Source organism: Leucopleurus acutus (assembly GCF_964270905.1).
Source record: "Leucopleurus acutus genome assembly, chromosome: 9".
In the NCBI taxonomy this organism is placed as follows: domain Eukaryota; kingdom Metazoa; phylum Chordata; class Mammalia; order Artiodactyla; family Delphinidae; genus Leucopleurus; species Leucopleurus acutus.
The window spans coordinates 18,485,551-18,629,729 of NC_139144.1; the positions used below are offsets into that span (position 1 = coordinate 18,485,551).

At 41.7% G+C, this 144,179-nt stretch overlaps 1 protein-coding gene across 20 annotated transcripts; it reads left to right on the plus strand.

Annotated features, from left to right (window-relative positions):
• Window positions 1-14,035: 14,035 nt before the first annotated feature.
• NRCAM (neuronal cell adhesion molecule) lies at window positions 14,036-104,366 on the plus strand (the record flags this gene model as incomplete). 20 transcript variants are annotated; one of them, XM_082846878.1, is made up of 28 exons in its annotated part: window positions 14,036-14,144; window positions 16,535-16,552; window positions 19,419-19,524; window positions 21,424-21,620; window positions 29,190-29,312; window positions 34,000-34,170; window positions 34,690-34,746; window positions 36,569-36,680; window positions 38,757-38,941; window positions 41,071-41,202; window positions 51,617-51,760; window positions 52,937-53,048; window positions 54,373-54,539; window positions 54,947-55,094; window positions 56,505-56,629; window positions 57,074-57,103; window positions 58,865-58,966; window positions 65,344-65,541; window positions 65,639-65,709; window positions 66,713-66,938; window positions 67,335-67,450; window positions 68,789-68,993; window positions 78,866-78,988; window positions 80,231-80,416; window positions 81,409-81,444; window positions 92,426-92,557; window positions 93,728-93,806; window positions 104,129-104,366. In XM_082846878.1, 28 exons carry the CDS (start codon window positions 14,036-14,038, stop codon window positions 104,364-104,366), a joined length of 3,648 nt encoding a protein of 1,215 aa, XP_082703004.1. The 20 variants fall into 20 exon arrangements, with proteins under 20 accessions (XP_082703004.1, XP_082703015.1, XP_082703017.1 ...); XM_082846889.1 differs by having other exon boundaries at window positions 80,231-80,407; XM_082846891.1 differs by having other exon boundaries at window positions 34,690-34,743; window positions 80,231-80,407.
• Between the last annotated feature and the right edge of the window lie 39,813 nt (window positions 104,367-144,179).

Sequence of the window (144,179 nt, forward strand, 5' to 3'; positions counted from 1 at the left end):
CCCGTTTGCCATCCATCTCCTCTGACCACCCCAGCGTCAGGCAGCCATTGAGCTGGACATAACTGGTTCTCAGATTATTGAGTTAAACTTAATTGAATCCTCTAAAATTTCCTGCACATTTTATTCTTTGCATGAGAAGATGGCACTCTTTTTTTAAACATTTATTTTATTGATTTTATTTTATTTACAATGTTGTGTTCATTTCTGGTGTACAGCAGAGTGATTCAGTTATACATATATATATATTTCATATTCTTTACTGTTATGGTTCATTACAGGACCCTGAACATAGTCCCCTGTGATGTACGGTAGGACCTTGTTTATCCATTCTGTATATAATAGTTTGCATCTACTAATCCCAAACTTGCAATCCATCCCTACCCCATCCACCTCCTCCTTGGCAACCACAAGTCTGTTCTCCATGTCTCTGGGTCTGTTTCTGTTTCATGAATAAGTTCATTTGTGTCACGTTTTACATTCCGCATGTAAGTGATATCATATGATATTTGTCTTTCTCTTTCTGACTTACTTCACTTAGTATGATCATTTCTGGGTCCATCCATGTTGCTGCAAGTGGCATTATTTCATTCTTTTTTTATGGCCGAGTAGTATTCCATTGTGTGTGTGTGTGTGTATATATATATATATATATATATACCACATCTTCTTTATCCATTCACCTGTCAGTGGACATTTAGGTTGTTTCCGTGTCTTTGCTATTGTGAATAGTGCTGCTATGAATATAGAGGTGCATGTATTTTTTCTGAATTAGAGTTTCTGTCTTTTCCAGATGTATGCCCAGGAGTGGGATTGCAGGATCATATGCAAGCTCTATTTTTAGTTTTTTGAGGAAGCTCCATACTGTTTTCCATAGTGGCTATACCAGCTTACATTCCCACCAACAGTGTAGAGGGTTCCCTTCTCTGCCTGGAGCAATCTTGTTACTCTTCCAAGGCAGAGTCCAGCTCTTCATACTGAAGTCTTTCTTCTTCCCCCTTGAGCAGAATTGGTTGCATCCTGCGTCCTGATGCTAGTGAAGAACATACCACGTTGTTTTACATTTGCTTACGTTCTCCTAAAGCACACTTCCCTCTCCCAAGCCCAGATCTGAGCACATCAGCGACATGAATTATGTCAAATTTGCTTTTGAATTGTCCCCCGCCCAGAGTATCTGAAACTTAATAGGTATGCAATGAATTTTTTTTCTTTTTTCTTAAATTGTATTAAAACAGACATAAGATAGAAGGTACCATCTTAACCATTTGTAAATGTACAGTTCAGTGGAATTAAGTGCATTCACATTGTTATGCAACCATTATCACCATCCATCTCCAGAACTTTTTTCATCTTGCACAACTGAACCTCTGTGCCCATTAGACAATCACTCCCCGTTCCCCTCTTCCCCCACCCTTTAGCATACTCAGCAATGCATACAGGATCACTTGTCTCCATTCAAACCCTCCCTCTCAATGGAAACCAAAAATACACCTTTCAAACATGGCTATTGTTTTCTGGTTCTTATTTGTCTGTCTGACAGCTTAATCCAGTTTGCCAAGTCTGTACATAAGAACTAGGTCTCTTGAACTAGTTAAATGTAGGGACAGAGAAAAAAATGGGAATATATATATCCTGCGCTTATAACCAACTTGGATAAAACTCAGAAGTTACCCCGGAGCTGCTATTGAGTACTGACAGATCTGCTGGAGCAATTTCTAGAAGGGTAGTTAGGCCTTCTGAAAACAAAAACAAAATCTTTTTTTTCTCTGCAAAACTTAGCAGAGACGTTGGAGGCCAACAATTAAAGTTTTATACTCCAGCAAAGGCCTAGAACACCCTTTTCAGAAATTCTTGAAGTAGACGAAAACCTAAACTTTGAAAGCGTTCCTCAGACAGGCTAATTGGACATATTTAAGGTGCTGCCCTTGGCCTAGTGAGGTTGGGCAAGGTGGGGCGCCGATGTTTACCAACTTAATACTGAGCCCGCTGAGCCGGCAGGGAGAGAAAGGACTTTTAAGTTTCTTCTGCCCATGACTGGGTAACCCCTACACTCACACCCAATACCCAGTGAAAGCCATATCCAGCTATTCTCTTCTGCTCTGGGAATGTCTCTGGGGTCCCTTGGTCTCCAGCCTTATTCTTGGTGGTCTCCCTTGGTATCCTGTCTGTTAACCTCTTTCCTGATTGCTTCCTTTACCCAGCCCTTTCACTCCTACAGTCTGTCGGCCGCTCTGCCAGCCTTTTGAATTCCCTTCTCCAAAAGATGTTCAGCTTGGCTCCCCTGGACACAGGGATACAGCCAGTGACACCCAGACCCAGAAGCCACTGCCCAGCGTCAGCCGAGGGCCCCCAAGCCCACTCCTCTCTGAGAAAGCATGGGGCACAGACGTACCTTACCTGCATCCGTCCTACTGCCCTTTGTTTGAGAGATTACTCATTTCTGCCTTCCTGCCTTGCCTACCTTTATCAGATCCAATAACCAGCAGCCTTGTGGAATCTGAAGCTTAGCTCTCTTTTTTTCCCTGTTTTTTTTTTTTTTTTTTTCCTTCTGCTGTGGTATCCCAATGGCTGTACTGCTGGTGGCTACTTTATTAGATTCCACTTACATTATAGCAGGTGCAGCTCTCGTAATTCCGAGTAGGGCTGAAAGAGACCTTAGAGGTAGTCAAAGCATGAGCCCTTGAAGAGGGGCTTCTGTGTAAGTGTTTTCCTTAAAATAGTTATGATTCCTTACATGTGCTTAAAACTTTTATTTTTCATAGGTATTTTTCTGACCACCTTCTTTATGAATTACCACAATTTCCAAGCAAAAAAGTGATGATAATAATAATGTAACTTGGAAATTTCTCACAGCTGCAGCATTTCTTCTTTCATTGCTGTGTCTTCGTCCTCCTGTCTCACTTTTTCTTCTTACTTCCCAACTCTCTTTTTGGAAAGCCACAAATATTTGTCTTTAGGAACTCAGTTGACCCACAAAAATTTTGTTCATGAATTACTCAACTGAAGAGCTGCAAAGAGGCTGTAATTCTAGGTTTAATGTTCCTATTAACCAACTTTGATGAAAACCAGAGGCTCTTCTCTTCTGATTCTTCCAGGGAGCTGGAAACTTGGACCAAGAATGCTTTCCTCTGGTTGATGCTTCTAACCTGCTCTTTGAGTTGTTATTTCTTCCACACCATAGCGATGAAATTCCATATTTCTTCTATGAAGTCCCTTTGGGTAGTGATAGAAATAGAATATGACCTTTTTATAGAAAAGGTGGTTCCTGAGAAGGCACACAAACAGAATATTCTAGAGCTTTGACTGTTGGCTTGATTGAATCTCACATTGCAGAGAACAGTGTTTCTAACATTCACGCTTTTGTGTGCTTTGCTTCTATGGAGAACATGGACTCCTGAGGACTTCTGAGGAGCTAATATTTAACTTCCTGGAGACTGAATTCTATTCTAAATGCCAGGAGGAGGATATGCTCTTTGAAGTAAATCTGACAAATTCTCTTCGAAGCAAAGGATCACTTCCTGATTTTTTTTATAAATGCAGATTTTCACGTAGCCTGTTTAAAGAAAATTAAATGTTCCAGGAATTAAATATGAATTACTCCCCTGTTTGGCTGGTAAATCCTTTGTAGTAGAAAATGCGTATCAGCAAGGGACTGGGATTTGTTCTTTATATAAAATAGCCTCTATCTGGAATGAAGGATTTCCAGCTATTTAGTTTATGATAATACACCTTCCCCAGCACTGATAAGAAGTGGAAAACACAATTCTTCATGTCATGTCAGACTCCATTTCTCATTTTCACAGTCCCGTTGTGATTATACAGAGCCTGGATACCTTAGCAAAATGCATCTTGAAATGTTACTGTGAAGATTATAGTCATTTGTGACATGGCAGGAGGGACAGCCTTTGGATTTGATCAATCTGGGCATTCTGCCTGCTCGCCCCCATGCCCAGGCCCATGTCTGGGGGAAACCCAAGTTACAGGAAAGAGTGGTTCAGACATGCAGCTGAACGGAAGGCAGAGGAGATGGTTGCAGCCAGCCAGCACCCACACAGCCCTTGCGCACCACCATCATCCCGCCCCCTGGCTGATCACTGAGAGGAAACAGTGCAATGGCCCTCCTGTAGCATGTGACTTCTGAAACTCTTTCCAGAAAGGCACCTTCGGATTTACTGTGAACCAAGCATGCCCTCTGTGGCAGAGATAGTGGTGCCCCAGAGATATTCACAGGCACTGGATATTTCCCAGAATCCCTTGTGGTTGGAGTCATTGACTCCCTCTGGTCCATGGGTGGTGAGCAAAAGATGTGACGTCACCTCTGGGTGGCGGCAGTTAAGAGCAGGAGAACGCGGGGACTCTGGAAGCCACGTATTGAGATGGCTGCCTCACAAAATGGTGGAGCCTCTGTCAGCCTAGAGCAGAGCCTCTTGCCCACCCACACTGGACATTTGCAAGAGCGAGGTATATAAACTGTACTGTGCTGAGACCTCGGGGTTAATTTCTGCCAGCGGTTTAGGATAATTCTCTCTCCAGCTCGCTCTTCTCCCCATCCCCCCAACTCAGGCCATTGAGATCTTGACCCCTGCCATGCGTCTCCACCCTGAATGGCTCATACCATTTCACAAGAATAACAGTTTGTACATGCCGGCTTCTTATCTTTGACATATGACATAATGTTTTTAGAGTGGCTAGCCTGCCAAGGCATTCCAGAATGCTGTTATCTACTGTTAAGTGGCTGCCATGTTGCCATGTGTTGTTTACTTGACAAGTAGGTAAGGTAGCGCCCATGGAGAATATTAATATCCTGCGTGGCCTTTTCTGCTGGAGGTTTTAATAAAGTGTTTCTGATCCTTACATCTTTTCGGTGATATTTATAGAAATCTCCATTTACAAGAAGATAAGTCGAGCCAGAGCTTGTTTCGGTGACTTGACAAATGTTTCTGAATATATAACGATTGAGGCTCATATTCAGAATTAAATTTCCATTTCTCAGACTTCACCTTTAGAGCAGTTCCCTACTTTCCATTTTTAAAAATTGGAACTTTGTTTCTGTTTCGTAATCTGAAGGAAATCACCTAGGAAGCGGACCTTGTGATAAAGTAAGAGACCTGTCTCTAAGGCCTGCCCTTCCCCTTCTCCTTCCCTTTTTCTTCAACTCCCTGTTTAGTAGGTGAGTGCGTAGGTGCAGGTAGAAGCCGAGATTGAGCAGCGGCAAATTCTGGTCTGATTCATGAAGATGGGAAGGTAGAGCTACACAGGGCTCCCTCTCACCCTGTCCTCTAGCTTAATTTTTGCTTTTCTGCATTAGAAATAGATTGATATAATCCCTAAGACTCTAAATTAGACATGACCCACAATTATTTTAGTGTAAAAAGTTTTCTTGGATGTCAGTAGTAACTGTTTTCTGTTTATTGAGTACAAGTTTTGTATGAGAAATATAACTTAAGTCTGTCCTTTGGCTGGACCAACATATATACAAGGAAGTATATCTAGGAAAAAACAAAATGACATCATTTTAGAGGGAAAACCGACATCACCAGACTATTCATTTAGGATTGCTGTGGTCCCAGCCATGATCTTGTAAGAAGATCTGTGCATCTAAATCATCAGAACTCTTTTTTGTTGTTGGGGGTAGGAATTTATTAATTTATTTAGAGGGCTTTCTCTAGTTGCGGCAAGCGGGGGCCACTCTTCATCGTGGTGCGCGGGCCTCTCAGTATCGCGGCCTCTCTTGTTGCGGGGCACAGGCTCCAGACGCGCAGGCTCAGTAGTTGTGGCTCACGGGCCTAGTTGCTCCGCGGCATGTGGGATCCTCCCAGACCAGGGCTCGAACCCCGTGTCCCCTGCATTAGCAGGCAGATTCTCAACCACTGCGCCACCAGGGAAGCCCCATCAGAACTCTTAAATGGGCAAATTAGCATCTTTCTGGTTGCAAGAAATAGCCAATCTGAGTTTATCTTAATTAATTGTTTCAGGTATCCGTGGCTACATAACAAATCACCTCCAAATTTTGTGGCTTGAAATGATTATTTTTTGTAATTCTAAGCGTTTGTTAACCCTCAGATGACTGGCATCTGGTTGTTCTGTTCTCAGATGGTTCTTCTGTTGCATATAGTTCAGCAGGTCACTTGCTCAGCTGATTTTAGCTGGGAGCTCAGTAGGGCCCAAAAAGTCCAAGATGATCTTTCGTCTCCCCAAGGTCTCTTTCTACTCTTTCCTCTCACCATACATAGTCTAGCTAAGCTTCCTAGAGGGAACATTACAAGAGGAAAGCCCAGTGTGCAAATGCTCATCTTACCTCTGCTCGCATAATCCTTGCTAAAATCCCATTGGCCAAAGCATGTCCCATGGCCAAGCCCGGAGTCATAGTGAGAAGGGACTACACGAAGGGACACATGCTGGAGGAGCGCTTCCTGTGGACCACTGATGTAACAGTCTACCTACCACGTTAGTGAAGGCTCGTTTTAGAGTTCACACGCTGGAAGAAAGACAAGAAGACCTTTCAACCGCAAGCACTATTCTGGCGAACCTCATAGAGATTTGGAACGTTGTTTGGGATGCCAAGAGTTTGAGAGACCCGGTGATCACAGTGCAAATGGAACAAGTCCTTGTCATCACCTGCCAGGCATTCCACCAATGCCGTGGGCACTCAGTGACTGTCTGCTTCTACTGACCCTGTTGCTGCCCACGGCCGCATTCTGCTCGGGACACCTCCCATGCCCTGCTTACTCATGGTTTCTCATGCTGCCTTGCCTCTGTGTCATCTTTGGCCTTTGTTCCTGCTCCAAACTGTTGACTCATTCTCTCTTTCCGCCTCCTATTCATGCTCCCCATGAGAAAGGAATTTACTACCACTTCGTTGGTCACTCTCCAGCCCTCTAAAATAGCCAAGTCATCTCACAGGCTCTACATGGCCTTTGGTCAGACACCCACGCCTGATTCTTCTAGCCCCGGTCAGGATGATGGCGTCAGTGCAGAAAGACAGACTGTGAACATGGCAAGCATTGAGGGAATAGTCTCCTCTCTGATCTGTTTAGCTAATTGTGATTGGATTCAGAAGTGGGGGTGAGGAAGGCTTCCTTTGAGAGGCCCTAGTCCCTTTCTCTCTTACTCCGCCCAGCCTTCCTTTTCTCGTCAGCTCTCTCACCCCTGAAGCCGATCCTGACAGCTGTCATCAGATAATTGGCTGGACAAGTGTGGGACAGGTGCCACCCTTGGTCATGGTCGCCATTAGCCTCACCCATATGCACTTTTCATTAAGCATGCTTTATCCTTTGTTTTAGATCTCTCAGTTAATCATCCTTTACTGTTTCCTTTCTTGTAATTGCTGTGTTAAATTAAGGAGGTGTGAAAAAGCCCGTATCCAGATAATTTCGTGTGTTGCAAATAACTAGATTTTATTGAAAGACTTGGCTGTTTTTGATGATCTAACTTCAATGGCAAAAGGGCTTTAAAATTGTTTTCTATATCCAAGCGGTCCTTAAAATATTGTGTGATGTGTGTTTTTAGACCTCTTCATGCATGAAATATCCCTAGAATAATTCACAAAACTTGGCGTTAGTAACCCTTCCAAGGGAGAAACTGGGTTGTTGTGCTGCTTACTTTGAATTATGTGGCCTTTTGTACCTTATGAATGTTGTACCATGTGCATGTATATTGCCTACTTTCTTTGAGGCATTTTAAATATTTTTATTCTTAGTTTTTAGTTTTTAAATTTTTTGTGGTTCCCTTTTTGTTTTAAATTGATGAATAGTTGATTTACAATGTTTCAGGTATACAGCAAAGTGATTCACATAAATATAGATATATATTTTTTCAGATTCTTTTCCATTATACGTTATTATAAGATATTGAATATAGTTCCCTATGCTATACAGTAGGTCCTTATTAGTTATCTATTTTATATATAGTCGTGTTTACCTGTCAATCACAAATTCCCAATTTATCCCTCCTCCCCTTTCCCCTTTGGTAGCCGTAAGTTTGTTTTCTATGTCTGTGAATCAATTTCTGTTTTGTAAATAAGTCCATTTGTACCATTTTTTTAGATTCCACATAGAAGTGATATCATACGATATTTGTCTGTTTCTATCTGACTTACTTCACTTAGTATGATAATCTCTAGTCCATCCATGTTGCTGCAAATGGCATAATTTCATTCTTTTTTATGGCTGAGTAATATTCCCTTGTATATATGTACCACATTTTCTTTATCCATTAGTCTTTCAGTGGACATTTAGGTTGCTTCCATGTCTTGGCTACTGTGAATAGTTCTGCTGTGAACATTGGGGTACATGTATCTTTTCGAATTACAGTTTTTGTCTTTTCCAAATATATGCCCAGGAGTAGGATTACTGGATCATATGATGACTCTATTTTTATTGTTTTAAGAAACCTCCATATTGTTCTCCGTAACTACATTGCCTGCTTTTAAAATTAACTTTCTGAAAGTGTGTCTTGCCTACAGTGTCCTAGCTTGTGGTTCCTTTCAAAGGCCAGGGTCAACATGTGGTACAGTTCCAGCAGGCCCTGTTCACATGCCATCCAGGGTGAAGGGGCCCCGAAGTTGTGTTCTGGGCCACACGGGGAAGATCTTCTGTAGATATTCACAAACCATTAGCACTTTGTTTTTTAACATCAGTGACTAAACTTGGTAATTCTGTTTGCTTATTGGCTAAATGCAAAATAAGAGGATATGAGAAGAAGGGCAATGTGACAGGCTGAAAGCTCTAGAACTTTTCGGAAGAACTGGAGCTCTGGGTCTGTCACTTCACATACCTTGTGTGTGTCCTTAAGCAAATGACTTTACCATCCTGCGTCTCAGGTTCCTTACCAGTAAACTGGGAAATGAAATAGAGTTTCCCTTTGGGGGTTATTGGCAAGATGAGATAAATTAATACATGGAACAAACTCAGAGTGATTCCTGGCACATAGAAGGTCTCAGTGAATAATGGCCACCATGATTGGCTTTTTCCTCATCTGTTTAATGGGTATAATACCTGCTTTCCTATTTTCTGTGATTTTTATGAATACCAAGTAACATAATCAGTTAGAGTGCTCTGAGTATTGGAGATTTGAGCTATTATCAAGATGTATTCTGTCATCTATTACTTGGTTAAAAACATCTATTAATTATTCACCTTTCCTTCAGTACTATTCCAGGTTCTAGCTACCAGATTCCTTGCAGAATCTCTATTATGGGACATCCCTTTGGTCTAGGAGGGAATTAGAAACATGTTCCTCTGCTTCACAAAGTTTGCCTTGTTATTTGAAGAGATCGTTACAATCTCTAGAGTCACATAATCCCAAACTCCTTTTTTCTAAGGTGCATTCCTGGTAGTGGAGTTGTGTAGATTTGTGTGACTTTGTTCCTGTGTTAATTATACAAAGTGTTTGTCCATTTCTCTCTAATCTTCCTTCCGTAGTCTTAGACTCAAAACCAGTGATTGACCAGCACAAGCACGGGCTAGGAATGGGCATTAGTGTGCTTATTCCTTTTGGTAAATGTTTAACAAAATATAAAAAAGTAACCCTCCCAATACTACTCAGCCATAAAAAAGAGTGAAATAATGCCATTTGCAGCCACATGGATGGACCCAGAGACTGTCATACTGAGAGAAGTAAGTCAGACAGAGAAAGACACATATATAATATCACTTATATGTGGAATCTAAAATATGACACAAATGAACTTATTTACAAAACAGAAACAGATTCATAGACATAGAGAACAGACTTGCGGTTACCAAAGGGGAAAGGGGTTGGGGGAGGGATAAATTAGGAGTTTGGGATTAGCAGATACAAACTACTATGTATAAAATAGATAAATAACAGGGTCCTACTGTATAGCACAGGGAACTATATTTAACGTCCTGTAATAAACCATAATGGAAAAGAATATATATATACACACATACATGTATATTGATATATAACAATCAGTTTGCTGTACGTCAGAAACTAACACAACATTGTAAATCAACTATACCTCAATTAAACAAACAAGTAACCATCCGAGTTGATTGCTGAAAAACGCCTTTCACAGTCAAGATGATGCCACTTCCAGTTAGCTATCCACTCAGTGAGGCCAGCCGCTGAGGGCTCACCAGAGCGATAATTTGTGTGCCAAAGGGCATCCAGTCACATAAGCATCTTTGTTTACTGGCTTAGAGAGTAGATTGTGTTACACTGTGCAATCAACATTGAACCACCCATGTTGGGAAGCTGAAAAGTACAGACAGGCTAGAATGAAGTGGTAAGTAGTGCATGGCCTTCTGGTTCTAGTGGAGAGCTGCTATATTTTTTTTATTCAAATAATTTCAGTTTTCACTTGAGAAAAACAAAGATTTTCTTTTCTTTCTTAATGACAGGACTTCTTAAGCAACAAGAGAGCTGTTTCTTGGGCTTAATATGAATCCTTTGCCAAAACCGTAGGTTTTTCTTTTAAAATATATGGTAAAAATGTGAGGCAACATGTGCTGTATGGTTTCTTATGAATTTTAGGCAAAAGAAGTAAGGAAATCTTGAATTGCGTTTCTTTCCTAATGATAAAAAGTTTACTGAAAGAGGGAGATTTTTTTTTCCTTCTGTTAAGAGATTCTGTAGGTAATACATGAAAAGTTGCTTTGAATGGAGTGAAATGAAGTGAAATAGTAAAAGGCTTTCCTGTTTATCATTACTCTGGGTTGTTTTAACAATATATGTGGTTTTCAGTATCAGGATGATTTATATTCTGAAGATGAACCTATCATTTGCCTCATTCAAGCATGCTTTAAAATGTCTGTGGCAAATATTTTTTGAAAATTATAAGCTATATTGTGCTAACATGCCCTCTAGCCTTGACTATACAAGGTGCTGCTATTTCAAATGGGGGTTTCATTCATGCTAATGTAATTGCATTAACCATTTAGTTTTAGTTCACGCTTCTCATGTAAGAGAGAATGACCATCCTTTTTCCAAGGTAAAGTAAAAGACAGGTGGGCTCCTGGCAGGGCAGGGTGCTGACATCGGTACTCCGAGGGCAGAAGCAGTGGTTTTTCTTTGTGACACTTGCAAAGCCCATCGCTCTTCAAGAGACAAAGCTCAGTTTTCTGTAGCTGTATTTGATTTTCACTGTGTCTGAGTGCCGGGGACCTAATGCTGTCCTTGGGTGTTGGGTTATTCACCTGTGATGGCATTCATAGGAGAAGTCGGTGATTTTCCATGGGCAGGATTTGGAGGGTGGGCTGGGCCATTGCTTTGTCCTCCCCAAACAGAATCTACACTGGAGATGATTTTGTGGCTATTGGTTTAAATGAACTTACAGCTTCTGAAGAGAGACCACATCTTCATTCCCTGTAGTTCATGAGCTCCTCTCACTGTGAAGATTGACTCATGTCTCTTTAAGTAAGTGTTGTTTCAGTTTTTCTTAAGATTTTAATTTTTTTCTTTATATAACACTGTGATTTAATGTGGAATGTTTTATTCCATCTATATTCTGAAAAGGCAAAGCAGTTGAATGATACTTTCTTTTACACGACGTTGTGTCATTGTTTTCTCTGTTCTGAAGGATGAGTCGTTAAGGCATCCAAGCAAAATAAATAATGAATGAAGAACTTGGAAATTGTATGTAGTTGCTTACGATCTTACGGGCATTACAATTTCTTAGTACATCTTTTAGAAAGTGTTTTAGTTCTCTGGCGTCTCTTCAGAAAGCTAGGCACTTCAATTGAATAAACTCAGTTAGCTTGACACACAAATCAAGCGGGAATGCCTTTTGTTTTCTTGGTGCTTGGTTCTGTCGTTTTCTCTCAGTACGTGTAGTATGTACCATGGACTTGTTTTAGTGCCATTTATGTTAATTTTCCTTGAAGCTTATGTGTAAATTCACAATTAGCGTTTCAACCAAAAAAAAAAAATCATGAGAGACCTAAGTAAATTCGATTAAATGGTATAGATCTGCTTTGCGTGCACAGAAAGACAGTCTGGTTTATATTTTGGTTAGAAATGGTTGGGCGAGCTTTTCTACCGGCCTCTCGATGTTTAATGGTCATGACTGTTTATATATTATAATATGGGAAGACAAATTTCCTGGATCTTAAATGAAACCACGATGTTTCATTCACAAAATAATATTTATATATGTATCATGTCTATGTTTAGCATATTTTTTTGTATTTGTTTAGCAAGAAATGTCCAACTATAATTATAATCCGGTTCGAATCAGAACTCAGCTGCTAGCAAAACACATGTTGTCAGCATTGTTTCATTTTTCTTTTATACATTTAAGCTCTCTTCCATACACAGACATGATATGCCAACTACTTTGACCATATTGACAAGAGTTTGGTTTTTAAACCAAGTAGTGTAAATATAAATATAGCCACAGGCAGACTGTGGTCAGAGTGCCTATCTGACTACAACCTCACCTTTCCCCTTTCCCTCCTTCCCTTTTTTCCTACCAATATTTATTTACTCCCTACCAGGCACTGTGCCAGGCACTGTGATGAGCTCTGAGGACACAGTGGGGAACAGGAAAGATGTTGTCCCTACCCTTCGAGGCTTTCAGTTCAGTGGGAAAGATGGACATTTTAAAAATACACGATTACACCAGTAATTAAGCTGTAAGAACAATCTTAGTTTATAATAATGACACCCCTACCTTCGCAAGAGAGCCATTGGTCACTCACACTTCTCTTTATTGATGAGAAGCTGTGATTAAACCTGTCATTCCAGGTAGAGGTCTGTTGTAGGACAGAGGTCTGTATTCTGTGTGCTCGTGTTCTCTTGGTACTTTCATGTGCAGGGCATACTACCTTAGGTGATAGGAGAGGAATACAAAGATGGGAGAGGCTCAACCTTTGCCTGAAGGAGTAGGGGAGAGAGTATGCATACCCCAAAAAAAGTCTATCACTGTATCTACCTGTACACTATATGTGATGAATAAAACGTAATTTCAGAGATTCTCAGAGAGAGAGAAATGCCTTCTAGTTTGAGTGATCAGCTCATGTTGGGTTGGCCAAAAAGTTCGTTCAGGTTTTGTCATAAGATGTTACAGAAAACCCAAACGAACTTTTTGGCCAACCCAGTAAACGCTCTATAAAGAAACCCATTGGACATTGTTGAGGAAATAGGGTGGAGAGGGCATTCCAGGTAAAAGGAATAGAATAAACCAAGGCAAGAAGTTAGGAAAATTCGAAGCGTACTGAAGGATTGACCCAAGAAAGCAAAGCAGAATCAGACAATTAGGCAAAATACTTACATGACAATAGAGGGAAATGAGGTTGGTGGGATAAATTGAGACCAGGTCATTCAAGTTTTTGTATTACTTATTTAAGGATATATTGAACTTTAATCGGGTAGGTCCCATGGGGCTACTCCCAGTATTTAACCAAGACCCTTAGGAAAACTAATCAGCACTGTTTAGGAGGGTGACTGCAGTGAGGAAGACCTGGAACTCAGAGCCCAGGCATAGCTGTTGCCACCGTCTAGGTAGGAGATGGAGAAGGCCAGAATTCTTGGTGGTTGAACCGGTAAATCAGTGTTTGGGGGTTGAAGCAAATTGGCAACCATGCCCTGAACTTTCCCAGTGGTAATCTCTAGAAAGGAGAAGCCATTAGGCCTCCCCTTCAAAGGCACACCTTCTAACCGATTTATAAGCCAAGTTTTCCTGATCTATTAGGAACATGGTAGCCTCTAATATAAAGCAGATATTTAAAACGGGAAAACCAGAAGGGTGGCAAAGGTGACAGATTTTGCTTGACATCCCTACAAATATTTCTGACCTAATTTTAGCTGATTTATGAATAAATGAGTCTCTCAGTCTTCAGAGTGAAATATTTAAAAGTTAGAGTTCCATTTAGAGTTCATGTATAATACAGAACTGATTTTCTGTGCTGCCGACTTCCTCTCTTCATTTCCTCCTTTTTTCAAAAGTGCACTATAATTCTTCTCCTATCCTTTTTCAGTTTCCTGCATGAGACTTATTTAAACGTTGCACACACATCTTTTGTGAAAGAAGAAAAGGAAATTCAGCTTGTGGGGCTCAGCGGGAGTTCAGCTAATGCAGCTTAAAATAATGATGCCGAAAAAGAAGCACTTATCTGCAAGCAGAGCACCCCTGATACTCTTCCTGTGCCAGATGATTAGTGCACTGGAAGTCCCTCTTGATCGTAAGTATTAACGTTGGAAAGCTCTTAGGCCCGGGAGTCAGACCCTCCCCGGCATTTACCATCACTCTGAACCGTGGGGATGGAGGAGATGTCCGTGTGATCCTGAAAAGTGAATCAAAACTAATCTGGCTTTTACCTTCAGCACCCTGTGTTTATAAAGAATCAGACCCTAGAAATGGCCATTGAATCGCAGACACATTGTCCCTTCCCTGTCATTATCTTTCCCTCCCCTCAGGTGCTTTTGGTGTACCATGGGGGGGCTGACCAGAGAAGGAGTGAATCGTGAGCTACCCTGATCCTCCCAGCAGGCAACTCTTTATAGAAGCAGTCCCGCAAGAAAACTATAGAAATCGCTTTAAAATGATCACAGAGACCCCCCACACACCCCGTTTATCCTGTCCTCGCATCTCCACCTTCTTTCTTCATATGCTAAGAGTGAAAAGATCATCTCTCAGCCAACCCCACGCCCCTCTGTATCCCCAAACTACCCACAGCTCGTTTCTCTGGATTCAAACAAGGCACAATTCACTTTTGAGTTTTGGATCTTAAATATGAGTTTAGAGCTAGGAACTATATCTTATCTAAAGCCTAGTGAGAGGTCTTTGTTTTTAAAACGGTGATGAAAAACCAAGATGTCAATGTTGAGAATGAAACAAGTCTTCGGCAAAATTACTATTTAAAATGGAACAAGTGGGCTTCCCTGGTGGCACAATGGTTGTGAGTCCGCCTGCCGATGCAGGGGACACGGGTTCGTGCCCCGGTCCGGGAAGATCCCACATGCTGCAGAGCGGCTGGGCCCGTGAGCCATGGCCGCTGAGCCTGCGCGTCCGGAGCCTGTGCTCCGCAACGGGAGAGGCCACAGCAGTGAGAGGCTCACATACCACAAAAAAAAAAAAAAAAAAGTGGAGCAAGTAACAGCTACTATAGGAGCCCACCCTTTCCTGAATAAAGTACTGTATATACTGCACTCTCCCTGGGCTGGGTGGCCTGTTTGTAAGAAATAAAGATAATGCTAGGAGCCAACGGGTCATTTTTCCCGCAACGGAAAGCAGAATTTGAAATCTGGACTATTACTGTACTTCAGAATTGGTTTATTCTTCATCCCTAATCAGCATGACCTCTTTAAATCCATTAGCTTCTTGAATAGAACATCTGTTTGGCGAGCTTTCCAAGGTACAAGGAAGGTACACTTTCCCGGGGCGATTCTATTGTTGGGATGTCAGGTTTTTTTTTTGCCAATGAGGTTGCAACTGCCAGTGGGGAGACAATTAAGAAGAGATGTGATTGGCCCCATACTTTGTTGACTCCCTTTTCTGTGCATCTTTAGTCTAAAGTGTAAGAAAATGCAACGTTCTCCTTCTTTTCAAAAGATATTCATTCAGTGACCTTAATTTCAGTTAAAAAAAAGAGAGAGATATGATTGGTTAAGCCCATTGGAGTTGGAATGCCTAAGTAAGCATTTGCCCTAATGGATGTGTAGAAGAAAGAGCATTTGAGAGAAACGCTTTTGTTCTCTCTTCTGTTAAATATGTTCCCCTTTAATCTGACTGCTCAGTCTTACAATCAGAGGGAAACAGTCACCTACGGCTAACTCAATTATCGCTGCTAATGGAGAACAGCAGAACCATGATGAAAAGAAAGTCACAGGCAACCCAGGTGCTCCTGCATTAACCTTTGCAAGTAGTAATGACAGGCAGCACAGCAGAATCATGTGAACTGCATGCTAATGTCATTTCTTCCCTGCCCCTCTTCCTTATCCCCCCTTTCCATGAGCCGCTCCTTGGGGTGGGTACTAGCAAAGCCTGGGTGACTGAGGAATTCTGAAGCAGAAACATGCTAGCAGTCTGAAAAGTGCAATTACCTACTTGGCGATTAACCGTAGAAATCTAAAAACCTCAGATCAGTGTTGGATTTAGCTTGGATGGAGCGCTGTCATTGTAGCAATGTCCCATTGTTAGGTATTGTCACCATGTGCGTAGTGATGTCTCGGGTAATAGGATCAGACACAACACAGTATGTGACAACTCAGATTAATTGTAGATTTCAGCTGTTTTTCAAATTGAATGTAATTACTTGTCCAGCACAACACGTATGGAATGGAATTAGCCATTCCTATTCCTGGCAGAATCATTTTTTGGCCTACAGCATCCCTTTTGTTCTTCCATATGTGGATGTAGAAAGGTCTGCTTCAGGAATAAACAAAACCTTTAATGGGAGTTTCTTTCTCTTGCTACTTCACAACCTCCGTCTTTGCTCTACTGGTTTTTCAGGTCAAATAAAATAGGCAAGATGCCCCTTTTATCTTCAGGGTGCTAACGTTCTTATTACTAACACCTGGTTTTCTTTAATCCTGTTTGCCCACTCACCTGCTGATATTGCTGGGGAAAAAGCAAAACTTCTTGAAGACTGTAAGTGTCTTTCCGTCATTACCAGGCAGTGTGAAAATTTGACTGTGTCTTTGTTTTTGAATGAATGCTGTGAATTAAAATGCACGATTTTGTTTTCGTGACTAATGTCTTTTCAAGCGTGTGTGTTTACTGTGGCTAATCATTGCATTTAAATTCCAAGAAGCAGGTTTAATCTATTCCTTGCATGAATTCTGAAGACTCAGGTATTACTGTCTTTCTTTTACCAGTATTCTGGGCTACTAACTTCTGAGCTTTGTTCACATCTGATGTAACTCAGTGAGAAAATTCACAAAATTTGAAGAGAATGTCTGGTTCTAAATGCTGTTAAAGGCTTGCTGGAATAAAAACATGTCTTTGGGTATATATAGGAGGTGGGTGCATGAAAATGCTTCACCCGAGTTCGCTGTCAAACTTCTTCAACCTGTAGGACTGGGTAGACTAGTGTTTCTAAGTGTCATCAGTATAATGGCCCAGAGAGTTGGAGAATTGTTTTGATGTGTGCAAAAGACAGGCACCCCCATTCACATCATCTCTGAGTGGCGTGCTCTAATCTATAACTGCTGCCCCTGACAGTAGGGCAACATCTGTCATCTACCTAAAAAAGTAGTTTTCAGGCATTTGAAAGATTCTTTGATATTAGATTAGCCAGGAAAATTATATAAAACCACCTTTTCCCCTTATTACTTCAAAGCCCTTGTTAGTTGCCAGTTGACCTAAGCACGCTTCAAAGAGGTACATGTAGGTGCTAAACTCTTAGCAGTTATGCGTGGCAGCTAACCCAGCTCTGTTACAGACACATGAATAGAAGTTCTGGGTCTGCAACCATTACCCTTGCACCTCTGTCACTTACAGAAAAGCACAAAGAATTGGACTGAGTCACTCCTAAAAATCCCCCTACCCACCACCTATGCCCACCAGTCCCTGAGTGGGAAATTCTAGGCTTCTTTCCATCATCCCAAACTCTCTACTCCCAAAGCCTGAAGGATCACTCCAAAGTGAAGCTGGTCTAATTAAAAATGTTTATAGCTAACATCACTGAACCATTATAGGACTGGAATGTACTAAGAATTTTACACAAATTATTTTATTTAATTTTCCCAGCAACTCTAGGAGGTAGATACTACTTTTAAACCCTGTTTTTCCTCTGTGGAAACGAGGGCTTACAGAAGTTAAGAAACTTGCTTGAAGTCTCACAGCTGGTAAGAAATAGACTACTAGTTCTTAACCACTAGCCCAAACTGTTAACCAGCTTTGGTAACTGCCGGCTAGAAGCATGAGTGTCCTGTGAACAGTGCTAGAGGCTGGGAAGAGCAGCTGGCTAAGGAGGACGAGGAAGGGATGGATCTTGCTAAAGGAGTTGAAATTGACGCTGTGCAGTAGTATCCCGCAGTTAATAGGTGCACAATAAATGATGGCAATTATGAGTTTCATTTTTTATCTATATTTTAGGTGTTATTTGGATGTTTAGTAAGAGACGTCTGGTGAACAGCCCCGAGACTGCAGACAAAGCAAGAGAAGAGATCCATGTTTACAGATTTATAAGGCATTGAACATGGAAATGATCAATTTAGCCCTGGCAACAATTCACCACAGGAAAGAAAGACAAAAGCTGAGGACGATTATTAAGCTTTGGGAAATACTTGATTGACAGGTGGAAGAAGTTTCACAGAGGAAGCACAGAGCATAGGTGGAGAGGAAAGGGACGATCCAGAATATGAAAAATGATCCAGATAAGTCTTTACATGGTAAAGATGTCCTGTACATTGTAAGATGTTTAGCAGCATCCCTGGCCTCTACCCACCAGATGCCAGGACCACCCCCATCCCAGTGGTGACAACCAAAATGGACTCTGGATGTGGCCAGATGTCCCCCAAGGACTGGGGGCAAATGGCCCCTGGTTGAGAACCACCGGTCTGTGTAAACAGCTCTCCTTCGAGTTGTGCAAGGCAGTGGCTTCCACCAGGAGAGTTTGCTTCTCTTCTCTGCTTTGTGCCTTCCTAGTCAAGCTATTTTGCTGCTCTGAGCAACAAAAGAAGTTGAAATGGATTATTTCCCCAGTCCCTTCCTGTTCTACACTCTGTGGTTCTGATTTCACAAGAAGGAAGACGTGGTAATCTTAGAGTGACCTGAACATCAAATGTCCACGTACCAGCTTTTTTCAGGTTCAGTTGCTCCAGATCAGAACAGCTTCTTCCTACAATTTGATAATAAATGATCAGATAACACTTTGAAGAGTGAAATGAGAATATTGTTTCCTAAAACAGAGAGCTTCCCAATTCAATTTCTCTTCTAAAGAAGTTTGTTTTATCTTTGCTTCTAGTAGCCACCTACCTCCTGGCTCTAATAAGACATGTCAAGTCTCTGATTTTAACCATCTTTTTCACGTTAGCTTCTCAAATATATTTGTTACCAATGTATTAATTTACATGAGCCCAGTCATGAACTACAAGTCCGTAACTCTTTCCCAAGAAAGATGCAAATTTACCTCATAACTTAAATTTCATTGAAAGGCATCATTTGAATCAAAGCTATCAGAGAAATTTCTCATTGTTACATCAGAAATGAAACTATCTTAATATTAAGCTTATGTTGGTAATTATTTTCCCATACTTTCAGAGTGGGGAAATGGGCTTTATGAGCACATGTAAAGTTACCAAAAGGGAGTTATGCCTTGACTCCAAAATTTTAGGAGTCTTTTAGCTAGCTAAAAAATCTGCTGAGGGAGTGTGTTACCACGGTGGAAATTACTAGAAACATTTGGAGAATATTTAGTCTAGGGTAAGTGATTTTGATATAGAAAAAAGTGATTGCTATTATGATATTAAATGATTTATTTCTTTACATTGTTCTTCTTTCTACCATTAAGTGGTACAACCTCCAACCATTACTCAACAGTCTCCAAAAGATTACATTATTGACCCACGGGAGAATATTGTAATCCAGTGTGAGGCCAAAGGGAAACCTCCTCCAAGGTGGGTGTGCTTTGTGCTGTTATAATACTGATAATAAGCATTGATATTCATGTTGAAGTTAATTTCAGGTCCTGCATATTATTAAAGTATCATTTGTAGGTTCATTGTTTTGTCTCTCTGCTTAATTAAATTCTGTTGGTCCTTCTTAAAAACCCAGATGGTTGCATTTCCATACTGATACCTTTCTGTGATATGCTAAAAAATTGTGGGAAGGTGTGGAAAGAGCCTTCTGATGGCTTTATGACATGGGCAAATTCCTTCTCTGTGGGCCTCAGTTTACAGATAAATGTAAAATAAAGAAGTTGAACTTGACAACTTCGAAGATCTCTCCAAGTTCTCTACAAGTCTATAAAGTAGCCCCAAGTGGTTTTCCAAACATGGCAGTGTTCAGCACTCAGGATTCTCCATATGCACCTTGGCATGCGCACTGTACAGCCTTTTAGAGTTGGGAGAGACATTAGACATTATCTGGTCCAACCAGTATATCTTATAGATGGGAACTGATGCCCAGTAATGCCAGGTTAACCTATCCAAGGTCCCACAGCTCCTTAGTGGATGATCTGTAACTTGTCCAGTAGTATATGGAAATTCTGGAGAGTTAGATCATTATTTTTGAGAGATCATGTGTATTTTTTTAAGTTATAAAGAAGGGAAATTTTCTCACTATTTTATTTCCAAGTTTGTCTATGACGAGCCTTATTAATCTATCACAGACTAGCACCGGAGGAAAAAATTACCAAAGTATACCAAAAACTTCCATCAAAGGATGGCTTCAAAACAAACTCTTCTGTCATATTATTAGAAACCCTTGAGCACTCAGGCCCTAATGTGATGTCCTTTGATGACACCCCTTTTAGTTTAACATTTAATTACTACCTCCTGTAGCTGTTAGGCAGGATTTCTCCATCTCAGCTCTATTGATATTTTGGGCTGGGCAATTTTTTTGCTGTGGAGACAAGAGCTTTTCTGTGCATTGTGGGATACTTTGCAGCATCCCTGGCCTCTACCTACAATAAGCCAGCAGCAGCCAACACCCCTGTCCCCTACCCTAGGAGTTGTGACAACTCCTGCTATAAGGATAAGCAGCGGGAGGGGAAATCCAGGAGGGCTTGGAAATCATGGGAAAGTTCAGAGATTCATGCTTTTGTTAAGAGCATGGCCATTGTTAATTTGTGACCAGTTATCAAGTATTTGATGACTTGGGCACTGAGACTTTTATATAAGGCAGTCTTTTACATAAATAAAACTGAAAAAGAAGACTTTCAGTTGACAATTTGAAATACTTCCTAAGAAATTTACAAAAATCATCTCTAGAATTAAAAATTCTCAAAATATATTTGATATACAGTGATCACTTTTAATAACCGACACTTAAAACACCAATGAGCTCATGTTTCCTCTCCTCCCAACTCATACTTTGCATTTTGGTAACTTGACACTGGTCTGATCACTTTTAAACACACACATATATTAGTACTTGTGAAGGCCTTTCTTCTTACACTTCAGCCCAGAGCAAATCTTTATAGGCAGGTTATCAATTCTATGAACAATGGAGTTTACAATTAAAATGCTAATAAAGCTCTAAGAGAGTGTGCCTCGGAGACCTACTTCCTATGTTTTCTTTGAAAGATGACAGGCAATCTGTATGCATGATTTCTTTATTGAGTCAGATTTTGGTTAGTTCTAATGAAGACATGTACCTTAGTATGTATGGCCGGCACCTTTTTCTAAGTCATAATTCAATGAAACATTTTAGGTGTGGAGCCTATTGTTCTTTTGCTGAATACTAAAATCTAATCGTTATTTAGAAATCCATAAAATTGCTAGGAATTTGTTAGAGAGGAAATAATCCTGTTTTTCTGGGCTGTAAACAAGCTTAATCCTTTATGCGTTGGGCAGTTTCTCCTGGACCCGAAATGGGACTCATTTCGACATAGATAAAGACCCTCTTGTCACCATGAAGTCTGGCTCGGGAACCCTCACAGTCAACATCATGAGCGAGGGGAAAGCAGAGACCTATGAAGGAGTTTATCAGTGTACAGCCAGGAACGAACGCGGGGCTGCAATTTCTAATAACATTGTCATCCGTCCATCCAGTAAGTCGGACCTGTTCACCAAACAGGACCCTTTTTAAAGTATAGCTCCAACCCCAGCATCTGTTACACCATCTAAATACCATTACAAGAAAGTAATGGAATTGATTCCAATACTCTGAAAATCATCACCCCTTTCCACTTGACCTCAATTCCTCAGCCTAATGCTTTGTCAATCCAACGTGTCTTTTGTACAAGTCCAGAATAAAACACCAGGGGTAAGGAAAGTGTATTTTTCCTCAAATTGATCTAATCATTAATTTCTCATGAATCTTATATTTAAGCATACTCCAAACAGCCAGATGGAAATAAATTAAGTATGAAATGGGTAATTGAGGTCTAAGTGTTATTTCTTTAAATGTTTTTTTAATTGAAGTACGGTTGATGTACAATATTATAAAAGTTACAGGTGTACAATTTTTAAATGTTATACTCCATTCATAGATATTGTAAAATATTGGCTGTATCCCCCATGTTGTACAATATATCCCTGTAGCTTATTATTTTTTAACATCTTTATTGGAGTATAATTGCTTTACAATGGTGTGTTTCTACTTTATAACAAACTGAATCAGCTATACATATACATATATCCTCATATCTCCTCCCTGTTGCGTGTCCGTCCCACCCTCCTTATCCCACCCATCTAGGTGGTCACAAAGCACCGGGCTGATCTCCCTGTGCTATGCGACTGCTTCCCGCTAGCTATCTATTTTACATTTGGTAGTGTATATATGTCCATATGTACACTACCACTCTCTCACTTCGTCCCAGCTTACCCTTCCCCCTCCCTGTGTCCTCAAGTCCATTCTCTAGTAGGTCTGCATCTTTATTCCCATCTTGCCCCAGGTTCTTCATGACCTTTTTTTTTTTTTTTTAGATTCCATATATATGTGTCAGTATACGGTATTTGTTTTTCTCTTTCTGACTTACTTCACTCTGTAGGACAGACTCTAGGTCCATTCACCTCACTACAAATAGCTCAATTTCATTTCCATTTATGACTGAGTAATATTGCATTGTATATATGTGCCACATCTTCTTTACCCATTCATCTGTCGATGGACACTTAGGTTGCTTCCGTGTCCTGGCTATTGTAAATAGTGCTTCACTGAACATTATGGTACACGACTCTTTTTGAATTATGGTTTTCTCACGGTATATACCCCGTAGTGGGATTGCTGGGTCATATGGTAGTTCTATTTTTAGTTTTTTAAGGAACCTCAATACCGTTCTCCATAGTGGCTGTATCAATTTACATTCCCACCAAAAGTGCAAGAGGGTTCCCTTTTCTCCACACCCTTTCCAGCATTTATTGTTTGTAGATATTTTGATGATACCCATTCTGACTGGTGTAAGGTGATACCTCATTATAGTTTTGATTTACATATCTCTAATGATTAGTGATGTTGAGCATCCTTTCATGTGTTTGTTGGCAATCTGTTTATCTTCTTTGGAGAAATGTCTACTTAGGTCTTCTGGCCATTTTTGGATTGGGTTGTTTGTTTTTTTAATATGGAGCTGCATAAATTTTGGAGATTAATCCTTTGTCAGTTGCTTCATTTGCAAATATTTTCTCCCATTCTGAGGGTTGTCTTTTCATCTTGTTTATGGTTTCCTTTGCTGTGCAAAAGCTTTTAAGTTTCATTAGGTCCCATTTGTTTCTTTTTGGTTTTATTTCCATTTCTCTAGGAGGTGGGTCAAAAAGGATCTTGCTGTGATTTATGTCATGGAGTGTTCTGCCTATGTTTTCCTCTAAGAGTTTTATAGTATCTGGCCTTACATTTAGGTCTGTAATCCATTTTGATTTTATTTTTATTTATGGTGTTAGGGAGTGTTCTAATTTCATTCTTTTACATGTAGCTATACAGTTTTCCAGGACCATTTATTGAAGAGGCTGTCTTTTCTCCATTGTATATTCTTGCCTCCTTTATCAAAGATAAGGTGGCCATATGTGCATGGGTTTATCTCTGGGCTTTGTATCCTGTTCCATTGATCTATATTTCTATTTTTGTGCCAGTACCATACTGTTTGGATTACTGTAGCTTTGTAGTATAGTCTGAAGTCAGGTAGCCTGATTCCACCAGCTCCATTTTTCTTTCTCAAATTGCTTTGGCTCTTCGGGGTCTTCCCATACAAATTGTGAGATTTTTTTGTTCTAGTTCTGTGGAAAATGCCATTGGTAGTTTGATAGGGATTGCATTGAATCTGTAGATTGCTTTGGGTAGTGGAGTCATTTTCACAATACTGATTCTTCCAATCCAAGAACATGGTATATCTCTCCATCTGTTTGTGTCATCTTTAATTTCTTTCATCAGTGTCTGAGTATAGGTCTTTTACCTCCTTAGGTAGGTTTATTCCTAGGCATTTTATTCTTTCTGTTGCAGTGGTAAATGGGAGTGTTTCCTTAATTTCTCTTTCGGATTTTTCATCATTAGTGTATAGGAATGCAAGAGATTTCTGTATGTTAACTTTGTATCCTGCTACTTTACCAAATTCATTGATTAGCTCTAGTAGTTTTCTGGTAGCCTCTTTAGGATTCTCTGTGTATAGAATCATGTCATCTACAAACAGTGACAGCTTTACTTCTTCTTTTCTGATTTGGATTCCTTTTATTTCTTTTTCTTCTCTGATTGTTGTGGCTAAAAGTTCCAAAACGTTGAATAATAGTGGTGAGAGCAGACAAAATTGTCTTGTTCCTGATCTTAGAGGAAGTGGTTTCAGTTTTTCATCATTGAGAATGATGCTGGCTGTGGGTTTGTCATATATGGCCTTTATTATGTTGAGGTAAGTTCCCTCTATGCCTACTTACTGGAGGGTTTTTATCATACACGGGTGATGAAATTTGTCAAAAGCTTTTTCTGCATCTATTGAGATGATCATATGAGTTTTCTCCTTCAATTTGTTAATATGGTTTATTACATTGATTGATTTGCATATATTGAAGAATCCTTGCATTCCTGGGATAAACTCCACTTGATCATGGTGTATGATCCTTTTAATGTGCTGTTGGATTCTGTTTGCTAGTATTTTGTTGAGGATCTTTGCATCTATGTTCATTAGTGATATTGGCCTTTAGTTTTCTTTTTTTGTAGTTTCTTTTCTGGTTTTGGTGTCAGGGTGATGGTGGCCTCGTAGAATGAGTTTGGGAGTGTTCCTCCCTCTGCTATATTTTGGTGGAGTTTGAGAAGGATAGGTGTTAGTTCTTCTCTAAATGTTTGATAGTATTCGCCTGTGAAGCCATCTGGTCCTGGGCTTTTGTTTGTTAGAAGATTTTAAATCACAGTGTCAGTTTCAGTGCATGTGATTCATCTGTTTATATTTTCTATTTCTTCCTGGTTCAGTCCTGGAAGGTTGTGCTTTTCTAAGAATTTGTCCATTTCTTCCGGGTTGTCCATTTTATTGGCATAGAGTTGTTTATAGTAATCTCTCATGATTCTTTGTATTTCTACAGTGTCAGTTGTTACTTCTCCTTTTTCATTTATAATTATATTGATTTGAGTCTTCTCCCTTTTTTTCTTGATGAGTCTGGCTAATGGTTTATCAATTTTGTTTATCTTCTCAAACACCCAGCTTTTAGTTTTATTGATCTTTGCTATCATTTCCTTCATTTCTTTTTCATTTATTTCTGATCTGATTTTTATGATTTCTTTCCTTCTGCTAACTTTGGGGTATTTTTGTTCTTATTTCTCTAATTGCTTTAGGTGTAAGGTTAGGTTGTTTATTTGAGATGCTTCTTGTTTCTTGAGGTAGGATTGTATTGCTATAAACTTCCCTCTTAGAATTGCTTTTGCTGCATCCCATAGATTTTGGGTCGTCATGTTTTCATTGTCATTTGTTTCTAGGTATTTTTTGATTTCCTCTTTGATTTCTTCAGTGATCTCTTGGTTATTAAGTAGTGTATTGTTTAGCCTCCATGTGTTTGTATTTTTTACAGATTTTTTTCCTGTAGTTGATATCTAGTCTCATAGCATTGTGGTCGGAAAGGATAGTTGGTACGATTTCAATTTTCTTAAATTTGCCAAGACTTGATTTGTGACTTAAGATATGATCTATCCTGGAGAATGTTCCATGACCACTTGAGAAGAAAGTGCATTCTGTTGTTTTTGGGTGGAATGTCCTATAAATATCAATTAAGTCCATCTTATTTAATGTATCGTTTAAAGCTTGTGTTTCCTTATTTATTTTCATTTTGGATGATCTGTCCAAGGTGAAAGTGGGTTGTTAAAGTCCCCTACTATGATTGTATTACTGTCCATTGCCCCTTTTATGGCTGTTAGCATTTCCCTTATGTATTGAGGTGCTCCTATGTTGGGTACATAAATATTTACAATTGTTACATCTTCTTGGATTGATCCCATGATCATTAGGTAGTGTCATTCTTTGTCTCTTGTAATAGTCTTTATTTTTAAGTCTAGTTTGTCTGATACGAGAATTGCTGCTCCAGCTTCCTTTTGATTTCCATTTGCATGGAATATCTTTTTCCATCCCCTCACTTTCAGTCTGTATGTGTCCCTAGGTCTGAAGTGGGTCTCTTGTAGACAGCATATATATGGGTCTTGTTTTTGTATCCATTCAGCTAGTCTATGTCTTTTGGTTGGAGCATTTAATCCATTTACATTTAAGGTAATTATCGATATGTATGTTCCTAATACCATTTTGTTAATTGTTTGGCGTTTGTTATTGTAGGTCTCTTCCTTCTCTTGTGTTTCCTGCCTAGAGAAGTTCCTTTAGCATTTGTTGTAAAGCTGGTTTGGCGGTGCTGAATTCTCTTAGCTTTTGCTTGTCTGTAAAGGTTTTAATTTCTCCATCGAATCTGAATGAGATCCTTGCTGGGTAGAGTAATCTTGGTTGTAGTTTTTTCCCTTCCATCACTTTAAATATGTCTTGCCACTTCCTTCTGGCTTAAAGAGTTTCTGCTGAAAGATCAGCTGTTAACCTTATCGGGCTTCCCTTGTATGTTATTTGTTGTTTTTCCTTTGCTGCTTTTAATATTTTTTCTTTGTATTTAATTTTTGAGAGTTTGATTAATATGTGCCTTGGCGTGTTTCTTCTTGGATTTATCCTGTATGGGCCTCTGCACTTCCTAGACTTGAATGACTATTTCCTTTCCCATATTAGGGAAGTTTTCAACTTTAATCTCTTCAAATATTTTCTCAGTCCCTTTCTTTTTCTCTTCCTCTTCTTGGACCCCTATAATTCAAATGTTGGTGGGTTTAATGTTGTCCCAGAGGTCTCTAAGACTGTCCTCAATTCTTTTCATTCTTTTCTCTTTATTCTGCTCTGCAGTGGTTATTTCCACTATTTTTTCTTCCAGGTCACTTATCCGTTCTTCTGCCTCAGTTATTCTGCTATTGAACCCATCTAGAGAATTTTTAATTTCATTTATTGTGTTGTTCATCATTGTTTGTTTGCTCTTTAGTTCTTCTAGGTCCTTGTTAAACATTTCTTGTATTTTCTCTATTCTATTTCCAAGATTTTGGATCATCTTTACTGTCATTACTCTGAATTCTTTTTCAGGTCGACTGCCTATTTCCTCTTCCTTTGTTTGGTCTGGTGGGTTTCTACCTTGCTTCTTCATCTGCTGTGTGTTTTTCTGTCTTTTCATTTTGCTTAACTTACTGTATTTGGGGTGTCCTTTTCGCTGGCTGCAGGTTCGTAGTTCCTGTTGGTTTTGGTATCTGCCCCCAGTGGCTAAGGTTGGTTCAGTGGGTTGTGTGGGCTTCCTGGTGGAGGGGACTAGTGCCGGTGTTCTGTTGGATGAGGCTGGATCTTGTCTTTCTGTCAGGCACGACTGCATCCAGTGGTGTGTTTTAGGGTGTCTTTGACCTTATTATGATTTTAGACAGCCTCTCTCCTAATGGGTGGGGTTGTATTCCTGTCTTGCTAGTTGTTTGGCATGGGGTGTCCAGCACTGTAGCTTGCTCTTTGTTGAATGGAGCTGGGTCTTAGCGTTGAGATGGAGATCTCCGGGAGAGCTTTCGCCATTTGATATTACATGGAGCCGGGAAGTCTCTGGTGGACTAATGTCCTGAACTCGGCTCTCCCACCTCAGAGGCACAGGCCTGACACCCTGCTGGAGCACCAAGATCCTGTCAGCCACACAGCTTCTCCGGAGAGTCTCTGAAGACCCGGTGGGCTCAGGAGGCAGCTAGCAGACCCTGCGAGGTCCTCCACAAGGTCTCCCTGGTCTCTGGCATCTGCTGGACCCTGAAGTAAGCGGTGACTAGAGAACGGGCAGATGAGAGCCCCGGCAGCTGGCTGGGCCTGGGTGACTGCACGGAGGCTGCCACAGGAGACAAGTGGGGGCCTGCGGGCATGTGTGGCCTGGGCCACCGCCAAGGTCTCCTACGGCAGCAACCGCGAGATGGATGGCACGGAAGCCACACTGGGGCCTATCCTTGTAGCTTATTTTATACATAAGAGTTTGTAGTTCTTGACTCCCTACCCCTATACTGCCCCTCCCCCTATCCCTCTCCCCACTGCTAACTACTAGTATCTGTGAGTCTGCTGCTTTTTTGTTATATTCACTAGTTTGTTGTATTTTTAGATTCCACATATAAGTGATATCATACAGTATTTGTCTTTCTCTGTACAGAGACTTATTTCACTTATCATATGCCGTCCAAGTCCATCCATGTTGCTGCAAATGGCAAAATTTCATTCTTTTTTACGGCTGCGTAATATTTTCCATTGTATATATGTACCACATCTTCTTTATCCATGCATCTGCCCGATGGACACTTAGGTTGTTGCTTCTATGTCTTGGCTATTGTAAATAATGCTGCTGTGAACATTGGGATGCATGTATTTCTTTAAACATTTTTATTTCAAAATTTCACTGGAAATAGGGTGACCTCACTATCTTGATATTTTGTAGCTCTTTTTGCAATAGTCAGTACCCACATGCTCTCAACAACCCAAGAGCATGTATTTAAAGGACAGCAACCATTTGAAGTTCTTGTCATTTTTTAAAATGTTTATTATGTATATAATGTGTGTGCATTATAGAATAAACCAATTACAAATGAACAAAAAAGAAAGTTCAAAATTACTCGCAAATCCTTTCATTCAAGGAAATTACTATTCTTTCTATTTTTACCCAGGCAGATATGTATGTACATGTCGAAAACAAGCTCATTCTGAAGTACTATTTTATAACCGTTTCTGCCTTATCTAGATATCATGTATATTTTATATTAATCTTATAAATAAGCATACAATGTCTAACACTGTATGATATTCAAAGGTGTACATGTACAGTTATTTGTTTAACAAATCTTTTGACATAGAAATGTTTTTCATTCTTTCATGAAGGGCACGCTTGTAGAAAAATTAGTTTGTATCTTCTTAAGGATTTATTTAATATAAATTCTTAGACATGGAATTGCTGACTCAGAATTTATACTACTAATGTCATTTTTTAACACCGTATTTAAAATTTTTTTTGTCGTTAATGTATATGAATTTCGAGTTACTATTTCTCCAAAAGTTTGGTTTATATTTCTTTCTAGTGCTCTTTTTATTTTCCAATGCAGAAATAACTTAGAAGTTATTGTTTTATTTCATTAGGGTCACCGTTGTGGACCAAAGAAAAACTTGAACGAATAACACTTAGAAATGGCCAGTCTTTGGTACTGCCCTGCAGACCCCCAGTTGGGTTACCACCGCCTATAATATTCTGGATGGATAATTGTAAGTTTTAAAAATAAGAACTTTCTTTCTTCAAGAGTCTTATGATTATTGGCTGTCCCAATCAATTATTACCTCTTGTGATTCATAAGATGTTTATAAAATGTCTTAGAGATTCTCAGGAAAATAAATCACATATCCTTTCATTCAGTCACTTTTTATTTTATTGAGCACCTACTATGTACCAGGCACCTCTCTGAATAAACCAAACAAAGATCCTGCTCTCACTGAATTTATATTCTATGCAATGAGAATAAAAGCGGGGAGAGAAGGAAGCGGAGAATAAATGCATTTAGAAAATATGTGTCATTTGGCAGTAAGTGCTGTGAAGAAAAATAAGCAGAGTTTTGAGCAGAAACTTACAAGAGTGAAAGAGCAAGCAGGCCCTTAAATATCTGGGTGGAAAGAGAAAAACCAGTTTAAGCCCCAAGGGCAGGAGCACCCCTGGTGTGTGTAAAATCAGCAGGGAGGCCAGTGTGCCCGGGCTGACTGACCCAAGGGCGACAGTGAGAGAAAAGGTCAAGAAAGTCCAGGGGCTCCGGTGCGAAGGGCTTTGGCTTTTGCTTTCAGTGAAGTAGGGAGACATTGAAGGAGTGGCTTCACCTGAATCAAAACAAATAGTAAGAGCCTCACTTTGGTTCATGTGTGGAGAACAGAGAGGACGAAAGGGAGAGAAGGGCGTTCTGTTAGGAGGCCAGTGCTGTGATCTGGGCAAGAGTTGACGGGGACTCGGACTTGGGTAGTGGCAGTCGAGTAAGTAAGAAATGGTCAGATTCCCGGGACTTCCCTGGTGGTCCAGTGGTTAAGATTGCACGCTTCCAATGCAGGGGGCGTGGCTTTGACCTCTGGTCAGGGAACTAAGATCCCACGTGCCACGAGGCCATTAAAAAAAAAAAAAGAAAGAAAGGAAGGGAGGCAGGGAGGGAGGAAGGAAGAAATGGTCAGATTCCAGATATAATTTGAAGGTAGATCCTCCAGGATTTATCGGGGTCAGGGTGGAGGCATGAGAGAGAGGAATCAAAGGTAACCCCAAAGTCTAATCAAAGGTAACCCCAAAGTCTAAGACTGAACAACTAGTAAAATGGAATTGCCATTTCCTGAAACACCAGAAGCCCATCAAGGGAAGGAAATCAAGCTGTTCAGGATGTGTTATGTCTCTTCTTTCAGTTTCGTTCTTTTATGCCCAACAACAGCTAATTTTCTTTTAATTTAATTTTTTACTTTACATTGGAGTACAGTTGATTCACAATGCTGTGTTAGTTTCAGGTGTACAGCAAAAGTGATTCAGTTATACATATACATATATCCATTCTTTTTCAGATTCTTTTCCCATATAGGTTATTACAGAATATTGAGCACAGTTCCCTGCACCATACAGTAGATGCTTATTGCTTATCTATTTTATATATAGTAGTAACAACAGCTACTATCGATTGGACATTTACTAAGTGCCTGTCCCTTTGCTAAAGACTTTACATAAGTTATCTCATCCATTTTCTACAGCAGTCCCAGGAAGCATCTCGGATGACTCTTACCACTTTTTTTTTTTTTTTTTTTTTGCGGTACGTGGGCCTCTCACTGTTGTGGCCTCTCCCGTTGCGGAGCACAGGCTCCGGACGCGCAGGCTCAGCGGCCATGGCTCACGGGCCCAGCCGCTCCGTGGCATGTGGGATCTTCCCGGACCGGGGCACGAACTCGTGTCCCCTGCATCGGCAGGCGGACTCTCAACCACTGCGCCACCAGAGAAGCCTAGACTCTTACCACTTTTTAGATGAGGTAACTGAGGCACAGAGAATTGAAGTCATTCATTAGGCAGTTTAACATCTGTTCACCCCATCCCTATCCTTAGGGAATTGTTTGTTGCTCTGCTCTCCCATCCTTCCACACCTCCCCTTAGCATGTTACGTTGGAGACTAGGAACCAGGGTTTGGGATGTGAGAGGCTTGTGACGCATCCTTGTGGAGGTTCTGCCGGGAGACTAGCAACCAGGGTTTGGGATGACAGGCTTGTGACGCATCCTTGTGGAGGTTCTGCCGGGAGACTAGGATCCAGGGTTTGGGATGTGAGAGGCTTGTGACGCATCCTTGTGGAGGTCTCCAGCAGGAATCAGAGCTACAGCTACATGAATCCAAGGAAGACTCAGGGCTCTTGCCGACAATGTGTGAATGTTAGTGCTGCAGAGATGCTCTGTAGAGCCGGGGACTGGAGGGGAGGACGAAGGGAGGGAGTGCAGGTGGTGAAGAGCAAAGCCTGGGGACTGAGACCAGGAGCCTCCAGGGGCCAAGAACTTAGGGAGCAAAGGAAAGTAGATGAGAAGAAGCAGTCACTTAGGTAAGAAGAAAACAAAAAGAGAGGGTGTCCCCGGGACGAGGGGAAGAAAAAGTGTCAGGAAGACAGAATATCAGCCGGTTCAAATACTGCTGAGAGATCAATTTCCAATCTGACTAGAAATGAGTATTACATTTGGCAACACGGTGGTCGCTGTTGACCTTGACAAGAGTCTTTTGGGTAGAATAGTGGGAATGGTTGCAAAATATGTGTAGGGAATACATTCTGTTCTCAGTGACATGATTTCCTTTGAAATCACCAGCTATGCACATTACTGAAGATAAAGTTCAGCTCTCACATTTCATTTCCAGTTTTGACTGTTCTGTATCAAAGCACTCAGAAAGTATCACAAAGAAATGGAAAATCAATATCTAAATGAATAAATGGGCGAAGATATTTTTCCTATGATCACGTAACAGCTTTTACAGATTTTGAAAGAATAAGTATCAAATCAAATGGAAATGAGTGGGTTACGTGGTCGAGGATAACAGTATCCAAATGTACTGCCAAAATGAGACCCAGTATTTGGTTATTGGTTCTTACTCAGAATTGATGACTTTTCCACTTAATAAAGAGGTGTATACATGTAGAGTCTCAGAATCATCTGAATATGTAACTTATTTTTTTCACATTGCACTGCTGGCCATGTCATTTACATACATTTTAGGCTGTAGGCAAAGCATCTGGACCTTTCAAGTGAATTTCATCTGGATATGAGAAAAAATTCAGATCTGTGTAGCATTCTTCTGGGAAGATGACCTTATCATGGTATTCCTATCTGCATACATTTTTGTCCCCAATGTAATGCCAAGGAACTCCTTGGGCAAAGTGCTACCATCCTCATAAAATGGCATTCCCTTTCATTTGATCTCCCAACACTGGTCCATAATAAAATACAGCAGGAGAAATGGAAGAGAAGAAATGTGTCCCTATCTTTAGCTCTTTGTATTCATGAAATAAATGTACATTATTTTTCTGAGTTATTTTTTAAAACAACCCTTTCCCTGGTTAATGGCTTCAAACCATGAATTTACAACCACCATCCAAACCCCCATCTTGACCTAGAACTTGACTAACATGGCTAACCAACATCCTTTCAAGGTCTGGCTCCACATTTCCCTACCTTTTCCTGCCCAAGGGAGCTGCAGGCTTTTCCCCATAATTTTGCATTTCTTGACATTTTAGATAGGGCACCTGCTGCTGTAGGAGCATATCTGCTTGACTCAGTCTCGAGAAATCCTCCAGGAGACATGACACCTGGCCCCAGGCAACTAGGAGGTACAATTTTTCCTGGTTCTCTCACTTCAGAGCTGAATAACTCTCCCAGTGAACTGAGTCAGATGCTTCCTGAGTCATGCTAGCCAGCCAAGTGTCAGTTCACACATAGATCATTGGTCCCATCTCCCTGAGTTCCTCATCGCCTTAGAAAATCCCCCCTCCACGCCTGAGGCTAAACTGTTCCTTGGGCCTGAGGAGAAGTCGGTTGTTAAATGTGAAACTGGAAAGTCAGAAAGCTGATGGTTATTCATTTCATTTTGGAGCTTCTGTATGGAGCCAGGTGCATTTTTAGGGCTACAACAGTAGACAAAGCAGATGACGGTCTCCGTCCTTCTGGAACTTAAATTCTAGTGCGGGGAGACGGGCTATAAGCCATACGCATGACAGGTAAAGTACATTGTCTGTTAGAAGGTGATAGGTAACACTAAAAAGAAAAAGTAGAGGAGATGAGGGAGGCTGGGTGTGGGGGGCCTCTGAGTGGCACGTCTGCAGCATTACACCCTGTTGTTAATTGCCTGTTTGCTGCCTGATTCTCCAGTTAGATCCCAAGCTCAGGGCAGGGAACCGGGTCCACCTGACACCTTGCCCAGGACCTAGTTCATCACAGTTAGGTGCTGTCACAGTATAAGGTGTCTGACTGTGTATGTACTGCAATAGATGCAACCCGTGTTAACATCCTTACAAGCTTCCATAATGCACTTTCTGAGATACGTGTGTATCTATGATTAACAATTAGGGATTAACTTAAATGTTAGGAAAAGTCATGCAAACTCTCTGTAAAACATTTTTTGGTTTATGCTTGCTTCATGAAACCCTTCACTGGACAACTCTAATCTCACCTCTACACCTACTCCAGAGAAATGAGGGTCTGGCAGGTACAATTGGAGTTTTAATACATGTGTCTTTTTTTTTTTTTTTTTTTTTTTTACAGTTATTTGCTTTTACTCAAAGATCTTTATAGAGAAAAAAAAAAATTCAAGTGAAGTTCACAGAACTAGTTATTAGTAGATACATTTATCTCACTAATTTGGAAAGTGGCTACTTTGTGATGGAATGATCTAGATGTCTCTCTGCCTTTCTCCAGCCTTTCAAAGACTTCCACAGAGTGAGAGAGTTTCCCAGGGTCTGAATGGAGACCTTTATTTTTCCAATGTGCTCCCAGAGGATACCCGGGAAGACTACATCTGTTACGCACGATTTAATCACACTCAAACCATACAGCAGAAGCAACCTATTTCTGTGAAGGTGATTTCAGGTAAGAGTTCAGTTTCCAGAAACTCTCTTGCCATGATGTTTACAAATGTGTGCAAATGTATGAATTATTAAATCCTACTAGCTTTGAAGTAAACAGGTTCACTGATCAGGAAAGTACCTGTGAATAGTCGCTAAAGTGTTGGCATATGTATCAATATTATAAGGAGCTTGCCTACCTTAAATACTGTATTTTACAGTTTTTGCTGTCATACCATTACTGTTGCCATGGTAACTTCCTGAATCTGCTTAGTGTTCTGAGCATTTGTGAGTGCTTTATGCTCCACGATGCCTTTAATTGGGAGTCCTGCTGCTTCAGTTATATATTCACATATTACTGGTTGGGGGGTGGCTGAGTGAATTAATGAAATAGTTCTATACAATGTAAAGCACTGTTTTTACTTGGTAGGGATGGTACTCGGTCAGCATAGGTATATATGTTTGCTTTTGTTGCCCAGTACTTTTTTTTACAATCCCCTGCCCCCTACTTTTTGCATTCTTCATAATATTCTGTTTATTTCAGTGGATGAATTGAATGACACTATAGCTGCTAATTTGAGTGACACTGAGTTTTATGGTGGTGAGTTATGGTGATTGTAACTGATATGTCTCCTTCATTGTAGAATTTAGTTCACTAACTTCACCTCCATGGCTGTTTAATCTTATTTCTTTATGAAATTCCTAGTTCCATGTTTAATACCACTAAAATCAATGTATGTTTCATATGAAGTTTAGCTCTGAGCTTTCAAACATGTCACTAAAACGTGTTCCATGTTGTATGTATAATAATGAAAGTTACTATAACTGTTTTCATGTAAAGAACCATTCCACGAGATTTGGAAAAAAATCTTTCGTGTATGTTCAGAATTACATTTTTCGTTTTTTGTCTGGCTTATAAGCTTTTCTCATGAATTAAATAAGAGTTGGCAAGGTGCGTTAACCTGCTAAAATACTAACGTCAAAGTCTTAGTAAACTTTTTGCAATTAATATTAAGTGGATTTTGATAGTAAATCATCGTATTTCCATCTGTTTTCACATGACCTTATCAACGTCATATAATTAGCAACAGTATTTCTCTTAGTTTTGTTTAAAATCGAGTGACTGTCTTCAGTGGAAGTAATCTTTTTAAAAATAGAGGATTTAACTTCATTCTTTTAAAAAGAAAAGAATTTGATTTCCTTAATGGAAATATGGCTCTCAGGTATAGAGTCTATACCTGAAAATTATGGATTCTGGATATGGGGTCCTCTTAATTATCTATAAGGCAGAATTTCTGCTGTATTAATTTTTTACCTTTGAGATACGAAGTAAAAAACATTAAGGTACTATCAATGACCAGAGTAAACAGATCACAACTCCTGCCTTATTTTATTTTTTTATTTTATTTTATCTTACCTTATTTCATTTTATCTTATTTTATTTTATGTTAAAATCCTCCTGAAAAATATGGGTCTCAAAATCATTCCCAAAGTGATTTCAGAGCGGTAGAATCTAAGGAAAACTCTATTATCTCCAGTAATACCTTCTCTGGTGTTCAGTCTTTTCTTCTGAGAAATGAGAAGAATTCATATGTTACCTTTTCAGCTTTTATGAGCATCAAGTAGATAATACATTAAAGTGCTGAACACTGTAAAGGGCTCTTAGAACCTCAAGACGGTATGATTTCGACTTTAAGTTTTTCTGAGAGGCCAGCAGGAGATAAGGCCACATTTAGGTAAGAACTACATAAAACATGAAGGTAGTCTGTAGGTATCTTCCTGAGATTTCTGACTTGAGCCCTTTTTTTTACGTTTTTGTCGAGGAAACCCATTTCAATTGCTTTAAGTCCACCCTTAATTTATGACACACAATTTGCCATACCTCTGCAGTCACTTTCTAGTTGTGTTTTGTTTTGTTTTCCATAAACTTTGCAGTTTTGATATGTTAGATGTCCAGCACGATTTATCTTCACGATTGGTCAATGGAATTGACTATAATGTTGTCCCTAGGGTAAAGCAAAATACCCCTTCCATCACCTTACCTTCCAGACGGCTCATTTTCCATTTGACGTGCGCACTCATCTTAAGAGATGGACAGTTTGATAACATGATTTTCCTCTCTATGTCTACATTTTGAAAATTTGCCAACTCACCAGAAATTCATAGGACCCTAACCCAAATTAGGGAAATGTACAAGAGGAAAAAAGTTGTTATTATTAGTGCTCGTGGTGCAACCAGAATACTTTCTGCTTCCAGCTGAGTGAGTGATGGCTATTTGCAAGGCAAAGAGTGTGTCTGTTTACCAAATTTCCCAATCAAATGCTAAATGGATTTGCAAAGGGATTAGATTCTTAGACAGTGAACGGGGCTTCTAGAAATCCGTGTTCATAACTCTGAATGCATGTTGATTTTCTTGTTTGCAGCTAAATCACATAGAGAGAGGCCACCAACATTTTTAACTCCGGAAGGCAATGCAAGCCGCAAAGAGGAATTACGCGGAAATGTCCTTTCACTTGAGTGCATTGCAGAAGGGCTGTGAGTTAACTCTGTCTGTCTTGATGTCCACTTCTTATGTAAACATAGTAGATTGGTAGAGAGGCGTTAATATCATAACAAGAGTCATTGTCTTATGTTGATTCCATTAAGCATCAAGAAAAATGTGATAATTCCTTCCAAAACAGGCCATATAAATTTCATGTTATTAAAATATTTTGTTAATAGTGTTCCTTTTGAGATAAGTGTCAGTAATCACCTTCTGACTGCTCTGATTATGTAATTCAGGTTATTATTTTGCTACTGTTGTCTAACAAAGCATCTCAAAAATTAGTGGCTTAAAACCATAGCTGTTTATCACTGATCGTTTGTCTGCAGGTCTGCAGGGCAGCTGTGCTGTAACAGGCTAGATCTGACTGATTTCAGTTGACCCTGTTTGTGCATCTGCTGGGCGGCTCGGCTCTAGGTTCGCAGCTCTGGGTCTGCTGGCTATGAGCAGGGCAACGGAGCTCTTGACCATGAGTTTCTCACATCCCTCTAGCAATCTCGCCCTGGCTTGTTCTCCTAACAGCAGAGGCAAACATGGCCTCACAGGACCTAACCTCCTACCTGGCACACTGTCCCAACCCCTGCTTCCTAGTGACCAGTCACCAGCCCAGCTTCTTTGCAGATGTCTCATCTGTGCAGACCTCAAAACTGACGCCACCCCCAGAACGCATGTGCCCTTGACAGGAGTCCCATATTAGGAAAACGTTTAAGGCAAGCTTCTCTATGTAGTTCCCTCTTATGCCGGACACAGAGCAAGTACTACTGATCAGGCACATTTGCTGAAAACATTGATTGGAATCTCGGAAACATGTTGTGATCACGTGTTATGATCTGTGCTGTCTTTGGCCTGGTGACTCAAAGTCCACATTCCTTCCTAGAATCCCAGAATTGGCCTCCAGGAATAATCTTACCTCCGGAGGCACATAGAGGCCTCTGCTGGCCGTGTCAGGAAATCACACTACTCACAATTCAGTTCCTCAAATATATCTGTTCAATTATGTTTATTCGACAAAACAAATGAAAAAAATCCTACAATCCATTAATTCCACTTGCATTTCTAATGATAAATACATTGTGATCTTCCTGAGGGCGTGGACCATTCTGTTTTTTATCTTTATCTTCCCAACACACAACTCGGTGCTTGGTCTGTAATTTAGTCTCAGTAAATGTATTGAACGGATTTTTATTTTACCCTCATGAAAACCTTCTCAAGTCACCAGATCAAAACAAGCATCATTATGGGCATTAAGGCAACAGAGAAACCTGAGGCCCAAAAGGGTCAGGGATCCAAGGTCAGAGAGCAATTTAGGGATAAGGCTGGGACTTTGAAGCAGACCTTTTAACTCTAAGCCTATGTCTGGCTTTTCATCTGCCTCTATAGTTCATGATTTAATAAGAAACATAGGTGAGAAATGGTATGAGTAACACATGAGTTGGGCCTGCTTCTGTCAATTGGTATTTTAAAATATCACTAATAATGAAACTAAAGTAAGAGCACGATTCCTCTAATCACTTCATCAGATAGCCTGTTATAAGATAGGGAGGTGCTTCCATTTGAAATGGAAATGTGTGAAAAGTTCATGGGCACAAATATGTATATCAGCTCTTTCTCTGGCATTTTTAGCTCTAGCCGATAAAAAAATGATAACTCAGTGTCATTAATTTCATGGTCATTCTTTTGATTGACATAGTCCCTTCATGCAGAATTTTCCAAGAGTGCCTCTAGTCTCTACATGCAGAATTTTCCAAGAGTGCCTCGCTGATCAGAACTTTGAAGAAAATAATTAGGTCCCTTCAGTCAAGTAAGTCTTGCTGCCATTCTCACCAGATCCCTGAAGTCCAAGTTCACAGTGTGCCGTAAATTAGGACAGTTCTGCTTGTGTGAAAATGGTAACTTACAGACTGAAATGTAAGGTTTTGAGCGTGACTCAGAAAAGTGTGGTGCTAGGTAAAATCTCTATATGTTCCTCATGATCTTTATGTTTGTGACAAGCTCGCATGAAAATCACCCTCAAAAGCAGCTAGGTGAACTTCTTTTCTTGTAATGTTATTGTTTATTCATCTTATCAGGCCTACCCCAATTATTTACTGGATAAAAGAAGATGGAACACTCCCCATCAACCGGACATTTTATAGGAACTTTAAGAAAACTCTGCAGATTGTTCAGGTTACAGAAGCAGACTCTGGGAATTACCAGTGTATAGCCAAAAATGCACTAGGAGCCATCCATCATATCATTTCTGTCACAGTTAAAGGTATATCATTGTCTAAAATACATGGCTCTTGCCTCCATTGAGAATCCATTGAGAATCAAATGCCTTTGATTATATTCAATAATAATGTAATTTATATCAACATACATGGCACCTTGAATCTCTTCTCATTGCTATTTATAGTGCATCTAAATCAGGTTAAAAATTCACTCCCTCGGATCTTCCTTGTAGAGGATTCCAATTAATAAGGGTAGAAAGAATGAAGGAAATAGGAAATCACAGTTAGAATCCCACAGTTATAACTGCTGTAGGCAAGAGCTAGTGATGAATGCTAAAATTACGGGACGGAACTTTAAGGAGAGACAGGATATTTGCATAGCCTCAAAGTGTTTCTTCTCCCCTCACCCCCCAAAAATTAATTACTGAGGCAGGTTTAATATATGTCCACAAATTCTTTGCTCCTCGTGCCTTAAGGAGATGGAGCTTAACTGTCCTCCCCTTGAGTGAGGGCTGGACTTGCTTGCTTCTAACGAATAGAACATGAAAAGCAGGAAAATCATAACTTTACAGTGGAGAAACCTGGCAGACATCACTCTAACCAAGTGATCAAGGTTAATATAACCACTAATAAGCCATGTCAGTATCATGTACTCCCAGATATGATGGACGTCTACAACAGCGGTTACCAGTGGGGAGAGGCAGTAAAGGGGTAGAGGGTTAAGAGGTACAAACTATGATGTTTAAAATAAGCTACAAGGATCTATTGTACAACACGGGAGATATAGCCAATATTTGATAATAACTGTAAATGGAGTATAACCTTTTTTTATAAAAAGAAGTCATTATGATGATACTGATGGCGGTGGTTGGATGGTGATAATAATCTAAAAATTCAGGAGTTCTTCACTCAGAAATCACTAAATTTGACCTTAGATGGAAGAGCTTTTGTTCACTTAAAACCTTCCCATTGATCTGTAGGAGAATTCAGTAGTCACTGGTAGAAACATTCTCTAGGAATGAGTGCATGTTGAAAATGTTTCACAAAATATTTTAGTTACAGATAAGAAGTAGAGAATATACCTTAGGAGAAATACGAAGATTAATCAGTTTAGTAAGCTTGATTTATCCCTGAAAGAATTCAGTTGACTAGTTCTCCTTTGTAAGTCTGGAAGGATGTTCAAGGAAGAAACTCTTCATGAGAAAAAAAGAGATGATGGAGAACTTACAGTGTTGGGCTAGTAATTAACATTGATATGTAACACTTATGACTAACACTGACATATATTCACTTTTCTCCATTTCTGTCCTGATAATGATGAAAAGAGGATGTTCCTTATTACAAAAAATAACCAAAAAGCTCTTGATTATTTAGAGAAAAAAAAAAGAAATGTTCTACAAAATAACTGACTAGTTGTCTTTAAAAGTCTCAGGTTCATGAAAAACAAGGAAAGAGCAAGAAACTTCCAGATCGGAGGAAACTAAGTAAGAAGATGTGACAATTAAACGCAGTGTGGTGTCCAGGACAGGGTCCTGAGACAGAAATAAGCCATTAGGGGAAAAATTGGGGAAATCCTCATACAGTGTGTAGCTGAGCTGATGGTATCCAATGTTAATTTCTTGCTTTGGTATCTGTTCCATGGTTTTGTAAGAGAAAGCTGATGAAGGGCTTCTAAGAACACGCTATACTAACTTGGCAGCTCTCCAAAACTGCAAAGCTTTAAAAACTGCTTCCCAATTTTATAATTGTATGTATTCTACAGGGCTCAGATTTATAATTGTATGTATTCTACAGGGCTCAGATTTATAATTGTATGTATTCTACAGGGCTCAGATTTTAAATTCACGCTTCTTAGCCCTATCTGTACCTGTAAATTCCTCTACAACGTTAGAGAAATCTGTTACCTCTTCGATGTCTGATTAACGTAATGTAAAACAAGATGACGATATTTGAATCAAAAGGCTCTAGAAATAATACATAGATGTCACTGAGTCTTCTTAAACATTCTTCTGAAAATCTGAAGTGTTCTTTGAAGCATAAATCTCTTCACTCTAAAAAAAATGAAACTAACAAATGTTTTGCAAAATACTTATTTTTATTAAGATAGTTCAGTTTGGTAGAATAACTTATTTGATTCAATTTTTTGTGGGTTTTTTTTCCTTTCCTCACAAAGCGGCTCCGTACTGGATCATAGCGCCTCAAAATCTTGTGCTGTCCCCAGGAGAGGATGGAACCCTGATCTGCAGAGCTAATGGCAACCCCAAACCCAGAATTAGCTGGTTATTGAATGGAGTCCCCATAGAAAGTAAGTTTCCTTGAGTGGCTTCAATTGCAGTATATTTTCGGAGCATAGTGACATCTCCACAGGGTACAAATGGTGATAAAATAACTTGGCTTAAGGGAGGAAGCCATATATAAGTTAAACAGAGGCACGAAATTACCTTTAGATTTTAATTTTACTACCTTTAGATATAACTTATTATGACGAACCGTTTAAGCTATTTTTTTTTCTTTTTTGGCTGCGTTGGGTCTTCGTTGCTGCGCGCAGCCTTTCTCTAGTTGTGGCGAGTGGCGGCTTCTCTTTGTTACGAGGCACGGGCTCTAGGCATTGTGGGCTTCAGTAGTTGTGGCACGTGGGCTAAGTAGTTGTGGCACACAGGCTTAGTTGCTCTGTGGCATGTGGGATCTTCCCGGACCAGGGCTCAAACCCGTGTCCCCTGCATTGGCAGGCGGATTCTTAACTACTGCGCCACCAGGGAAGTCCCATTTATGCTATTAACATAACGGTATGTGCTGGTTGGAACTTGGCAATATTTCCTCTGTTTTTTACATGGATCATAGGAAGAATGACAGGGTGAGAAATAAACATCACTGAAAAGTTCAGATTATCTTCTTTGTTCAAAATGTCAAGTGATTTGTGGAAACATCGCAGGAGTCGGAGGGGATGGGTGGGGAGGCTAGGAATAGAGACAGTGGATATGACAAGAATAAGAAATACAACTGTCTTAATGTAAAGAGGTTTTCATTCCTAAGTAGAGCCCAGATGTTCCCACGTTCTCCAGTCTTGAAAGGTCACCATCCCATTTAATACCCAAAGAAGAACACATCCTCTGACCCCAGTCCTCTGCTGGGTGCTCCATCTTTGACCAGTTTTCCCTCCCTCCATATTGCTGAGATCATCCTTGAGCGATACCTATATGGTCCTAGCTGCCAAGTGTCACCTCTTCTGCCACCTTCCCTGGACCACTCCAGCTGTCTCTCAGCCAGCTTGTCCAGGCTGCCCCCCTGCTGCCAGGAACAGTTCCCCAAAGTGTGACCACAGGCTTTCCATCAATCTTCTAAATCACAACAAAGACCAGTTTTACAAAACTTGGTTAAAGGCTTGAGCATAATATAAGGGAATTATAGCAAAGAAAACTTAAAATGGATAATGCGTCTTCCTGCTCCCGGATTCCTAGGCCCATGGCCGTTCACAGGGAACCTACTGCCTTTCCTTTTTCTTGACCCCGCTTACCACCAGCTGCTACTAAGAGGTGAATTTTTGGACATTTTCCCCTTCTTGAAGTTCAGACCTTCTCTTAGACCCAGAGAGAGAGAGAGAGAGAGAGAGAGAGAGAGAGAGAGAGAAACGGTTTCTGTTTCAAACCCAGCCTCAGGTTCACTCTCCCAGTCAGTAGCATAATAATCTGCAAAGATATGCTTTACCCCCAATAAAGAGAACCTTTAGGGTTATGATGCAGAGCAGCTTAGCTCCACATTTTGCCTCCAAGCCAGAATCAAAAATTGGTTCCACTCTTACATACCCACAAGGTCCATTAAACTGGCTTTCCTGCAAGTCTTCACCCTGAGATGGACCTGAAAGCTGCTGGCAGATTTTAAATGAGACACGTCCCTTCTTCTCACCATCAAGGTCTTACCACTGCAGGTCTAGAGGGGGTGAGAGACCCGGTTCCATGAGTGTTTATTAGGAGTTTGTTCACACAACACAGTCCTTATCGGATCCTCAGAAACAGACAGCCTGTGTTTACCGTAAAAGGAAATGTGTTCCTGGGAGAACACCGACACTAAGGAGGCCAGCAAATCGGGTTTGGATATTTCCATTCCCAATTTTAACTAGGATGAGGATCACGAAAAACTGCAGAGAGTATTTTGGGACTGTGCATTGGGAAGCTGTTGCCACTCTCAGAGACAAACAGGTGAAAACTGAGAAAAAGTGGAAGAAAGCCCAGAACTGAAAAATAAGTTTTTTGGTAGAGTATCTGATTTTCTTAGGAATGTGTTCAGAATGGCAATAAAGGCTGGAGCGTGCTCAGCACGTTGGCGCTGTGTTTTGCATCTCAGAGGCTCTGTGCCAATTTATGGAAGGGTAAATGCGCCCCTGAGGTCAGGGAAACTGACAGGTGGGAGGGGACATCCATCATTTCTGAACAGGAAAGCCAGGGAGCCAGGGAACGTTGGAAAGATAAATCCTCAAGCTCCGTAGCCAGCATGCAATCGTAAGCAGGGGAAAATGGAGATGTAGGTGGGTCAGTGACACAAGGACGAGGGGAGATAAAATAAGGAAGCTGATCTTTCCTCCTGATTGGCTCAGCTTGTGAGCCTTCCAAACCGGGCACAGGTGGTGCCTCTCAGGGAACCCTGTAACTGCAATGAGTTTTGAACTTCTAGGTGTAAAATAAGATTCAAGGGTGTAATGTTCAGCACAGGTACTATAGCCAGTATTTTATAACTTTATATGGAATATCAAATCACGATGTTCTACACCTGAAACTAATATCATATTGTAAGTCAACTAGACTTTAAAAAGTGAGCTTTGAAATTATACTCATAGACACTCCCCTTTAAATGAAATAGCGGGGGGGAGGATCAAAAGTGAAAAGCCTACATTTTGGGGACGGGGGGGGTGCAGGACAGCGGTCCCTGGAGACAAGTGGAAGCTGTCTGCTGTAACCCCGAATCATCTGATTGGGTCCAGAACAAAATCTTTCAAATCAGGTTCCAAATCAGTTCGTTTCTTCCATCCCCAAAGTATGTGTTAAGTCCACGCTGGAAGGAAAACAGGAGGCTCAGCAGAGTAGGATCAGAGTTCCACGGTGCCTACAGATCCAGGGCCCCTTGGCCTCTGGCGTGCCTCACAGCAGTCATTCTGGTGGACGAGCAACAAGAGAAACACCGTGCAGCCTGGCAGCAAAGCCAGGGGCCCTGGCCGCCAGGCTGCCCCACAGTGCTGGGAGCAGGTGCTGTGTATTTATACCGAGGTGATGAGAAGTGTCCCTGGAAGGTGTCTTTCTCCACATCTGGTAGCCAAGCTAAAAGTGCATGGATTACTGTTCGGAATCTCAGAACTGAAAGGTGACATTGGGCTTGAGGCGCCTGGGGGGGACCCTCACAGCTGTCTGCACGATGGTACTGCAGGGCCACCGCTGTTACCCATCCCCACCCTCAGCCACTATAGTCCACCTACAGCTTCTGCTGAATGACTTCTTGGCTAGACACTGTCTTTTTTTTTTTAATTTTTAATGAAAAATTTTTGTAATGTTTAATATAAAAAAGTTTTAAATTGTATTCAAGTATAGTTGATTTACCATGTTGTGGTAATTTCTTTTTTTTTTTTATATATTTTTTACTTTTGGGTGCGCTGGGTCTTCGTTGCTGCGCGCGGGCTTTCTCTAGTTGCGGTGAGCGGGGGCTACTCTCCGTTGCGGTGCACAGGCTTCTCATTGCGGCGGCTTCTCTTGTTGTGGAGCATTGGCTCTAGGCACGTGGGCTTCAGTAGCTGTGGTGCGTGGGCTCAGTAGTTGTGGCTCGTGGGCTCTAGAGTGCAGGCTCAATAGTTGTGGTGCATGGGCTTAGTTGCTCCACGGCATGTGGGATCTTCTTGGACCAGGGCTCGAACCCATGTCCCCTGCATTGGCAGGCGGATTCTTAACCACTGCGCCACCAGGGAAGTCTCTTTGTCGTGTTAATTTCTGTTGTACAGCAAAGTGATTCAGTTGTACATACACATTCTTTTTCATATTCTTTTCCATTATGGTTTATCATAGGATGTTGAATATAGTTCCCTTTGTTATACAGCAGGACCTTGTTGTCTATCCATTCACTATATAATAGTTTGCATCTGCTAATCACAAACTCCCAATCCCTCCCTCCCCCACACCTCCGTCTCCCTTGGCAACCACAAGTCTGTTTTCTATGTCTGTGAGTCTGTTTCATAGATAAGTTCATTTGTAGATACTAAGTCTTAAACAGCTACGTTCCAAGCGAACGCTACCTGTCCCACCCTGTGTGTACCTCTCCTGATCCAGGAAAAGGAGTAAATGAAGAAGAAAACTGTCCCCAAGTAGGTAGAATTCGAAGAGCCTCGTGCTTCTCCCCTGTCCACCCTGCCCGTGAATTCGGATGCCTCTGAACAGAACTGCCTTTGAGGTTTGGGTACCATTCTGGAAACAAGAGACTGGGGCTTGTTTTTCATCTGCAGTTTGCTGAGTTTGCAGCCCACAGATGCATTCAGCAATGACAGGGCAAGGAGGAAGGGTGGCAGAGAGGCAGGAGTAGCAGGAAAGAGCAAAATTTACCATAGTATATAGTGGCACAGAATTGGCATGGTGAGGATTCAAGGGGAGACTAGAGTAGACCCCAGAAGTTAGCCGGGAGCACAGGCTGGCTTGCTGACACCCTCTACTTAAGCGGCTGCAGAAACCTTGGGTGGACCAGTTGCCAAGGGGCAGGAACAGGGAATAGCTGTGCTTCTGCAGTATCATCGTGCAGCATCCCCACCAGGTGCCTGACATCGCCGCCAGCTTCAACACAACAGAGACATTATCAGGGCACCACAGTACCAGATACACAGCCTCCCCGCTCCTGACTTGTGGGCAATCACCTAAGGACATTGCCACTCTCTCCTCCCACCTCTGCGGGCTCTGGCTGCCAAGAGCGCATGAGGACTGTAAAAGGAGAAGCTAGATCAGGAGGGGGAGGGGTCAGACTTGGGTTCTGTTAGCAAAATACAGTGGTTTTTTTCAATATGTATTTTATTTATTTATTTTGGCTGTGCTGGGTCTTAGTTGCAGCATGCGGGATCTTTTTTTTTTTTTTTAATCTTCATTAATTATAGTCACACCAAACCTCCAAATTCCTTGCATGTGGTAGCACATTCTCAGATCTTCACAATTCAGTTTTTTTTTTAGTAGTTGATGGTTCTTATTTATTTATTTATTTATTAACATCTTTATTGGAGTATAATTGCTTTACCACGGTATGTTAGTTTCTGCTTTATAACAAAGTGAATCAGTTATACATATACACATATTCTCATATCTCTTCCCTCCTGCGTCTCCCTCCCTCCCACCCTCCCTATCCCACCCCTCTAGGTGGTCACAAAGCACTGAGCTGATCTCCCTGTGCTATGCGGCTGCTTCCCACTAGCTATCCACTTTACGCTTGGTAGTGTGTATATGTCCGTGCCACTCTCTCACCTCGTCACAGCCTCCCCCTCCCCCTCCCCATATCCTCAAGTCCATGCTCTAGTAGGTCTGTGTCTTTAGTTATGGCATGCATGCAAGGTCTAGTTCCCTGAACAGGGATCGAACCCCGGCCCCCTGCATTGGGAGTGCAGAGTCTACCCACTGGACCACCAGGGCACTGCCAGCAAAATACAGTGTTACTGATTTGTGACTGTGCATTTCAGACCTGGCACCTACTGTTTTACACAGCCGGAAGAATTCATTCAAAAAGAGCCTGGGACCTAATCTCAGTATCTTCCAAAGCTCTGTCCCTCCAGGACTGGCCAGGTTACTTTTAACTTTCCTTGAAGCAAAAAACAGACTTATTAAATATGGAATTTGTCCAAAACCACCTAATTTTTTTTTTTTTTTTTTTTGGCAGTACGTGGGCCTCTCACTGTTGTGGCCTCTCCCGTTGCGGAGCACAGGCTCCGGACGCGCAGGCTCAGCGGCCATGGCTCACGGGCCCAGCCACTCCGCGGCATGTGGGATCTTCCCGGACCAGGGCAGGAACCCGCTCCACAACAAGAGAAGCCACCGCAGTGAGAAGCCCGCGCTGCAATGAAGAGTAGCCCCCGCTCGCCGCAACTAGAGAAAGCCTGTGCACAGCAACCAAGACCCAATGTAGCCAAAAATAAATTAATTAATTAATAATATTTTTTTAAAGGAAAGGGCTCAGTGACATCGCTTATAGGGGATAGAATGCCTAGATGGAGAAGAAAAGTCTTCTCTTCCCCCAGAGATTTGTTCTGCATTATGCTCAGACGTTCAGATTTCAGGAGATGTTTATAAAGGATACTAACTCAGAAAATCTGAGCAGTAATCGTGCATTAAACCGTCAAGTCTGTAGTTTCTCATCTCCGAGGTGCATATACTACTATCTACTTAATATGTTTCACAAATTTATTTTTATTTTATTTTTACGTCTACAGCACCCAATACTCCCAGGCAGTCTCTCATCCAAGTACTAACCAGGCCTGACTCTGCTTAGCTTCCGAGATCAAGCGAGATTCGGTGCATTCAGGGTAGTATGGCCGTAGACCACAAGGCTCTTTTTAAAATCAAATTACGCAATAGATATAAAAAATATTTTAAAACTTGATAGTACTTTTTACATGTAAGGTGGCGCTCACTGTTATTGTTCTCACTTTCTAAATGTTGGAAGCAATCATGGTTTTGGCCAGCTGTGTCAGGAGAGGTAGAATAAAAGAAACCATTGTTGGGAGACTGTCACCCCAGTTCTGAACCTTACCTTTGGGGCTTTAAAAGTTGTATGGTGGTAATTCTATGCTCTTCAGTTTCTTTCCCCAGTGTGCATTTATGGCAATAGAAGTTGAATATTCCCAGAATTAGTTCTTATTCCTTTGGGTAATTTGGGTTTGGATCCTGGAGAGTTACTCCCACCCGGTAGCCAGGACACAGAGTCCAAAGGCTTCAAGTCTCTCTGCACTAGCAATTGGATTCTTTGTCCAATACCCATTGAGCTTCCATATGTCACTGTGAGAGTTCCTGGGTTTGCTTGTGTTTCTTTAGTAAGCGCTTAAGGAGAATGGAGACCAAACCCCCATGGAGAAGTATCTGCTTTTCCACTCTTATTACTCTCACCTAAAGGGTTTATTTAATTTCTAAATACCTCGCCAAAAATAAATATTTGGAGGCCGCACCATTTAGCAGAAATTAGGCAGATACACTCAGATGCCTGTCAGGCAAAGAATAACACTGGAAAGAATTGATAGCAAAACAAAACAAAACAAAATGCAACCGTGGGTTACATAAAAGCTCTTTTAAATGGTGTATATTGTACTTGATGAATCCCTACTAGGGGAAGATCGTCCTACTGGCTTTGTGAATTGAACTAGTCTTCCATGTTCATGGTGAGGTAACTTTTTATTGTGGTTAAAAAAAAACACATAACAGGTCCTACTGTGTAGCACAGGGAACTATATCCAATCTCCTCGGATAAATGATAATGGAATGTAAAATAGTTAGCTAGTGGGAAGCAGCCGCATAGCACAGGGAGATTGGCTTGGTGCTTTGTGACGACCTAGAGGGGTGGGATAGGGAGGGTGGGAGGGAGGCTCGAGAGGGAGGGGATACGGGGACATATGTGTGCATATGGCTGATTCACTTTGGTGTACAACAGAAACTAACACACACACAAAAACAGATTATTGAAAAAAGAATGTATATACATGTAAAACTGAGTCACTTTGCTGTACAGTAGAGACTGGCACAACATTGTAAATCAACTATACTTCAATTTAAAAAAAATCATGCATAACAGAAAATTTACCATCTTAACCATTTTTAAGCATATAGTTCAGTAGTGTTACAGTACATTCACACTATTTTGAAATAGATCTCCAGAACTTTCTCATCTTGCAAAACTAGAACTCTATACCCATTAAACACATGGTGATATAATTTTTTTGTTTGTTTGTTTTGCTTTGTTTTTGTTTTCTTTGTGGTACGCGGGCCTCTCACTGCTGTGGCCTCTCCCATTGCGGAGCACAGGCTCCGGACACGCAGGCCCAGCGGCTATGGCTCACGGGCCCAGCCGCTCTGCGGCATGTGAGATCTTCCCGGACCGGGGCACGAACCCACGTCCCCTGCATCGGCAGGCGGACTCTCAACCACTGCGCCACCAGGGAAGCCCTGGTGATGTAATTTTGAAGAGCTTAGTATCCAAGGAATTTGGAGGGACTCCTGGCCCTCCACTGCCTGCTGGGTCCACAGAGGTACAGTCAGAATGGACATGGCGTGGGCACTGGGAGTCCCCTGAGGAGGCCCAGCACTGAGTGCTCAACTACTGGGTCCAAACGTGCTAAGAATAATTGACAGAGAAGGGGATTCCCAAAATGCTGCTCTGTGCCAGCACGCCTTGCTGAGATAGCGGAAAGACATTGCTGAGAGTTATGTGTCAGAAAGGCCCCCGATGGTCCTAGACTTGGGATGTGGGACAAGGAACACGGGCTGCCCTGAGGGATGCTGCATTCTCAGGGTACCTGGCTGCCGGCTGCAGCACTAGTCCACTTCCTAGGCTAGTGTGGCGTGTCAGTCCTCTGCTGTCATTTACTGAGGAAATCTATTCTCTGTCAAAGGAATTGCAACTTGTATTTTTCTTCTGGTTAGAAAGAACATGTTCCTTAAGGCCATTTTGAAATCATTAGAGTCATAAACAGCGGATGTGAGCTAAAATGCCAACTCAAAGCATCTTGGCTCACCTATCACTAGTTGAACTAGTTGGAGCATCTAAGATGATTTCCTAAATTAGCTACTGATTGTGGTCAGAGTGTCAGACATACCACTACATACAGAACTGTGTGATAGTAAATTTGTGTGATTTTAAGCCAGTAAGTTTGGAGTAACTTGTTCAGCATCAGTAGAAGCTAATGCAGTACAAGTAGGCCTGATACTTTGAATATGTGTGATAAAACAAGGATAAATAACTGTAGTTTGATTTATTTTTATTATTTATTTTCATTAATGAACCACAGACGAACCTGCTATTTGAAGCTTTTTAAAGTGATAAAGGAGTCTAAAGGCAGTGATAAATATGTCTTAGGTGCCCATCCTTTTCCTGCCATCAAAGAAGAAAAATGGGGACTTCTCTGGCAGTCCACTGCTTAAGACTTCGCCAATGCAGGGGGTGTGGGTTCGATCCCTGGTTGGGGGAGCTAAGATCCCACATGCCTTGTGGCTGAAAAACCAAGACATAAAAAAAAAAAAAAAAAAAGCAATATTGTAACAAATTCAATAAAGACTTTAAAAATAGTCCACATCAAAAAAATCTTTAAAAAAAAAAAGGAAAAAGCGTGTTTAGAATGAAAGTAAAGGCTATTAAGTGGTTCAGGGTGCAAGAGCAGTTTAAAAGGAATGGTGCTGTTATTTATTTTTTTAATTTACTTTATTAAAGTATAGTTGATTTACCATGTTGCGTTAATTTCTGCTGTACAGCAGAGTGATTCAGTTTTACATATATACATTCTTTTTCATATTCTTTTCCATTATGATTTATCACAGGATACTGAATATATGGGTGCTGTTATTTAGATTTGAGTTTGATCAGCATGCCGAGACAGACACCCACTACCCCTTTCAGTGTACTTTTTTTTTTTAATTTATTTTTGGCTGCGTTGGATCTTCATTGCTGCACGCAGGCTTTCTCTAGTTGCAGTGAGCAGGGGCTACTCTTTGTTGTGGTGCGCGGGCTTCTCATTGCGGTGGCCTCTCCTGTTGCCGAGCGCGGGCTCTAGGCGCATGGGCTTCGGTGGTTGTGGCTCGCGGGCTCTAGAGCGCAGGCTCAGTAGTTGTGGCACACGGGCTTAGTCGCTCCGCAGCATGTGGGATCTTCCCGGAACAGGGCTTGAACCCATGTCCCCGCATTGGCAGGCGGATTCCCAACCATGGCGCCACCAGGGAAGTCCTTAGTTTACTTTTAAAGCCATGTAATGTCACAGCCTAAGAGTTAGTGTTCACAAAAAGGAAAATATGTCCAATAGCACAGCACTTCCAAATTGTTGGGCATGCCTTGGACTGAATTCTCATATATTATATTACCAACCTGTTCCATTCTGCTTCAGTAAGGATCAGTCCTGGTCTTAACATTTTTTAAAGTATTTGAGAGATTTAGCTGAAACTGCTGCCTTTAAGGGAAATCTCACATAATTTATTTCTACTTCAGCCTCAGGAATTGTCAAAACAAGAAAATACATACTTTCACATTTGATTATTAGCCCTATACTTGCTTACATATTTATTTATCAATCTGTTTCAATAAGAGACTCTTAAAAGACACAGGTTTGGATGATCTAAAGGATTTCTCTATTTTTGGAGTAGATTTTGCTGTCTTCTCTTGATAATTAATTTGCCTTCTCAAAAATAACCATAATTTCTTCGTGAACAAGGTAATGTTTTTCTGAATTTGTATTGCAGTTTACACCTAACATGTTGCTTTTTTTCCCTGAGGCTCTCAAAATAATATTGAAAAGAATCAATCCATTTAAAACTAAACGGTTATCAAGCATATACCTATGATGATAAGTGGTAACTAAATTATAGGAAGGAAAACTGTGGTTTCTGTTGGGTTGTTGGTCTTCTCTTTCTTACTGCATATACCTAGATCAGTCTTCCACTTCCTGTAAATTAGAGTTCAAGCTTTACATCTTTTAAGCAAAGAGGAATGAATATATACTTTTTATTTTTACACCCAAACAGTTGCCCCTGATGACCCCAGCAGAAAAATAGATGGCGATACCATTATTTTTTCAAACGTTCAAGAAAGATCAAGTGCGGTGTATCAGTGTAATGCCTCTAACGAATATGGATATTTACTGGCAAACGCATTTGTAAATGTCCTGGGTAAGCTCTCCCTTTATTAAAGACATGACAAATTAAATTAATGACCGCTGTTGTTTTTCATTCATTCATCAGAAATACATTAAGCATCTACTAGGCAGTGGCACAGAACTTGGAGCTGTAAGGGATATACAAAGATGGATAAGATACAAACCTTGCCCTAAAGGAAATTACAGTCTGGCCTTAACTTTCTTTCATAACATGGTTTTGACAATGGCAAATTCCTCATTGTAGAGGTAATCAAAGAGGCTGCTCTGTTCATAGACGGTTACATTGTGTCCAACCCCTCAAAAGAAAAACAGCATAGGTCTGCTGTTCCTAACTGAATGTGATTGCTTGTTCCATCCTTAGAAACTGACAAGTTGAATGACAATTTCATGATTCTGATTTTTGAAAGTAAGTTATTAATCATAATGTTTGGCCGTGACCTAAGTCACGATGTACATTTATTTATCAATTCATAACAATATGTTTAGAAAACGGTGACATAAACATATTCTGAAAGGGTTGGGTTTATGTGAACATTGTATTTCTCATATGGGACAAAACTACTAAAATACAAAATTTGTTAAGAATTTATGTGAGAATTGTTTTCATGATGCCGGGGAATTATCTTTCACCTCTGTAAGTGGAGTAGGTTCCCTTTCAAACAAAATTAGGGTCAGGAAGCCAACCAATATGTGATATTTTTTCCTTCATGCTTGAAATGAAGGTCAGTAAATCACAGGAAGAGTTGAGCCGTTAAGACGTTGATGGAGGGACAGGAAGCAGTTTTGATTCTGGTGCTGTTTTGAGTCATCAGCATTCTGCTTTTTTTCTGCCGGCTTGGATGTTCGCCACCACACCCCCACACCCACCTTGGTTATTACCCCAAGGTTCTGATGGGCCGATCATCCAACAAAAATGTATTTGGCCATTATTTTTTGTGCCAGACACTGTGCTGGTTTATGGGGAGGACACAATAAAAAGTCCCATTCCCTGCCTGCAAGGAACTCACAGTGTAGTTGGAGAGATAGATAAAGAAATCAGTTATTAAAATACTGTGCTAAGGGGAGAGATACATTGGCTGTGCCTTAACATGAATTCTAATGGCCTGAAAAAAAAATACAATAAAATACAGGTGGGCCTAAGTGTTTATTTTATTTTAATATTTACTTTACCTTTCCAAAACGTTTTTAGCTGAGCCACCACGAATCCTTACGTCTGCAGACACACTCTATCAAGTCATTGCAAACAGGCCGGCTTTACTAGACTGTGCCTTCTTTGGGTCTCCTCTGCCTACCATCGAGTGGTAAGTAGTGGCCATATCTGTTCGTCATATTTACATTTGCCAAAGCCTTCAAATTTCTCGATATGTGGGGTTTTAGTCAGAGAACAGGAAAAAGGCAGGGCAGAAGCCATCCTATTAATTATTAAATGTGTTCACAAATATTTATTAACGACTCACTCTGTGATAAATACCGTCACATTGATGATCTCTTTGGCAGCACGCTTTGTCCATCCCAGAGGGATATGTAAATGTTTTTGAAAAAAATTAAAGTGGCTGTATTTTGCAGTGCTACGGACATCACCTGGGACATCATGAATGGTGGCTAGAGGGACGGGTTGGGGGACATTCCTTGATAATAAAATATCATTTGGGGCGGACGCAGGGTCCATAAGCTTAAAAAACAGAATTGCTATTACCAGTGTTCCTCTCCCACTGAGTGTCCTGGCTTGGATCCAGCCAAGCGCCCCTGTATCCTTTCACTCCCTCTTCCGACCATCCCTTTTCACGTACCACTCGTGGTACAAGTCCTGCCACCCTCCCAGCTTGCTTTAGCATGAGCTGAAAGAGACGAGGCCAGGGGAGACAGCAGCTCAGAAAGAATGAGTGAAAGAAAATTGGAACATTCATTTATGGGTTGTCTATCAGGTGCCAGACACTATGTGGGGCTCCACTTCCTGGTGTGAGATCAAAGCCAGGTGTAGGATGAAAGCCCAAACACGGATGCTTGTGCAGAAGATTTCCTAGCAAAGGAGACGGATTAACGCTTAGTTTCACACGGCTTTTCATCCATCCTCACTTCTCCCGTCTGACACTAACCTGGAAGCTCAATGTGGACATACTTTACATGCATGCTTTCTTTTTCTCCTTCCCTGAATATTTTCCTATTTATACTCCCAGAAGTACAACCCTTGTAACCTTGAAGTCATAATCTCTTTAGAATTGTAACGTGTAGATGGAGTTACAAAGACATCACAGTAGGGGGGAAAGGTCAAAAAGAGCAGTCTTCACTGTGTCTATTTTATTACTTATTAGACATAAAATAGGTTAATAATGTGTTTATTAAGTTATGAATCTCTTATAATGAAAATTACAAATTAAGTGTTTTGTATTGTCATCCTAATTCTTCAGGCACCATTTATCGCTGAATTCTCCAGTTTGACATCTGTCTTTGCATTAACCCCCCTGATTTACAAGCATGCAATATGCTTGTGCAGCTTCCAGACGTCTCTAACCTTGATACTGTAATGCAGATCGTGTGGTGTGTTGGACCTTGAACAGGGCATTTCATGTCTGACTTCAAATTGTAATATTTTTATTCCTGTTTGTGGTCATTTTCATAATGAAGGTTTAAAGGCGCTAAAGGGAGTGCCCTTCGTGAAGATATCTATGTTTTACATGAAAATGGAACTTTGGAAATTCCTGTGGCCCAGAAGGACAGTACGGGAACTTATACATGTGTTGCAAGGAATAAGTTAGGAATGGCGAAGAATGACATTCACTTAGAGATCAAAGGTGAGGCAGAGGTGACAAACATTTTTTCAGTATTATGAGACTTTGAGCAAATTCTCCAGCTTTTTTTTAAAAAAAATTTACTTTATTGAAGTATAGTTGATTTACATTGTTGTGGTAATTTCTGCTGTACAGCAGAGTGACTCAGTTATACATATATGCATTCTTTTTCATATTCTTTTCCATTATGGTTTATCACAGGTTATAGAGTATAGTTCCCTGTTCTGTACATTAGGACCTTGTTGTTTATCCATTCTATATGTAACAGTTTGCATCTGATAACCCCAAACTCCCAATCCTTCCCTCCCCCACCCTCCTTCCCCCTTGGCAACCACAAGTCTGTTCTCTGTGTCTTGATTCTGTTAAATTCTCCAGCTTTGGCAATGGATAACGGTAACTTTCCATTTCAGATCCAACGAGGATCATTAAACAGCCTGAATATGCAGTTGTGCAAAGAGGGAGCACGGTGTCCTTTGAATGCATAGTGAAGCACGATCACACTTTAATCCCCACCGTCATGTGGCTAAAGGACCACAGGGAGCTGCCCAGTGACGGAAGGTATTTGAAGACAATTTCTTTCCTTTCTCTTCCTTCTCTCTTTAAGCTGCTCTTGAACGAAAGGTTTATTGTACAGTAACTTGATGGTTATGTTTTTAAAGTTTCTGCAGTCTGCTCTCTCTCCAAAGTAGATATACATTTTCTCTTCATGCTATAGAATATTTGGACCTAAAAAGGTATCAAGTTATAGAAATAAGACCCTGACAGTGTTTGTCTGTCTTTGTGTTGGTCTCCTGCGTAATTTAGGATGTGAAAAACCTTTCAGGTCTTGAACAACATCCATTGTTTTCTAACTTGTACGGTGCACTCTCAACAGATGTTTTCGTTCCCATTTTACAAATAAGCAGAAATACGATCTCTTTAATCATCAGAGTGAGCCTGGATCTTCGTCAGTATTTTACAGGACACTAGTTTTTATTTGGATGGGGAGTTTTCATTTTACCTAAAGCGAGTAGAAGGAGGAGAAGAAAAAAAACAGGTAAAAAATTTGAAAGAGCCTGAGCACATTGCATTCCTTTAGCTTGGTATGAAAGAAAGGTCATGCGCATTTTCCAGGTGAGGCTCTCGATTTAACAAAGTACACAGAGTCAAAGACCAGAATTTTAGCTGGTGCAGAGGGGCACAGGCATCACCCCGACGGGAAGGAGTGTTGTCTGCTGGTTTCTGTGGCTTCTTTCAACTGTGCCCAAATGGTGCCCTGTTGCTTGTAAATGGCCCTTAAAAGAACTATGTGGGAATTTGGGATTAACGATACACACTACTGTATATGAAATAAACAACAAGGGCCTACTGTATAGCACAGGGAACTATATATTCAATAGCCAGTAATAACCTATAATGGAAAAGAATCTGAAAAAGAGTACTATATATATATATATATATATATATATATATATATATATATATATATATGTATATGTATATAAAACTGAATCACTTTGCTGTATACCTGAAACATTGTAAATCAACTATAGTTCAATTTTAAAAAAACAATAATTAATATCAAATTATTTTAAAATACACACTTTGTTAGAAATTGAGCCAGATGAGTGGTAGCAGCAGAAGCCTAGGAAAGCCCTCTGTTCAGGGTAACTGGAGCTGCCCCCAGCTCAGCTCTAGATGCCCCTGGTCTTAAGGAAGCTCCTATAACTCCAGAGGCGTGGTTGAAAGCCATCAGACTAAATGACGTGACCTCATTTCTAACCCAAGCTTCTCACTCATTCAAAATGTTTGCCAACTTTACTCATTATCAAAGGGGCATGTATCGTATAGGATTTTAGCTCTAATGTGCTGCAAATCTTTATCATCTTTCCCTTTTACCGAGTTCACAGTTGCTTTCATGCCAGTAAAACCGTCATTGGGTGTGGTGGGATGTCCATTCCAGGCGCTCTGAGCATGTGATAATTACAGGTTCACTGTTGACAAGGACCATTTGGTGGTCGCTGATGTCAATGATGATGATGGTGGGACCTACACATGTGTGGCCAACACAACTCTGGACAACGTTTCGGCCAGTGCTGTGCTCAGCGTTGTCGGTAAGAGCTAGAACACATACAGCACAACTGGCTGCCCTGTTTTAGGTTGAAAGGAAAAATTGTCCGTAGTAACTGTTTGCTTGTTACAGTTTTAGCATTTTATAGGTGAGTTAAATACGCACATCTGTCTTCTTTGAAAGATGCCTTTGAGGCAGTAATTTCAGTATAAATGTACTCTGTAGCAACACTGCAATAAACCGGTGGTTAAGCACATTAGTGATATTTTTATGAGAAAACTGGGGGGAAGTGATCTACCTTTATTTAAAATCGAAGGGGTTTTCCCGCTATGTTGTTACTGCATGTTTATCGATGCTGTGTCTCACAGCTAAGCCTAAGGCTCAGTTTTATAATCTTAATCATGCTCAGTCTTTGTCTTCTTGTGCTATATTATATCTGTCCACTACTAATTTTGATTAAACTCCTTTATATTACTGTCCTTTCTAGCTCCCACTCCAACTCCAGCTCCCATTTACGGTAAACTAATATGAGTCCTTTTCTCTGTTTTCTTTCAAACAATTTCACACGTACAGAAGAAGTCCATTACTTTCTTTTCTCTATCATGTCATTGTGTTTCTTTAAGGAAAAGGGCTCTGTCAGGTGTTCTGCCGTGTTGTCCATTTACTGCTATAAATCATCTCTTCATTATAATTCTGGAACTTTTCACTGAATATATTGCCACTCGCTTCCAAGTATTTCATGTGTTATTGCAAAGTCATTTCATTTGCTAAAAGTCCCTCATTGACAGCATTTCCTTGTAAAGTAGCATAGTGCTTTTTCAAAAGCTATCGTCCATATTTTACAGACTGAAAAAGCAATTTCAAATATCATTCCACAACTTAGGTTTTTCATTTCAATCGATTAAAAGTTGTTGTGGAGCTTCCCTGGTGGAGCAGTGGTTGAGAGTCCGCCTGCCGATGCAGGGGACACGGGTTCCTGCCCCGGTCCGGGAAGATCCCACATTCCACGGAGCGGCTGGGCCCGTGAGCCATGGCCGCTGAGCCTGCGCGTCCAGAGCCTGTGCTCCGCAACGGGAGAGGCCACAACAGTGAGAGGCCCGCGTACAGCAAAAAAAAAAAAAAAAAAATTGTTCTGGAAAACTAAATGTTGTTTGGGGATTCCATTTTCAAGAAATTTACATAGGAAAACAAGGGATGCTTAGTACAACATTTGACCTTTCTATCAAAGAAAACCACCAACCCACTGTGTTCACAGAAGATAAATCACTAAAGAAAGACGAAAAGGAGGACACTTTCACGTCGCATGATTTTTCTGAGTCAGGAAGTTAAATCAATTTTTTTTCCCGAAATCTTTTTAATTAAAGAACCCTCATGTTTATTCAACATATAAATACAAAAATTAATTTTGTGGTGAAAACTCAGCTGGATGTTACATAGTATTATGAATTATGCTGTAGAAGACCTGTCCTTTGTAGACATTTACTGCTTCTTTACTGGTAGGAAAGAAGTGCTTATATTTTTCTATGGCCTCTGGTTCCCCCAAGAACCAGAGTTACTGCCAAGAGCAAGGTCAGGAAAAGACCCAGGGGGAACATTAACTCTCTAGATCTCAGAAGCACCATTAGAAGAGGCAGACATGCTCCTCAGACACCTTCGTCCCAACAGGCATCTGTGCCCTGGTGTCCTCTGAGACTAAACACACCTCCCCGTATGCCTGACCGACTTGTACTGAGCATCTACATAAGGTTGCATGCCGAGGGCTACCTGCATAGCATCAGTTTTAGAATTCCCTTAAAAATACACATATTCTTCAGGTGCCCCCAGATCTGTAATTCAGCATGTTTCGGAAAGAACACTTGCGCCCTCTTTGACTAGTATGCGCATCTGCCTGTGTTTGTTTTTCAGCATCTCCCATTCTCTGTTTCCCATTTATTAGAAATTCAGCTTCCGTATTATTTTTTCTGTTTGTGCTCCTCTATGTTTCTGAGAAGACGCGCACTGAGAGTGCTGGAGAACCACACATGTCCTCCCCTGGCTTTGGTGACAAGGGATTTGGTTTCATTTCAAAGAGAAACAAGCAGAGCTCATTGAGGGGTTCTCTTGGGTGTGCGCGTGTGTTCCCAGCAGCCTCAGCTGTTTTCATTTCCTTTCAGTTGCATGCTCACTGGCCATTATGTGTGCTGTGTCTTTAAAAGTCCCCTCCGGGAATAGTATCCTGAGTGAAGGAGAACCTCCTAAGGTCGGGCGGTTAACTATGATGTGTGTGTTTGGTCTACAGATGTCCCAAATCCTCCCTTTGACTTAGAATTGACGGATCAACTAGACAGGAGTGTTCAGCTGTCATGGACCCCAGGCGATGACAACAATAGCCCTATTTCAAGTATGTGGTGTCATTTGCTTTTTCACTGATAAACTTAATGATTATTTTCAAAGCACTGTATCCCATGTAATTGAACTTCCTTGCAAAAGATATTTGCTGGCATTCTCTGCTTCATTGCTAATAGAATCAAAACAGTTATTTATGTTCTGTTATTCAGCGCTGGAGTTATTCCTGGTTACGACTTCTGGTTTGGGACACTAATTAATTGCTGAAGATGTTAATTAAGCAAATACACTATCATTTTGTGTTTAAGATCCATAAGAATCACTTTCAGTTTCTACCACAGTAGGTAGATGTATTGCAAGTTATTCATTTTGCCCATTAATATAGGAGCAAACAATAGAAGGACCAGTCTAGCTATTAGGAAATTGAGACTTGGTGAGTAAAGTGACTTTTCAAAGCCACAGTTGTTAACAGAACTGGGGGTAGACATCAGGTCTCTTTCTTCCCATTAGCCCTGGCTATAAAGTGGCACAGTCACCAGTGTCACCTCCTCACCTTGATGACATCAGCTTAGAGAATAAAATCAGGTGAGGGGCCATGCTATAAAGGTACTGGAAGAGCTTAGTAAAATTAGACTATAGATAAGCTTATAAGTTTTAAAACCAAAAAGGTACTTAAGAGAGTAGACACAAGTCTGTAATATATTACTACCTTCAGGTGTACACTGCAGGAAGACTAAATTCCTTTCCAGTGATGACCTAAGATACTGCTGAAGTGATGTGCGTATTGATTTGTTGCACCTGCTGGTAAAGCAGACTAGATCCAATGAAATTAAACAAAAGCGTCCTCTCTAGCTTGTGTTCTTTGGTGGTGTTCCTTTCTCAGTGGAGTTTTTGGTCCTTGATCAGAACATGAATTCATTCATGCTGAATCTTCCAGTTCATTCAGTACATTAGCCAGATTTAGCTGGTGAGGATGCTTGGAGACTCTAATTTTTACCCATGTTAAAATGATACCATTAGATTTCAAGGCATTTCTACTCTTTCGTTCGTTCATTCATTCAACAGACATTTATTGAGTACCTATTAGGTACCAGGCATTCTTCTAAAACAAAACAGTCAAAACTCTCTGCCCATATGAAGTTTATATTTTAATTGAGGACACAAATAAGATAAAATTAATACGCGTTACGTTATTGTGTATAATGTCATTATATATATGTATATATGTGTGTGTGTGTATATATATGTGTGTATATATATATATATATATATATATATATATATATATATATACATATACACACACACACACACACACACACACTACTCAGATCTCCTTTTAAGAGAGAACCCACTACAAGGAATGTCAACAACAGGCTCCATCTGCTGCCCCCTCCCTAGTGATCAGCTGTAGCATTCCCATGAGGCCCCTCTCTTCCTGAGCTAGTCCAGGGACTGAGCACAGCGAGGGTCCTAGATTCAGCCATGCCTCCTACAGAACTTCACTCTGGGGCTCCTTGCTGACCTGGCTGAATCTATCTGTATTGGAGTCTGAGGCTTTTTCCACACACACCTCCTTCCCCTCTCCTTTCTCAGACGTCAGACCTGCATTACGGTCTGAAGATCTTCCCTGCCGTCTCCTGCTTTCTGTCTCTTTTATCTTCCATGGACTCTTTCCCAAATAAATCTCCTACACATTTAGTTCTATCTCTGCATCTGCTTCCAAGAGGAATCAAACACATATATATCTATACACATGGTTATGTGTTTGTCCATGTTTAGGCCATGCAAAGAACAAAGCAGGAGAAGGAGAGTAAAGGATATGAGGGTCAGGGGTATAATTACAAACAGGGTGGTCAGGAAAGGCTACCTTAAGCAGGTGACATTCGTATGCAAAACAGTATGGAGTTTCCTTAAAAAAGTGAAAATAGAGTTACCAGATGATCCAGCAATCCCTCCCCTGGGCATATATCCAGGAAAAATGAAAGCTGTAATTCAAAAAGATACATGCATCCCAAAGTTCACAGTGGCGCTGTCTACAATAGCCGAGACACAGCTGCAACCTAAGTGTCCATCAACACATGAATGGATAAAGAAGATGTGGTACATATATACAGTGGAATACTACTCGGCCATAAAAAAGAATGAAATCATGCCATTTGCGGCAACATGGATGAACCTAGAAAGTATCATACTAAGTGAAGATGGAGAAAGACAAATATTATATGATATCCCTTATATGTGGAATCTAATAAATAGTGCAAATGAACTAATTTATATAATAAAAATAGACTCATAGACATAGAAAACAAACTTATGGTTACCAAAGGGGAATGGGGGAGGAATAAGTTAGGAATTTGGGATTAACAGATGTGTACTACCAAACAAGGATTTACTGTATAGCACAGGTAGCTATATTCAATATATTGTAATAAACTATAAAGGAAAAGAATGGGGGAAAAGAATAGAGTTATATACATTTATTTATGTATAACCAAATCACTTTGCTATACGCCTGAAACTAACACAATACTGTGAATCAACTATACTCCAGTTAAAAAAATAATAAATTTTTAAAAAGAAGGTAACATTTGGGTATGTCAATAAAGACATGAGGAGAGAGGTAGTGAACGCACTATGCAGTTAACTGAAGGAAGACCTTTCCAGGGAGAGCAAGAAAAACAGCAAAGCCCCTGAGACAGGAGCATGTCTCTCGGAAGCCACTGTGGCTGGCTGGAGTGAAATGAACAAGAACAAGTGAAGTAGGAGAGAAGGTCAAAGAGGCAAAGAGTTGGTGGGTGGAGTGGGATGTGCACTGTGCAGGGCCTTGTAGGCCCTTGTAGGGGTTGGGAAGGAATTGGAGGGATTTAAGTAGAGCAGCGGTCCCCAGTCTTTTTGGCACCAGGGACTAGCTTCGTGGAAGCGTTTTTCCACGGAGGGCGAGAGGGGGGATGGTTCAGGCGGTAATGTGAGCCATGGTTCGGGCAGTAATGCAAGCGATGGTTCAGGTGGTAATGCAAGCAATGGGGAGCGGCAGATGAAGCTTCACTTGCCCGCCTAACAAGCCTAACAAGCCATGGACCAGTATCGGTCCACAGCCCGGGGGTTGGGGACCCCTGAAGTAGAGGAATGGATCACACTGGCTATTCTATTGAAAATGGTCTAGAGAGGAACAGGAGGGAGAGTGGGGAGACCCGGCAGGACTACAGTTCTGAAACCATGCGTTGAAATACCATACAGAACGTCAGCAAACCTCAGAGGTGCCTCCGGATATTAAGTTTTTGATTTTTAAATTTTGGGTTTTATTTTTTTAATTTAATTTTATTTTTTGGCTGAGTTGGGTCTTCGTTGCTGCGCACAGGCTTTCTCTAGTTGTGGTGAGCAGGGGCTACTCTTCCTTGTGGTGCGCAGGCTTCTCATTGCGGTGGCTTCTCTTGTTACGGAGCACGGGCTCTAGGCATGCAGGCTTCAGTAGTTGTGGAACATGGGCTCAGTAGTTGTGGCTCATGGGCTCTAGAGCGCAGGCTCAGTAGTTGTGGTACACGGGCTTAGTTGCTCCACGGCATGTGGGATCTTCCTGGCCCAGGGCTCAAACCCATGTCCCCTGCATTGGCAGGCGGATTCTTAACCGCTGAGCCACCAGGGAAGCCCCAAAATTTTGGCTTTTAAAAAACACAGTGACATCTCTCAGACACCCCATGAAATACTAGCTGGAGGCAGTTCACAGTTTCAGTATTGATAGTGCTACATCACACTGTGACAGTGTCATATCTCCGCAAAGCCTTTGTGGTGATAAAAAGCAAGTACCATGTGAAAATAAGTGTGAAACAGGAAATGAGGAAGGTGGTGTCAAATCTGTTTACAAGGTTGGACAAGTTATGCGGTGCCCAGTAGATTTTAAGACATAAACACTTATTAGATTATATAGACCTAACTCCTTAATACACAGAGATGTTAGGTATTTCTTTTGACCTAAGGGAGCCATGAAAACAATTACTGAGACACTAAGCACACCATGAACTAAGAAAGTTTGGGAACTTGTGAGCTAGGAGGTTATGCAATAATTCTCACAAGAGATCTTGGTGACCTGGAATAGGCTTATAGGGATGGAGGAGCTGAGAAATGGTAAGCTGAGATTTTGAATATATTTTAAAGGTACAGCCAACAGGTCTATTGAGAGTAAGAGAAGGGGAAAGCCAAGGAGGACTTCAAGGTTTTGACCTGAGTTGTCACTACCAGTTGGGGTGAAGAGCAAAATGAGTCTTGGTCACATCCAATTTGAGATGGTGTACTAGACAAACAAGTGGAATTCTTGAGTAGGCAATTAAGTATCCAAGTCTGCAGTTCTGGGGAGAGATAGGGGCTGAAGATATAAATGTGAAGGTCATCAGTTTATGAAACTGGAGATCACCAGCAAATTAACATAGATTAGAAGGAGGACTCTAAGTGCTGAGCTTCTGAGCATTGCAACACATATTTCTAGTTCATCTTTGTACCTTTAATTCATATCATGGTACATGGCATGTTGTAGGCAATTAATGAATATCTAAATACCTATTTTTTGCATTTCTTTTTTTTTATTGAAGTATAGTTGATTTACAATGTTGTATTAGTTTCAGGTTTACAGCAAAGTGATTCAGTTATACATATATTTTTTGACATTCTTCTTCTTTATAGGTTATTACAAAATATTGAGCATAGTTCCCTCTGCTATACAGTAGGTCCTTGTTGGTTATCTCTTTTATATATAGTAGTGTGTATATGTTAATCCCAAGCTCCTCATTTATCCCTCCCCCTACCTTTCCCCTCTGGTAACCGCAAGTTTGTTTTCTACGTCTGGGGGTCTATTTCGGTGTTTTTTGTTGTTGTTGTTGTTTTGCGGTACGTGGGCCTCTCACTGTTGTGGCCTCTCCCGTTGCGGAGCACAGGCTCTGGACGCACAGGCTCAGCGGCCATGGCTCACGGGCCTAGCCACTCCGCAGCACCGGGGCACGAACCCGTGTCCCCTGCATCGGCAGGCAGACTCAACCACTGCGCCACCAGGGAAGCCCTCTGTTTCTGTTTTGTATATAAGTTCATTTGTATCATTTTCTTTTAGATTCCACTTATATGCAATATCGTATGATATTTGTCTTTCCCTGCCTGGCTTAATTCACTTAATATGATCATCTCTAGTCCATCCATGTTGCTGCAGGTGGCATTATTTCATTCTTTTTATGGCTGAGTAACATTCCATTGTATGTATGTGCAACATCTTTATCCATTCATCTGTCGATGGACATTTAGGTTGCTTCCATATCTTGGCTTATTGTACATAGTGCTGCAGTGAACATTGGGGTGCATACATCGTTTCAAATAAATACTTATTTTTTACAAGGGTAAAACATGTACATACCACAAAATTTTCAGAGAGACAAGAGGGTAGGTATGCACTGGAAAGTAAGTCTTCCTCCCACCCCTGCTTCTCAATTCCTCCGGTGACACCAGTGTTACAGTGTGTATCCTCCAAGAGGTAACACATGTACTTTCAAGTGTATGTGTATGTGTATATGTTATAGTAAATCTTTTTATTTTTATACAACTGTAGTATCCAGCACACACTGGATTATGTTCTAAACCCTACTTGGTTTCACTTAACAATATATTTTAGAAATCATTCTGTTTCAGTACATGTGGAGCAGCCCTATTCATTTTTTACAGCTGCAGAATATTCCATTGTGTGGATGCATCATAATTTATTTAATCAGTGTCCTATTGATGAACATTTAGGTTCATCAGTGTCCTATTGATGAACAATTGTTTGCAATTAGGTTGTTTCAGTTGCAAACAATGCTGCCATGTGGATTCTTTTTCATGTGCCTTCGAACATATTCATGAGCACATTTATTCAAAATAAATTGCTGGAAGCACAATTTCTGAGTCAAAGGGTCTCTGAGTTATCTAAATATCCAAATATTGTTAGATGTTCTAAATTGTCCTCTATAGAAGTTGTACCAGTTTACACTTCCCACAAAGTATGAGAATGATTGTTTCCCTTTGTCATAGTTCGCAAAGTGTGCTAAACATTTGATTTTGCCAGTCTTTTTGCTGGGAGAAGGTATCTCTCTGTATTTCACGTAACATCTCCTGTTATGAAAAAATCAATCATCTTTTCGTATGTTTAAACTTTCCTAGGAATATGTGGGTCACTTCTAAACAATTTTAAGGAGCTAAACTCAGCATGCTAGAGAAAGCATACTCTTATTGGATTTGCTTAAGCGTTGAGGACACTAGGCTTCTGAAATCAAAATATTCTAGTGAATTTTTCTTGAAAGTGAGATAATTCATGTTCAGCTGCTCTTGTTAAGATTGTCCTGTTCGTTATCCTCGCAACCTACCATTGGGTGACTGAATTCATGTCTTGGATTTGTTGTGTGTGTGTGCTGTGGCCAGAATTCATCATTGAATATGAAGATGCAATGCATGAGCCGGGGCTGTGGCATCACCAAACTGAAGTCCCTGGAGCTCAGACCACAGCCCAGCTGAAGCTGTCGCCCTATGTCAACTATTCCTTCCGAGTGATGGCAGTAAACAGCCTGGGAAGGAGCTTGCCCAGCGAGGCATCTGAGCAGTATTTGACTAAAGCTGCAGGTAAAGCACGACTTCTGTGATATGAAATAAAATAGAAGGGTTTTCCACTGTTTGCAAGAGACCAAAGTTTACGAGTATGTGGCTGTTTAACTTCTAGAACCAGATAAAAATCCCACGGCTGTGGAAGGGCTGGGATCAGAGCCGGATAATTTGGTGATTACGTGGAAGGTGAGCTATGTCTGAAATATTCAGCTATATTTTAGAGTGGAAAGAAAAGTTGTTTTTAAATAATACCTGTATTAAAATCCCCTTTCACACATTTTTTGGAATATATACATATATCATATATTTATTAATCGTGTAGTAGGTAAAAGCTTGATCCTTGGAGCCAAAATGAACGGTACAAATCCCAGCTTTGCCACTTAGTAACTGTGTGACTTTAAGACATTTCTTTACCATCTCTACTGTGTATCTGTGTGATGGGAATAACAGTGAACCAACCTCATAAGATTAAAGGCGTCAATGCACTTATAACGCACTTAGAACGGTGCCTATCACATAGAATGCACTCAATAAATTCTAGCTTGTGTTGTCACCATCGTAGAGAACCATCTAGAAGACAGGTACCAGTAGTCAACTTCTTCTACTTTTTTCTTTTTGGCCTGTCTCTATTTTCTGGACTTGGAAAATTAATATATATTTACTTGTGTGATTTTAAAACTTATTTTAGATAGATCCATACATCCATACTTAGATACATACATGTTTGTATGCACTTAGATACATACATGCGTGTAGAAACAGTATAGAATGACAAGCCAATCTCTTTTTTTTTTTTTAAAGAAAGAAGTAGTTCACAATTTCAGTCTCCAAGTAAAATAGACAGTGAGGTGCTGTCACACAACCAGGAACACATAAAGGAAACTATATACCTGGAAAGTTTTATGTCACCTACCCGGGACTGTGGAGCCAGAATCTGAGAGGCGTAGGTGGTTTTTACTACTTCAAGATAGAAATTAACCACCTTTGAAATGTTGATCCCAAACAAGCTGTGGATCTCATCACAGGTGAAAAAAACGGACAAAAGATCCCTGGAGAAAATTGTTCATAGCTTGTACTTTGGTGGCGCAGTGCTCACCGTCTTAAGTCTGGGAATTGAATTTGCCGTTCCAGTAAGAGATGGCACCGCCGATCTGTTTTATAAGCTCTGATGGTCTGGCTTTTCTTGTAGCCCTTGAATGGTTTCGAGTCTAATGGGCCAGGCCTTCAGTACAAAGTTAGCTGGCGCCAGAAGGATGGTGATGATGAATGGACGTCTATGGTTGTGGCAGATGTATCCAAATACATTGTCTCGGGCACCCCGACCTTTGTCCCATACCTGATCAAAGTTCAGGCCCTGAACGACGCGGGCTTTGCTCCAGAGCCAGCTGTGGTCCTGGGACATTCTGGAGAAGACCGTAAGTGCCTGATGCTACTTCATGTCTATTTTTCCCCAGCAAAACAGACTTATCAAAGTGCAAGTCAAGGCCATGTCCAGAGGTGCTGAGATTGGGAGGGAGGATGGGAGGCAGCCATGATTTCGCTCAACATTTCTGCATCTAAACAGCCTGCTACATAGAAAATAGGTTCAGCATGTTAAAAGTTATTACTTTTTAAAAAGATATGTTGTTCTCACAAAGCCAAACGAACAGTGCTCAAAAAAAAAAAAAAAAACCCATCTATTCTCCATCCTTGATAATACAGAGAATCAGGCTGGGGCATGTTTCAAGCCAAAATTAGGAGATGGTGACAGTTTTTGCATGAAACTCAAAATGACATTGATACTTCTACCCCCCTTTCTCATCTTTCCCTAGTCCCAATGGTGGCTCCCGGGAATGTGCACGTAAACGTGGTAAACAGCACCTTAGCCGAGGTGCACTGGGACCCGGTACCTCTGAAAAGTATCCGAGGACACCTGCAGGGCTATCGGGCAAGTGAAAGAGACCTTTCGTGTTCTTTTCTCAGAAACAGTCCGTCGGCCAATGCCAGACGCCCTTTGCTTGGCGGGAGGAGGCCTTGAGAGTTCATCGGGGTGTACTGCCTCAGGAAGCCTACCTCTGAAGCATCCCCGCTAGAGCTGGATCGAAATCTCACTGCACACAAAGGGAGAAAAAAATTCTTTCTCCATTTTTCCCACAGATAGTCTGCATTCTGCCAACTCAACAGTTACCGCATGCACGAAATGGGGGAAACTAATGTTCAAAAAACTAGGATGTAATGAAATGCACCTAGCTTTAAAACCACACTGACTGTGGTTTTAAACGAACAAAACTATGTGTTGAACAAACAAAACTATCCAGAAAACAATGTAGACTTTTGTTTTAAATAGTTTATAGTTCAAGATCATAGAGTTCCAACTCAGTCATTCTTATAAACATCAGTTATCTGTGTTCTTGGGAAGCACAGAAAGACCGATTCATAGTTTTGATTGAGAGGTGGTCGAAGAACTTTCACACCCACCAAGGCAGTCAAGGCTTTGATTGGTCAAACCCTGACCTCTAGAGGTCGGATTTTGCACTGCATCATGTTCAACTTTGGGTTTTTGGTTTTTCTTCCTCCAAGATTGCCAGATTCTGTATTTATGTTGATTTCTCTTGAAGGTGCCTTTAAACTCCTAAGATGACTTTAAGAGGACTTCGTAAACAATAGTTCTGGATTTCTATCCGAAGTTAATCAACACTTTATCTCTTCAAAATCTGTGTCTCCAATTTCATACCAAAAAATAAGTATTTTTAATTAAGTGATGCAGTTTGGCATAGTGAGAAAGCCCTAGACTTGAAGTGGAGGGTCTTCTTACCTCTTGATAGCCCAGGGGCGCTTCTGTACTGTAGGAATAGTAATAATAAAAGCTTCACTGTGGTTTTTAGTATTAAACTAAATGATATATTGTACATGAAGTTGTATTAACTCTGGAAAAGTACCTAAATATTGGGCAGTAATTTTTACCATTAGAATATTTTACACAAGTAAAGGACGCTTAAATCCTTCTGTATGGGTCTCATGCCGTTTCACTTCTTTGGTTTATTTCACTTAGACTTCTCCAACAACATAGCATAACTGAGCTTCATCACAATTTCTTAATTTCCCTCATTACCTATGCCTTCTAATCACTTGCCTCAGAATTGATATCTGTCAGTTGTTCCACTAGTCTAAAGTGTACCAAGGGAACCTTCTGGGAAAAAAAATAATAATAAAACTTTAATTTTGTGAGCATGAGGATTCTGTTGGCTCCGTTGTCCATCCCTGACTTTTACTCTTGCTGTTTCAGATTTACTACTGGAAGGCACAGAGTTCATCAACCAGAAACAGACGCCATATTGAGAAAAAGATCCTCACTTTCCAGGGCAGCAAGACTCATGGCATGTTGCCTGGGCTGGAGCCCTTTAGCCACTACACACTGAATGTCCGCGTGGTCAATGGGAAAGGGGAGGGCCCAGCCAGCCCCGACAGGGTCTTCAATACCCCGGAAGGAGGTAGGGTGGGCGTGTCACTGAGATCCTAGCAGCGTGTGGTGCATCCTGAGAGACTTTGCGTGACCGATGGGCCCCCAAAGAAAGTATATTCTGGAAGCCCAATGTGATTTTCCCACAGATGAACACAGCACACACAGAGCTGACAGAGTGTCAGCTCATCTAGGGCCTGAGGGTGTGGGGAAGGCTTCAGAGGATTCCCTATAACCCCCTTTCACTTCACTTAAAATTTTTCTCCACACTTAATCACACGGTCAAAAACCTTGCTAATTTTTTTTTAATTTTTTAAAATTTTTATACAACTTTTTTTTGTGGCTGAGCTGCATGGCTTGCAGAATCTTAGTTCCCCGACCAGGGATTGAACCTGGGCCCTGACAGTGAAAACACCAAGTCCTAACCATTGAACCACCAGGGAGTTCTCTATTTTTATACAGTTTTTAAATGTTACTTTCCATTTACAGTTATTACAAAATATCGGTTATATTCCCCATGTAGTAAAATACATCCTTGAGCCTGTCTTTTTCTTTTTTACATCTTTATTGGAGTATAATTACTTTACAATGGTGTGCCAGTTTCTGCTTTATAACAAAGTGAATCAGTTATACATATACATATGTTCCCATATCTCTTCCTTCTTGGCGTTTCCCTCTCTCCCGCCCTCCCTATCCCACCCCTCTAGTTTCATTAGGTCTCATTTGTTTATTTTTGTTTTTATTTCCATTTCTCTGGGAGGTGAGTCAAAAACGATCTTGCTGTGTTCTGCCTATGTTCTGCCTATGTTTTCCTCTAAGAGTTTGATAATTTCTGACCTTACATTTAGGTCTTTAATCCATTTTGAGTTTATTTTTGTATATGGTGTTAGGGAGTGATCTAATTTCATACTTTTACATGTGTCCAGTTTTCCCAGCATCACTTATTGAAGAGGCTGTCCTTTCTCCACTCTACATTCCTGCCTCCTTTATCAAAGATAAGGTGACCATATATGTGTGGGTTTATCTCTGGACTTTCTATCCTGTTCCATTGATCTATATTTCTGTTTTTGTGCCAGTACCATACTGTCTTGATTACTGTAGCTTTGTAGTATAGTCTGAAGTCAGAGAGCCTGATTCCTCCAGCTCCGTTTTTCGTTCTCAAGATTGCTTTGGCTATTCAGGGTCTTTTGTGTTTCCATACAACTTGTGAAATTTTTTGTTCTAGTTCTGTGAAAAATGCCATTGGTAGTTTGATAGGGATTGCATTGAATCTGTAGATTGCTTTGGGTAGTAGAGTCCTTTTCACAATGTTGATTCTTCCAATCCAAGAACATGGTATATCTCTCCATCTATTTGTATCATCTTTAATTTCTTTCATCAGTGTCTTATAATTTTCTGCATACAGGTCTTTTGTCTCCTTAGGTAGGTTTATTCCTAGACATTTTATTCTTTTTGTTGCAGTGGTAAATGGAAGTGTTTTCCTGATTTCACTTTCAGATTTTTCATCATTAGTGTATAGGAATGCCAGAGATTTCTGTGCATTAATTTTGTATCCTGCTACCAAATTCATTGATTAGCTCTAGTAGTTTTCTGGTAGCATCTTTAGGATTCTCTATGTATAGTATCATATCATCTGCAAACAGTGACAGCTTTACTTCTTCTTTTCCGATTTGGATTGCTTTTATTTCTTTTTCTTCTCTGATTGCTGTGGCTAAAACTTCCAAAACTATGTTGAATAAGAGTGGTGAGAGTGGGCAACCTTGTCTTGTTCCTGATCTTAGTGGAAATGCTTTCAGTTTTTCACCATTGAGGACGATGTTGGCTGTGGGTTTGTCATATACGGCCTTTATTATGTTGAGGAAAGTCCCCTCTATGCCTACTTTCTGCAGGGTTTTTATCATAAATGGGTGTTGAATTTTGTCAAAAGCTTTCTCTGCATCTATTGAGATGATCATATGGTTTTTCTCCTTCAATTTGTTAATATGGTGTATCACATTGATTGATTTGCATATATTGAAGAATCCTTGCATTCCTGGAATAAACCCCATGATCATGGTGTATGATCCTTTTAATGTGCTGTTGGATTCTGTTTGCTAGTATTTTGTTGAGGATTTTTACATCTATGTTCATCAGTGATATTGGCCTGTAGTTTTCTTTCTTTGTGACATCCTTGTCTGGTTTTGGTATCAGGGTGATGGTGGCCTCGTAGAATGAGTTTGGGAGTGTTCCTCCCTCTGCTGTATTTTGGAGGAGTTTGAGAATGATAGAAGTTAGCTGTTCTCTAAATGTTTGATAGAATTCGCCTGTGAAGCCATCTGGTCCCGGGCTTTTGTCTATTGGAAGATTTTTAATCACAGTTTCAATTTCAGTTCCTGTGATTGGTCTGTTCATATTTTCTATTTCTTCCTGATTCAGTCTTGGCAGGTTGTGCTTTTCTAAGAATTTGTCCATTTCTTCCATGTTGTCCATTTTTTTTGGCATAGAGTTGCTTATAGTAATCTCTCATGATCTTTTGTATTTCTGCAGTGTCAGTTGTTACTTCTCCTTTTTCATTTCTAATTCTATTGATTTGAGTCTTCTCCCTTTTTTTCTTGATGAGTCTGGCTAATGCTTTATCAATTTTGTTTATCTTCTCAAAGAAGCAGCTTTTTGTTTTATTTATCTTTGCTATCATTTCCTTCATTTCTTTTTCATTTATTTCTGATCTGATCTTTATGATTTCTTTCCTTCTGCTAACTTTGAGGTTTTTTCTGTTCTTCATTCTCTAATTGCTTTAGGTGCAAGGTTAGGTTGTTTATTCGAGATGTTTCCTGTTTCGTAAGGTAGGATTGTATTGCTATAAACTTCCCTCCTAGAACTGCTTTTGCTGCATCCCACAGGTTTTGGGTCATCATGTCTCCATTGTCATTTGTTTCTAGGTATTTTTTGATTTCCTCTTTGATTTCTTCAGTGATCTCTTGGTTATTAAGTAGTGTATTGTTTAGCCTCCATGTGTTTGTATTTTTTACAGATCTTTTCCTGTAATTAATATCTAGTCTCATAGTGCTGTGGTCAGAAAAGATACCTGATACAATTTCAGTTTTCTTAAATTTACCAAGGCTTGATTTGTGACCCAAGATATGATCTATCCTGGAGAATGTTTCATGAGCACCTGAGAAAAATGTATATTCTGTTGTTTTTGGATGGAATGTCCTATAAATATCCATTAAGTCCATTTTGTTTAATGTATCATTTAAAGCTTGTGTTTCCTTCTTTATTTTCATTTTGGATGATCTGTCCATTGGTGAAAGTGGGGTGTTAAAGTCCCCTACTATGAATGTGTTACTGTCGATTTCCCCTTTTATGGCTGTTGGTATTTGCCTTATGTATTGAAGTGCTCCTATGTTGGGTGCATAAATATTTACAATTGTTATATCTTCTTGGATCGATCCCTTGATCATTATGTAGTGTCCTTCTTTGTCTCCTGCAAGTCTTTATTTTAAAGTCTATTTTGTCTGATATGAGAATTGCTACTCCAGCTTTCTTTTGGTTTCCATTTTCATGGAATATCTTTTTCCATCCCCTCACTTTCAGTCTGTATGTGTCTCTAGGTCTGAAGTGGGTCTCTTGTAGGCAGCATATAGATGGGTCTCGTTTTTGTATCCATTCAGCCAGTCTGTGTCTTTTGGTGGGAGCATTTAATCCATTTACATTTAAGGTAATTATCGATATGTATGTTCCTATTCCCATTTTCTTAATTGTTTTGGGTTCGTTATTGTAGGTCTTTTCCTTCTCTTGTGTTTCTTGCCTAGAGAAGGTCCTTTAGCATTTGTTGTAAAGCTGGTTTGGTGGTGGTGAACTCTCTCAGCTTTTGCTTGTCTGTAAAGGTTTTAATTTCTCCATCAAATCTGAATGAGATCCTTGCTGGGTAGAGTAATCTTGGTTGTAGGTTTTTCTCCTTCATCACTTTAAGTATGTCCTGCCAGTCCTTTTGGCTTGCAGAGTTTGTGCTGAAAGATCAGCTGTTAACCTTATGGGGATCCCCTTGTGTGTTATTAGTTGTTTTTCCCTTGCTGCTTTTAATATGTTTTCTTTGTATTTAATTTTGACAGTTTGATTAATATGTGTCTTGGCGTATTTCTCCTTGGATTTATCCTGTATGGGACTCTCTGTGCTTCCTGGACTTGATTAACTATTTCCTTTCCCATATTAGGGAAGGTTTCAACTATAGTCTCTTCAAATATTTTCTCAGTCCCTTTCTTTTTCTCTTCTTCTTCTGGGACCCCTCTAATTCGAATGTTGGTGTGTTTAATGTTGTCCCAGGGGTGTCTGAGACTGTCCTCAGTTCCTTTCATTCTTTTTTCTTTACTCTGCTCTGCAGTAGTTATTTCCACTATTTTATCTTCCAGGTCACTTATCTGTTCTTCTGCCTCAGTTATCCTGCTATTGATCCCATCTAGAGTATTTTTAATTTCATTTATTGTGTTGTTCATCGTTGCTTGTTTCATCTTTAGTTCTTCTAGTTCCTTGTTAAATGTTTCTTGCATTTTCTGTATTCTATTTCCAAGATTTTGGATCATCTTTACTATCATTATTCTGAATTCTTTTTCAGGTAGACTGCCTATTTCCTCTTTATTTGTTAGGTCTGGGGGTTTTTATCTTGCTCCTTCATCTGCTGTGTGTTTCTCTGTCTTCTCATTTTGCTTATCTTACTGTGTTTGGGGTCTCCTTTTTGCAGGCTGCAGGTTCATAGTTCCCGTTGTTTTTGGTGTCTGTCCCCAGTGGCTAAAGTTGATTCAATGGGTTGTGTAGGCTTCCTGGTGGAGGGGACTAGTGCCTGTGTTCTGGTGGATGAGGCTGGATCTTGTCTTTCTGGTGGGCAGGTCCAGGTCTGGTGGTGTGTTTTGGGGTGTCTGTGGACTTATTATGATTTTAGGCAGCCTCTCTGCTAATGGGTGGGGTTGTGTTCCTGTCTTGCTAGTTGTTTGGCATAGGGTGTCCAGCACTGTAGCTTGCTGGTTGTTGAGTGAAGCTGGGTGCTGGTGTTGAGATGGAGATCTCTGGGAGATTTTCGCCATTTGATATTACGTGGAGCTGGGAGGTCTCTTGTGGACCAGTGTCCTGAAGTTGGCTCTCCCACCTCAGAGGCACAGCACTGACTCCTGGCTGCAGCACCAAGAGCCTTTCATCCACACGGCTCAGAATAAAAGGGAGAATAAGTAGAAAGAAAGAAAGAGAGAGAGAGAGAGAGAGAGAGGGGAAGGAAGGAAGGAAGGAGGGAAGGAAGGAAGAAAGAAAGAAAAGAAAGAGGAAAGAGGATAAAATAAAGTAAGATAAAATAAAATAAAGTTATTAAAATAAAAAATAGGGCTTCCCTGGTGGCGCAGTGGTTGAGAGTCCACCTGCCGATGCAGGGGACATGGGTTCGCGCCCTGGTCCGGGAAGATCCCACATGTCGCGGGGCGGCTGGGCCCGTGAGCCATGGCCGCTGAGCCTGCGCGTCCGGAGCCTGTGCTCCGCAATGGGACAGACCACAATAGTGAGAAGGCCGCGTACCGCAAAAAATAATAATTATTACTAAGAAAAAACATTTTTTAAGGAAAAAAGAAACGGACGGATAGAACCCTAGGACAAATGGTGAAAGCAAAGCTATACAGACAAAATCTCACAAAGAAGCATACACATACACACAAAAAGAGGAAAAGGGGAAAAAATAATAAATCTTGCTCTCAAAGTCCACCTCCTCAATTTGGGATGATTCGTTGTCTATTCATGTATTCCACAGATGCAGGGTACATCAAGTTGATTGTGGAGCTTTAGTCCCCTGCTTCTGAGGCTGCTGGGAGAGATTTCTATTTCTCTTCTTTGTTCACACAGCTCCCAGGGTTCAGCTTTGGATTTGGCCCTGCCTCCGTGTGTAGGTCGCCGGAGGGCGTCTGTTCTTCACTCAGACAGGACGGGGTTAAAGGAGCCACTGATTTGGGGGCTCTGGCTCACTCAGGTGGGGGGAGGGAGGGGCACGGCGTGCGGGGCAGGCCTGCAGCGGCAGAGGCCAGCGTGACGTTGCACCAGCCTGAGGCGCGCCGTGTGTTCTCCCGGGGAAGTTGTCCCTGGATCCCGGGACCCTGGCGGTGTTGGGCTGCACAGGCTCCCTGGAAGGGGGGTGTGGATAGTGACCTGTGCTCACACACAGGCTTCTTGGTGGCGGCAGCAGCAGCCTTAGCGTCTTATGCTCGTCTCTGGGGTCCGCGCTTTTAGCCACGGCTCGCGCCCGTCTCTGGAGCTCCTTTAAGCAGCGCTCTTGATCCCCACTCCTCGTGCACCAGGAAACAAAGAGGGAAGAAAAAGTCTCTTGCCTCTTCGGCAGGGCCAGACTTTTCCCCGAAGTCCCTCCCGGCTAGCCGCGGCGCACTAATCCCCTGCAGACTGTGTTCCCGCCGCCAACCCCAGTCCTCTCCCTGCGCTCCGACCGAAGCCCGAGCCTCAGCTCCCAGCCCCACCCGCCCGAGCAGACAAGCCTCTCGGGCCGGTGAGTGCCGGTTGGCACCGATCCTCTGTGCGGAAATCTCTCCGCTTTGCCCTCCGCACCCATGTTGCTGTGCTCTCCTCCGTGGCTCCAAAGCTTCCCCACTCCGCCACCCGCAATCTCCATCCGCGAAGGGGCTTCCTGCTGTGTGGAAACCTTTCCTCTTTCACGGCACCTTCCCACTGGTGCAGGTCCTGTCCCTATCCTTTTGTCTCTGTTTATTCTTTTTTCTTTTGCTCTACCCAGGTACATGGGGGAGTTTTTTGCCTTTTGGGAGGTCTGAGGTCTTCTGCCAGTATTCAGTAGGTGTTCTGTAGGAGTTGTTCCACGTGTAGATACATTTCTTGTGTATCTGTGGGGAGGAAGGTGATCTCCGTGTCTTACTCTTCCGCCATCTTCCCGATTCCCCCTTGCACCTGTCTTACCTCCAATAGTCTGTACCTCCCAGTCCCTCCCACTGGTAACCACTAGTTCATTCTCTGCATTTGTGAATCTGCTTCTTTTATGTTGTATTCACTACTTTATTGTATTTTTCAGATTCCACATATAAGCACTATCATACGGTATTTATCTTTCACTGTCTGGCTTATTTTACTTAGTATAATACCCTCCAAGTCCATCCATGTTGCTACAAATGGCAAAATTCCATTCTTTTTTATGGCTGAGTAGTATTCCATTGTGTGTGTGTGTGTATGTATATGTATATATATATATATATATATATACCACAGCTTTTTTATCCATTTGTCTGTTGATGGACACTCAGGTTGTAGAATCTTGCTGATTTGATGCTGACTTGGGTCATTAACTTTCTGACCTGAAGCAAGTTATACAATTTCTCTAAACCTCAGTTACCTTAGCCAGAAAGCATGAGAACTAGATGTGATCACCTAAGAAAAATATCTAGAAAGGAAGAGAATCCTCTAGGTTGTAGTTTACTTCTTTCTCAGTGCACCTTTGCAGTTCATGCTAGCGTGGAACTGAGTTAGAAGGTTGGCCGTCTTGACAGAATGTGTTGGGAAGAGAATGGAAGCGTCATTGCAAGTGTGGGCCATGCACGGGGAGGAGGAAGGGAGAACCACACACAGCTGATGCAGGAGCGGGGGCCGGAGGGGTCAGGACACGGACACCTGGGAGCCTAGTGGATGAGGAGAGAGGACCATGTAGTAAGAAAGGCACCAGCATGGCCTTTGCTTATCTTGAATTTTGCCTCAAGCCAGTATTGAAAACGATCCAGATAGCTGCTGTGGATTGCTTAGGTCTTTTTTTTTTTTTTTTTTTTTTGCAGTACACAGCCCTCTCACTGCCGTGGCCTCTCCCGTTGCAGAGCACAGGCTCCGGACGCGCAGGCCCAGCGGCCATGGCTCACGGGCCCAGCCGCTTTGCGGCATGTGGGATCTTCCTGGACCGGGGCACAAACCCACGTCCCCTGCATCGGCAGGCGGACTCAACCACTGCGCCACCAGGAAAGCCCTGGTCTTTTTTTTTTAAATAAACATTTTGGTTACAATTTTATTTTAGAGGACAATTCTTTTTTATTAAAGTATAGTTGCTATACAATATTATGTACGTTACAGTCTTTTTTATGACTGAGTAGTATTCCACTGCAGATATGTACCACATCTTCTTTATCCATTCATCTATTGATGAACACTTAGGTTGCTTCCATGCTTGGGCTATTGTAAATAATGCTGCTGTGAACGTTGGGGCGCATGTATCTTTTTGAATTAGTGTTTTTGTTTTTTCCGGATATATACCCAGGTGTGTTTAAAAGCAGGTCACAGACAAACCCTGTCCTGCCTCCTGGTTGAACGGCTCATGGTGTTGGCAGCTACCCAACAGCCTCTGAGAATCGTCTGTGTCCACCTCCCGTCTCATTACAATGCCTTGTCCTCAGCCTCGTTGCTCCTTGGAGGCTTAGGGCTCCTTCCACTAGAGGCTTTCGCTAGTGAGACCCTACACTGGCCCTTTAGATGGCTCAGGGAAGGTGCCATAGAAAAGAGAACCAGGGGATTAAAGAACAGACAAGAGAAGAGTAGTCTGTCCAGAGACACAAAGGTAAGAAACAGCATGGCTCCTTCAGGGAACGGTAAGTCAGGCAGCCGAGAACGGTGAGAAAAGGGAGGAAGGTCAGCTAGGGAGGACCAGAATGATGGATGGTGTTAAATGCTGTGGATATTAACCCTCAAGCCAGAAGCTCTTAACCTGAGGATGGTAGTCTCTTCAGGTGTCAATGAATGGGTTTAAGGAGCTCCATGAACCCCCTAATATTATATACAAGGTGCGTATATTTTTCTGGGGAGAGTTTGTGGCTGTCATCAGATTCTCAAAGGGGTGATTTGCGGAAGCTTAGAACTATGGGCCAGGACTGTTCTAGGCAAAGGCCACCGAGGGTCTGAAGGGGGGCAGTGGCAGAGAGGCGAGGAGGGAATGGATACAGTTGAGGTTAGCAGGGTGGCTGTGGCAGGAGTTAGTGTCCCAGGTGATGGTGGAAATGAGGCAGAGGGGGAAATTCAGCTCGACTGCCTGGTTTCTGGCTAGAGGGACAGGAGGGTTTAGGGAACATGGTAGGTTAGGTAGAGAAGGTCACGATCGTGAGGGAGGGCTGCCATCATCCATCATGCTCTGAGGAGGTGAATAAAAGACCAGGCATGTTTCCGCTGGTAATTTGCCAGCCTCTGCCATGGACAACCTGACACCCTGCACTCCTTCCCCAGAGCCAGGGGTGTGCCAGCACCCGGGCCGTTGTCCATCACTACGAGCTGCCGGGCGTCTCTCAGCTCTCCGGATAAGAGCTCCTCTGCGCTTGGGGCGGGGGCTGGCTCAGGCCCAGAGCCTGGCAGCCAGGGTGTTCTGACTCTTTGGAGACTCCTGATTTGTTGGAGAAAACAGTCTTTAATAGCCCAGAAAGAACATAGCTGCTTCTACTCAACAGTCTGGTTAGAATAGTTCCACTCAGTCACTAGTTCACTTTTATTAAGACCCCATTCATGAAACAAACAAGTACCATCTCTTTTAAAACCATTGGTTTGGGTCCGTATAAAGGCAAAACCCTTATGTATTTGGAGAGGATGGTTTTAATGAATCTAAACGGAAATGGTGAGGAAAAGCGCAACAGGTTTCTATTAACGTATTTTCAGCTGAATCAGGAACAAAACTGAGTTACAGAGGACAAAAATCTTGGGGAATTCCCTGGCAGTCCAGTGGTTAGGGCTCCACACTTCTGCAGGGGCCACGGGTTCGAACCCGGGTCCGGGATCTAATATCCCGCATGCCGTCTGGTGCAGCCAAAAAAAAAAAAAATTTTGATGAGTTCTGTGGACCTGGTGAAATATTTCACTTTAATGCAGTTTGAAACATTCAGAAGCCTCTGTGTTGACTGTGTGTCTCATTTGCAGTCCCCAGCGCTCCATCCTCTTTGAAGATTGTTAATCCAACGCTAGATTCCCTCACTTTGGAATGGGAGCCACCAAGCCACCCGAATGGCGTTCTGACAGAGTACACCGTAAAATATCAGCCGAGTAAGTTACGGGGGGAGGCAACAGGGAAACACGGTTTACGAAGGAAAACAACTGTTATCTTAAAACACAAACGGGGTATTTCTTTACAGATGTAGGCTATATGCATATACCTTCAAGTGTCATTCTGGAAGGAACTTCAAATCATACTTTTTAAAGAAAAATGACATGTGCTTTTGAAAATTACAGAATAATACAGACCTTGAGCACGGGGTTTAGGTGCGTGCTGTCATTATGTATGTAGGCGTCATGTATTGTGTAACCAGCGAATGGTAAGAAGAGGGGTTTCTTTGGCACAAGGCCTCTGAAGATGAGATTTAGGGTTATTTAACAACCCATGATTCCACCTGCAAAAACAAAGACATGAGAAATGCTATTGCGATTCAACCAGAAAATTTTCCCAGCTTAGAAGCCCATGGAAAATGTATTTCCCCTTGTTACACCATATTATAGGATTTTTTTTTATGGTTTCTCCCATAGTTGATTTTTTTATATTTAAAACATATGCAAAAACAAAATTAAATATCTATGTATATATATTTACACATATACATACATATATTAATATTTGTATTAGAATCGCAGTGTGGACCTTGAGATTATCTTTTTAAAAAAGTTTTATTGGAGTGTAGTTGATTTATAATGCCGTGTTAGTTTCAGGTGTACAGCAAAGTGAATCAGTTATACATATACATATATCCACTCTCTTTTTAGATTCTTTTCCCATGTAGGCCATTACAGAGTGTTGAATAATGTTCCCTGTGCTATACAGTAGGCCCGTATTAGTTATCTATTTTATATGTAGTAGTGTGTGTATGTCAGTCCCAATCCCCCAATTATAGGACTATGTAAGGTTATCAATTATGTCGGACAAAGAGTGAGTAGGATTACAAAAGTCAGTGTAGTCCAGGTTTAACATTTTTGGTCGACACATTTATTTACGATAGTATTCCTACAGCAATGAATGGGGAATGCACCTTGTCCTTTTTTTTAATGGAGGTAACATTGGTTTATAAAATTATGTAAGTTTCATGTGTACAACTCTGTATTTTGACTTCCATATACACTACAGCGTGCCTACCACTAAATGTTTAGTTTCCATCCAGTTGACCCCTTTACCCATTTCAACCTCCCCCCATTCCCCTTCCCTTCTGGTGACCATTGTTCTGTTCTCTGTATCAGTGTGTTTGTTTTCATTTGGTTTGTTCATTTATTACTTTATTTTGTTTATATTCTTATTGACAGTTAACAGCACCCATGAATTAGGCCCTCTGGTGGATTTGAAAATTCCTGCCAACAAGACCCGCTGGACTTTAAAAAATTTAAATTTCAGCACTCGGTATAAATTTTATTTCTATGCACAAACAGCAGCAGGATCAGGAAATCAAATAACAGAGGAAGCAATAACAACTGTGGATGAAGGTAAGATGGGTATGTATAAAATCCATATAACTAGACGTATCGTGAGACAAAAATCTTTAAGTTTATGCTTTTTCTTTCTTACCATGGAAGTATCCATGTTACCCAATTAATACAAATACTTATTTGTAACCTCTCATTCTGATACATATATATAAGCAGCTATTTAATTCATACTGGAATAATGATATGATGTTTGTTTTTTAAGTCCCTATGAAATTTTTAAACTTACAGTAAAATATTGAGGTGAGAGTGGGAAATCACAGTATTTTGCCACACTTAAATTCAGAGTTCACGGCAATGTTTTTTCCTATCTACAACTTTACATATATACACACATACACATCTGCGTAATACACACACGCACACACAGACATGCATACGTATACACAAATAAATATGTGTAACTGTGGTTCTGATCTTGATTCACCAGAAAATAATTTGCTAGTCTACATACTGATTTAGGTTTTCTAGCAAGGAAATCAAAACAGTTATTAAATAAAGCATTTACTTTGTGTTTGAGCATGGGACTTCATCGTTTGCTGTGCCATCTGGTACAGAAAGCAAAAGAGCCCCATTAAATGTATTTAGAAAAAGAATGAACACTTCCTTTACTACTTTTAAAAATGATTTTGAAAAACTTGAGATTCGATGAAAATGATCAAAAGCATTGTAAAAGATTTTGCATGTCTCTAAATTGTAGAATTGCTTAAGGATCATTTATCTGATTATCTTCCATAGCATAAGAAATTGACATTTTTACCCCAAAATTGGTTTGAAATCTCCTAAGCCTTCTTACATAATAGGCAAGTACAAATAAAGCACTTTAAGTAATGTGGGGATTTGATTACTGGTAAGTTTGGGAACAAAAACGTACCTTTGTCCCCTGTACCTGATGTGGTACACTCCATTCTTCTTGCATGCTTTAGCATTTTAAGAAGTGTTTTTATGTAGCTTTACATGCTAACTATATAGTGTCCTATTTCTGTTTCCCTTCATGAAAGCTGGTATTCTCCCACCTGATGTAGGTGCAGGCAAAGGTAAAATGATTCAACTGCATGACTTTCTACATGTGTGAAATTTGCCATGTTAACCGTGGGGAAGTGCAGCATGGGTTAAAAGAGAAAATATTTAAAATAAGCTTTGAAGCACCAAAAGGAAGATGAGATCCTGCAAGATCTTGACTTTAAAATTCATGTCTAGTCCTTTTTACAAGGAGAAAGCCACGCATTGAATTCACCATTTCTCAAGACTTATCCCAGGTCCAAATCCTAATCTTGGCTTTTAATGCTATGTCCGTGGCTAGACCAGACAGGACCCAAACTGTACCTTTGCCACAGACCCTCATGATGGCCATGCCGTCTATGAAGGGTTCAGAAATGTTAGTCCTGTGATAAAAAGAGCCAGTCAGAAATCAGACCAACCGAGCTTCCTGTTCTAATCTGATTTACCTGTACTCCTCCTAGACACAGTGCACACGTTGCTGGCATCACACTACACTGTCCACCTGGAATTTCAGCTTAGCCGTACTCCAGCTGCCCTGGGACTGAAAACCTCCCCAGTGGGATCCCCTCTGACCAAGTGTTCAGGCAGCCCGCGTGCTCTGCTCAGCTGTGTTATTCCATTTCTGTCTTCGCCAGACTGCTTAAGTCTCCTCCTGGGGCAGAGCCGACAATCACAGTGAATTACTCTTGTTCTCCTGTATTGCTCACAGCTCTCTGGATGAGGAAGACTGGTTGGGAGAATGGTGCCGGAATGAAGTGTAGTATTTCTTCCACCCGAAGATCCCCCAGTCTTTGACTCTTGGCTATTGGTAGATTTGTCAGCTTTTTCGGGAGCAGTGGAGGCCGCCCTACCTCACATGGCACTGTTCTCATATAGAGCACCCCTGGCCAGGGATTTTCTTGGGCTTTGACAGACTAAACAAGTACAAATTGGAATGAAGAAAAAGTCGACCGAAAGAAATAAGGGCTTTGCCCTAAGTTGTTCAAATCTTGGGAGCTTAGGCCTGGTCGTATCTTCTCTTTTCGTACAAAGCTTATATTCAGAGTCTTGGTAAATTTTAAAGTGTAGATCAGGTAGATTTGGGAATGATTGAATAAGAACTGTAACCATTTTCAATCATCTTCATAATGTTTTATAGGTGTTTTTACCCTTGAAAGAACAAAGTTGTAAACATTCAAAACGTTTAGATCGTGGAAGGATGGAACCTCTCTTTTATAAGTGTGCTTCTTTCTGGGGATGATTAGATATCCATTAACATCCGTGGTGGTCTTACAATAACTTACTGCTGGGTTCCCCTTAGACCCTTTCATGGAAGCGTTCCAGAGAAAGCGTGGCCTCTTTCCCTGCGCAGCGGCCATGTCGCTGGGGCTCAGCCTAGAGGCAGTAGCCGATTACTTGAGCTGCAGCAGGGCGGTTTGTGTTTTCCGTTGACTTGTCATATTGGAAGAGGACGTGCATGCCCCTGGAAAAAAACATCACCCGCTGATTTTAACGAATTCAGACTAACGAAAAGCAATGTCAGTTAATATAGTTGAGGTTTTACCGTTTGATGTTACTAAATTGAATTGTGAATTACTTCTGATTATAGAGACAAGCAACAAGAGAGTCTCCGAAGGTTCCTAAAGCCCCCAGTGTTGAAATCTGGTGGGACTCAGATAAAAAGAGAAATGGTGTTTCAATTTTTTTTTTTAAAAGCTAAATCTAACCTTCTTTTCTATATTGTTTCATTTCATAGTGCATCAGTAAGTGAACATTGCTTACATAAAATGATAATATTTTACCATGACGAGACTTCAAACTGCTTGAGAATAATTTTTCCCTGGGTTTCCCTTCCTTAAAAATATTTCTTTTTTCAATCTAGGAATGAATTCTGTCCTCTTCTCTGTTTTCCTTCTTTGTGTAGAGTGTAGGGACTCTCTGGGAGACAAGAAGGATAAAAGTTCTCCACAATTCTTCCCAATTTTAGTATTTTTAATATACCTTTTATATATGTTTTTTTTAATCTTTTATATTTTAATTTGAAGCAACATGAAAGAGAGTAAGTAAGAGATGAACCATTGAGAGGAAAGAGGTGTGATATCCTTGGCTATAGAAGCATCAGCCTCTAGGGATTTTCACCCACTTCTGAAGGCAGGAAAAGAGATGGCTTGGAGTTTACATTTTTAAATTTTCTTACAGATTTTAAGAGAGGTGAATGAAACCCAAGCTTCCAAACATACAATCACATTGTGTACATTTTGTATACAATTACAAAATGATTATCTAAACCAGGAAGTAGAAGCCGGGAGAGTCCAGTTAGCTGTATTGTGCCAGGCTTACCCTTTTCCTTACCGTTATCCTCAGTTTGAGCATGGAAATAGGTACTCGAAATCTTCAGGAGTCACTTCCTTTGGTCTGTGTCTTTGTTTGGTCAAAACTCTCAATATCGGTGTAAGAAACAGTAGATGTTTGGCTCCTTTTGTTCAATTTCTTTGTCCCTTTAAATAACTTCAGGGTCTGGGGTTCTAGGAAATGGACCTGTGAAGGCATCTATAGAAATGAATTGAAAACACGCAGATAATGGATTTGACTTATGGTCCCAGTATTGCTGATGGATGGACACTGCTTTATCTGTGGATTATTATCTGCTTTGTCACCTTGGGACCAGTCACCAGGACACTTTTGTGAGGTGACTAGTTGGGGCACAGGAATAGGGAGAAGCTAACTGGAAAGTCAGGAACTGAACCTGGCTCTTGACCTAATTAGCAGCCGACTGTGGTCGAACAGGACAGAGCACAGGAGGGCACTGAGGCGCTGGTGATGAATCCTCTCTGTGGTCAGACTCTCACTGTATCATTATACCAGAGTCCACTGCACAGCTACCACTTAGGTCAAGAAAGAAGGCCAGTGAGTAAAACTCAAGTTTAAAGTTCACAACTTTATTTGGCCTGAACCAAACCAAACCAAACAAACAAACAAAACAAAAATCTCCAACTATATAGAAGTTTCAGTCAATCAACAGCTCATGTCTATCTGGCCCATAAAAACCATCAGCCTTTTTAAGGCACTGTGTGTTAGCACAGTAAGGCAGACTCTGCCTTTGATGTGCTTACAGTCTGGCAGGTAAGACAACACATAAAAAAAGAGTGAAAAGAGATGGAATTTGAACAAAATGTTACCTGAGCTTCGAGGAGTGAGCCATTTATTTTGCCAAACAGGATCAGGAAAAGCTTCCCAAAGAAAGTAATATAGAACTTGAAGGACGGATAGAATTTTGGCAGATGAGTCAGGGGGGTGGGGTGTATAAATTCTTAGGAGAGGGAATAAGCCAAGGCATGGGGTTTAAAAATCCACAGGATGTTTGGGTTATACCCAGCGGCCCACCTGCGGGCAGAGGTAAGCCATCCACATTTGAAACAGGGAAGTGACAGGATCAGAGATGTAGTTTCAGAAGCTAAAACGTAGGTAACCACGCTGGTGGGCTGTACAAAGAAAGACTTAGAGTAGGAAGAGAGATTAGATCCAGATTTAAGAAAGCCTAGAGGAGAAAAGACACTAGCACATCCAAGGAAACATTGCCTGGCATGTCAGAGGTGCTCAATGAGTTCAGTAAGTGCATGAGTGGGTATTAAAAGCAAGGAGGGTTAGAATTCTCCATGATAAAAGGGGCCAAACCGCATAACCTTAGGAAATTGCACTGTCTTCTCTGGGTGTCTTTAAAAATAAGCTGAGGGACCAGAGCATGTGAACGTTTATGAGGGACCAGAATATGTGAATATGAGGGACCAGAGCATGTGAACGTTTCTGTTGAATATGGTGTAGCTGGCAGTAAGAAATGACTTTGTTACCTGGTTTTTAATTTGGGGGCTGCATTTGAGGAGATTGAGAACATTTTCAGGATGTACTGTGGATCATCTTGGAAACTAACTTGACCCAAATAAATGGATCAGATGTATCTGAAAAAATCAGAGCGAACCATCAACCTATATATTTTATACGTAACTAGGACTCTCTTTGGTTCGTGTTATTAAATACAAGGGACGTAGTAAGTTCCATTGCATATGTTATTTTCAGGTTGTGGTACCTAAAACTGTTCTTTACCCACGACTCGTAAACAAGAGTAATAATGAATAATTATATTCCAGTGTTTAATGGATTCCCAAGTCAGGCGCTCTACTACATCCTCGCCACATCTACTAGGACATGGCGTGGCTTTAGTTTTCAGTAGTTTATGAGAACCCAGTGCCCCCTCCTTAATGAAGTGTGCTCTGCACGTAATGAGCTGGGTGGCCAGTGAATGTTTGTGACAAAATGTTGAATATAGTCCAACTTTCTGTTTAGGCCTTTATCATGCAAATAAATATTTAAAAAAACAAAAACAAAAACTGTGGGTTTAGAAAAACCAATACTTGGGAAAGGTTGAATCTATAACTTGGATAAATTTTAAGGTATTTAAGTTTACCGAAAGATTCATCTTGTGAACCTTAAAAAAACAATCCTTTCCATAGTTCGATCCAGCTATTTAATGTATAACAGTTCTTTTTAGAAATATCATTAGAGAAACTTAATAATTTCACAAGGCAAGGTTCAGATCAAGAAGCTTCCTTTGTATCAAAAAGATTTAACTCAATGGGAATATATGCAATTAAAATGCAATCTGATATCCAGTCGATTTTTCTTTGAGGACGTTTTCATTAGTTCTTCATTTTCACTGATTTATTTGACATGACCCAGCTTATAATCATCGAAAATGGTAAACTGAAGCACCCTAGATTTTGTCTTTAGCTTTTAAAGTGTATTTTCCTTTCTGGAAGCATTAAGTCACTTCTATTCCCTTAAAATATTCAAATGTGTTGTTTTTGCAAAATTTCCATAGGCAAAGAAGAATGGAGGAAAGAAACTGTAAATGGTTCTCGGAGCTTCTTTGGGTTATAGGGTCTAATGCCAGGAACAGCATACCAGATTCAAGTTGGTGCTGACGGGGACTCTGGCTTTGTGGGTTCAGAGGGTATGTTTGAGACAGGCCCAGGTGAGGCACACACCACGCCCGTTCTGGCTCCCAGTCAGAGGTGAAGCCACCCACCGCTCCAGCTGGAGGCGGGAGTGCTGGTGGAGCTGTGTTTTGGGTAGGGATGTCAACTGTGCGGCCCAGTTGGGTGGGGAGTTGGGTTCTTAATTGTCTTTGGCTCTTTATATCAAATGAATTCCAGAATTGAGCACGTCATCTTCTAATCACACGATTGCCAAAACCATTACAAAAGCAGAGGGAAATATGATTCTTAACCTACATGATTTGGGTGACTCAATTTTTCACATCATTTACATGTCTAAACTTTCCCTCGGAGTTAGGATGGAATTTTTGAAACGCTTTAGAGCTGAAATAACTCATTGACAAAGTCACAATTTTTTATGCCAGAATGGACTGTAATCCAGCAGAACCCTGCCGTTTGGGTTAGACAACTGATGCAAAGAACGTTAAACTGGTATAGAGCAAGAAATGGTTCAATGCATGTATTTCATTATCGTACCATATTTGACTGCCTGTATATATTTTAGTTATGTGAACATTATCACAATACACAAGGACATTACAGTTTCTAAAATAAAGAAAAAAGTTTCTAAAATAAAGAAAAATGTTCTTGTAAGATGCAAGAATATTCCTATTTACTCATAAGATGGAAAACAATCCACACTTGCTTCAATTTTAAGAAGGGTTGTGTGGTGTGTGTCCCTTTTGTGATTCATAAAATCATGTTATCTTCAGTCACTTCATGCATTCTTGGGGGCGTGTTGAATTTCCTGTAGAAGCTTTAAGCAAAAATGTATTTTTTTGTGTCTTTCCTTACCCAAGCATTATGATTTTTAGTATCATTTCTTCTAATTTAGAAAAGATACAAACATGAGTGGTTTTTTAAAACAGAAAGAAACCAAAGGTAATAGTCAATAACTTATTAAATAAAGGTAATATTAAAATACCTTATAAAAATATTCATGTGCTAAAATCATAATGCTTAAGGAAAAAAATTTTTTTCCTTTTTTTTTTTGATTTTCATATCCACTTGCGTACAGAGTTCTAGGAAAATACTGTTTTAAACTTAAAAGAGGAATATCCATTCACAGCTAGTGTGATGAGGTGTTTGTTATTATCGAGAGATTTTAATTTCAAAATACTAAAAACTCAAGTAGATATTCTGCCCATATTTACAGCTAGAATGCTAATAATAACAGCCCTAGCATTTATTCAGAGCTAATCTGTACCAGGTGAATGGTTTTCTTGGCTTTTCTCATTTGGTCCTTACAACAATCCTTTGAAGGAGACAGTGTTGTTATCCACTCACATCTCACGTCAACGACCAGTAATGAGCTGGTTCTAGCTGTCACCCAGCTAGAACGCGGAGAGCTCAGCCTTTCAACACTGAGGAGAGGCTCTCACTACATCCCCTGTTCAGGGCCACAGAGGCCCACATCCCAAGGGGAACAGGTTGTCTCAGAAATGACCACTCTGTTCAGCACTTGGGGCATCTTTCCAGCACCCTTCATGGCCCCCGTGTACTCCCCACCTTGCAGATGTAGCTAGAATTGGATTCCACCCACAAAATCAAGTTGTGGCATATTTTTTTGATCCTCTTCTAGCCCAGAGGGCAAACCCTTTAGAAAAACATTTTGTCTTCGGTGTTATTATACCTAAAGTAACAGCTGCAGCTGGCAAGGAAGTTCAAGATGAACAGCCATCATGGGTGGGCCATTCTTGTGTGCCAACGAAGGAGAAATAGGACAAGGCCACAACCACTTCTCGTCACCTTTGACGTGAGAGAATGAATATCCATTAAACCCTAGTGACTTCAGTTAACATATTACCTCCAGGAGCATGTACTGTTAATCCAACTTCCGTGTGCTTCCGGTTTCCACGTCTGTCCTGTAAGGATGAACTCCAGGGCGACGGTACTGCCTTCTGCTGCTCTTGCTTTTCGCCCCTCCGGCTAGGTTTTGAGGTGTGAATGCCAGTACGTGGCGTGGAAACATACCATCCTGGCTGATTTTTAACTCTTTGCGTGAATGAGCTCCTTCTCTCTCTGAGTTCTGCGTTTTTCAGGAACCTAGGCTGGACTTTCATCTGTGCTTGTTTTATGAATCTTCTTAGCGTGACACCGTCTCTGCCTTTGACAGTCTGGATGTTGAAGGTCTATTTCTTAATTTCTTTTCCTGTGGCGCACACTGGAAAACAAAGGAGACTAGAGGCGGTGTCCTGGTGTCATGCTTCTCACCCACACTTTTGTTAAGACCCCACCTCCTCTTCTTGCTTTCTCCCCTCCTTCCCTCAATCATTGTGTCTCTTCTCTCCTTTCACAAAAGATTTAGAGCAGATTTGCTTTCACTGGGCCCAACAGTTGGGGTGTTTTTTTTAGTGGATTGTGTTTTTTTGGTCAACTGCCTCCAAATTTTGGCCAAGGTCCTTGTTTTCCCTTTCTAAACATTTCTAACTACTTTAACGGGACACTTTGATACATAATGGGTTCTTCAAAAATAGCCATTTATCTCACTCTTTTTCTTCCATGTTTTTAAAATTCTTTTTAGTTTTTATTTTACATTGGAGTATAGTTGTTTAACAATGTTGTGTTAGTTTCAGGTGTACAGCAGAGTGATTCAGTTATACATATATTCATTCTTTTTTAGATTCTTTTCCTATTTAGGTTATCCCAGAATATTGAGCAGAGTTCCCTGTGCTATACAGTAGGCCCTTGTTGGTTATCTATTTTAAATATAGTAGTGGGTATATGTCAATCCCAGTCTCCCAGTTTATCCCTCTCCCCACCTTTCCCCTTTGGTAACCTTAACTTTGCTTTCTAAGTCTGTGAGTCTGTTGTCTTCTGTGTTCTGTTATTCTAAGTACTCAAGGACGTTTTCCTCAGAGACCTACTCCCACACAGCACAGGTTAAACATGAGACAACAAGCAATGTGATGGAGAAGATTGTAGTTAAGACTAACTTCTAGGAAACAAAATCAATTTCATGCCCCTGGCTTCTTTTCTGTTTTCGGATTCTTTATATTTGTCTGTTTGTTTAATGTGTTGCTCTATGGCTTATTCAAGTAATACATGAATATAATTTTACTGTAAAAGATTTTGTTGTTGTTGTTGTTTTGCGGTACGCGGGCGTCTCACTGTTGTGGCCTCTCCTGTTGCGGAGCACAGGCTCCGGACGCGCAGGCTCAGCGGCCATGGCTCATGGGCCCAGCTGCTCCACGGCATGTGGGATCTTCCCGGACTGGGGCACGAACCCGTGTCCCCTGCATCGGCAGGCGGACCCCCAACCACTGAGCCACCAGGGAAGCCCTGTAAAAGTTTTAAATAAAGGGATAATCCTCTGTCACTTTCCTACCCAATCCTACTATATTACCCACCCATTGAAACTCAGATTCAAGAAGAGAAAGCTTCACAGCCTTCATTATGTACGTGTGTGTGTGTGAGATGCACAGTGGTGGCCATGACTTGGGTTTGTGTATGTATCTCTAGTTAAGATGATTTTGGAATGTCCTGGGAACGCTTGGAGCCTCTTATAGTCATTCTGGGCTTCAGATCCCTTTTCATATGGATGGGAAGTCAATAGAAGCTATTTTCACTTACATAATTTTTGTTTTATATCAACTTCTGGTGCGTTTGTGTGTGTGTATGTATACGTGTGTGAACATGCATACACGTGCACCTCTTAACATACTGTGTCTGCCCAGTCTTAAATAAATGGGATAGTGACATATTTGAAACTTTTTTCTTTAAACATAGGGGCAAAAATTCAAAGTCAACTTGGATGTTTCTTTATCAGCTGTCAAGAAACATTTCTACTTTGTTTGTAGTTGCATAGCTGCAGACTGCCAGCCGGCAGTTCAATTTTGACAGTTACCATGTCTGTAAAGACAGTGTCTGTGCTAATACTTGAGGGTCTTATTGCCGTTTGCCCTTATCAGTTGCATTCAATTAGATGAAAAATGTAAATGTAGATACTATTTATTAAAGGGCTGTAAATCATTAAGCATATTAAGAACAAGGACTCTGTAACTTCAATCAAATGCTCCATAGACTTACACCAGTTGATTTTTGGTTCAGTTTCAAAGAAAATGTACATATCAGAGACCATGTGTGAATCGACAGAACTGTGTTCCCAAAGAGTATGTACTGATGGACTTTTAAAGTATTTCAAAGGTAGAAAGTCGCTACAACATTTTATTCTCTGTAAAGACTTCTGCGGAGTTGATGCCTGGACATCAGTGCATTATAGCAGTAGCGCATAATGGCAGGTACCATGTTCTTTGGAGTCCGCAGTCTTGGGTGAAGCTCCAACTCTCAGGCACGGTCTTTACCCGTTCTGAGCGTGGGTTTATTCCTCATGCCTCCCTCACAGGATTTTTGTGAAGACTGAATGAGATTTTGCCCTCATCACAGTGCCTAGTATAGAATAAGTTTCAAAATGCTAGCTCTCGTTATCATTGTTTTCATCTTCATCCCGATGATGGTTATGGTACGTGTATGGTAGGGGAGCCCTGCCCATCCTCATGTTTCAGTTGTATCTAATGATGATACAACTCAAAACCCCGATAACCAATGAGACACAAGGGGCTATTGGGGAAAGGCTACTGGCAATTTGATTTATATTCCAGAGAATGTATTTCCACTTCTCATTTTATTTCTTCAACACACATCCACATATTTTTCACATTTCTCTTCACACTTGATTTTAAATATTTCATTTTTCTCCCTATCCTTTGGGTGGGGAAAAAAGGCAATGAGGTGCTATTTTTGCAGCATAGAGCAGAACCTGGGATAGGTGTCGCCATGCTTCTTTCTGCATCCAGCAATCACATACATTTAACCCAACCATGTTAAATGGATTCAGAAGAAACTGAATCAAAAAAAATGATATAGGCATTCTTCTGAATTAAAAAAAACGAAAACCTTTTACCTTGATTATGGTCAAAAGAGAAAAAAATCAAGACCTTTTTTAAAAAGATTCATACCAGTGTTTTCAACAAATTCTCATGGGCTTGTCTGAATAGCCATTGATGCTGCACTTTGTCCCATTTGATTGACACTTTTGAATAATGCTGGTAATGCTAATTATTCTGTGTTTTTCTTGGGAGATTTGCATACTATGATTGGTTGAATAAGGGGCTTCACATTATTTGACTCAAAACAGAATAGAGGAAGACTTAAAGTACATGTATACATGTGAATGAGTATTTTCTTTCTAAACTGGCCACTTATTCCGATAATGATACCACTGATCAAGATATATCTCAGAGTCTTTTGGTTGGATTTTGAACGATACTGAATATTGCTTACTGATCCTTTGAGGGTAAATAGGATTTTTCAGAAATTTCCCCAGATCTTTCAGAACCAACTCTTATAAATGAGATGAATAACAAATGAGATGAAAAACAAATCTAAGTAATATTTTGGGTGCAAGTCGAGATGTTATAGAAAATAATAAGGTTGGTTATCTTATGTGGACAGGTTTCATGTGTGGAAAGTTTCCTTTTTAAACAGAAGGTTTCCAACACATTTGGAAAAGTTGCAACATCATTGCGATGATATTTTAGCCTCCCAGAGTGGTTCCTTTGAAAGAAAAATACTCAATTAGATGTATACTTTCTGTTCTGTTTAAAATGGATTTCTAGTCTTATCATTGTACTTAATGTACAATTTATCCCAAAAACAATAAAAATTTTAATTGGCTTGGGACTGTGTTACTGTTGAAAATATATAGTGAAAATAACTATGAACACAATGCTCAGCAGGGTTTGTTAGCATTGAATGGTGTTAGCAGTCGGATTTCTCTATTTGAATTGTTTTCATTATTGAAGATTTTTCAGAGTTAAGTATTTATGTAACTCCTGATTGATAACTGACAGATTCCAAGGCGGGGCCACGTGTAAAATATAGAAAAGCTTATGTACTATGGCAGTTCTTTTTACTACAAGTGACTACAACAGTTGTCACCGCTCCCTTAACCCATTCACACTGACGCCATTGATTTGTTTTCCAGCGATGGCAAGCCGGCAGGTGGATATAGCGACGCAGGGCTGGTTCATTGGTCTAATGTGTGCTGTCGCTCTCCTGATCTTAATTTTGCTGATTGTTTGCTTCATCAGAAGAAACAAAGGTGGTAAATATCCAGGTAAGAAAGAAAGATTGAAATTGCCGTATGATGCTGCATGATGAGCCAAACTAAAAAGAAATCATGAGAGTAATCACGGAGATCGCAGTGAGTGTATCCTCCCGAGAGCCTACATTTGGACTTTCTGTTCAAACAATTTTTGATCCCTTTGTACGTAATGGAAGACTCAACATTGCCAAGGATCAGAAGACACTTGGGGGAGCAGATGAATCAGTCCTCTGACGGTCTTAGTGACTCTGCTTCCTTAGGCTTTACATGAGTCATAGGTGCTGAAATAGCACCTAAAACCAACAGGCGGAGGGAGAAGGTACCTCAAGTTTTCCAGAGGAAGTGATGCACGAACTGGATCTTGATATCATGATGGGTACTGTTGCTTTCCCTATATGGTTAATGTTTTGTTCAATTTAGTGGATCCAGTGAATTTCTATTTTCTTTACCTGGCCATTTCCCCTCCAGTGGCAGAGAAAAAATCTACAAAAAATTAGATTTACAAAAACAATTTGTAACCATGAATATAGTTAATAGATAGATTGGTAAAATAGAGGGAAATCTTAGAAGCTTCAGACTTACTCCTTTAGCAGGTAGGAGACTTGTGCCAAAATGCTTTTTTTTTCCTGCGGTACACGGGCCTCTCACTGTTGTGGCCTCTCCCATTGCGGAGCACAGGCTCCAGACGCGCAGGCTCAGCGGCCATGGCTCAAGGGCCCAGCCGCTCCACGGCATGTGGGATCTTCCCGGACCGGGGCACGAACCCGTGTCCCCTGCATCGGCAGGTGGACTCTCAACCACTGCGCCACCAGGGAAGCCCGCAAAATGCTTTTTATATGAAGTCATCTTTGTATGTTAATTAGATGTTCATTCTACAAATTTACCTCCAAGAGACTAGAACATCAAAATATATGCATAGGGGGTTCCCTGGTTGCCTAGTGGTTAGGATTCCGGGCTTTCACTGCCGTGGCCCGGGTTCAATCCCTGGTCAGGGAACTAAGATCTGCAAGCCACATGGCAAGTAAATAAATAAATAGCCACATGATACATCTGGTTGTATAACTCTATGGTGTATAGAATTATTTCCCACTGCTGTATATCTCATAGAGTGCACTCCTGAAAACGTTGAATAAGGAAACACAGGATCAATAGATAATAATGTCATTTTGGAATTTTTTTTAGTTAAAGAAAAGGAAGATGCCCATGCGGATCCTGAAATCCAACCTATGAAGGAAGATGACGGCACTTTTGGAGAATACAGGTGAGCCCCTGCTTCTCAGCCACCCTTCATCCTCCCTGCCTTGAACAGACACCACACTCAGTCTCCTTAGAATGGGATTCAGCCAGGAATGCACTCTGCCTGGGATTTCCTATTTATCTCAAAAATTAGTTTAGAAACACTTGCGTGTCTAAATGTTTACACACCCCGCACAGTTAAAATAATCTCACTTTCATTAAAAAATAAATTTCCATCTTAGTGGTAGGTTTGGAGATGGAATATCTTCCACTCTGTCCTATTTTCCAGAGACCCTTGCTGTAATTGATCAGCATGGAAAAGCTGGTGTGTGATAATAAGAGTTCAAACAACAGTAAAGACCCTACAAACCTGCATTGTAAAGCAAACAAACTATCCTTGTCATTCTCTAAGCAGTGCTTTTGTAAAATTTATGTTTCTCTTTTTCATCTTGGATTTGAAGCCTTTTTTCCAAAACAGGTACCTGTACCCCCTCCTATTAATCATGAAATGATGACCAGGCTGTTTTAGAAGCCGTTAATTATTAAGAAATATCACAGCCCTGGAGGCAGTGTATTAACTCACAGGGTTTTGCTAAAACATTCCTGGCTTGGCTCTGTCTTTAAGGACAAATTTAATGTAACCTGTGTGCTAAATACTTTTTTAAAAAAAAAAAAAGGAAGAAAGAAACTGTTTAAACAAAGATATTCTTGCCTAGGGGGTATAGGTCTTTTTAAAGAGAGATAAGTGGTTACTTTAGATATGTTCAAAAACAAAAACAAAAGATATATTTATTCATTTAAAAGATTGGGATCTTGGTGTTCCAAAAGCATACATCTATTAATCAATGCCTTTGCACAGTGTTCTTTCTTTCTATAAGCCTCTTGTTTATATAAAGTATAATCTTCTAAATGTGCGCTGAGCCGGTACTGAGGCTTTTTTTCATATCCATTATTCAGTGATCAACTTGTAAAATAAACCCTAATGATATTCATTATATCCAAAGAAATAAATAATCAAAACAAGAGCAGAAATGAATGAAATTGATGACAGATGCAAGAGTTTATTAATAATGTTAGCTGCTGGTACTTTGAAAAGATCATAAAAATTTTTTGCTGGAAGAAAAGGCTGTTAGGTAACATAAAATATGTCACTATTGTGATTGCCAGATGACATTTACAAATAAGATATGTGTCTTAATTTTCACCTGTCTCTAGAGCTCACTTTTGGTGTTTCCATGTCAATATCACAAGGGGCAAAATAATGCCAAGGATAAGAAATATGAGAACTGATTGAGAAAAGCTGTGTATTTTTTGACAAAATTAGATTCACGCCAATCTCCACGCAGATACAAGTGTTTTTCCTATATATCTCGGCACCTCAGCTTTCATTCTGATCCCCTTTTCAGAGGAGATGACTGTGATTTTTTAAACTCTTCAGAATTCTGTATCTTAGGATACAGAAAAACATCTAGTGAGGGTTGTCTTGATGTCAGATGTTGACTCTGAGACTGAAAGGGTATGAAAACCTCACCAGCATCCCCACCTGTCCACCCACAAGGTTTTATAACGCATTAAAGCAGCCTGCAGATGGCCACAGCCTAGGGTTGCCAGGCCTTAGGTTGGGTGAGTTGAAACCTTTGCTGATTTCATTCACTCTTCCACACATTTCTCCTGTAAAGCAGGGGAGCTCGTAATTACTAAATAACTTGTTATTTTTAGTGTTCCTGTGACTAGAATTCTACCCAGGATATGCACACCACTCCCTCATTTGTAGTGCTAAAGCTGGATCTTTAATATAACCTGAAAATATCACGTATTTGCATGAACTGAAAACAAACCATTGCACTCCATACAGAAACATGGTGATGGGTTTCTGTTCTGCATTATCATGCCCAAGTGAATCTGGCAATGTACTGCTAACTCCATGCGTCTCAAATGTCAGCTTGCTCTTAGAGTGATGTGAAACCATGATCTGATGTGATATGACTTTCTCAGAGTCCCTCTGCTGCCTACTCCATTAAAACGTGATTGAAATTGAAGTTGACTGTGAACTCATCTGCAATCAAGAGACTTAGTTTTACTGGCAACTCAGCCACTACCCTTGATTTCTTTAGGTTTGGCGTTTAATCTGTCTCATTTTTTTCATCTATAAAACGACAGAGTTGTTGAAGTACGAGATGATCTCCAAAGAGTTCTAGCTCTATGATTTCTGTGCTACTTTGCAAACTATCTGCTAATGAGTTTTAATGTGATTTGGGGTTTCAGAGCAGTACACGGCAAATATGTTGTTACTGGCCTCATTGTTACTGTGTTTACATTTGTTTGGTCATGTTTATTTCTCTTGGTGTTAATTCATATGTGAGATGTTTGTGAAGCATTTTCAAATGGCTGTCTTTAGGTTATGGCTTGAGTTTCTCAGAAGAGAAAGATTTTTCCTTGGGCTTTACTGAGTACACACACATTGGTTCATGTATGAAGAAAAAAACCATGTTATTCCATTGATCTGGGAGTTGCCAAAGGAAGTAAGGTTCTAACGGGTGTCTTAAACCTGAAACACAACTCAGTGACTTTTTTTCACTGAAGCTGAAAATTCACAAGGACAGTGTCACAAGTGAAATCACTTCTGAAAACACCCAGCCACCCTTTGCTACAGAGGTGGCTTCGTCCTGTGACTTCCTGACATGACCTCAGAATTTTTTCCCTTTGGCTTCTTTTCTACTGAAAGAAACGAAAAGACCTTTCATTTCATAGATGTCATAATGAACGAAAATGGTTCCAACTGTGTATTACAGAATTTCTTTAATAATACATTTAAATGTCACTCTTCTCCCTCAGTCACAAGAGTCCCTTCTCTGCTTTGTACCTTCTAGAAATGTTGAGTCCTGTATTATTTTTTGATTCTTATTCTTTTTCATTCTGAAAATAAATTAATATGCTGATCACACACAGACACACACAAAATCAGGGCAATTGCCTAAATGTAAATGAATTCGGTTGATTTGCTCGTTCTCAGGCTTGAAGATGAAACCATTTCTACATGGTTGGCTCTGAGCCAGCAGGTATTTCATAGTGCAAAGAGGGGTGGAACTTCAGTGGCCAAATTTGATGTTTTTTCATGTGCTCTAATCTTGTACCCTCACTCCAACACCCACCCCCAAGCAGTCACCCTCTGGTGGAAGCCTTCAGCTTTCTTCGTTTGTTTCTTTAATTATACAGAGAGTAGGATCTGCACCCTTACTAGCATATAGAAAAATCAGAGAAACAATGCAACCAACCGTGTAAGTATTTTTTTATTCTTCAGATCCATTCCTTTAAAAACCAGAATGAACATAGGTCATAAGCCATATGACCATGGTACTTGAATTCATACCATAAATGGAGGCTCTTGGCATGGGAAGCTTGTCACATGAACTTGACCCTGCTGCAAGCATGTTAACCCGTGCTCGTAAGGCTTGGATGATGTGAAGATGTGTTGCATTTGTTATATACTTCAGATTTATTCTGCTCACAGACATAAGCTGATATGTGAGCAGTATAAATAGTGACAGACTTTTACAGGGAGTGTTTGGGTCGTCAATGTCAAAAAAAAAACCCTGCAGTATGCTTTGGCCATGGTAAGATGGTGACTACAGGAAAATCAGACCCAACGATCACAGATGTATCCATCGTTGCCGCATTTTACTCAGCAGACATTCAGTGGATACCTTCTGTGTGCACAATCCTGAACAAAGTGCTGCTGAGAAAAAGTGAACTCCCTAAAATGCATTCTTTAGGGTAAGGGAAAGGAAAGAGTATGTTCCGATGCTTTGTCTCACATCATAAAATTGATGAAGGGCTTCCCTAGTGGTGCAGTGGTTGAGAGTCCGCCTGCCGATGCAGGGGACACAGGTTCGTGCCCCGGTCCGGGAGGATGCCACGTGCCGCGGAGCGGCTGGGCCCATGAGCCGTGGCCGCTGAGCCTGCGCGTCTGGAGCCTGTGCTCCGCAACGGGAGAGGCCACAACAGTGAGAGGCCCGCGTACCGCAAAAAAAAAAAAAATTGATGAAGAAGAAATGAAAAACATGTTAAAGTTAGAATTTTGAAGAATTTCCAAAATGCCCACAGTCTCTTTTATTGTTATTTTACAATGAATTCATTCAGCCAGTATTTATTGAGTGCCTACTGTATGCTAGGCTATGGGCATATTAAAACCAATAGAATGTTATCTCAGTAGTTTATAGTCTAGTGAGGGATGCAGGGAGGTGAAAGAACAATCTGAGCGTAGTGTGAAGAGTGCTATGAAAGGGAAGGGATACTGCTGGGGCACCAAGGGGGCAGGGGCAGGAAGCCAAAGCCAAGTGCATGGCCTTGAAGGAGGTGGCACAAGAAATCTTCCCAGAGGCAGTAATGCAGGAGCTGAGTTTTGAACATTCCTTTCATGGCACAACTTAGAGCAATGAATAAAGATAATCGTGGATGTGAGTATCAAAAAGTATATTTTATGGCTGTATATACTATTTTATGACTGTTTTATTACTTATTTTGAAATTTGTTCTATCTTTGACATTCTAGGCTAAGAACATCTGACACCTCCTGTCCTTAAAAAATTCTTATAAAAATGTAGATTAATATTTTTAGGCTTTGAATACTGTATAGCTAAATAGGGATGTGACTATTCAATCATCTTCTGTAACTTCTAAATTCCTCTCATTTGGGAAGCTATCCTTTCACACTTAAACTTGACCAAGCAACTTCCCTTGGCACAATGTCAAAAGTAGTTGACTTACTCTTTCATTTGAAAATTCTCTTTCATTTGGAAATTCACCTTTGAGTTGAAAAGAGGCAAGCACTCATCCAGACTTCAGCAGAGACTTGTCACTGTTCATCACATCTGGAAAGTTCTAAGTGTGTGTGTTATACAAGCGATTTCTTAGAAAAAATATCTCTCTGAGGTGGGGTCTGGAGTGGAGAGAAGAGGTGTGATGGCAGGTGGTGATTTTTTAGGTACAAATCACGTGCCAGGCACTGTGCTGGTGCCTCATACCCATTTTTCTCATTTAACCAGATTGTAATTCCTGAATTAGGACATTACATCACACCACTTTCTAAAAAGTCTTAAAAAGATCTTGAGATGCCTTTGAACAGCTTTTTCTGGAAAGACTCTGTTTGTGGGTAGAGCATCCCTTTTCTTCTCTTCTTTCAAGCACAGCCCATGTTGCCGTAGATTCTCATCCACTATGGCCATTAAGCTGGAAAGGATGTTTCCAGGGAGCCCCTTCCCTCGCCATTATTCATGACTGGTGTGATTGTGTGTATAAAAATCCAAATGAATCTGCAGGAAAATATTAGAATTCATAAGAGAGTTTAGTAATGTTGCCCGACACAAAATTAACATAAAAGTCAATTCTATTTCTTTGTACTAGCAAATGATTGGAAAATAGGATTTTAAAAATGATTCCAGTTATGATGACATGAAAATTTGATGTAGGAATAAAACCAAAAAAAAGATGTCCTTGTATTCTATTCCACTGATCAATTTGTCTACCTCTGCCCCAAAACTACACTGTCTTAATACACTAGCTCTGAGTGAGTCTTGATAGCTGGTAGGTAGGTCAAGTCCTCCAACTTTGTGATTTCTTCCTACAGACGTTCTTAGATATTCTTGGCCCTTTTCATGTACATATACATCTTAGAATCAGCTTGCCAAGATCCACATAAAAACCTACTGTGTTTTTATTGGAAATAAATTGAATCTAAAGAGCAATATAAAGAAAGTTAACATATTTACCATGGGTCTTCCTGTCCATAGTTATGGTATATCCCTCCATTTTATTTACCTCTTATTTAATAGCTCTGAACACAAGTTTCATTTTCATGGGGGTCTGACACATATTTTTGTTCAATTTGTTCTTATCTACTTCATATTTTTATGGTAGCCAAAATGGAATTATTTTTAAAATTTCATTTTCCAATTGTTTACAAGTACTTAAATAAAATTTACTTTCATGCTAATATAAGCAATATTACTAAACTCTCTTTTTATTCTGATGTTTGCCTGTAGGTTCTTTTGGATTTTTTACATATATAATCATATCGTTTATGAATAATGACAGTTCTTTTCTTCTTAATACACGTCTTCTATTTCTTTTCCTTATCATATTGCTTAGCACTTCCAGTGTAGTTTGTTTGTTTTTGGGTGGCTGCATTGGGTCTTCGTTGCTGCACGTGGGCTTGCTCTAGTTTCAGCGAGCGGGGGCTACTCTTCGTTGCAGTGCACGGGCTTCTCATTGTGGTGGCTTCTCCTATTGTGGGGCACAGACTTTAGGCATGTGGGCTTCAGTAGTTGCAGCACACGGGCTCAGTAGTTGTGACTTGTGGGCTCTAGAGCACAGGCTCAGTAGTTGTGGCACATGGGCTTAGTTGCTCCATGGCACGTGGGATCTTCCTGGACCAGGGCTTGAACCCGTGTCCCCTGCATTGGCAGGCAGATTCTTAACCACTGCACCACCAGGCAAGTCCCTCCAATGCAGTTTTGATTAGAAGTCCTCATTATTATTTCTGATGTCAAACAGAAAACTTTCAACATTCACCATCAAGGATGACATTAACTCAAAGTTTCTTATAGACACAGTTAATCAGATTAATGAAAATACTTCTGTTCCCAGTGTATGAAAGTTTTTTTGTGAATGTGTGTTGGATTTTACCATATACGTTTTTTCTAAATCTACTGAGATGATCATAAAATATTTTTCTTTTCTTCTGCTAAAATGGTGAATTATATGGATTGGTGTTTAAATGCTAAAACAAGCCTGCATTCCTGGAATGCAACCCAACCTGGTCACGATATATTATCTTTTTAGCAGATTGCTACATTCTATTTGCTCATGATTTCTTTGGGATTTTTTCATCATTTGTGTTCATAAATGAGATGAGCGTGTAATTTTACTTTCTCAGAGTGTTCTTGTTGGTTTTAGATATCAGTGTTATACTAGACTCACAAAATGATTAAAGGAGTGGTTCCTCTGATGTGTCAAACTTGAACATGTCCAAAGCTGAACCACTGCTCTTCCAGCCAAAACACGCTGCGCTCCTGAGTAAGCGTAATTCCATCCTTCCTGCTACTCAAACCACCATCAGAAAATCCTGTTGGTGCCACCTTCACAATAGGTCTATAATGACCACTTGTGTACCACTCCCAGTGTTCCACTCTGGCCCAAGTCATAGCCCTCTCACTCCTGGATTATTGCTGTAATTCCCCCAGCCCCCTAGAGGAGGGGTTGGCAAACTTTTTCTGTAAAAGGCCCGATAATAAGTATTTTCGACTTTACAGGCCGCACAGTTTCTGCTGCAACTCTACAATTCTGCTGCAGTGCAGAAGCAGGCAGAGACAACACATAATAAATGGGCACGGCCCAATTTTGCTGTAGTTTGCCAACTCCTCCCTCTAGGGTAGGCTATTCGTAACACTGATGACAGTAATCCTTTTTTTTTCCTATAAATTTATTTATTTTATTTATTTTTGGCTGCGTTATGTCTTCGTTGCTGTGCACGGGCTCTCTCTAGTTGCGGTAAGCGGGGGCTACTCTTCGATGCGGTTCATGGGCTTCTCGTTGTGGTGGCTTCTCTTGTTGTGGAGCACGGGCTCTAGGCGTGCGGGTTTCAGTAGTTGTGACTCGCAGGCTCTAGAGCGCAGGCTCAGTAGTTGTGGCGCATGGGCTTAGTTGCTCCGTGGCATGTGGGATCTCCAGACCAGGGCTCAAACCCGTGTCCCCTGCATTGGCAGGCGGATTCTTAACCACTGTGCCCCTCCCCCCCCCACAGTAATCCTTTTAAAATGTAAATCAGATCATGTCAGTCATCCATGGAAAACTCTCCAGTGACTTCCCATCTCACTCAGAGTTGAAGACAGAATCCTTACAAGGTCCTACAAGGCTCTGATCTAGCTCTGTTACCTCTTTTACTTTAATCTCTCTCTCTCCCGCCCTCTCCCCCGCTCTGCCCCCCACCTCCCTCTGAGCTCCTTTGCCATTCCTAGAACAGGCTCGCCCCGCCTCAGGGTATTTGCACTGCTGTTACTCCTGTCATAATGGCTCTCCCTCCAGCTATCCACCTGGCTAACTCAACCCTTTTAAGCCTTTGATCAGATGTCACTTCTTAACAGGGCCTTTTTTGGACATCCTATTTGAATGTCAGTCTTCCATCCCCTCCCCTGACACCTTCCGTCCTCTCTACTCAGCCCTGTATTTTCCATAGCACTAATCACCTTCTGACACACTCTATAACTAATTTTTTAAATATGTTGATTGTCTGTATTCTCCCCTACTAGAAGTAAGCTCAGTGAAGTCAGGGCTTTAGTCTATTTTGTTTCCTGCTCTATCCCGAACGACTAGAACATTATGTCTTAGAGTAGGCACTCAGTAAACATTTATTAGATGTATGATGGATGGATGGATGGATGGATGAATCAAAGAAATGCCATAGACTAGAATTTCCTGGAGTGTACACCTTGGAACACTAGTTCTACAAAGCAGAATAATACTAATAGTTGGAATCCAGGTGACAAAATTCTGCTCACTATTGAACTCCTCAGTAGAATTAAGTGTCTCACCAAGTCATGGGCAGTATTTCACAGGCAGTATTCAAGCACAGCCTAGAAGCTAATGATTAAATTCCAAAAATGTGCAAGTTATTCTTACAGTGGGTTGGACCCTATTGAACTCAGTAGAATTAAGTGTCTCACCAAGTCATGGGCAGTATTTCACAGGAAGTATTCAAGCACAGCCTAGAAGCTAATGATTAAATTCCAAAAATGTGCAAGTTATTCTTACAGTGGGTTGGAGACTGGGTGCTATGTTCCCTACAGTGCCCCAAACACAGGCCACCCCAAGACTCTGTGATACGTCCCCAGCTGTTTATTAAAACGATAATATCATTTATTTAATTTGTGACAAGCACTTGTGTATTGCTAAAACAGGTAATTTTCAGTAGCGTATGCCAATGTCATGTGAAGCCAGTATTATTTTCCAGTCTTGAAATTTTCTCCTTGGTGAAAAACTGGAGACCCTAGTAGAAATTATTGGCCAAAGAGCCAGAATGTTTGTGCATCATGAAATATTTGTATCTTGGCTAAAAAAAAAAGAGTTACTCTTCAAAGAAGAGGGAGCAGTTAAATCCTAACACAAATTCCTAGGTGAGATACTGCAGCTCATGGGACCTGTCTTTTACATGAAATCTTTTTATTTTTTACTAATGTTGTTTATGTTTCCCATTTTTGCCTTGGATTTTTGTTCTTTGAAAGAATACAAAAGATGTCATTGCCTTTTTTTCCTTTTTTTTTTTTAAACCAAATGTTACTTGTTAGGGACTAAGTATGCGTACCTAGTTACTTGACCATGTGAGTGAATGTCCTTAAACATAGTGATTACTCTGCTACTTCCAGATATTGTGCTTAGGGGTTCAAAAGAGACATAAGCAAATAGAGAGAGAGAGTCCTACACATTTTTATAAAATTACACTCCTCAGATTCCACACTGCGGAGGAGGGAGTAGTAAGGTAAGAGTGAGGGCAGGAAATCTTCGCTTTTGCATTTGCACGCATACTCTTCAGAATATATTGACGTGCCATTAATAGTACAAATGTAGCGCTCTGAAGTTAAAGCATGTCTCTCTCCAAATTAATAAATCTTTACCCATTAACTAAAATTCTTACAGAAAAAAAATACTGTGTACAATCAGTATGAGGATTTGGCTTTTCTTCTTAGGCTATTTTCATTTGTTTCTTCTGCATCCTTTTAATGGAATGCCTAGGTCTCTTGAAAGGTAAGGTTCAAGTTTACAAGTCTGGCCTGTGCTCAGTAACTAAAAGATTTGAGATGCAGGATTTTGCTTCTTGCTCAGAAAAACAAAAATCCATACTTCCCACTTAACCAAAATCATTCTCCATTCATACCCAAGGAATCAGAGATATTATGCAGTTTAACGTACTAACTTCTCAACTTGTCATAAGCTTTTACCCCCTTTCTAATTCTATGAAAGTGGTGATGATTTGCAGCTTTTCTCAATTCTTCCTTTTGTAATGCTTGTGATGATTTCTGAATTGCTTCCGAATCAGTAGCCAGAAATCTGTCATTGATATTGACGTGCACCCTACAAAGCCATCCACCTACCGGAGACTTCATGATTAAACCCTTTGTGCACTTGCCTTTCATTCCAACCATGTCCCGGTCTTTGGAAGCCACCTGACGATTAGATTGGGCTAGAGGAGCTCAGGGCTCCAAATGCTTTCTCATCATTTGCACGCATGATCTTTGGGAACCAAGCCTTTTCCCGAAATGCCAGTCTTGACGAAAATGTTTTCTCTTTTTTCCAGTGATGCAGAAGACCACAAGCCTTTAAAAAAAGGCAGTCGAACACCTTCAGACAGGACTGTGAAAAAGGAAGATAGCGATGACAGCCTAGTTGACTATGGAGAGGGGGTGAATGGCCAGTTCAATGAGGACGGCTCCTTTATTGGACAGTACAGTGGTAAGAAAGAGAAAGAACCAGCCGAAGGAAACGAAAGCTCGGAGGCACCGTCTCCCGTCAACGCCATGAATTCCTTTGTTTAATCTGTGAGCTCTTTGCCAATATCCCACTTTTCTCAAATGTTTATCTTAAGTATTTGTCGGTCCGCCTTCTCATACTTTGAACATTGAGGCAGAAAGTCTGTGTTCTGCTGTGTGTTCATATGATGAGAACCATCAAAGCAAGAACCTAACTCAGTCAAATGATATCTTAATGTGAACTGCAGTGCAAAGTGCATACTTTTTCATTCAACATAGGTTATCTTGATTTCCTGAGAACTGATAAAAAATAACACAGTGTCATCAACAGATCATGTTCTTCCCTCTTCGGGATACAGTTCACTAGGATGCATGAAAAATGCTACACCTTTAAAGAATATACCTGTGTATGTTATTCAAACATGGGTTGGTACTTTGTTTATACTCTCCTCCGCTGAACCCCTAAATATGAATTCCGTTTTCATTGTCAAGAGTGTTACTGTAGTATTCTCTAGAACTTCAGTGTCTTTGTGGACATTGTCGTGAAATTGGTGACTCTATGTCTAGCTGTCATTAGTCTTTTGGGGAGACTGTTAGGCACAGTGTGTACAGTCTCTACTTGCTAAATGCGTTAATTATGACAGGTGCATTTGCTCATGCTATGAGACTCTCTTACCCGCTCTTTGATCCTGTTACTCCACAGACTTCTTAATCGTCCAGGTATTACAGCGGCACAGTGTTCTACCTTTTACATCCTCTCTCCTTTCAGTGCTTTTTAGGCATAAACAATGCATATTGCAATGCATCTTGGCATTTGCGGCAGACCGAGAGAATACCAAACAGATCACTCCAATTCAGTGTCAAAAATTATTCCAGAAAGCACAGGGCAAGACACATGCAGTGCCTTCAGACGATAAGCATTCCACAACGTACCGCCTTCTGTATCATTCGGTACAGTCGACTCGGAGTCCTAGATTACTATCATTGTCTAAAAGTAACTTTGAAAAAGCATAGTTCATGAAAACTGCAACGCTGAAAAAAAAAAAAGGAACTGTGAAAATAAAATTAGGAAGATAGTTTATTTTAAGGGGCATGATTTCCCCCATAGGTATAAAAAGAAAAGCTTTATCACCAACTGGAGCAAGTGATGATTTTGTGGTCTTTTATGGGTCCTATTAATACAAGTCACGTTCAGTAAGAAAGATGTCAACTTGGTAGGTAGAAAATTTTTTTAAAAACAAGTTATTCCAAAACTAACAGGATACAACAGCACACCAACAGGAATATATTTTCCTCTAAGTCTCTATGTATGTGGCAGCTTTTGAAACTCTGCAGCATTAAACAATGTGTATCAAATTGCATGGATGCCTTGCAGAATCTAAGAAGTCTGACAAGTGCTAACAAGGCCAACAGTCAAAGGGATTACATCTCCAGTTTCAAAAAGAAGCATATATATTCTATCATATTCATAAATAATATCTATCAAATGGTTTCCTTCCAAATATGAAAATCTATAACAACCTATGGTTGAAGGAATGCTCAGTTTCATTTGCCAATAAATTGGTTTCTCATAACTTGCATCAAGTTTAATTTTAAGTAAAGCTTTTTATATGTAGATATTTTGTTGAATCTGTAAATACACTTAAAGTGTAGATGCTATATGCTTATAGGTGTTACGTACAAATAAACAGGCCAACAATGTTTATGTTGTACTGTATAAGATGTTAGCTAATTAATACAGTGCATGGGATTGGAAAGCATTTAATGAAATGCCTTTTGGGTTTTTATTTTCCCTTTTTGCTGTGAAACTGAAAGAGTGAACTATTTTCCACATTGACAGCAGATTTCTAGAAGAAATCTTCAGAGCTTTGCCTAAGCACAGTTTGAAGTAATCCCAGGTAAAGATGGCCCTACCTAGTTTCATATCTCCAATATGCACTTTTCACAGATCAACCTTTCTAGTGGAAATCCAGAAAGACAAAACAGGCTGCCTTGGCATCCGAGAGCACAAAGATAAGTTACTTAAAATTTGCCAGTGTGTGCGAGGACAAGAAAAGTACAGTGTTTCCTCTTCCCTAATGGTAGATGCTAAATTTGTGCATGAAGGGGTCATTTCTGTACTTGTGCAACAGAGTTTGTATTAAAAATTAAATGTGGTTTTAAAAGTCCCTCTCTCTTTTGTAATATGTCATGTTCCTAGTGGAGTGTGAATGTCCAAGTAATGGTATATGTAACGGTATAGGCAGATGTGACTGGATTTCCGTCAAAAGAGTGACTATTAGGGCTTCCCTGGTGGCGCAGTGGTGGAGAGTCCGCCTGCCGATGCAGGGGACGCAGGTTCGTGCCCCGGTCCGGGAGGATCCCACATGCCGCGGAGCGGCTGGGCCCGTGAGCCATAGCTTGTGCTCCGCAACAGGAGAGGCCACAACAGTGAGAGGCCCGCGTACCGCAAAGAAAAAAAAAGTGTCTATTAAACAGTCGTGATCTCTTTGTGATTTTTAACTTCTTCAAACCTAGATTTCCTAATGTTTTATTTTATTTTATTTTTCTATTGGCCGTGCTGCGCGGCTTGCGGAATCTTAGTTCCTCGACCAGGGATCGGGATCTTAGTTCCCCGACCAGGGATCGAACCTGGGCCCCTGGCAGTGGAAGTGCAGAGTCCTAACCACTGGACAGCCAGGGAAGTCCCTCCTAATGTTTTAAAATAGCGCAAATTTTGCTTTTTGCTTTTAAAAGGCAGAGGAAATTAAATGCAAAACTGGACGCAATATAAAAGAGAGCTAATAAAAGAAGGGCGTATCAAACATTGTAATGCAAAGGCGAAGTAGATATTACCAGCCTTTAGAGAAACAGTCTGAGGAGTCAGGTGCTGCTTCCTTTCCTGAAGCCTGACCTCTGCAGGCCTGTTCGCTGGTGCCTTTGGTCACCCTCTCTTCTGCCCTCCTGGACCTCCACTGTCCCCGGCCACGGCAACTGGATTCCTTAACCTCTCCTGCTTGATGACACAGTTTGGGCGTTGACGAGTATCACTCTCGGGTGTGTCATCCACCCGCTTCACAACAGCCCAATTCTTCTCGTGTCTCACACCTGTCCAGCTCTGCAAACAGCCAAGACCTGGCTTGTTCCTCTGTTCCTCCACCTGCCCTTGGTCCCCTGGTCCCAGCTTTCCATCCACAAGACCTTCCGCTGGCACAGAGCTCCCTCTCGCTATACAGTTACTTGGATAACAACATGATATATACATCAACGTAAGATGCTAATAGACCCTATGTAGACCTTGTTATTAGTCTTTTTACCGTGGAGCGCATTCACTTCTGACAGCAAGTCAGGGTCTCCAGTCTACACCGTGGCCAGATTCACAATCTACATCCTCAGGCCACGTCATCAGTCACAGCTCTGTTTAGCAAGGGCGCTGGCCAGTTGTAAAGCCTGACTACAAAAAGCATTGGTCTGTTGATGCCTTCTTGTTCAGATGATTTATAATGGCCCTGGTTTCCTTTTTTTTTTCATAAATTTCAAATTTTATTGAGGACCTACGATGTGAAAATTCTCCGAAAAATGTAATTGATATTTCTGTATTTTAAAGCATAATGATTAATTTTACTTTCATAATTTAAGTAATTTTAGCAAACTCTTATCATTCAGTTCCTTAAGATCTGTATTTATACAGTTGGCTTTGCAGGGTGACGAAGAAATTAGACAATTGATATAACCCAGTGTAACCTCGTTTACTTTTAGTGTCTGATAAAATAATTGGAAGTAGCTCGTGGAGGCAAAGGAAAGAAATGCAAAGAACTGAGAAGTCTCACCTGAACTGAGCAAATCTCTCCTGCTCATGAGATTTTTCTACAGATTACCACCAGAGGGCTCCCGTACTTTATTCAATGCAAAAGAAACTGCAGGAAAACGAAGCCTCTGGAGAAACAAGGCCAACCACCTTTGATAGTCAGACTGGGTCTGATCATGCAGAAAATGATTGCCTGCTGTAACCCGGGAAAATGCAGTTAGCAGCTTCCTCTGACGAGTTCACGACCTCCAGGGAGTACGTCTGTGTCACCTCGAGCCTTGTTAATCTCCTCCCTCGTATTGATTGTGGCTGGGTGGCTGACAGCCCATCAGCAGGGGCAGAAAGAGGAGTAGTGGGCCTCCTGGCTCCCCCTAGATACCCCCTCGCCTGCCAGGTGGTGGGGCTGAAGGAGGGGCCGGTCCCGAAAGTGGTCCCCCGTTTCTCCCGATCGTGCCATCTTGTCTGCCACCAGTGGTTGGTTAGCACAAGAAGCACAGTTTAAGCACAGACAGCTTTTCTTTTTCACTTTAGAAAAAGCAGCAGAGGGAAAGAATACTCGCAGAGGATTTATATTAAAGAAGCAAACAAGCAAACAGTTCCCAGGTTGAGGTAGAAAGAGACCAGCGTTTACCTTCCAGCTCTGCCATCAACCAGCTGTGGAACTGTGTACAAGTGAGGCCCCATCTTCCCCCCTCTCCAGGCCTCCGTTTCTTCAACTTTGAAATGACAGAAAGCAGATGACTTCTAACATCCCTTTCTGCTTAAATCCTGTGATTCTCAGTCATCGCCGTCGCCAAAAAAAAAAAAAAAATGTTTGAGCACCTACGACCGCCAGGCATTTTGCCGAGTGGGGCGGGTACAGATGAGCAAAACCAGATGTGGTTCCTGCTCTCACGGTGCCTGGAGTCTGGTGTGAGAAGACAGACATTAATCAGATAACCACCTGAATGACTGTGTAATTAATTCCACCAAGATAAGCGCTGCAAGGGGAAGGAATGCCGGTCCATGAGAGCAAGTGATGTTCAGAGCAGTGGGAGGCTTCCCTGAGGAGCTGGGAGCTGGGGGACAGTAGGACCCAGGGGAGATGTCAGGACAAAGCGGCTGCCCAGCAGAGGCCCGTGTGCCCAGAGCAGATGCAGGGGCCAGAGATCCTGGGCACCAAAGGATAGGTTTTTGTATTTATTCAAGGGGCAGTGGAAAGAGGGGAGTAATTGAAGGAGTTGAAGTAAAGCGTTACAGGACCAGATCTGTTTGGGGAGGAGGCGGAATTCATAGGATTTAGTGCACACAATGGGCTGGAAAAGAGCCAGAGGGGTTGATAAAAGCCACTGGGAAGCTTCACAGTAGTTTAGATAAGAGATGATAGAGGTTGGATCCAGATCCTATCACTGGAGAGGGAGCGAAGCCGGGTGGATTCTAAAGATATTTAGGAAGGAAATTGATGGGAGTGATAGGTCAGATAAGGGAGGTCGAGGGAAAGGGAGAGATCAAAGATGGCACTTAGATTTCTGACTTGTCTAACCTGACGTGAGGGTCACTTAGCTGGTAACGCGAAGAGAGAACCAGATCTGGGGTAAGTTATGAGTTCAGTTAATAAATGAGCAGTTTGAAAAGCGTCCGAGACATCCAAGTGGAAGTCACTAGTAGCAATTGGATATATGGGCTTGGTGCTCAAAAGAAACTTCTAAGGTGATGCATAGTGATTGAAGCCAAGAGGCACAGGATGAGATTGCCTAGGGAGAAAATATAGACAAGAGGGATGAGGATTACCTCCTATTAAGAAACTCCCTTAGGGAGTGGATAGGAGGAGGCAGATGGACCTCCAAAGGAGACCAGTAAACAGGAGCTGGAGAAGCTGGGAAGAAATAAGCAGAGTGCGTTGTCTTGGAAGCCAGTGAGCGAGACCACTTCAGGAGCAGGGAGTGGTTTACAGTGTCACTTGTTGCCGAAAAGTCAAGCAAAATGAGGATCAGAAGATGTTTGGATTTGAAGATACGGAGGTCATCTGAGACCTTAGGAAAAGCCGTTGGGTGGAGTGTAGTGACAGACTGAAGACGTCTGAGGAGTGAGCACAAGGTGAGCAAGTGGAGACCGTGAGATTTGCCATCACCCACGTGGACAACCCAGCCAGCCCCGGGCTCGCCCCTTCACGTCTGTGCCTCCATAATGATAAAATCTAAGCCTCCCGCTCTCTGCCCACAACCTCCCCTCCAACCCACTGTCCCCTTAAGCTTATTCCTTTTCTTTTTGTCCCCCTCCCCTCCCCCTTGCCTCTCCCCACTGGGAACCACTACTTTATGAGTCTTTATTTAAGTAAGTTGGTTGTATTTTTTTCTCCATCCCTTTTCCAGCATGGATTTTATGGTCCATTATTTTTGAAACACTCCTGCTTTACCCCAAAGCCCTTTGCCCTGTGGAGGTATCGTGTCCCTAAGGATCGATCTACTGTCTGCTTTCTCCCGCCTGCCCCTAGGAGCTGAGAAATAGAATAGAGGTCGGTGTCATTATAAAATCATAAAATTTTCAAATGGTTCTACTCTCCGCACGGCCCTGCTTCTTCTTCTCAGGTGAACTTATATTCTCACGCTCAGCAATGGCTCTTTCAAACCTTCTCTACTCTCCTCAGACATTCAGCCCTAACCCCTCTCCCCACGCAGCCTCGCAACACATCAGACTCTACGAAATGACCTTATATCACAATTCACTACAGAAAGAAAAGAAAATAGAGATGGGAATTCCCTCATCTTCCTGCTAGCAAACCGCAATGCCGGCTGCAATACGCCTCCCGTCAAAATAGGGGATCAGTCCTTCTACCTGCATCTGGGAACTTCTCCTCCTTTGTGGATTCTTACCTGTCTTATCCCTTCTTCTGCTCAACTGGACTGTCTATTGACATTTAAACACCACGTGTCTCCCTTCGAAAACTAACACACAGTCAAAACCTGATTCCCCTCCCCATTCACTCCCTTCCATTATCATTTTCTCTCCTCCACTTCATGGTCAAAAAGGTTGAAAAAGTTGAACTAGTCCCAGGAAAAGTAAATGATGATCATCACAAAAGCCACTAGTTGCCAGACAGTGTATTCTTTTTCTTTCTGTAGCCATCAAATATCTCCAGTCTCATTCGGTGTGTCCTAGAGACACTGTCTTGCTTCAGCTGTAACTCTTTAGCAATTATCTCAGTGAATGACTCAGCAAACTTTTTTTAATCAACAAACTTTGTGCATGTGTGTGTGCATGTGCACGCAGACTCAGCCTGCATATTGGACTCACCTGGGAGCTTTAAAAGTCCTTATGCCTGCCCACCAACCCCCATCGTGTCTCTGTTCTAATTGTCTGAGAGCTAGCTTGGCATCAGGGTTTTTCAAAGCTCCCCAGATGATTCTAATATACAGCCAAGACTGAAACCAGCGTGGAGAAACAACACGTTTCCACGCACTTGTGTGTGCACTTAAAATATTTAATGAACAGCGTTTTGAATATATTTCTTCATGCAGGTTGATCTCAAATTCTCTTGTATTCCTCCCATGAAAAACAACAATATATGTAGGGAAAATGGACCCCGCATTTGTCGGTGGGATTATAAAGTGGTTCAGCCACTTTGAAAAAGTTTGGCCATTTCTTAAAATGTTACCTATAAATTTACCTTACGACCCAGAAATTCCACTCCTGGTATATACGGAAAAGAAATGAAAAAATCGTCCATGCAAAGACTTGTATGCAACAGTTCACAGCATTCATCAGAATAGCCAAAGAATAACCCAGACGTCCGTGAACTGATGAATGCATAAACACAATGTGGTCTATCTGTGCAATTAAGCAATAAATCCATACAATTCAATGGAATACTATTTGGTAATTTTTTTAAGTACTAATACCTGCAACAACATAGAGGACCCTCCGTAACATTACGCTAAATTAGGAAGCCAGACACAAAAGACTTCATACTATGTGATTCCATTTACTGAAATGTCCAAAAAAGCTAAACTACAAAGAAAGAAAGTAGATTAATGTTTGTCTGGGAATGGGAACGGGGATTGCTGTAAATTGGCAGGAGGGATTTTACTGGAGTGATGGAAATGTTCTAAAACTGGATCAGTGTTGATGATGTCACAGTTTGATAAACTTACTAAAAAGTATTGAATTGTATATACTTAAAACAAGTGAATTTGTGGTAAGTTATACCTCAATAAAGCTGTTAAGATAAAGCATCCCTAGGCTTACGTGTATCTGAGAGTGATCGGGTCTGTGTATAAATGAGGCTTGTGACGAGTACAGTACCCCCTTATACGTCACTTCCCCTCCCTGTCCTCCTGTTTTTTTCTAGGAGACCCCACAAGATCAGTGGTTCTCAAAGTGTGGTCTCTGGAACAGCAGCGGCAGCACTACTGGATAGAAATGCAGATTCTTGACCCACCCCAAGTCTACTGAGTCAGAAGTTCTGGGGGTGGATATCAGCATCTGTGCTTTAGCAAGCACTCTGGGTGATTGTAATGCATCCTAACGTGTGGGAAATACAGCACTCAACCTACGTGCCAGCCTCTCTCCTCTCCCACCTGTAGGTATAGGAGTAATTTACCTTCTGAGATTAAAAGAAGAAACCAGGCTCTTTTCATAATAGCAAAAAACTTGAAATAACCGAAATGTCTATCATCAAGTAAACAAATTCTGTTATATCATACCAAAATTCATAGCAGTGAAATACTAATCCACAATAAAGAGGAATAAACTACTGATACAGGTAACGCATTCTGCTGAAAGAAGCCAAGCAAGTTTTATTTATATGAAACCCAGAAACAGGCAAAACTAATCTACACTGATGGAAAGACTATCAGCGGTTACCTGGGGCCAGGAGTGGGGAGGGATTTACTATAAAGGGGCTTTTAGGGATGATGGAAATGGTCTATATTTTGATTATGGTGGTGTTTACAGGGGTGTGTTTATTTGTCAGGACTCAAAACTGTATACTTAAAATGGGTATGTTTTATCGTATTGTAAAAAACTATAAAACAGAAACCTCAGACTGAACTGGGAGACCAGAAGGGGGAGCTCTCATGCCCTGGGCTGATAGCAGAGCCAAACAGGAAAAAGACTCCTCTTCTTTCCTGGCAACGACTCAGCCAATGAGAAGCCAAGGCTCCCAACTCCCCCTATAAAAGCCAGCTGCTTCCCGTGCTGGGCGGCATTTGCTCATGGCTCCTCGTGGTTGTAGGTCCGGGAACGCAATTGTTTTCTGATCCCGAAGAAACCCATCTTTGCTGGGGAAGTAACTGATAGTCTGTTCGTTTGGGGACAACAAAATGTAAGTTATATCAATATTGCTGTTTTTCTAAATTTATTTCAATTTTCTACAGTTTTATTGAGCTTTGATGCAATATAACACTGGTTTTCAAAGAAAAAAGGAACTGGGCCTGAGTGACCCCTCTCTTGGTTCTCTCTTTTTCTCTGAATGGCCTGCCCAAGGAGGCAGTGGGGAGGTGGAGGGCCTTTGCCTCTGCTCCCACCTCCATGTGGTAAATGCAGGGGTCAGGACGCAGCCTGCCTTCTAGAGTCTTCCAGAAGCCATCTCTCCCGCTCCACCCGGCCGTGGGGTGGACGGCTGTCTTGTCAGGCATCTGAGGATGCATGTCGGCTCTAATACACACCCGGACCTCGCAAGGCCTGGGAGGCAGTCCCCCTCTAATTTGCGTCTCTGTGTGGCAAGGCCACTTGTGAGGCTTTTCCAGAACCCTGGCTTGTTGACATCTTCAGCTCAGTGCTTCATGGCGTCCCTCTTCTCTTTTATTTTTCTCTCCCAGGCTTTTTCACTACCGTCCTTCTTCCTTCCTGCTGTCTCTCATATTTGCTCTCCTGGGCCTTAATAGCATCTGTTTCCTAGCTCTCAATTCTCCATCCAAATGAGGCGCCATTGACATCTCAGAATTAATCTGTTCAAAATTTAAGTCTTGAGCTGTTGTATGCGCTAACTCTTGCCAGCCCGATGCACCCAATCTCAGTAATCAGCCTCACGTGGGCTCAATTAAGGCAAAACTCTCAGGTGTCATTTTTTCTCATTAATCAGCCTCACGTGGGCTCAATTAAGGCAAAACTCTCAGGTGTCATTTTTTCTTTCCCCACCCAGCAAACCCAACAGCCAATTCACTACGTTTTTTCCAAAATGTGTCTTGAATACACGCAACCGCTCTTTATCTCTGGTCTCCCAACCATACTGCCTACCCTTCTTGCCCTCCTGCAAGCCAAACACCACACAGTAGAGCAGGGGTGGTAAACCTTTTCTGTAAAGGACCGGATGGCAAACAGTGGAGGCTTTTGAGGCCACCAACTACTCGGCTTTGCAGGGAAATCAGCCACAGGTGTGGAAGATACTTCAAGTGGGTGTGGCTGAGTCCCAATAAAACCTTATTTACAATATAGGTGTGTTTTGTACTGGTCTCAGGCTATCAATAGCGATGCTATTGGCTAGAAATGCCCGAGGCAAGAGTTTGATCCCTTTCGGGGACCACTTACCTGAAAGTAATTTAAGGAGTGCCTCTTTAAGGAGGTTATTAAGACGCTCCCTGAGGCCAGCTGCCTGCGGCTTTAACGTGGATGGAAGACGCGAAGAATATTAGGTTGGAGAGGCCGCTCTGGAGTCTCCTGAGAGGTAAAGCGGGTGCCCTGGTCAGAGTCAGTGATGTCTCTCCATCCAAAAGGAGCAGGAATAAACAGGAAAGGGATGACCTGTCTAGAAGAGGAATTCTGGGTACGGGTCGCCAAGGAGTCCCTTGTAAGTATTGGTGATTGTGACACCCTATCTGGAAGCCCCAGCAGAAGGGGGCATTGGGCCAAGGAAATCAGTCTGCTAGCGGGAGTGTGGTCTGTCTCGCTGGGAGTATGTCCCCGTCTGGATGGCCTCTGTTTGGTTTGGGAGCAGAAAAGGCACTTGTTTGTCCCAAGCTCGGCGGCTGCTGCTGGAGAGGGGAGTCCCCTCCCTCGAGGCACAGCTCCCCAGTGACCCAAAGTTGTGTGGCCTATTTCTCGAGTTGACGGAACAATCCAGAACCCTGAGGCGTCTGTACTGGGTGGAGCGTGGAGGGCTTAGTGCCGGGGGCGGGGGCGGGGTCTGCCGGATTGTTAACAATGGCTTCTGATGTGGCGCCATTAGTGTGAGTAGAAATGATAGGAACTGGGGACTTGGCTAGTTCCGTGCATATCTGGCCCCCCAGGTGGGCTTGCCTCCTGTGAGAAAACTGCCCGTTAGCCAGCAGCCAGACCAGGCCACAAGGCCATTAGCAACCACCGAAGAGTCTGAAAACGTGGATCTGTGAAAGGCCCTCTGGTATGGCCTCCCCGAGGGCTGAGTTCCATCGCCTGGGCTGCGCTGGCTGGTCTCCTCCACTAGCGAGGTGCCCAAGGCGAGGCAGGTGGAGCCGCGTCCTCCAGCTGCATCCCGTATGATGGTGGCGCTGCTATCCCTGAACACTGACTCCCCATCCATCCCAGACGGTTGTTCCCAAGGGGCTCCCCAAATAGCCAGAGCTGGGGAGGTGGGGCACTGTTACTTCCTCAGGTATCCCAGGCAAGGGGCTGAGCGTGGGGGAAGCCACATCCTCTTGTAATTCGGAAAGGCCTTTGACCTCAGGTATCGCCCTCTCCTGAAGGTACCATTTCCATTTTACCAAGGAGGCATGAGTAGCCGTGCCGAGCTTCCGCTGGGTGGCATCTCAAACCTGGGACGTTATAGGAACGTGGGTCTGGGGTAGTCAGGCGGGGCTTGTTAGTGCCTCCGTTTCTATAACAGCCCAAGAGGATGCCCCAAACTGGAACTCAGGGGGAGTATTTTGGGCTGCTCCTGTGCATAGGTGCTTAGTCCAAAACCGCATAGGAAGCCAGGTGGCCTCCTGTTTGGTCCAGAGACCCCAGGAGGCATAGTCAGGTGTGGCTGATGACTTGACTCGGAGCGTGAGGCCAGAGGGGACTACAGGTGAGGCTTGCTGGACTGTCCGCCGGGCCGCTTCTCAAACCCACTGGTGGGCTTCATCCCGATGGAAGGTGGCAGGATCTAGCGTGTGATTGCACATCTGGGGCAAAGCCTTAGTGGGAGAGGAGGGGTGTGTTGCTTCCAGAACATGAAAAGACCTAGTACGTGTTCTGCCTGAGTGTGAGGACGGGGGTGGGGAACGTGAGTAATCGATGTTTGACTGTTCAGATTTCTTCGCCCTTAGAAGACCAGATGATGCCCTGAAACTTGACAGGTGAGGCTGGGCCTTGGGTCTTGAGAGGGTTGATTTAATTCCCATCTGTTGCTTTAGCTGGTCTTTGCAAATTTGCCCACACCGCTTCCTCAGAGGGAGCCTCAGCCTAAGGTAATCGAAATGATGCCAAGACCGGCACTTTCCAACTGTACGGTGTTTCAATCCTGGCAGCAGAGGTTATGTAACCTTGCAGGACTGTTCAGATATTCCATTGGGAGCCTCGAAATATACATGGAGCCCTTTCCAAAGTGAAAGCGAATTGGGCCTGGGACTTTTCCATGATAAGAACAGAACGTACGAGCTAGGTCAGTGTCCTTGAAGTGCTCTCCTTGGGACTGTTGTATGACCTCACTCAATCCTAAACTATTAGGAATTGTCTGAGCACTGTGGTTCTGACAGTCGATGGTGAGGTTCCGTGCATTAGTGGTGGCTTAAGTACTGGCCACATGGGTATTGAAAGGGCCTGATAACTCCTGTCTCAAGCATGTCATTAATGACAGGGTGTACGCCTTCAGTGCTCTGTGTAAGTCGGTACTGGGGTCGGAGGAGTCCCTGCCATCCGTTTGGCGAGTCCCACCAGGAGGTCAAGAACCTGGGCTTGTTCCGGGTGGCATGGTGTCATGTCGGGACATCCATGCCCACAGGAGGGGAAGAGGAGCCGGCGGGGACGGGGGAGGGCAGCCCCAGAGGAAGCCCTTTGAGGTGAACAGCCCAATCATGACGTCCGAATGGGTTTGTGTACGTTTGATGGTTTAACCAGCAGTGCCGTGTAAGAGAAGGCTCCCGTTTTGGGAATTTAGAGGGATTGCCTGGAATGACAGTGATTTGGGCCCTGGGGTCTAACAGGGCCCAAAAGGACTGCTTGTTTACTGTCCCAGTGGACCGCCAGAGCGGTCCAGGGGGGATTGTTCCCGGAGGTGAGAAAAAGCCCAGGGAGCTGCCAGTTCCCTAGGATAGGGGCCCGAGGTGGCTGCCAGTCCTGGAGGTTAGGGAGGGGGGAGAGCGGTCTGAGGGCAGCTGGGTGGCAAGAGGGTGGCTGGCAGAAGGGGGCTGTAGCTGGGAGAATGCCAGTTTCAGGGCGTGGAGTCGGAGGTTGGCCGTCCAGAGATTAAGTGGCCAGGAACCGCAGTTGCCGAGACCCCTAGTGGAGACTTGCCTGCACAAACGACCACCTTCCCACTCGGCTCCGGAAACCCGAGGGCTGGAAAGCCTCTGGGGGTGTGAGGCTGGTCCTCAGCTAACCAGGGAACCCTTGACCTTTCAAATGGCTACTCTTCTCCTTTCCCCGTCTCCCAGACAGTGGAGCTCTCAGCCCAGGGAACCACTCTGCCTTCCGTGGGCGTTAGTAATGAAAATGACTCCCCAGGCCACCAGGGCAGACCTAGATGTGTTTCCTTCCGCACAGGCATCCGTTTCCCGGCTCCGGTTTGTGGCTTTCCCTTCACACCTCTTTTCGGTCTTCTCTGGCTAAAAGGGAAGGGGAGAAAAGGTTACAATGCCCTAAAAAGAAAAGATACATTTTTAAATAATACTGCTGGATACTAAGTACAAGAAAACGCGCATGAACAGCTTTTCACAGCACAGTGATCAAAGGCATTTTCAGAATAAGGCATCGCCGTACTGAGCGGAGATACGGGGATATCACGATGAAAATAAAATTAGCATCAACTGGGCTTCCCTGGTGGCGCAGTGGTTGAGAGTCCGTCTGCCGATGCAGGGGACACGGGTTCGTGCCCCGGTCCGGGAGGATCCAGCATGCCGCGGAGCGGCTGGGGCCGTGAGCCGTGGCCGCTGAGCCTGCGCGTCCGGAGCCTGTGCTCCGCAATGGGAGAGGCCACAACAGTGAGAGGCCTGCGTACCGCAAAAAAAAAAAAAAAAACATCAATTGGCATCTTGATGCTTCCCGTTGACAACCAACTAGGAAGGGAGATGGGGAGGGTTACATGGGGAGAGACCACGCAGTCTTTGAAGGGGAGGGGATATGGGATTCAAGGGCTGTTGTCTCTCTCGCTCCTTCCTGCCCTGCATCTCTGTCTCCAAACTTGGACGGGCTGAGTCCTGGTTCATGCAGTCATGGAGGTAACACTGAAGTCCCATTTCATCCCTAATGAGTCACAGGAACACTCCCGGAGCAGGTGCGTCCGGAGACCTGCAAGAAGATGCCACTTATCCCCAGAACTGCGGGGAAATGCGGAAGCATGGCCATGCTGACACAGCTTCTGGTCTCCTTCCCGGCCAAGGGTAGAAATGGAGAAGTAGGGGGGGAAGCAGTTGTATAGGTCTTAACACAACCGAAACTCCCCAGGGTAAAATCTGAAATGAAAGGAAATGTCAGGTATAGACGTGATCATACAATCTGTTATGGACTGAAGGTGTCGCCCCAAAACTATTATGTTAAAGCCCCAAACCCACATTAGGATACGGAGAGAACACAGCCACTTAAAGGCAGGAAGCAGCCCCTCACCAGGAACGGTGTTGGCTGGCACCTTGATCTGGGACTTCCAGCCTCCAGAACTGTGAAAAATCAATTTCTGTTGTTTAAGCCACCCATTCTAGGGTAGTTTGTTACGGCAGGCTGAACAGATGAAGACGTAATCCTTTGCAAATTACTTTATATTTTTTCACGTTCTGTCCCCCAAATGCAAACATTCTTTGTGATGTTTTTCTACTTTATATATGAGCATTTAATCCTCTGTAGTTAGCAAGAATTTGTTGCGTTGGAGCGAGGTTGGAGAAGAAAAGTAACCCGCCTTTAGTGCCTTTGAAATGCCAGGTGCTCTAGGAAGCAGTGTCCATTCCTACTGAATATTTCATCAATCCTGTGAGGTAGCACCGCTTTTCTTTCCAGAGATCACACATCCATAGAAGAGATCGAGCACGTGAACTCAAATGTATCTGACTCCAAAATACTAGCTCTGTCCGCCTTTGAATTATTTCTCCTTAAACCTAAACTACATTCAATAAAACTCTGATGTTCCAAATGGGAGGAGAATAGTCCAAAAACAAACGTCTGTTCAGTTGTGGAAAACTAATATTTAAAAATATAAGGAGAGCTTGTTGTTTGTAAAAAAAAAAAAAAAAAAAAAAAAGAGTCAGTAGGCGCTCGGTCCAAAGGTTGTGAAAGGGAAAGATGTGATGTCTGGATACCCAGGCTTGAACCCACATTCATGTAAGAACAGAGACCCACATATTACTCTTTAATCTTAGCACATAGAGCACAACCTCAGGACAGCCGGTTTTTAAGAACCGTCAGGCTCCGCTGGTTGTGAAGCTGCCGGATGCTCCAAGGCAGAACCAAAGCCTCCTCGATTTTCCCCACGCTTACAAGTGCTTCATAAAGTCCTTTAAACACTGTGGTTACTTGTTCGAGGTTGTCGGCTGTGTCGTGGTTATTATTTCCACAGAGGTGGGAAGGACACAGTGAGAATATGAAGGTCATGCTAACTGCTTACCAGCTCTACTCTGGGGAGTAAGTTCATGGGCAGATGATGATTTGGTGGTCTCAGCTCTCTGCTCAGCCAGGCTTAGTCCTACCTCTGTCTTAAGTGAGCGAAGGGAGGAAGAAGAGAGCAAACTTGGAGGTCTGGATGTGCTGCTCTGCATCTCGTTACTCCAAAGAAGAATGGATCCTTCCATCGAGCAGTTTTTACATCTGGGGGTGCATGGCCAATATCCAGTGTTGCAGGAGAGCCAGAGAAGTGTAAACAATAGTCTGTACTCATGGCACCTTCAGAGCAATTAGAGAAATTGAGTGACCTCATGTCCAACAATTAGGCATCTAGGACCAGGCCCTGTAGTGGTATATAAGCTATAATTATCGATACGAAGACAGATGTCACCGTGGGCTGAGGAAGAGGAGAGGACCTTGAAAGATGAACGGAAAGGATAAGGATGGAAAGAGAATAATGGCCCCCGAAGAGGTCCACATCCTAATCCCTGAAACTGGTGAATGTGTCACGTTACATGGTAAAAATGACTTTGCAAATGTGATTCAGTTGAGTATCTTGAGATGAGATAGTTCTGGATTATCTGGGTGAGCCCAATGTAATCCTTGGTCCTTACAGAGGGAGGCAGGAGGGTCAGAGTGAGGAGTAGGAGATGTGACAATGGAAGCACGAGATTCGAGTGACGCAAGGGGCCACCGGCAGCGAGGCACCTCTAGAAGCTGAACTCAAGGAAATGGATTTTCCCCACTGAACCACAAGGAGGAACCAGACAGACTGACACCTTGACTTGGGCCCAATTAGACTAATTCTGAATTTCTGACCTCCAGAACGTAAAATTGGAAGTTGTGGGGGTTTTTTAAGCCACTAAGTTTGTGGTGATCTGTTACAGCAGCAACTGGAAACTAATACAGGGGGGCATTCAATCTGGAAAAGCAGCAAGATCAACAAACCCAGAAGACAGTGACTTCTAGATGATCATAACCCCAGCCCCAATATTGGGGTCAGGGAGAAGTAGTATGCAAAGCGTGATGCCAGGATGTATTTGTTAAGGTTGCCATAACAAGGGACCACAAACAGGGCAGCTTAAACAACAGAAGTGTATTGACTCACAGTTCTGAGAGGTAGAGATCCTAGAAGAGATAGAGGTCCAAGGTGTAGGCAAGATGATGCTTCCTTCGAAAGCAGTAGAGAAGGATCCACTCCAGGCCTCTCTCCCAGCTTCTGGTAGTTCCTTGGCTTGTGGCCATGTAGCTCCAGTTTTCTCCCTTTGTGCATGCTTCTGTATGTCGAAATTTCTCCTTTTTACAAGGACACCAGTCATATTGGATTAGGGGCCCGCCCTACTCCAGCATGACCTCATCTTAACTAATTATATCTGCAATGACACTGTTCCCAAATAAGGCCACATTCTGATGTACTGGGGGCTAGAACTTCAAAAATGGATTTGGGCGAAGAGAGAGGACACAATTCAACCCATAACACGTTGAATAGGAATTGAATCCTGCCAGTGTCAACGCCTCCTGTAGCTTCCACAATATGCTAGATGGATGAGAGTTACAAAGGGAACAGAAAATCACTGGCTTCTAGAAATTGACATTTGTGCCATGGCTTGTAGTAGCCTAAGGTGGCATCGAACTCCTCATGGCTTCAGAATTTTTAGGTCCTCCGAGAGATGACAAATCCTGTCACAGGACAAGGTGAGAAATCCATGCCAGAAGCTGAGAAAGGGAATCAGCTGATTGAAGAAGGAATTTATGCCAGTGTTGGGGGCACCTGCAACCGTGCAGCGCTTAACTCCTTCAAAGTACTTAGAGTTTCCTGCAACTCTCGTTCCTAACCATATTTTCATTGACCCCTGGGCTCTTATCACCAATGGTGCCGTCTGAAAGTGAAAGTTCAGAGGAGTAGAAAGAGTCGCCAAGATAAAAACAAGATTGGACTCTGCAGTGTTTAACTCAAACACACTGAGTGACACAGGATGTCCCAGGAGTTTGGGGAAAGCTCCTTGATGGGGCAAGGGGAAGGCAGAAAAACCAACCAATGAATGGAGATGGAAAGACAAGCTGGAGAGGCCTGAAAACCCATGGATAAAGACATAAATGGCAAACGATGAGAAGGGTATTCCCAGAAATTGTGCAACCTGCCCAGATTGGGATGTCGATTAAAGCTGGTCAGTCCTCCAAAGACTTTTTAAGCCTGTGCTCTCATCTGACACATCCCACGTTCAGAGCTCAGTTGCTGTGTTTGGCCATGACAGGCTGGTCTTCACTCTTTCTACCTTCCTTGCTATGTCATTTCATTTCAGGGGGGGATTAAAATAAATGGTTTCTGTCATTTTATATTTTTTAAATTTTTATTGAAATATAGTTAATTTACAGTACTGTTTCAGGTAGACAGCAAAGTGATTCAGTATGTATATATATGTACTGTTTCATTATAGTTTATTACAAGATATTGAGTAGAGTTCCCTGTGCTATACAGTAGGTCCTTGTTGGTGATGTATTTTACATATACTAGCGTGTATATTTGAATCCCAAACTCCTAATTTATCCCTCCCCCATCATTTTATTTTAAAAATATTTTGGGTCTTATTGTTCCTTCAACAACCCCCCAAAAATAAAAGCAGGTTGATAATTAAATACTCAGAGTTCTCTGATATTCAAATACACTTGTTATCCAGTCCATGTCCTCAAGGGGTTTGCAGGTGAGGAATGACAGCAAGAGAGACTCACTTATCACAACACAGATGACAGCAGCTGCAGGAGACACACGTACAGGTGTTACATGCACCCAGCGGGGCAGCCCAGCCCAGACTGGAGAGTTAGCATGTGTTCTGGAGGAGATGCTGAGACATTCATGGCATAGAGTAGATCATGGGTGTCTTAGTCCATTCAGGCTGCTATCACAGAGTACCAGAGACTGGGTGGCTTACAAAGAACAGAAATTTATTTTTCATAATTCTGGAGGCTGGAAGTTCAAGATCAGAGTGCCAGCATGATTGGGTTCTGGTGAAAACCCTCTTCCCAGTTCCACACTGCTGACTTCCTGCCATGTCCTCACCTGATAGAAGGGGCAAGGGATCTCTGTGGGGTCTCTCTTACAAAGGCACTAATCCCATTGACAAGGGCTCCACTCTCACGAGCACCTCCCAAAGGCCCCACCTCCTAATACCATCATCTTTGGGCTTAGGATATACACATAAGAATTTCGGGGGAACCCATTGTAACCGTAACAACGGGTGACAAACTTTTTCCGAAAAGAGCCAGGTAGTAAATATTTTTGGCTTTGCAGGCGGTATGTTCTCTTCCACAACTCTTCAACTCTGTCATTGTAGACACTGAAGCTGTAGATGGTATCAGCTACCATCAACATGGCTGTTTCAACTAGACTGTATTTAGTTTCAACTAAACTGTATTTATGAACACTAAAATATGTATTTCATATCGTTGTCATGTGCCATAAAATATTATTTTTATTTTTTAACCTTAAAATGTAAAAGCCGGGGCTTCCCTGGTGGCGCAGTGGTTGAGAGACCGCCTGCCGATGCAGGGAACACGGGTTCGTGCCCCAGTCCGGGAAGATCCCACATGCTGCGGAGCGGCTGGGCCCGTGAGCCATGGCCGCTGAGCCTGTGCGTCCGGAGCCTTTGCTCCACAACGGGAGAGGCCACAGCGGTGAGAGGCCCGCGTACCGCAAAAAAAAAAAAAAAGTAAAAGCCAGTCTTTTTTTAAGATCTACTGAAATTGTCACTTTTTTTTAATGGAAGTATAGTTGATTTACAATGTGCAAATTGCTGCTGCACAACAAAGTGACTCAGTTATACACGTATATACATTCTTTCTTATATTCTTTTCCATTCTGGTTTATTCCAGGAGATTGGATATAGTTCCCTGTGCTATACAATAGGACCTTGTTCTTTATCCATCCTAAATGTAATAGTTTGTGTCTACTAACCCCAAACTCCCAGTCCATCCCTTTCCCTCCCCCCTCCCTTGGCACCCACAAGTCTGATCTCTATGTCAGTGAGTCTGTTTCTGTTTTGTAGCTAGGTTCATTTGTGCCATATTTAGATTTCACATATAAGTGATATATGGTATTTGTCTTTCTCTTTCTGACTTACTTCACTTAGTATGAGAATCTCTAGGTCCATCTGTGTTGCTGCAAATGGCATCACTTCATTCTTTTTAATGGCTGAGTAATAGTCCATTGTATATATGTACCACATCTTCTTTATCCATTTATCTGTCGATGGACATTTAGGTTGTTTCTATGTCTTGGCTATTGTGAATAGTGCTGCTGTGAACACAGGGGTGCATGTATCTTTTTGAATTATAGTTTTGTCTGGATATATGCCCAGGAGTGGGATTGCTGGATCATTTGGTAATTCTCTTTTAGTTTTTTAAGGAACCTCCATACTGTTTTTCATAGTGGCTGCACCAACTTACATTCCCACCAACAGGGTGGGTTCCCTTTTCTCTGCACCCTCTCCAGCATTTGTTATTTGTAGAGTTTTTAATGATGGCCATTCTGACCAGTGGGAGGTGGTACTTCATTTTAAGTTTGATTTGTATTTCTCTAATAATTAGTGATGTTTAGTATTTTTTCACATGCCTACTGGCCATCTGTATGTCTTCTTTGGAGAAATGTCTATTTGGGTTTTCTGCCCACTCTTCGACTGGGTTGTCTGTTTTTTTGTTGTTGAGTTGTATGAGCTGTTTGTATATTCTGGAGATTAAGCACTTGTGGGTAGCATAATTTGCAAATATTCTCCCATTCTGTAGGTTGTCTTTTCATTGTTTTTTTATGGCTTCCTTTGCTGTTCAAATGCTTATAATTTTGATTAGGTCCCATTTGTTTATTTTTGCTTTTATTTCTCTTGCCTTGGGAGACAGACCTAAGAAAACATTTGTACGATTTATGTCAAAGAATGTTTTGCTTATGCTCTGTTCTAGGAGTTTTATGGTGTTGTGTCTTATGTTTACATCTTTAAGCCATTTTGAGTTTATTTTTTTGTATGGTGAGAGTGTGTTCTAACTTTATTGAATTACATGCAGCTGTCCAACTTTCTCAGCACGACTTGCTGAAGAGACTTTTTCGCATTGTATATTCTTGCTTCCTTTGTCGAAGTTTAATTGACCATAGGTGTGTGGGTTTATTTCTGGGCTATTTATTCTGTTCCATTGATCTGTATGTCTGTTTTTGTACCAATACTACACTGCTTTGATTACTGTAGCTTTGTAGTATTTTTTAAAGCTAATCTGATTTTTTTTTAATTTAATTTTTATTTTTGGCTGCATTGGGTCTTCGTTGTTGCATTCAGGCTTTCTCTAGTTGTGAGTGGGGGCTACTCTTCGTTGTGGTGCATGGGCTTTTCATTGCGGTGGTTTCTCTTATTGTGGAGCACAGGCTCTAGGTATGTAGGCTTCAGTAGTTATGGCATGTGGGTTCAGTAGTTGTGGCTCGCAGGCTCTAGAGTGCAGCAGCCTCAGTAGCTGTGGTGCATGGGATTAGTTGCTCCATGGCATGTGGATCTCCCGGACCAGGGCTCAAACCCGTGTCCGCTGCATTGGCAGGTGGACTCTTAACCACTGTGCTACCAGGGAAGTCCAGCTTTGTAGTTTTGTCTAATGTCAGGGAGGGTTATGCTTCCTGCTTTGTTTTTTTCCCTCAGGATTACTTTGGCGATTTGGGGTCTTTTATAGTTCCATATAAATTTTTGAATTCTAGTTCTGTGAAAAATGTCATGGGTAATTTGATAAGGATTACATTAAATCCACAGATTGTTTTGTGTAGTACTGCCATTTTAACAATATCCTTCCAATCCAAGAGCATGGGCTATCTTTCCATTTCTTTGAATCCTCTCTAATTTTCTTTATTAATGATTTATAGTTCTCGGCATATAAGTGTTTCATCCCATGGTCAGGTTTATTTCTAGGGTTTGTTTTTTTTTTTTTTTACATTCTCTTTCTGATATTTCATTGTTTGTGTAAAGAAATTGATTTCTGAATGTTAACGTTGTCTCCTGCTACTTTGCTGAATTTATTTATCAGATTTAGTAGTTTTTGTGTGGAGTCCTTAGGGTTTTCTATATATAGTATCATGTCATCTGCATATAGGGACAATTCTACCTCTCCACTTCCAATTTGGATACCTTTTATTTCTTGCCTGATTCTTGCCAGCACCCCTGCGGACCAGCGTCTCAGGCTGGGGAGTGCTGGGCGGTGACACTGACCGCCTGTGCAGGTCTGTCTCTGCTTTGCCCTCTGCAAACAGGTTGCTGTGCTCTCCTCCCAGGCTCTGAAGCTCCCCCTCTGTCCCAGCTGATCTTCCCACCAGTGAGGGGACTTCCCAGGGTGCTGAAACCTTTCCTCTTTGACAGCTCCCTCCCAGGGGCACAGGTCCCATCCCAATTCCTTTCTCTCTCTCTCTCTCTCTTTTTTTTTTTTCCCCTTGTCCTACCCAGTTACATGGAGATTTTGTTGCCCTTTTGGAAGTCTGAGGTCTTGTGCCAGCATTCATTAGATGCTGTATGAGAATCCTTCCACGTGTAGATGTATTTTTCACGTATTTGTGGGAGAAGGTGAGCTCCATGTCCTACTCCTTCACCATCTTGATCCAATCCCCTGTAAAAGCCAGTCTTAACTTGTAGGTCATCACAAATGCAGGTGGCAGGACAGACTGGGTCTGTGGCTTGGAGATTGCAGACCCCTGAGCTAGATGAAGAAGTGGGAAAAGCATACGAGAAGAGGAAATAGCTCATGAGAAGGCATAGGCACATTCAGAAACTACAAGTAGTTGTTAATGATTAATTTTCTAAAAAGGTAAAATGATGACTCTCATACAAACATGTGCCAAAGTTTTAATTAATGAGGGAACCAGTAAAATGTTATTACTAGTTCAAAGAGAATTTTTTCAAAAACACATGTATATAAGCCATCAGAAATGCTGAAATCAATTGGTCAATATCTATAAGGCATCTTATCAGTTCCATCTCCTTAGGACACATTTTGCAACTCTATAGGCAAGAATTATTTGCATTACTATCAGTAGTACTCTAAGACCTACAGAGTCGTAAAGTAACTCAAAGACATAGATAACCAGGAAGGATGCACTACATGGGAACACTAGTAATTTTTTTCTCATTTCAAAGATTTTTAGTTTTTCCTGGCACAGTTCAGTGTGATTGGAGGGAAGGGCTCTAAGAGGATTGGTTCTGTCCCTCATTACCCATGACTGTCCCCGACATCCTGGTCTTTATTACTATTTCTTCCTCTGCTTCCTTGTTATATCAGTTCATTTCAGGGGAAGCAAAGGAAATGTTGATACCTTTGTAACCAAGGGCAAGTTACTTCTTTGTGCCTCAGTTTCCTCATGTGAAAAATGAGGATAACTTAGTACCTACTGCACAGGGTGGATATGGGAATTCAATAACTTAGTATGCTTTATTCTCCTACTTCCACTGCTGTGGATTCACTGAAACCCTAAAGTGTGCTAGAGTGACACTGTGCCACAGAGCCAGCACACCAAGGAATGAAATAAAAGAAGCATGGCCATCCACCAGGGCTGTTAGTGTAGAGAGGATGGAGGATGACTGTGGACCGGTGCGTGGCTTTAGCGGAGTCATTTTACACTGTAGATCTTAGTTTCCTCATCTTGAGGGCAAAGAGTTAGGACTGTAGTTATGTATGACTCTGTGTTAACCATTTTTGCATAGAAATGACACAGCTTTTACACATTTATCAGCAACTTAAAACTTGGTACATTTTAACCCTTTCCTATAAGTACAGAAATGCATTTAAAAAATTCTGATAGGGGGCTTCCCTGGTGGCACAGTGGTTGGAAGTCCGCCTGCCGATGCAGGGGACGCGGGTTCGTGCCCCGGTCTGGGAGGATCCCACATGCCGCGGAGCGGCTGGGCCCGTGAGCCATGGCTGCTGAGCCTGCGTGTCTGGAGCCTGTGCTCCGTCCACAGCGGGAGAGGCCACAACGGTGAGAGGCCCGCGTACCGCAAAAAAAAAAAAAAAAAAAAAAATTCTGATAGGAAGTATAAAGGTTCATGCCTGGACTTGAGTCCCCTGCCTCGTTCTTAAATGCCCGGTGAGCTCCATCTACCTTAGTCTGGTAACTAGAACATTCCAAGGCAGGTTCTGAGGTGGGAGGTGCCAGGATTACTTCAGGCCCAGGTCACTGTAGACTGCATGCATTTTCCCTTCTTCCTCTATAAGGAGAGGAACTGGGAAAGTTGGTTATGAAAGAAACCAAAGGATAAATTTGCCAGGGCTCTCCCCAGGTGCCAGTGGGCTCCGCCTGGGATGACTGACTCTGAGATAACACGGGGCGGTTGACGTCAGTCCTGTCAGCGAGGGTTTGGCAGCGTCCTCTCTGCCTGAAGACTGTAGGCAGGCGCATCTGTCCTTTCAGAGTTCCAGCAGCCTGTGTCAGCTCTAGGGCACATAGTGACCTTAGCTTCATTGGGGTTCACAGAAACTTCTGAAAGGCTGATTAGCCGTCTCAGTGTCTCCTGAGACTTTGTAATCGTCCACACATCCCGTCTCAGGACTTGCAAGCCTCCTTGTGCCCAGTGAAGACTCATGAGCCCTCGAGAAATCCCCTGGCGTCTCGGCAAGTCTCAGTAAGTGCTGCCTCCTCAGCCCTGCGGTGAGGTGGGTCACCAAGGAGCAAAGGCAGGCCAAGCCACCGCCGGACGACGAGGCCCATCAGGTGTTTCTGGCTGAGATGAGGCTGCATCAGGGAGTTTCCTCCCAAGCTGCCTTCCAAGGAAATACCCTGTCCCAGGGGTATGAAACGTTCGCTTTCCCACATTTGAGTACAACTGAATGCATTGAACTGTGTGCCTAAAACAAGTGGGTTTTATGGTATGTAAATCATACCTAATGGAATTTGCCTGCTTTGAAGGTCTTGCAACGTAGAGCAGTAGAGCCTAGGATCCCACACTGTTGCGTGTGGCACTTGCTCCTGCCCTGCAGCCCGCCCGCCCTCTGCTTCTGGGAGATGACAGAGCCAGAACGAGAGTGAGGGGGCGGGGCGCTTCCCTGGTGGCGCAGTGGTTGAGAGTCCGCCTGCCGATGCAGGGGACACGGGTTCGTGCCCCGGTCCGGGGATCCCACATGCCGCGGAGCGGCTGGGCCCGTGAGCCGTGGCCGCTGAGCCTGCGCGTCCGGAGCCTGTGTTCCGCAACGGGAGAGGCCACGACAGTGAGAGGCCCGCGTACCGCAAAAAAAAAAAAAAAAAAAAGTGTGAGAGGGGAGAAATCTGGAAGGATCTTCACCGAAAGGTTGTGGGCTTCCAGGAGATTTTTATTTTCATCTTCCTACTTCTTTATATTATCCGATGTGGGGTAAATGAGCATATATTATATTTCAGGAAAAGCAATAAAGCTGTTTTCTTTGTGGAAAAGAAAATGAGAGAAGCCAAGACCTTTGATTAAGAAGAGCTATACTGAGAGGCTGCTTCTGATTACCTGATAGACTGACCTTTTTGTCCCATGGGCAAGTTATTTTTTGGAAAATACCTTCTGTCTGGCAACACTCTAACCCTAACCTTAATCCTAAAAGGTAAATAGTTCAGCCATTCTGAAGGCAGATATTCTAAGAACGTGGCATCAATTTACAGGAAAACAGCCCACAGTCACCTATGCATGGTAATTTGAAGGTAAATTTATGAAATGTAAACAGTGCTGTCACTTCAATTTTCATTCTAAAACTGGAGATACGCATATCAGGCGACAACCTTCAAGACACAGTAAAATCACCCGAGAATGAAGCAAACCTTTTAAATTTACATATTTCAAAAGGAAACACTTTTTATGGAATACCGATGTTTGGAATAACTTTTAAATATACACCAATATTTAGTGTCTAGGGTTTCATATTTTGTACAAAAATTTAAAAGACTAAAGGGAAAAAATAGTATTCGATTAATAAAACAGATCACAGACCGATCAAATGAGCAAACTGAAAAGTCCTTTTATTTCACTCAAACCCCCTGTGGAAGTTTCTACCTAAAAATCAAATGCTACTCTCTAGTCTCCTACCCGCTGGTGCTTTGTGGGAGTTGTTGGTTTGTAAAAAGAAATGAAACAAGTTAGTTCAGTGGATACTGACTTCAAGTTTCCTCTGTGTTCAGTCCTGAAATGGAAAAGATGTAATTTCAGTGTTTGGAGTTTTCTTTCCAGTATTTCAGAAGTCAACACGTTCATCTGGCCTGTTTTAGGGAACAAAATTAAAAACAACAATGGCATCAACTTAAAATATAGCAATAAACAAAAACACACAAATAACAAGAACCTTTGAAAAACATTTCTGAAAGAGCTTAAAGATCTACAAAAGTATTTGAGGAACGTTTGTTGAATCTATTCTCTAATCTGTCACTGTTGTAGAAAAAATGAACATCTAGTTTTGGTTTCGTTCACAACCATTATTCTCCCATGAGGATATTCTCCATGAGCTTGTAGGAATCCCAGATATGTTCTTTCAACAAACCAACAAACTTACCCACTGAAACTGCATAGGATGTTTGACATGGATAATGTAAGATACTGACAGGTGAGTGAAATTTAAGATCTGCCTTAGTTTTATTCCTATCCTATAAATCGTCTTTGGAGGACAATGGAATTCCAAACCACATGGAGTCCCAAACCCCTTAAATCTACAGTTCCTGCACTGGTTATATTTGGTGAATCACAAGGCAAACAGAAGATGTGTGAGACATTTAAGATGACACTGAGTCAGCTGGGACTTGACAGAGTATTGAGAACTAAGAAGAAAATATTCCACTTTGTCCCCCTGGAAGTAGGTTGAGGGTCTCCTGTTTCTATGAAACAAGCTCCTCTAGTTAAACACGTTTTATAGGTGATAAACGTCAAGCCACCTGAAAATGATTACTGAAGCATGAACCAGAAAAAAATGAACGAGTAAAACAGGGAAAAAAAAAATCCCTGCATTATCCTGGCAATTAAAATTGGCTTTAGGGGAAACGAGAAGAGAAAATGAGAAGGTCTAAGAGAAGAAAACAAAGAAGGTCTAAGAGATGGAGGGGGAAAAAAAAAGAAACTACATTTTGTGAAGAAAGGCGAGACAGTGACTGACAAAGGAAATAACAGTTGGCTTAAATTACCACAGGGCCTTATTAGGACATGTAGGAGAATTTTCCAGCTGTTGTAAATTAGTGACACTAAAGAAAATTGTCCCTCTTGTCTTGAATGCTTTACTCCCTGGAAATTCCGTTTGATTACTTTCCAGGTCCATTCACTCTGTTCGGTAACTTAGGCCTGATGAAAGCCAACCCAAAGCAGGCCAAATCACATGACCCCCAATTTTTTTTTAGTAAATTGATTTATTATTTATTTTTGGCTGCACTGGGTCTTTGCTGCACGCGGGCTTTCTCTAGTTGTGGTGAGTGGGGGCTACTCTTCATTGCGGTGCACAGGCTTCTCATTTTGGTGGCTTCTCTTGTTGCGGAGCAGGGCTCTAGGCGCACAGGCTTCAGTAGTTGTAGCATGCAGGCTCAGTAGTTGTGGCGCACAGGCTTAGTTGCTCCACAGCATGTGGGATCTTCCCAGACCAGGGCTCGAATCCGTGTCCCCTGCGTTGGCAGGCGGATTCTTAATCACTGCAACACCAGGCAAGTCCCACTCCCCAAATTTTAAAATCTAAGTTCTAAACCTAAATTTAGCAATTGAGATTTTTCTGATACATATTTCTCCATATGATTTTTTTTTGGTGGTTTCTGCAATTTAATATCAGTCCATTCAAAAATAAAATGCCTACTGTGTGCACTGCACTAAGCTTGGCGTGCGGGAATACAGTGTGATATATGTTATATCCTTGGCCAAAGACCTCGTGGGGTAGAAGATCATGGCCAGGTGAATTCATCACAGAAGGGTATATGACAAGCTGTCTTAGTTACAAAAACTGGCCAAGAGAGCAGCTTCTTAAGGAGAATCAGTTCATTCCAGGACTAGAGAATGGGGGAGAGGAATAGGCCAGGTTCGTCTAAATTCTGCTAATGGTCAGCTCAGTGGAGATTAGGCAAGACCCAGCAGTGGAGAATACATGAGAGTTAAAATATTAAAGATCTGGAGACTTCCCTTGTGGTGCGGTGGTTAAGAATCCTCCTGCCAATATGCAGGGGACATGGGTTCGATCCCTGGTCTGGGAAGATCCCACATGCCGCAGAGCAACTAAGCCCGTGCGCCACAACTACTGAGCCTGCGCTCTAGAGCCAGCGAGCCACAACTACTGAAGCCTATGTGCCTAGAGCCCGTGCTCTGCAATAAGAGAAGCCACTGCAATGAGAAACCATGCCACAATGAAGAGTAGCCCCTGCTCACTGCAACTAGAGAAAGCCGGCATGCTGCAAGGAAGACCCAACGCAGCCAAAAAAATAAATTTAAAAAATATATATATATCGAAGATCAGTCCCCTGTGGCAGAGCCATGGGAAGAGGCTGACATAAAGGGGGACTCACCCCAAACAAGAAAACAAAGTGCCAGGTTCCCAGTCAAAGGAAGGGGCTCAAGGTAAACACAGACTCCTAATACTGGGCCAGGCTACCTGCTAGAAAGAAATGGACCCTAGGCAGAAACCCAACCCTGCAGAATGGGAAGGGAAGAGAAAGTCGGCTCAGTGGGTGAGGAGTGCTGCCCCCTGGTGGGCACTAGAACACCTAGCACTGGATCCTCGGGCCCTGGACCATGAGTCTGGGGATGATGATCAGAGGATACAGAGGAGTTTACCTGCCAGAACTGAGCCTTTGGCTTCTGGGCACAGGAAATGTGTACGGCTCAGTTACTGGAGTCAGAGGAAGAGCAGCAAGGATAGGACTTCGCTTGCCATCACATTGCTTAGAGTAATTAGGGAGAGACAGACAGCAACACTTCATCGCCATAGAAAGGCTGTCATTTCATCGTGAAGGAGATGGAGTAGCCACCTCTGCCTGGAGGGGACAAAAAGGCTTTGCAAAGGGTGAAAGCTAAAGGACAAATGGAGATGGCAGAATGGTGTCCTGTGCAAAGGCCTAAGTCAAAAGTGCCTGACATATTGGGGACAGACTGAGTGGAACATAGCTCTCCTGCAGGGAACGTGGAAAGAGACATTGGGACCAGCTTGGGAACATGTTTTGTTATGCCACACTAAGAAACTCGGGTCTTGATGGCAAAAGGAAACCGATGAAGCTTTGTAAGCCAAGAAGTGACGAGTATAAGTCTGTGTTCTCTAGTGACGATGAGGACGATGGCCCAGAAGGGGCCAAGGATAAGATTTAGGAAGCAACTGGAGTCTGGGTTACAAGTGTGAGGACAGCCCCCAGCTAACGTATTGATGTAAGTCTGTAGAAGAAAGAAAAAAATGCAGGAAAAAAAGAAATCTGACTTGACAGCATTTGGAAATCAAGGAATTTCCTTCATAATATTATTTGGTGATGTCTTCTTGGGAAAAGCTAAGAGTCATACTGACAATGTAATGTTTTAAAATTTCTCTTTGAGTTGCTGAGGTACACATAACTTTGTTTTGTCATCAAGACCTGGCCAACAAAATACTAAATTTGGTCTTTCTAAGCAAAATAAAAGAGTTCAGTCAATAAGTTAGCCTCCCCCTACAACCAGCTCCCCATGCCCCTCCCCACACCGTTCGTGAAAGGATCTTCTGAGTAAACGAGCCAGTGAAAGGTAAGACTTTCTAACTAACGATCTTGGGGGTATACAAATGGTGAGGATCAAACGGACAAGAACAAGGGAGGATGCACTCTATGGACTGTGCCTTTAAGTCTTCCAGTTGGGTGATGCTCTGGGACCCAGTCTGAGCCCCACAGCTTCCCTCTGAAAGGACATGAGCAGTATCCCAGTGCCAGCAAGCCAAGGCCCCAGGGCAGCCATAACGCTGGGCTAAGGGGAAAAACAGCAGAGGAATAGCTAAGGCCGCTTCCCTGTTTGTCAATGGACCCCATCCATCGTTCAGGGAGTCCCTGCTCAGAGATTTTGACTCTGTGTCTCAGGAGAATGGAAGGGAAAGGAAGAAATTAAGCACAGCTGAGGTTCCTGGCTTGAACAAATGGGTGGAGAAAGATGCTATTAACTGAGATGGAAGTGAAGAAGATGGATAGATTTGAACAAAAGACTTCATCTGCGAGTATTGTGGGATTGAGGTGCTGGTGGGTCGTCCAGATAGAGACGTCCACGGTGGTTGAAAACATGGAGCTAAACCTCAGGAAGTAGGTGGGTTAGAGAAGAGAAAGAAGTGGATTCAGCCATTAAACTGTCCCAGTGAGTCTGTCTGAAGAATACACACAGGAAGAGAAAGGAGATGCTCAGATGATAAAGCCCAGGGGAAACACCAACATTGATGGGGAAGGTAGAAAAAAAGAATATTACAATGTTCATTGCAGCTCTGTTTACAATAGCCAGGACATGGAAGCAACCTAAGTGTCCATTGACAGATGAATGGATAAAGAAGATGTGGCACATATATACAATGGAATATTACTCAGCCATAAAAAGAAACAAAATTGAGTTATTTGTAGTGAGGTGGATGGAACTAGAGTCTGTCATACAGAGTGAAGGAAGTCAGAAAGAGAAAAACAAACACCATATGCTAACACATATATATGGAATCCAAAAAAAAAAAGTCATGAAGAACCTAGGGGCAAGACGAGAATAAAGATGTAGACCTACTAGAGAATGGACTTGAGGATACGGGGAGGGGAAAGGGTAAGCTGGGACAAAGAGAGTGGCTGGGACAAAGAGAGTGGCGTGGACATATATACACTGCCAAATGTAAAATAGATAGCTAGTGGGAAGCAGTCGCATAGCACAGGGAGATCAGCTCAGTGCTTTGTGACCGCTTGGAGGGGTTGGACAGGGAGGGTGGGAGAGAGACGCAAGAGGGAGGAGATATGGGGATATATGTATATGTATAGCTGATTCACTTTGTTATACAGCAGAAACTAACACACCATTGTAAAGCAATTATACTCCAATAAAGATGTTTAAAAAAAAAAAGGTTGTTTCACCTCTTTGGTATCTGAAAATATCAACAACATTGTTTGCTTGGTGACGTTGATATACTCAAATTCAGTTAAATAATGGGGCCATAAACCCATCACTCCCAATCTAAGAGGCACTGAATAGTGTCACTGCCAGAACCTTTGTATTACAGCATGCACTACCAAAGCCTCTGCGCAAGGGTAAAAATGGAGAGAAGTCTTTCAAGCCTGAGTAAATCCTGAAAGACTGACGTTTTGTTCCCTGAGGATGAACACGCGTTATGCTGGGGGCAGCAGCTACAGGCAAGGACGGCAGAGACCATGGCCCAGCCATGCGCTAGCCTTCTGGAGTTTTAATTTAATTTTTTGTTGTTGTTCAGAATGAGCCGAGTCTTCTTTTTGACGCACGTCACTATAAATCAGTGAAATGGGTTAGGTAATGTTGTCTTAACGCCTGATTTGTAGAGGATAACTTTACTACTCAAATTCTAGGCGCCAAAATATCCCGTGGATTGTGTCACTGTTTCTTTGTAAGTTTCATCAGACGCAGCTGCTTTTCTCCAGGCCACCAGAATCTTGGTTTCTGAAGGCAAAGTTGGATGCTTAAGTAAAAGACACCACAAGTTAGTGAATGGTGAAAACATCTGCGTTTATCAACCGCTCTCTTCCAGGTTCACAGTTTACTTTGTTAAACCATTATTATTGCAAGTAGTAAATAAAAATTATTTGAAAAGGCCCCTACCTTTCATCCAAGTAAATTTAGAGCATCCCCTCACCCCCAAACAAACAATGTATTCCTCTAGAGGGCGTGGCAGCTCAGTTGCTTTTGTGAGCACGTGTAAGCCTCTGATTCTTGGTGAATCTTCCTCAATTTCACAGCAGCTACAAGTAACCTAAGAACTTAGTTATAAATTTGGCAGGAATGTTGCAGTTTGTTGCTGTAGCCCTGGTATCAACTCCTAGTCATTGCTTTCCGAAGTTTGGCACCTAAATGAAGATGAACATTTGCCATAAAATCGATTTCTGTTTCCCTCTGTATACGGGGTATGTGTGTGTGATCGAAAACCTAAGGCAAGTAGCTTCGCAAATCACCTTTTTTGGCAGGTTTCGGAATACCTCGCATCTTTTTTTCCTCAGGTGCCTTGGGAAAAGCATTTTCTATTTAAATTGCCTCTCACTTTCAGGTGGAGCTCTACACGCCCTGTGTGCTGCCTGTGCCTCTCAACGCACACTCTCAAACCGGTTAAGTCTCACCTTGGGTCTCCCTAGCAAGTTGGCATTTTTTGGATTAAGGGAAGGCAGCAGCAAGTTTAGAAGTTGTTGGGTAGGTGGGGGACCAGCATAGAGGATAATCATTCCTTTTTCAGAACGATAATTAATCCGATGACATTTATATGTAAGACACGTATACATAATGCAGTATCCAGTGGAGTGGTTGATGCCTAGTGCAGAGTGGGGTGCAGCCAATGATCTGAGCTTTTCTGTTCTTGAAGAAAGCTTCAAACGATGTGCAGATTGAACTGCACTATTTTAAATTGTGTATTTGGGGAATATTTATTTTATTATGGCGATCTAACTTGTGACAGTTTAGGAAAACTTCAAATTCTGTAGAACTATCCTTCAAAATATGTTAATATCCTAGGTATGTGTAAATGATAAGTTTTAAGGAAAACATGGTGTCTGCTGTCATTGAAAGAAAAGTAAGCTTTAGAGCATTGCACTTCTCATGGTGATGCCATTTAGGCAATACAGTTGAAATAGCTAATGATTCCTGACGTAATGTGAAAAAAAAGTGTTACAGAAATAAGGGGAAGTTAAGCATAAGACTTCTATGAGAACTGTCATTTTTAAATGTATAAAATAACCCATCTGAGGTGAGCCAGACAAGGAATTAAGGACTAACATAAATGTTAAAATATTATAACAGTATTATATATCATAAATTTATAGCAATTATCCCCTGTGTTAGATATTCCTGTACCATTTGCAAAAGAAACGAACAGTAGCAGAAACAGGAGTGGAATGCAGGCCTTTCTGTGGAGAGGCTGCTTACTGAACACTGTTTGCACCTGTGGGTCCTAAGTCTGGGCAGTTTGACATGAGCCCTTCAGCGTCTTCATCTAATTTATCCAAACTATTTTGACAAAAAAGAGGAAACTCTTGGACAAGATGTGGGCCTGAGCACAACCTTTAAGGGAAGGCGCATGAGGTAAAGTTAGTGAACAATCAGTAAATGAAAACCAATCAGCAATCCAGAAAATTAGTTCTTGTCAGTTTCATGTGTTTTACTGTTTATCGCAGCACTTCCTTATTTTAAGACCGGCATCATCTAGCAGCTTTCATGAAACAATTACCAGGATGCATCCAGTTCCTTTGTAAATATACTGACATGCTTTTCATCCAAAGAAGGGGTAACATTATGTTGATTCATCCTGATTACTTGTACATAGATCACTTAAACTCACCGATTTAGCAAGAGGAAAAATTTTCACTCGGCCACCATGAGGCTTCGTAAATATCAGCACTGATTAAACCGACCAGAAAAGCAGCACCAATTAGATGTGTAGCTTGATGAAGGAAGGTATGGACGAGATGACCACAGCGCCTGGAACTGGGCTGTATGTGAAGCTGGGGGTTTATAATGACTGCATAGGTGATTGCAGATAACAGAATTTCTAACAGCTGCCGGACTTACTATAACGCTCTTCTAGTTTGAGGCCAGTCACCTAAAATGGGAAACAGGAAACTGGGGGTAAGACCAGGGCTGAGTCACTTAGGGAGACAAAGGTGGGGTGATGGGCTCTGACTAGGGACAACTACAGGGGTTCAGAGCTCAGCGCTATTGGTGTCTGAGGCTGATAATTGTTTGTTAGGGGAAGTTGGGGGTGGTGCCCAGTGCATTCTGGGATATTCATTTAGCAGCATCTCCGGCCTCTACCCACTAGATGTCAGTAGCAGCCCCCTCCCCTACTGTGACCTAAGGAAATGTCTGCAGACCTTGCCAGATGTTCTCTGCGGGGCAAACCCAATGTGGTGAGAACCACTGCACACGTGAGAAGCAGGCAAGCTGCTATGGGCCTAAGCATTTCAGGGTAATTATAGGATCAGCCATCATCCATGTTCACTGAGAAGTAAGGAGATTCAATTTTAGGAGGTAAACTTGAGTGAGGGGGAAATACAAGGAATCAGTTGGTAACAGGAAGTCCAGGGTCCACTTGATAGATGACACAGAGAAGTAAGAGAATCAGGGATGATTTCAGTCCCTTTATCACATTTTATTGGCCCATTTCAGGGAGAATATATTCAGTAGCCTGAATTAACCAGAACTAACTCACCTCTACCTCAGGGATTTCTGAGAGAGCTGAAGGATTTTAAACCCCAATGTTGGTAGTCCTTTGGGGCCAGTCCCATTATCTGGGTGGAGGAAAGGAAGCCAGAAACCCCAGCCCATTTCCACCCATCATTCCACTGGGCCCTGGAGAACCCCACAGGGTGAATGCTTCAGGCCCCAGGCCAGTTCTTCTGACCTGTAAGCTCTAAATCCTTCACAGGATGTGGTTCAGGGTTGTTTCACAAAGTACACTTGTAAGATCAGTTCTAAATGAAGACAAGGACTGTCTTCCAGCTATGACATAAAAACAGGTAGCACTACTGCTGAGTAATACATCTATAGCCTTTTTACCTTCCACGTGCTTCTTATTACACTATTTAAATCGTCAGATTAAAAGACAGCCCCAGTTTCACACTGGGGCTCTGGAAAACTATATATATATATATATATATATATATATATATATATATATATATATATATATGGAGAAAATCAGGAGCTAGAAGCCACAGAATGAGGTTGTGGAGGAAGAGGGAGGAAAAAGGTCAGCGCCAGGGAACACCCAGGATTGGCAATTTACACAAAGATCTTGAAACCAAGGCTAATGCAGCCCCAGCAGGAGGGGCACCTCCAGGGCACGGCTGAGGCCTTCAAGTGAGGTCAGAGGAGCTGAAGTTGGTGGAATAGCCAGTAAATTAAAAGCTAGAAATGCCATGTGTCACTTAGTGCCAAGGTCAGAGACTGTCATATTTTAACCCAAGAAATGCAAGCTGCAATGAATTCAAGTCAACAGATGTTTTTGATATTTTTCTAAGTACTTCGAGAGGTTGAAAGATGAATGTTTGCCTTCAAGGGCTTACAGTCTATTAGGAATGTTTAGATAAGGTCATAATTTAAAAAAAAAAATGTTTCCATTACCAGGTATCTACCCAAGAGAAATGAAAATACACATCCATACAAAAATTTGTAGGTAAGTGTTCATAGCAGCGTTATTCATGGTAGCCAAGAAGTAGAAGAAAACCCAAATGTCTACAAACTGATAAACAGAATATGGTATATCCATATAATGGAATATTATTCAGCATAAAAGAATGCAATACTGATTCATGCTACAACGTGGATAGACCTTGAACATATCATGCTAATTGAAAGAAACCAGTCACAAAGGACCACAAATTGTATGATTTTATTTATTTGAAGAATGCAGAATAGGCACATGTACAGAAAGAGAGATTAGTAGTCAGAGATTCGTAGTTCCCAGGGGCTGCAAGAAGAGACAGATAGGGGATGACTGCCCAAGGGTATGGGATTTCTTTTGGGGGTCCTGCAATGTTTAAAGGTAGATGGTTGGTGATGGTTGCACAACCCTGTGAATATACTTTAAAAAGCACTTTAAGGGTGAATTTTATGGTATGTGTATTATCTCAGCAAAGCTGCCACCAAAAAAAAAACCAAATACACTTTATGCTTTAAAAGAGGTAATAAGAGGTATGGAGATAAGGTACCTCCACTTAGAGAAACAAGACGTTTCATAGGAGAGACCTTATATAAGAAAGAAAACTTTTGTCTGTTTTCTCCCTAGAAGTGTGTTAAAAATATAAGAAGCTGTTACTGAATCAGGTCAGGCTGCTTGCCGCTCAGAAATCAATACTTGCAAATGTTGGTAGAAAGGGAAGTTGCTTTTAATGAGAATGCTGGCAATCCGGGGAGATAGTGGACTTAGTGTCCCCCCAAAACCGCCTCTAAAGATTCCGCTTGGCCATGAAAATTTTTAAAGGGAAAAAGGGAAGTAATCTCAGTTAACCATGGAGATAGGGGGTCACAGTCATCCCCTGCTGTGTGCAGGCTTGTTGATTGCTTGTGATCTTTCTCTAGATGCTATCTTGTTCACATAGTTTGTTCACAAGCTAGGGAAGAGATCTGGTCATCTGTTAATTATTCTTCATTTCTACTTCTTTGATCTATGGAAAAACCCAACAGATTAGGCAAGGTATTGTGTGACCCAAAGATCTGAAAGGTGTGCTTGGGCCGGAGATGAGTAGAACGTGGGGGGTGCCTGGTTTAAGGTTAGTGACAAGACAAAAGGGGCCTCCTGCAGGGAGCTCTTTGCTGCCAAAAGCGGCTTACAAAGCTTCTGTTCTAATGGGAAAATCATTTCGTGCTATTGAGGGGCTAGAAAAAGAAGCCCTTCACTGAGCAAGCTCTGAGAAGACCATGCACATTCAGACAGGGCCAGATCCAGGCAAGACAGCTCTGCTCGCCCCAACACCGCAGCCAGGACCTGCCCAGACCACACAGATAGCTACGAACACACCCTCCATTGAGATTCCCATTCAGTGTTAGCTGCCATCCTCAGGAGCACCAGCAGTTCTGATCTTCACTGCGTGGACCTGGGAGTTACGTAGGACAGTGATTCTCATGCCTGAGCACATGTAAGACTCACCTGCAGGCCTTGTAAAAGCCAAGAGTGCTGGGCTCTGTCTCTAGAATTTCTGAGTCAGTAGATCCTGGGCTGGGGCCTGATAATTCGCATTTGCAACAAGTCCCCAGGTGATGCTGACGCAGCTGATCCAGTAGGTGACCAACATCCGGGTTGGCCCAGGACTCAGGGGGATTCCCTGGATTTGGGGACTTACAATGTTAAAACCAAAAAAGCCCAGGCCAACCGGGATGAATTGGTCGCCTTATTAAATCCATGGACCACACTTTGAGAAGCACCGTTTAAGCAGATAAGATCAGTTTACATTTGAAGGGTGAGACATGGAGGAATCAAGGATGACCCTCAAGTTTCTAGTCTAAAGCAAATTGGCCCTGGTAATGCTGAATGGGAGGGTCCCAAACTTTGCTGCATATTGGAATCACCTGGAATCTTGTAAAAAACAAAACTGATGCCAAGATTCCCCCCCAGATAATTCTGATTTTTTAAAGTTTTTTTAAATTTAATTTTTATTTTATATTGGAGTGTAGTTGATTTACAGTGTTGTGTTAGTTTCAGGTGTACAACTAAGTGATTCAGTTGTACATATGCATATATCCATTCTTTTTCAGATCCTTTTCCCATATAGGTTATTACAGAATACTGAGTGGAGTTCCCTGTAGGTCCTTGTTGATAATCTATTTTATGTATAGCGGTATGTACATGTTAATTCTAAACTTCTAATTTAACCCTCCCCCCGCCACCCCGTTTCTCCTTTGTTAATCATAAGTTTGTTTTCAAAGTCTATTTCTGTTTTGTGGATAAATTCATTTGTATCATTTTTTCTTTAGATTCTACGTATAAATGATATATGATTTTTATCTTTATCTGACTTATTTCACTTAGTATGATCATCTCTAGGTCCATTCATGTTGCCGCAAATGGCATTATTTCATTCTTTTTATGGCTGAGTAATATTCCCTTGTATATATGTACCGCATCTTCTTTATCCATTCATCTGTCAGTGGACATTTAGGTTGCTTCCATGTCTTGGCTATTGTAACTAGTGCTTCAGTGAATGTTGCGGTGCATATATATTTGCGAATTATGGTTTTCTCCAGATATATGTCCAGGAGTGGGATTGCTGGATCATATGGTAGCTCTCTTTTTAGTTGTTTAAGGAACCTCCATACCGTTCTCCGTAGTAGCTGTATCAATTTACATTCCCACCAACAGTGTAGGAGGGTTCCCTTTTCTCCACACCGTCTCCGGCATTTATTGTTTATAGACTTTTTGATGATGGTTATTCTGTCGGGTACTAGGTGATAACCTCGTTACTTTTGATTTGCATTTCTCTGTGAATGAGCGATGTTGAGCATCTTTTTATGTGCTTTTTGGCCATGTGTATGTCTTCTTTGGAGAAATATCTATTTAGATCTTCTTAGGACTACTGAACTGTAAACTTTAAAATGGTTGATGGTAAATTTTACGTTATGGGTATGTTATTATAAAATAAATAAGTATCTTTAAGAGAAGTCATTAAAAAGTAATGTCTCCAGGTGTTGCTAAGGTGTAGCCAGGGCTGTGCCCCACTGATCTAAGTGGAGGCACTCAGCAGGCAGGGGAATGATGGGTAAGCCCCGTGACTCTGTCATTTATTTCCTCACTCAGTAACTGGTGATAATCCGTAAGCAGTTATTAATAGGGCACCTATTCTGGTCCAGTCTGGATCTTCTAGCTCCTCCTCTTCATTTGGGCAAGTCATTCTTGAACCCAGCTGATTTATGCTGGGAAGTGCATTTCTTCGTCTCATGACTTGATCATTGCTTGAAGATAACCCTTGGACTGAGAAAATTCCCAGAGGTTCATTTTCATCGCAGAAATGTGATGAACTGTGATACGAAGGCAACTTTGTTCCTCCCAGATGCTCTGCAAAAGGTATTATTTCATGCTTTCTTTTCCTCCTGCTGTCGCCACTACAGTTCTGCCTCCTTTCTCTCTAAATCTGAGTCTGTAGAATTCTGCAATCTGCCTCCCTCCCATCTTTCCAAAGGAGGGAGATTTTATCCCATGGTCTGTAGATGGAAGCAGTCTTTCAGTTTGGAATCTGCCCTGTGAGTGGATTCCCCATTGGGGAAGAAACAGGAATGCCATTATATTTTCTATGCAGCACTTTAATTACCTTCAGCCATTCAGAGCCTAGATCATTTCAAGCCCTGAATAGTAGGCTATTTACATAGGTTATAATCTCACTGAATTTGGTTTCTTTGGTTATAGAGGATAATATTTTCAAACTTTGCTTATATTGCCTGTTCTTCTGAAAAGGATAATCACATGGTTAATGATGCTGCGTTTCTGGACAGAAAGAGCATGCAGGCAGGAGTTCAGAATCCAGGAGGACATCAGGATTGGAAATTTCATGTTATCTAAAGTGTAGCTGGGTAACTGACCGAAGCCACATGCTCTGACTGAGGAAAAGGCAACAAGAAAGCACCACCTAGAAAAAGTGCTCAGGTTCGGGCAATGTTTAGTGACGGACCTTCCTAAGGCTCCATTCTGGATTCTCCTATAGGACTTGGCAAGGTTTTGTGTAAAGTCATTAGTCCCAAATTGTGGACTTTTATAACAGATAGAGCTCATTTCCAGATGCGGATGCTGCAGGGGGGACCATTTCTCAGTGAGTGATTTCCTTATGACATTTGAGATGCAAAGAGCTTGGATGACAGAATGGGAAATTTGCCTACATCAGACTTTTCAAAACACCCTAAAAAGACTTCATAAAGAAGCTGGCATTGAAGTTTAGGAGGGTGGCATTCAAGGCAAAGGAAACAGCATGAGAAGAGGGTTCAGAAAGCAGGAAATGGTGTACTGATGCTAGAGGGCAGGGGATGAAAGAAGAGGGATTGAGAATGTGGGGTTAGTAGAAGAAACTCACTAGGAAAAACCCTGGAGATGAGAATGTAAAAAAAAAAAAAAACTCATAGCGCAGGGAGCTATATCCAATATACTGTAATAAACCATACTGGAAAAAAATTCTCATCTGTAAGTACATGAAAAATATTTTACATTCACTGCTATTCAAACAAAAACACTGAAATAATAATGATGAGGTATAATTTTTTGCTTTTTAAATTGACAGAGTTTTAAATGATTGTTCCCATAGGCTGTTGGTGAAAGTGTAAATTGGGACAAACTTTCCATACGGCTGTTGACAGTAACATCAAAATTTTATATACACACAAGCATATGTATGCTCTTTGATCCAATATTTCCTCTCCCCTTAGTATATCCTGGGGAATAATTAAGGATATGAACAAAGATTTAGCAAAAATATAACAGGAAAATATAAGAAATGAAGTCCACATCAACCAACAGGGCCTTCGTTAAATAGATTCTCGTCCCGGCATTCAGAGGAATACGATCCACTCGTTTAAAATACTGCTGCCACTGTGCTGTACACCTGAAACTAATACAACATTGTTAATCAACTGTACTCCAATATAAAATAAAAATTAAAAGGAAAAATTTTAATCTTAAAAAAATGAATAAATACTGGTGCAGGAGAGCATCTCACCTCCTCTCCTCCTAAACCACTGAGGTGTGTGTATACTGCCATTTATATCAAGGTCCCTTACAACAGTGACTTGGGGGCGGCCCTCTACCAA